The 142,665-nt window shown below is 39.9% G+C and overlaps 10 protein-coding genes across 22 annotated transcripts in view; 7 read left to right on the top strand and 3 right to left on the bottom strand.

The window, feature by feature from the left end:
* The first annotated feature begins 2,402 nt into the window (after window positions 1-2,402).
* On the top strand, window positions 2,403-11,561 carry LOC144071709 (LHFPL tetraspan subfamily member 3 protein-like). The gene is made up of 4 exons (XM_077597040.1): window positions 2,403-3,272; window positions 9,402-9,638; window positions 9,862-9,892; window positions 10,700-11,561. Exons 1-3 carry the CDS (start codon window positions 2,828-2,830, stop codon window positions 9,876-9,878), a joined length of 699 nt encoding a protein of 232 aa, XP_077453166.1. The 5' UTR covers window positions 2,403-2,827; the 3' UTR covers window positions 9,879-9,892; window positions 10,700-11,561.
* A 1,126-nt stretch (window positions 11,562-12,687) lies between these two features.
* On the top strand, window positions 12,688-17,838 carry LOC144071711 (tripartite motif-containing protein 14). The gene is made up of 7 exons (XM_077597043.1): window positions 12,688-12,997; window positions 13,696-14,483; window positions 14,833-14,928; window positions 15,029-15,277; window positions 15,356-15,378; window positions 15,862-16,010; window positions 16,194-17,838. The coding sequence occupies exons 1-7, from the start codon at window positions 12,772-12,774 to the stop codon at window positions 16,739-16,741; spliced, it is 2,079 nt and encodes a 692-aa protein (XP_077453169.1). The 5' UTR covers window positions 12,688-12,771; the 3' UTR covers window positions 16,742-17,838.
* An 8,652-nt stretch (window positions 17,839-26,490) lies between these two features.
* tp53i11b (tumor protein p53 inducible protein 11b) lies at window positions 26,491-44,552 on the top strand. The gene is made up of 7 exons (XM_077596872.1): window positions 26,491-26,688; window positions 37,193-37,332; window positions 39,254-39,312; window positions 39,461-39,509; window positions 40,848-40,944; window positions 42,122-42,223; window positions 42,514-44,552. Exons 2-7 carry the CDS (start codon window positions 37,204-37,206, stop codon window positions 42,645-42,647), a joined length of 570 nt encoding a protein of 189 aa, XP_077452998.1. The 5' UTR covers window positions 26,491-26,688; window positions 37,193-37,203; the 3' UTR covers window positions 42,648-44,552.
* Window positions 44,553-45,239: 687 nt separating this feature from the next.
* On the top strand, window positions 45,240-59,241 carry cd82b (CD82 molecule b). Its single transcript, XM_077596740.1, has 9 exons — window positions 45,240-45,383; window positions 48,494-48,566; window positions 49,934-50,006; window positions 54,605-54,729; window positions 55,513-55,587; window positions 56,786-56,884; window positions 57,052-57,225; window positions 57,694-57,777; window positions 58,261-59,241. Exons 2-9 carry the CDS (start codon window positions 48,504-48,506, stop codon window positions 58,336-58,338), a joined length of 771 nt encoding a protein of 256 aa, XP_077452866.1. The 5' UTR covers window positions 45,240-45,383; window positions 48,494-48,503; the 3' UTR covers window positions 58,339-59,241.
* A 1,082-nt stretch (window positions 59,242-60,323) lies between these two features.
* LOC144071542 (tetraspanin-18B-like) lies at window positions 60,324-75,382 on the bottom strand. Its single transcript, XM_077596741.1, has 9 exons — window positions 75,136-75,382; window positions 64,718-64,800; window positions 63,232-63,327; window positions 62,917-63,111; window positions 62,404-62,481; window positions 62,209-62,304; window positions 61,583-61,729; window positions 61,176-61,259; window positions 60,324-60,982 (listed from the first exon to the last, which is right to left on the bottom strand). Exons 2-9 carry the CDS (start codon window positions 64,718-64,720, stop codon window positions 60,929-60,931), a joined length of 753 nt encoding a protein of 250 aa, XP_077452867.1. The 5' UTR covers window positions 64,721-64,800; window positions 75,136-75,382; the 3' UTR covers window positions 60,324-60,928.
* Window positions 75,383-81,728: 6,346 nt separating this feature from the next.
* LOC144071460 (tetraspanin-18-like) lies at window positions 81,729-92,641 on the top strand. 8 transcript variants are annotated; one of them, XM_077596604.1, is made up of 9 exons: window positions 81,729-81,890; window positions 85,538-85,687; window positions 86,859-86,939; window positions 87,653-87,847; window positions 88,594-88,668; window positions 88,759-88,854; window positions 89,032-89,142; window positions 90,426-90,509; window positions 92,037-92,641. In XM_077596604.1, exons 2-9 carry the CDS (start codon window positions 85,592-85,594, stop codon window positions 92,088-92,090), a joined length of 792 nt encoding a protein of 263 aa, XP_077452730.1. In that variant the 5' UTR covers window positions 81,729-81,890; window positions 85,538-85,591; the 3' UTR covers window positions 92,091-92,641. The 8 variants fall into 8 exon arrangements, with proteins under 8 accessions (XP_077452730.1, XP_077452731.1, XP_077452732.1 ...); XM_077596605.1 differs by lacking the exon at window positions 81,729-81,890 and adding an exon at window positions 83,398-83,728 and having other exon boundaries at window positions 85,541-85,687; XM_077596606.1 differs by lacking the exon at window positions 81,729-81,890 and adding an exon at window positions 83,398-83,645.
* Window positions 92,642-94,744: 2,103 nt separating this feature from the next.
* Window positions 94,745-110,743, bottom strand: LOC144070879 (homeobox protein aristaless-like 4). The gene is made up of 4 exons (XM_077595385.1): window positions 110,084-110,743; window positions 102,493-102,803; window positions 98,037-98,165; window positions 94,745-97,535 (listed from the first exon to the last, which is right to left on the bottom strand). The coding sequence occupies exons 1-4, from the start codon at window positions 110,424-110,426 to the stop codon at window positions 97,215-97,217; spliced, it is 1,104 nt and encodes a 367-aa protein (XP_077451511.1). The 5' UTR covers window positions 110,427-110,743; the 3' UTR covers window positions 94,745-97,214.
* Window positions 110,744-126,881: 16,138 nt separating this feature from the next.
* lmo2 (LIM domain only 2 (rhombotin-like 1)) lies at window positions 126,882-130,235 on the bottom strand. Its single transcript, XM_077595386.1, has 3 exons — window positions 129,889-130,235; window positions 128,210-128,425; window positions 126,882-127,467 (listed from the first exon to the last, which is right to left on the bottom strand). The coding sequence occupies exons 1-3, from the start codon at window positions 129,927-129,929 to the stop codon at window positions 127,242-127,244; spliced, it is 483 nt and encodes a 160-aa protein (XP_077451512.1). The 5' UTR covers window positions 129,930-130,235; the 3' UTR covers window positions 126,882-127,241.
* A 2,249-nt stretch (window positions 130,236-132,484) lies between these two features.
* On the top strand, window positions 132,485-139,266 carry caprin1b (cell cycle associated protein 1b). The gene is made up of 18 exons (XM_077595384.1): window positions 132,485-132,749; window positions 133,346-133,510; window positions 134,065-134,127; window positions 134,571-134,657; window positions 134,761-134,999; window positions 135,067-135,149; window positions 135,801-136,010; window positions 136,098-136,150; window positions 136,231-136,314; window positions 136,437-136,616; window positions 136,701-136,809; window positions 136,926-136,987; window positions 137,047-137,136; window positions 137,405-137,551; window positions 137,678-137,831; window positions 137,945-138,121; window positions 138,518-138,624; window positions 138,726-139,266. The coding sequence occupies exons 2-18, from the start codon at window positions 133,346-133,348 to the stop codon at window positions 138,810-138,812; spliced, it is 2,097 nt and encodes a 698-aa protein (XP_077451510.1). The 5' UTR covers window positions 132,485-132,749; the 3' UTR covers window positions 138,813-139,266.
* Window positions 139,267-139,610: 344 nt separating this feature from the next.
* The window catches only part of nat10 (N-acetyltransferase 10), a 13,483-nt gene continuing 10,428 nt past the window's right edge, over window positions 139,611-142,665 (top strand). For all 6 annotated transcript variants that reach the window (XR_013299478.1, XR_013299480.1, XR_013299477.1 and 3 more), the window contains exons 1-8: window positions 139,611-139,772; window positions 140,378-140,498; window positions 140,569-140,660; window positions 140,733-140,904; window positions 140,980-141,102; window positions 141,940-142,001; window positions 142,066-142,180; window positions 142,262-142,369. Coding sequence is in view for 1 of the 6 variants with exons in the window: in XM_077595383.1 (XP_077451509.1) it covers window positions 140,385-140,498; window positions 140,569-140,660; window positions 140,733-140,904; window positions 140,980-141,102; window positions 141,940-142,001; window positions 142,066-142,180; window positions 142,262-142,369 (786 nt within the window). In the remaining 5 variants the exon portion in view is untranslated. The remainder of the gene's footprint in view (window positions 139,773-140,377; window positions 140,499-140,568; window positions 140,661-140,732; window positions 140,905-140,979; window positions 141,103-141,939; window positions 142,002-142,065; window positions 142,181-142,261; window positions 142,370-142,665) is intronic.

Below are 142,665 nucleotides of genomic sequence, written 5' to 3' on the forward strand. Positions count from 1 at the left end.
GTATTTAGATTTAGGTGGTCCATAGGGGTTTCTTTACTGGCTTAAGTGGCTCTGTGGTCAATTTAATTCAATAAAAAATGAGAAAATTTCAAATGAAGCTCAAAATACCCACAAAATTTCATTCTCCACACACGAATAAGAGAGTAGTCATTTCAGTTTGTAGCCAGGTTGACACACAACAACAACAAGAATAAAAACAACAACATCAAGAACAAGAAAAACAATAATAACAACAACAACAATGCAAGTGAGACTTAGAGCCCTCCCCACAGGCAATCTAAAAAAAAATTGAGAAACACTCATTTTCTCTTATTAGCGGATTAGTCAGAAATGGGCACTCTGAGAATTGGCGGGCCAAACTGACTGGCACCAAATAAACAAAACAGGAAGCAGAAAACAGGCTTAACTTTCGCTTGGAGGCTTTTCATTTGCAAGGTAAAACATGTATCCTTTCCGTCATTTAGACATGAAAGGGCCAGAAAATGTGCTGCTAATCACATTAATGAAGGCTTTTCTACAACACAAATTAATGGAATTAGTAAAACCTGGTGAAAACTGTGTTTTTGTGTGTACTACAACTGCTGATTCAAGTTTAATGGAAATGCCAGGTACATTAACGGCATAGTAGTTGCGTGTTTAGCTCATCTGCTTCATAATTTTAAGATCTTTGGACTTCCTATGTGGAGTTGCTTGTTACCTGCATTGTTTTTTTTCCAGGTACTCTTGCTTCTTCCCCCAACCTCAAAACATGCTGGACTAATGCTCTAAATCAATGGCAACCCCCCAGTGGGTGCAGAATTTAATTCCAATCAAACAAAACAACGCCTTTTCACCAATCTGGTGTCTCGCAGATGTAATCAGTTGATTGCAATTGGGTGCTGCTTGTTTCAGAAGAAAGCTGATTGGTTAATTAAACTGTCTGCGCTGGGTCGGTTGGAACAAAAACCAGGACCATGAGGTACTTTTGTTGAATTGATGGAGACTAACAACCATTCCCGCGCGCACTCATACCTCGGGGCAATTTGGAGTGTTCAACCAGCTGTATGAGAAAACCAGAGTACCTGGAGAAAACCCTCGTAAGCTCAGGGAGAACATTGACCTCCACACAGTGAGGACCCACCTGGGATCGAACCCTTGACCCTAGAACTGTGAGGCTGACATGCTAAAATACTCACCCACCGATCCATGGTAGATGAATGAACAAATAATCCATAAATCTTGTGTGGGTGTTTTGTGCATTGTTATTATTTTCACAATTCAGTACACTCACCTTGGGACTTTTCCAGTATTCCACAAGTCTAAAGATTCTGGGTTTGAATTTCTTCGATCATTCACAAAAGATACTTGTTTGCTTTGACGGAAATTATAAATGGTCCAATTTATTGAGTAAAGTGTGGCTTATTTTTTACATGCTGATAACTAGGTTAAGGGAGTTTTGTCTGTTTTTTGCACAAAATTAACCTCCACACAAAGTAGAGATATGGAAATGGTCTGGATTATAGATGCCCGTCACTATATTCATTAGTTTGATTGTTGATGTGCAGTGGTGCATTCATGCTTGTTCAATTGTTCTGATCATTCTTTTAGAGCAGATAGCTATTCATTCCTTTTTAATAAGATTCTTTGAAATAAACGTGGGAAGTTTCACAAGAAAAGTCTCCCAATTTATCTGTGCTTGAACTCTCTCTGTAAATCCGAAAGTTAATCCGTGAGAGGCAAGCATTAAGCAGACAACCCATGAAGGGGCAAAATTGGGACAATGCATCTGACTCGGGGCCTTTGTTACACGTTAGTACTCATTGCATGAAAGCTGTAAGCTTCTGTTCCATTGTGTAAAATGATGAGAAATGTTTTTTTAACCTAACTGTCATATTCTGGTGTTTGTGATTGCATGATGACACGCAGTGATGCATGGTAGAATGCTTAGAAAAAATAAGATTGAGAAAATTTCGGGGGTGAGAGGTTTGGGGGGGAGGTAAACTGGGCACTCATGTGTCAGAGCCATTGACATCAGTAGACGTCTATTCCGTTGTGTGTATTGCTAGGGATGTTGGTATTGGTAGAATCTTTGGTTGCTCTCTGATGACATCCAGCGTTAAACAACATGCATTGCAAACATTTAAATTCCAAACCTAAATGAAGACACGTTGTGTAATAAATTAACAAAAGGAATCGGTGGTTGAACCACATCACTGGGATGGGGAAAATTGCTCTAATAACAATAATATAATATGATCCAATAAAAACCTATTAAAGTCGATTTCAACCTCTTCCTCTGTTGATTTCAATTCTTGAGTGGCTCACGAAAAGACATTGCGGACGATTGTCAATCGATGAAACGTGTGTGCGCGCACGCTCGTGCACAGAAAGCCAAAAGAGCCCACCCACCCGTTCAAGCCCCGCCCTCTCCGTCTGAGCAGCGAAGCTGTCATCAAAGCGGAGAAGAAAATCTGCTGGAAGAGCGGACCGGACCGGACCTCGCAGGCATCGTCATTGCATCTCTGACTGCGAACCATCATCATTGGCTGTTTACTGGGTTTCAAGACAGACATTCGCTCGCCTGTCCGTCCGCACTGCAACGGGTAGGTCATCGCTCGAGCTCCAAGGACAACAGGAGATGCGCCCCGAGAAGGAGCGAGCGCACACGCCAAGCCCACCTTAGTGTGATCGCGGCTCGACGGGGACCAAGCGGCCGTTTCGGCGATGCCACGTCACGAGACGAACGCCACAGACAGATGCTGCCGTGCTGCTCTTGCACGGCCATAGATTGGGCGCTTTTCTTCCCCTCTCTCCTCTTCAGGAGACAAGCAGCGTTAGCGCCTCTTCCATGTTTTTGGTGCATACCATGATACCTGCCAGCGCCGCATCCATGTTACCGTCTGCAGAAGCTGCCAAACTGTACCAGACCAATTACGTCCGAAACTCCCGCGTCATCGGACTGCTGTGGGCCATCTTCACCATTCTGTTTGGCATCGTCAACGTGACCATCTTCTCCCAACCCTATTGGATTGGCGATGGTATGGACACGCCGCAGGCCGGGTACTTCGGCCTCTTCCACTACTGCATCGGGGACGGGATCGCCAGAGAGCTGACCTGCCAGGGAAGCTTCACCGAGTTTGCCGCCATCCCGTCCAGGGCTTTCAAGGCCGCCTCCTTCTTCATCGGGATGTCCATGATGCTGGTGGTCAGCTGCATCGGTTGCTTCTCGCTCTTCTTCCTGCTCAGCACCTCCACCGTGTACAAGATCTGTGGCTGGATGCAGGCTGCCGCAGGTAAGGCCAAGCACATCATTTCTAACTCCCCTGTAGCCCTGACATTGTACCAAGTGGATCATTCTTGGGTGTCAATCCAACAATGTATTTAATATTTCATCCTGAAAGCCAGGTGCAAAAATGGGGGCAAAATAGCTTTGCTGGTGCCCTTCCTATGCTATTTCCAAGCTTTTCCTGATATTCCAAATGTAGAATTAGTGAAGTAATCACAAATGTTCCTATTTTTGTATAATAACAGTAACTTTTTTTCTGGTCAAATTGTCTCTATGTGGGTGTGTGAAAATGAGCAATACTTGGGTGTTTTGTTTGTTTGTTTGTTTGTTTGTTTGTTTGTTTGTTTTTCAACAATAATCTGTTTTGTCAATGTCTATAATGGGTCTGCTTGCAAAAGCACTCAAGTTTGGACATCAGTAAAAGTCTCTGAGGTGGAAGTTTATATACACACACTTTCAAATGTATTAGTAAAGATTAGTTTTACACTTTATAATTCAAGGATGCAGAAATAACATTTGTTTAGCATATTATCTGAAGTGGGAGGGGCTCCTGGGAGTGCCACTAGGTGTGAATGAGCGATGCCAACCATCCCACTTCAAATGATTTGGACGTCTCTTGACGTCAATGGCAATGAATGAATGAGCATTTATGAGTGAATGTTTACGCTGTGGCAATTTCATTTCCCTCACAAGAGGTGAAAAAAGTATTATTTACAAATTGATATCCTAATATCATTTCAAACTGCACAAATCACTCAATAAACGTGAACATTCATTTTATTTAGAGTTATTGTATTTAAAATGGACACTGGTTTCATCTGGTTATCCTCCAATATTCCAAAAACATGCAGAGAGTTCATTGGAAACTAGATTTTCCATGGTTCTGAAAATGTGAATGGTTGCCTGGCAACCAGCACAAAATTTCCTGGGACAGCTTACCAGTGAACAAAGTGGACAATCAATGAAAAAAATGGATGTAAGAAAACCAAACAGTTTTCTAACATTTTTTAAACTTTAACTTGACGTGGAATGTTTTAGTAGTAGAACATGTTTTTGTGTTAACGTACAGTAAGTATAAGACTTTAAGCATACTTATCATTATTTCTACTTTTGCCATTATTTGTGGAGTTTACATTTTTACAATTAGCAAAAATGTAGATTAACTTAAAAATAAAAATAAAGAACAGGCTATACTTGTGCAGCCATATTATGTGGAGCAGGTTAAGCGCCATGTGATGTGAATTAATGCATTAAAGCCCTTTTAATGAGCAGGCCCCTGCTGCAACGAAGAGATGAAAGAAAAAGCAGAGACCAGAGTCTGACCATGACAAGCTGCTGATCTCTAATGAGCAAGCCTGACGGCTTTGCACAATCGAGCAGCATGATTCTGAGCTCGCGCTTAACCTTCCCATTCTGAGGACAACTATTTCAAGGAACTAGTTGATTTTGAATTGATGATATTGAATCATCGTGTTACAGTGCTATTGATTGCAATTAACATTTGTCCATTTGAACTGGAAGGGGCAGAAGAATACATGTTCTAGATCGGTTGGTTTACATGCAGGAAAGGACACGTGCAATCAGTGGTAATGCTGCAGATTCACACGAAAGAAGATGGCGTTGTTGTTGTTTTTTTAATCCACTTGGGTAGATTTATGTAATACACAAACTGTCTGTTACCATTACACTGTGATGCATTGGAGCACTTCACTCTTCAGAAGCTGCAAGTTGAATCTGCCGTAAGGAATTGAGAGAATGAACCCTTAAACCACTCGGAGGTAAAACTAGTACCAACTTAAATATTTTTGCATATTCAGGCCTTTCACTTTTCTTCGAGTGTTACACAATCATATGGTTTAGAGGGAAATATTGCTGCAGTGCAAGTCATCAGCATGTAGAAGATGCGTGTAAAAAAAACGTATACTCTGTGGACTGCAGCCAGTTCAGCAGGAGGATTAAATAGAAAAACAAGTGTAAAGGAGATTTTGAGACAAGAGGAAAATAAATTCCCTACAAAGTTGATTGCTCGTCCTAAAAAGGGTTCTTTTGACAAGAACATTCTTTGAGAATCTGAATAATTTCTAGCCTTCCCAATGTATGCTCTTACGAATCTGAATCATAGCCGCAGTAATTTATTAATAGCAAATAGCAAGGTTATTTACTCACTGACTCAATTTTAATTAAAGTGCATGAGTTGTGGTCTGTGCTTTTCATCTCCACATCATTTTGGTTAAAAAACGATTATATTTTTGTATATAGTATAAATACATAGCATATACAATATAGTTGAAGTATTAAGCAGTTATTTGTTATTTTGGTTCTGGTGGTTTCAAAATGTGGCTATTAAAGACTGCATTTTTGCATGTGATTAAAGACACGCCATACAATTTTATCTATGAAGGTAGGAAAAATTGTTGAAAATATCATTTCAGCCCACAACTAAATTGTCAAGAAAACATATTTAGTCCTTGGAATTTAATTTTTTCTTATGTGTGAATGTCTTAATAATGGTTTGTTTTCTCTTGGCCAGCAATCGCTTGCTACAGATAGTTGTGATAAACAAGGTATCATTTCATTACTGGGTCCTTCTAAATTCTAAATATTTGTTTTGCATTTGTTGGTGAATTGCTAGAGATATCAGTATTTATAGATCATTTTAACCATGCTTTTGATCCCCATCACCCATGCTAGTGCTAACACTCAGTGGAGGGCGGCAATCTCCTTCTGGACCTGTTATGTAAGCTTTGGCTCTCTTCATCTCTGAGCTAGATGTGTACTTGTCCCTCACCCCTTGCTCTCCCTCCATCACCCCTGGAGCCTACGAGTCCTCATTTTAGACAAATTAGGTAAGGTCATATGGGTAGAAAATTAATTGCCAAATCAATTGTTGTTTTCTGGGGGGCATGTAGGCAATGTATGATACTCAACATGACTCATTCATTGATTAAATAACTGGCTTATTTAACAATTGTTTGTCCGTGTGTCGGTGGCGATGACACATCACTCAATCATTCAGTCGAAGCATTTCTTTTTCCTACCCTCATCATTTAAAAAAAAAAGTATAAACAAACGCAGGGCAGCTCGGGGTTTCGAGTGGTTAATGCGTCGGCCTCACAGCTCTGGGGTCCTGAGTTCAAATCCAGGTTGGTCCACCTGTGTGGAGTTTGCATGTTGTCCCTGGGCTTGCGTGGGTTTTCTCCGGGTACTCTGGTTTCCTCCCACATTCCAAAAACATGCATGGTAGGCTGGTTGGACACTGTAAATTGCCCCTAGGTCTGAGTGTGAGCATGAATGGTTGTCTGTCTCCTCGTGCCCTGCGACCGGCTGGCCCGAAGTCAGCTGGCATAGGCTCCAGCACCCCCTGCAACCCTAGTGAGGATAAAGCAGTTCAGAAATGCATTAACGCAGTTTATGGATAACAGTATTTTCCGGACAATAAATTACCTCTGAGTATAAGTCGCCCCAGCCAAAGGGGAAAAAAGTATATAAATTGCACTGGAGTATAAGTCGCATTTTTGGTTGGGCAATTTTTAACTGATCAGAAACCATGAACAAACATACGTTGAGGAAACAATAGTAAAATGAAGAAAACAGGCTAAATATGCATGCATCTGTTGACAGGTTTCAGTGATCAGAGAGAGAAAAAATATTTAAAACATTAGTCAATGTGAAAACACTGAAAAACTATTAAACTATGAAAAAAAGTCTGGAAAATATGGCATTGTAAAATGTCAAATGAGCTTTTGTCAGTTTCAAAAACAGCTGGACAGATTTTCACCAAATCCAATTGTGAAACTGAACCACTTTGCCTACAAATTATGCTCCGAGTTCAGAAGTCAACAGGATTTTTTTCTCGTTATCGATTGGATTTGCTATTCCCTTTGTGCAAATGAGCTGTGCCATCTGTCTGCCCGCGATCAGACTCTCGTGCGACGTCATTTGCCCTACCTACAGCCTCTTACATAAGCGTCTCTTAGCTTTACTACGATTTCTCAAGCCCGTTTTCCACTTGTCTGATCCCAGTGTTTGCAGGATGGTAGGAAAACATGGGAGGTGTGTGCATCCATAGTAATGTATAAAAGCTTAAAATAGCCCTGCTGAAAGGGTCTTGGGCATTTGGTGTTCTTTGGTGATTACATGGTATATGTATGCGGACATACAGAGAATGGGATAAGGGGGTGAAGCGTGTCACTCTGCGTGTATGAGCACCGTCTCTCGCCATCTAGACCGCCTCACTCCCTCGCTAATCTGTCTCTCCTCCTCGCTGTGGTCGTACTCAACATGAGAGAAGCCAGAAGGGTACCATGAGGTCGTCAGCTTCTCTTTGCTCTGACTGATTATGTTTTTTACTCCCTCAGCTGTAAGGCTACTCTTGCCGCTGGGGATGAGGAAGGTTGCTGCTAGAGTGGGAGGCATTCGGGGAAAAAATACTCTCTTGGCTGCCGAAGTTTAGGGTTCAAATCTCGGCAATACCCTAGCTGTAAAGAGTTGGGTTTTGCTTTGTCAAATCTTTTCTTAATTCTTTTAACGCGTACAAACTTTCTATAGCACACATAAACCCTCATTGTCACACAGCTAAGAGTAGTTGGACAGATTTTCAAGTTTCAGACTCTAAGTGGCACCTGAGTATAAGCCACACTAGCCAAAGAATGCATAATGAAAGGGGGAAAACAATATAAGTCACAGCGGAGTATAAATTGCATTTTTGGGGGGCAGTTTTTGTAATTGCTCAGAAACCAATACACTTGCCGTCATATTTTCCTGCCCTCCTTTTCACTTCTTCCCTCGATGCTATCTCTGCATTACAGGTTACTATTCTTCTTCCTCTGCCTCCGCTCTATCCTTTTGGGTCATGTAAAATTCATGATGGCGCTGAAGGCATGCAGTAGACACCCAAAAGAATCTGCTGCAGCGCTTGCTACTACCCGATTAAAGATAACATGAAGCTGAAAGAACCCAACAATGTTTCGCTTCATTTTTATTGAGAATGAATAAACCATGGATATTTGAGTAAAATTCAAAAGGTCAAGAATGATGGTCTGCATGATCATCTTGTTTAACTACGGCTTATTTATATATGGACTTTAGGTTGTTATTATTGTTTTTTTGCTATGCTGACACGTTTCAAGTTCCCAGGCAGTTCATTGTCAGCACTCCCATTTCAAATGGAAAGGATTTCGATCGCTCTAAAATGAGTCAAATATTTTTCCAATAGAAAGTAGTAATATACAATAAACCTGTCAATTTGCAGTTCTTAGAACAGAGTAAGACTACTTCATCACTTTGGTGCTCAGTTAAACAGGTCCACATTTCTTTCTGACTAAATTAGGGTGACACTGACCTCAATAAATGACAGGTAAAAATGGCAAAAGGTCATAGGCTCAATCAAACATGTATTTCATTTAAAATGGTTACACTTTGAAGTTGTTTGTTGAAAGTGGCTTAATGATTTCAAATTCCCGTCTGCTGGAAGAGGCTATGATAAACAAGGTTTACTTTCTTCAATGAAAAACAATTTCAGTTTCATTGAGCAGTGTTTGTGCTTTATATGCAAATGTGTGAGCAGCTAGATGTAAAGAGCAATTTATTTCAAACAGCAAAAGCTAGAGAGGAGCCACCGAGATAAAAATGGATGGAATATAATTATAAATCACATTTACATTTTAAAGGTGTGTTCATAATAGGAGGTAAACTGGCACCAAAGAAGCAATTTCTTTGTAAAAATCAATGATAATTTTGAAAAGCACATGCATTCGTTCTTCTTTCTTACCTTAACACTCACCAATGTGAGAGTGGAAGCAGTACTACTCACTAAATGAAAATGTTTGTTTTATTATTGAAGAACCGAGTTGTACATGTAAATCATATGTACATTGAGATGTGAGCAATTTTTCAAAAATATATTAAACATCTGGAATGAACTCATTGGCATTTAAACTCATTTTAACAGGGGGAAAAAAAGAGTGTGCGTGTTCTTAATTCTTTAACTCATTGGCTGCCTGTGAAGGCAAAATAAATCCAATCCATTTAGAAGGGAAAGCTTGGAGTGATCATTCACAGTTCAAATGGATTGGGCATTTGTGTGAATGGCAACAGATCCAGTGACTTCTAATGACACTTGGACACGTGTCCACAGGTGTGTGTCTGGTACTGGGCTGTATAATCTACCCCGACGGCTGGGACAGCGACGAAGTGCGTCGGATGTGCGGCGAGCAGACAGACAAATACAGTCTGGGGGCTTGCTCCATGCGCTGGGCCTACATCCTCGCCATCATGGGCATCCTGGATGCACTCATCCTTTCCTTCCTGGCTTTCGTCCTCGGGAACCGACAGGACGGCCTCATGACGGAGGAGCTGTTAGCAGAAAGCAAAGGTGGGTGTGACATCATAGCCTGATGTTATATTTCATCGTTATCATATTAAATTTGCAACCCCAAGCAGTTAATAAGGCTATCTAGTGTTCTCTGCTGGTGCGTGCGAGCATTACATGCAGTCAACGCGAAGGATGCGTTCGGCTGTGTGTTCTATTAATAGCATGACCTTGAGAGCGTGAACACACATTTTAATATGGTCTCCCTTTTGTCTTTGTTTTTCAGAGGGAGGCAATGCTTAGCAACATTTTAACGGGTAAGAAATATTTGACATGCAAATATCACCTCACAATGTCATTATTCAAAATTGTCATTTCTACTGTAACCCTTTCAAGGTAACTAATGTACAATTCCCCAAATATTCAATGAGATATTTATTTAAAAACCAATTTTACCAAGCTTCCCAAATGTTCAACATGGGCTTGCAATCATGATCATTTAATGATTAACACTTTTTTGGGATGTTGTTTGAACCAGGGACCAGTTTAACAAAATAACATGGGGGGAAAAATCTTTGTACATTTAAAATTTAAAAATTGCAACTTATCAATTCGCGGCCCGGCGGGCGAGGGCCTAGTGCATCAGCCTCACAGTTCTGGTGCCGTGGGTTCGATCCCAACCCTCACTGTTTGGAGTTTGGATGTTCTCCCTGAATTTGTGTGGGTTTTCTCCGTTACTCTGGTTTCCTCCTACATCCCAAAAACATGCAGGGTAGGCTGAAAAAACTCTAAATTGCCCCTACGAATGAGCATTGGCGTGAATGGTTGTTCATCTCCTTGTGCCTGTGATTGGCTGGCCACCTATTCAGGGTGTGCCCTGCCTGATGTTTGGCTGGGATAGGCTCCAGCAACTTTCGTAAGGATAAGCAGTTCAGAAAATGAATGAATGAACTTAATCAATATGCTGAATTGAGTGGCTCTAATGGAAGTCTTACGGTTATTTCCTTAAAAAAGCTGACACAATCAACTTGTTCATTTTGAGACCTTGACAAAATTGCATATTATTACTATGTATTGACTTTGTGATTTCAAAATGCTCAATTTTTTTGCCCTCCTATTTCCAGGCTCCACTGAGTTCCATCCTTTTCAACATCACACGAGGAGTTGAGCTAACCTCTTTCCATCGACCTGCCAAATGTCCTCTACCATTTTTGTTCTCTCCTTTTTGCTTGCAGCCCCTGACGCCACCTCCCAGCACTTAAACCGAACCCATGTAACCCACGTTCGACCCAGTGAGCCTGCAGAAAAAATACAGAAAGACCATGGGAAGGGCGCAGACTGTTAAGCATTACATTATCTTAATGCACGGCACACATCATTCAATACAACTGCATACCGCACTGTACAACCCATTTACTATACTCTATGTTAACAATGATCTACAGTACTATGTGTTCCACTGTCAACATTTGCGTCACCATGAGCAAAATCAATGTACAGTAAATGTAAAGGCTCAACACTGACATAGAAAATTATTTGAAACATTTGTTGGTCTCTCTTTGTTCACATGAAATAAATAATATATGTAGATTTAAGTATGTACAGAAACTATATTAAGATGCTATAACTCGATCCTTCCCGTGCCCATCTATACTTATCTTTGCACTTCACTTTTCTTGCTTTCTAGTATTTAACCCTGTATCTACACTGTGAATGGGGCAGGTTTGAGGTTTGTTTTTTTGCTGTCTCTAATGTGTTTCAAGCTGTTTTGTGTTATTCTTTGGCCCCTCCATAAGGTAACTAGTGTGTGCATACAGGGTAACAGGTTGCAAAGTCGTGTGGCTTATGAATAGTCAAGCTCAAATGGATTTAGCTTCACCTGTCTTGTGTAAATAGATGTAGGCGAAACCCAAAAAGGGTTATCTAACAGTCATTTAAGAGATTCCTTTAAGAATATAGCAAGACTTAATAAAGATTTTCACCTGATCAATCTTGTGCTTTCATTGGTATTCTGGTGATTCTATTTAACTGTGTGATGAAGAAAGATTAACATTTCACTAGTAATGTCCACACCACCATGTACACAAGAATTTAGTGCAGATTAAAAGGAATGCAACTGGGCCATTCCTGACTTCTCATCCTGAGTAACATTTGTCAAAAACGTGTGTTTTTTGTTTACGTTTATAATCGATTGAATTACATTATTGAATTGTAATGGAATTCCAAAGCCACTGCCTTACTTGGCTGATAAACACTTTTTATTGTATATTTTTAAAAGAAATACAGATGTAATTTAATTATAGGGTAAAAAAAAAAAAATGTGTAAAGCACCCAAGAAACCATAAGGTGAGGTCAGTGAAAATATACAGTTTTGCTTTTTGCACATCTTCCTCAGCAGCCTTGCAAAGAGAAAGAAATGGGACAGCAATCACTGAGGATCCGGAGAGTGGGAACAATGTAGAAATATTGGACACCTCTACAAGCACAGAATAAATGCCATCTGGCAAGAATATTTTTTTAGGACGGTTTGGAAAATTGCGAAAGCTGCATTTCCATTTTTGGGTGGGTTGGAAACGTAAATAGGAAAAAAAATAAGATTATGCCTGGAGATTTATTGCAAGACAATTACGGACTATATGGACAATAGCCAATAGAAATATGGATATAGAATATGGAAAAGCATCATCCAATAAAACTGATAAATATTGATGTATCTAAAAAGGATTCAAACTTGGCTTTAAGACAAGGACTGGTGATTACCTAACAATATAGACAGCGAAAAAGATTGATTGCAAATGTTCTTGAAAAATGTGCTGTCAGATTAAATTCTGTTTCAATAGATGTGCCACTGAGCAAGACTGAATATACAATAATATGAAAACGTTTGGACACCCTTAATCATTAAAAACAAATTCCTTTATAAATTATTGGTTTGCATCAGCAACTTCAGTTTTATATATCACATAGCAGACAAACAAAGTGATATTTGAGAAGTGAAATGAAGTTCATATGACTTCCAGAAAGTGAAATAAAGACTAAATTTGCGAGAAATTACATCAATATTTTGAAGATCCTCCTTTTGCCGTCCTAGCCTTTCCACTCCGGTTCCCTAGACGGCGGTAATTCGCCAAAATGTTGGTTTTGCCACATTTTCCGATCGCCAAATAATACGAAGGAAGAAAGTAGACGAAACAACATGGGTGCTACACTAGATACACCATCAAAGTGTCCTCTGTGCAACGACCTAACGCGCCAACCCGTCATCCTAAAATGTAACCACCGCTTCTGCCAACGATGCATCGGCGACCTGTGGAGTGTTCAACCCGACGGGCCGTTCTGTTGCCCGATGTGGAAGTGTAACACGAGCTACCAGACACTTCCGTCTCAGTGGCCGTTAAACAGCAGCCGACTCAGGAAATCGGGTATGTTATCAAGAATTCAAATCAAATTCGAAAGGATGTTTTGTTGCTACATTTGAACTAAAGTATATATGTTACGTTGCTGTTTCGGTTTAAACAGTAATAGTTGGAGCACTACATGATGCATTCAACTTTTGTGGCATTCTGGTTTAATGTAAATTCAAAAAGAAAGTGTCATAATTATTGTACAATTTTTGATGAAAATCATATTACATCATTGGGTCCTTAACTTGGATATTTTCTCAGTGTTTTTTTTAAATCTAAGTCAATGATGAAAAAATAATTGAATATTCAATAAGAAATATTGGTTAGTGTATGAACACAGTTTGGTTGAATTTGTTACAAAAGTTACCAAAATGAATAATGACAGTATAATTTTGGGTTGTTTTTTTTCACAAAAATCTCAGCAAACTTCAAACTAACAAGTCGCCACTGAAAATTGACCAATTGCAAAGAACAAAAAAAGCACAACAGTTCAACCGTTCTGTGATTTGCCCTTCAAAGGACCCTGGCGCAGCCCTCACATACGCTTATTCAAAAATCAATTACGGTAAAAAAAAAAAAAGTACAAATATAAATATTAGCATTGCTTAATAACGAAATATTATTAGAGATCCAAACAAAATGCTGTCACTACTCGAATCACGGTCCACTAAGTCTAAAATCTGGACGCTCCTGTTTTTTTCTGTTGTTTTCCGCAGGACTCCTCGGCAAAAGAAAGGCTGGCGATCCTCCTCCAGATCAGCCTGTCACAAAACGCCCATTGACCAGTGAGGGGTCAGCTTTGCCCGAGACACCTATAAATTCCCAGCCAGGGACATCAGAGCTTCTCGGGGTTGAGACAACCGGCAACGGGCTTTGTTCCAATAGTGATGATGCTACATCCTCCCCTGATTATATAGATGGGCTTCAAAGAGGCTCAGAGTTGGAGGATGACTCCGACTCGTCCACTGAAGCAGATATATTTGGCATCCCTCCTCTCGTGACGCCCCGACAAGACAGCCAAGTGCCAAGTCCTTCCCCTGCTGATCTTCCTTCGTTTACTGCAGCCTCTACGTCGGAACTATCATTGTCTCCTGGACGCAATGGCGGGCAGTCACCCATGATACCGGATCACGGCGCTGACGCCTCAGGATCCCCAAACAGCATTGGGATATTGACCCAGGCCGAGAGAAGAAATTCAGACCCCGTGCCATGCCACTATTGCCCAAAAACAGTGCATCAGTTGGCGGTGAGGACCTGCCTGGTGTGCGGGGCCTCCATGTGTGCCGAGCATCTGCGTCCCCACTTGGAGTCTCCCGTGTTCCAAAGTCACACACTGGTTCCGCCCACGGATGACGTTTCCATTTGGCGGTGCCAGGAGCACCAGGAGGTCAACCGCATCTACTGCCGAGAGTGCGCCTTATGCGTGTGCACGGTGTGCACGCTCATCGGCTCACACCGCGCCCACGTCTGCATCAGCATCAGGGAGGCAGAGCAAGAGCTCAGAGTAAGTGCGTGCGCGTATCCAGGCCCCGTGAGCAGCGGGTTTATGATATTTTCATATTTATTCCCGCTGTTAACTTGGTGTTAAGCAATGGTGTTGAAACTGTGCAAGCTTCAGTTGACTTCCTATGCTTGCTGTGTATGTATATGCATATTTCGTGTAACATGCTTATTTATTTATTTACTCTATCTATTTTATTTAGGTCTACAATGTCTTTTCCTGTGTTTTCACCTTCTTTCTACTGCAACAAAGTGAATTTCCCAAGTATGGGATGAATAAAGTTTAATCTAATCTAATCTGCCATTGAAGGACCAATTAAATTTAACCTTGCGGTGTGTGTTTGTTTGTGCAGGGTAATCTGAAATCTGAGGTCAAACGACTGCAGAAGATTGAACAACAAGTGAAAGAGAGAGTGACTGAATTCAGTCAGAAAGAAGAGGCCATCAAAGTAAGGAAATTAATGCATTTTTCATTAATTATATATAGTATATTTAATTTAAATAAAACACTATGTATTTGTGTGTATTTGTTCTCTTCTGCACATGCAGGTAGTTTTGAATGGGGCCCGGGAAAGTGTGCGTCAGCAGTACGTGACAATCCGGGAGGCTTTTCAGCAAGAGGAACAATCAGCTCTCCGATGCGTTGAAGAGGAGGAGAGCAGAGTTGTGGGAAGCCTGGAACAGAAGTTGGGCCACCTTAACAAATCCTTGGTCTCTGTCCAGAATGGCCTTCACACATTGGAGACATTGGTTGATGCTAAGGGTGATAATCACATTAGGGACCAAGCCTTCATTGTGGTGAGTGTGTTTATTTCTAATTATGGTTCTTGTGTGTAGTTACAAATGACTATACGTATTTTCCTGATCTTTGTTTAGGAATACAGCAAAGTCGCCAAAATGTAAGTCACTCACTTCTAGTACAAAATCTTTTTTATGAAAAATAATATGTATGTGGAACACAGTTATGGCCCAAAACAGGAATTCACTATTTTAATTTGTCTATGTCAATCTCTAGTGTTTAATTTTGACTTGTTTCTACTGTTAACATGAATAATTGCAACTAATCACTCAGAAAGTGAATTCTAAAGCAGTACTGGATTCATATTGCTACAAAAGGGTTGTATTCATTTAGTTTCATAAAACAAGCGAAAGGGATGAAAAGCAAATACGTAATAATGAAATAATGCATCTTGGGAAAGGAAGGAAACACGACAAAATATCTCAAAGGATTTTAAGAGGCTGGATCATTTGAATTAATGCACCAATTGAAGGTTTAGATTTTAAACAATTGTCCAGTGTGTGGCACCCTTTGACATTGTAACTGATTTTTTCATGTTGAGATAAGACACATACAGAAAAATGTCAACACAGTGTTTGTTCAGTGCCAGGGAAACTAACGTTCATCCGCTCGACGCCCCAGAAGAAGCGAATGAAGCTCGGCTGAAATGTCTTCAGCGGTGGACGGAGAAACGTCTGGACGCGGTGGTCATCTCCGAGTCCAAGAAGAACAGAGAACTCTATGTGGTGCTCTGTGAGGATTGTTCATTTTTACCTATTAGCTGCCATTAACGACAAAAGTAAAGACTTTAGACTTGTCATTTCTATTCAGGTCTAAAACAAATAAAATTGTCAAATGATATCGAAGTCCTGATGTTGAAATGATGCCAATGAAATCATATGACTGAAGCCCCCATCTTACTCCTTTCCTGCACAGATGGCACTGTCCCTGTCTTGGATGAGAATACGGCCCATCCCAAGCTGCAACTGTCAAATAACAACAGGAGAGTGACTCACACTGAGGCCCAGCAGCCTTTCATCGACCACAAAGCACGCTTCAGCTCCTTCCCGCAGGTGCTTGGCAAACATGGCTTTAGCAGAGGACACTGGTACTGGGAGGTGGACGTCCCCGTGGACGAAGGCCGCTGGAAGGTGGGAATCTGCGATGCGCGGATGGAGAGGAAAGGCCAAAGGGACAACTCCCACCTGGGCCACAACGCATTCTCCTGGTGCTTGGCCTCTGACAGGAAGAAGCTGTTGGCGCTGCACAACAAGGCAGCGACGCCTGTGATTGCAGAAGGCCTGCGTCGGCTAGGAGTGTTTCTCGAATATGAAGAGGGGCTCTTAACCTTCTATAACGCGACGCCAGGGGGCACTCTTGTGCCTTTACATTACTACAAGCACACTTTTACTGGACGTCTGTATCCTGCTTTAGCTGTGTCCAAAACCCAGCTGGATATCTGCAATGATCTTTTTGAGTTCTAACTCAACTGGCATTTTCCCTAATCACCTCTAAACTGGGAATAACCTAGCTTCTCGCTTCAGGGCTTATTTTACAAAATACATAGATTTAAAATAACTGATGTTTACAATGTTCGTACAACCCATATGATTAAATGGGGAAGAGCATGTTTTAGATCAGGGGTGCCCATTATCTAGATCGCGATCAATCGGTAGATCGCACGACAATAACATTTTGATCCCTCCCCTCTGTCCACTTCCTTAGCTAGGCTCTTATGAATTTGGCATGTCCGCAAGTAAACTCTAGTCTAATCCGATGTATATTATTACATAATTGCTGAGCTTTGTCAGTGGCCTGGAAAAAAACATAGATCGTGAAAAGTAGATGTTGGAGCAAAAAAAGTTTGAACACCACTGCAGTAAGTCACATGTGATACCTTTCCACAAATGTGGTATGTTAGAAGTGCAATCAGGGATTGCAGTCACGAGCTTCTCATTTCAGCACAACCTCGATTGGTTAAAGTGTCTCTGGTACAAAAAGCTGCACCTTCAGCGGCCTTCCACGACCGCTTTGCCCACCCCTGAATTCTGACCCTAACAACAAAATAGATTGCGGGAGGTTGGCTCATTGAAAAGTCGATCTTGGAGCAAAAAAGTGTGAGTGCCCCTGTTTTAGATACATACACAAATGTTCTCACAAAATTTGCAAAATGCTCATAACCCTTCTCCATGCTTTTTATGATTCTTTAATGCAAAACAACTCATCCAGAGGAATGAGACGTTTAACAACAAAAAATATCATCTTTGCGATTCAAACTTAAACTTGTGCAAGAGATCTTGGGAACTATTTTCTACATTCCAGTAATTCCTTTTTTCCCAAATTGCACATTTTAAATCCCCAAATTCTGAGGGTTTTTTTTTAGCTTCCTGCCATGTTGCTTGACTTAGTCCAATTTTAATGTGTCAGCTCTTCAGTAGTTATATATTTATAGAGAAATTGCATTATGGTGATAGGTCAGCATTAGGTGCGTGTAAGCAGGCAATCATTAAACTACTGTCATTATTTGATCGTTTTGTTGATTTGTTGTAGTCATACAGAAATAAACAAGGGAAACAAACAACTTGTGTTTTGTTTTTTGTTCTTTTTTTTAAGTCAAAACGAGTTGTTGATTTTGTATGAGAGCCTAGGTGAGTTTTTTTGTCAGTTGTAATATTAAATCAGCTCTTGTTTGGCTCCATTTTTCAACACACCGGCTCAAAAACTTGTTAGTCGCAACAATAATGTATATAAAACCTAATTCTAGGATCATCGTTTCTGTCTGAAAAATCAAATGTGATGCAAAGGTTTGCCCTCCATTGAGTTTGCTTTAACTTGAGGGTTATCTAATCAGCAGCTGGTGCATCAAATCAGCACATCTATAAGCTTGAAAGTGCAAAGGAAGCCGCAAGTAGCCTTTCAGTTTCCTGGTAAATGGTTGTGTAAACTCGGAATATTGGAAATCATTGTGACAGTACTGACATTCCACGCCACGAAAAAAAATGTCATTTCCTAGCTGTTTTGTAGAATTTGTTCTCGTGTATTTAGCATTCTCTCACATCCTGAGGGCTTAGAGGCACAGCTTGCTGTTGCTCCTGGGCTGAGTGCCTGTTGCCAATTCAATTTGCATTCTTCTGGAAAAATCTGTCCCATCCCCTTCTTTTTTTCCACTCACATCAGCCAAATACACATTAAAGCCCTTGAATCACCAAAATTCCTACTCGACAGAAATTATAACCCAGTGTCTCTTCATGGTAGAGATAATGAGCATCTTCTTCTGCCTGTCTAAAAAAGAACACAGAAAATTCCCTGTATTTTTCCCCCACATGCATGTTGGCATTTAAGCACCTGCTTCCTTTTAATTGGTTTCAGTTGACCCGACAACCAAGTGAATGACGAATGCAGCATGAAATGCAAGGCGCGAAGTAACTGGATACACACTGATCTTCCTGTGTGGTCATTAGAGGCTGTATCGTCGTTAGCAACAGAAGAGAAAAACCTCCTCCAGTGAGGATGTACACACGTCAGTCATGTTTTCTCCCAACCATATTATGATCATTTGCTGGACCTGACACAATCTTGGTTTCACTTGATGGTTTATTCATATATGCCATCAATGTATAGGACAGATGGAATAACTAAACTTCTACATTAGATGCCTTACAGTGCGATAAAAGTGGACCCACTTTTTGTCAAACAACAGGGGAAGTCACGCTTCCTGTGAGGAGATAAGCTTTCGATCACCTGATTGGTATCTGTTTGTAGAGGTTGAGGTTTTGGACGATGGGATATACTTGAAACAGACTTATTTTAGTTCGGTAGTAGTTGTATTGTATTGGTTTTGAGACCAAATTACCAAATTTTGGAGCTCTTGATGTGAGTTTTTCTCTACGTCAAATTTCTTTGTCTGGACTCCCTTAATAGTTAGTGCCATAGTATTGTAAAAAGTACGGCAATGTGAGGAAAAGTAATTCTGTGTGGAAGTTATTATTTTCTGAACTTAACTTGATCAGACACCCGCTCTCATGTTGTGCTTCTCGTGTGTCGCTGTCAGTGGCACCCAATATAAATGAAAATGTCAATTTCAGTGGGACGGAAGCGCATGTTTATTTCATGGCATCTTTGTGGACATGATTAGGGAGGTCTGCTGGTTGTCGAGAGAGACAGAGAGAGAGAGACAGCTTGAAGAAAACGCGAAGGGCAGGGGTGGGCATGATCTCGGCCCACGGAGCCGTCATGCCTCATGGCTACGTCTTTCGTCGGCATGGCAACAGCTGGTGAGCTCAGGTGAGCGGGGAGCATCGCAAATGAGTCACCTGGCAGGCTTGGCATTGCCGCTGGAAATGTGAGACGGGGCTAGCGACGGACCTTTATCAGTTTAGAGCAAAGTCTTGATTCAACCCCTGATATTTGTCATTGTCATTGCATGTGTCTTTGTTGTGCAACTCCCATTCATTTATCAAGTTTCAGTCATTTTTCAGTCTCTGGTGTGGCTTTTTTTCTAACCCTTCACATACACCTCAACTTCTTAAAATACTACTACAATAGTTTAAATTTACGGACATGCCAAAAATAAAAAAAATAAAAAGATACATGCGGTGGGCCCCATTCAAATGTGAAGCAGTCTGCAATTGTTCTCTCCGGACACTCCGGTCTTGACATGTCAGCATATTAAGACAGAGGACAAAGTAGCACTTGCTTATTTCAACACTATTATGAGCCGCCTGCGACATACTCGCAAGCACACTCATACACTTAACTCCTCATTCAGATCCATTAGTTACATTTTTGGCCGCAATTTGGGTCATTTTCAAACACAATCTCCAAAATCTGCTGTGATTGACACTTCCTATAATGACAGAGTGGTTCTTCGCAGAGCATCTGGGAGAGGGGTTCGCTGACAGTCAAGAGGCGACTCAGAGTCTGCATCTTTGTCAAGGACATGTTCATTGAGGGAATTCTTTCACGCTTGTCCAAGATGAGAGGGAATGTATACCCCCTGCCCCCCTTTCCCGGCTGCTACTTCTCTGATAGCTGCTCTATCCTAAAGGCACACATCAGCATATGACTCACTGAAAGAGCTCAGATGTCCTACCTCTTGTGTGTCCCTAAGGCAGCCGTGTTGTCAATATTACTTTCTTTGATTTAAAATGGCAGGATAGATGGTGGTTAGCACTGTTTGATGGTCTTTTGTGTAATTGGGTTATCATTTTTACTCACTGCTGCCCTGGGCACAGATGGGCTACCAATCCATTTGTATAAGTGATCGATTACTGCTGTCCCTCCCAGTTAAAATGGATTGGACGCTTATCACCATCACTACCACTAAAACAGTCTTTCACTGTCAAATCTCCCATTTAAAATGACTTGGACATCTATCGCCATCACTGGCAGCCAATTATTTAATTACATTTGGTGAAAGGAACATTAAGTATTTTCGTTCTTTGTCTCCTTGGAGATTTTCATGCGTGACTGACTTGAGTTTTTCTGTCTCTTTATAGCTCAGTGGTCACAGCCAAGTTATCTTCCAAGCTGACAATCATTTACATAAACCACTAAAGTATCATTTTGAAGGCTTAAGTAGACCTCTTAATTAATTTAACATCCTCACACACACAAAAAGTTTCAAATTAGAAGCCCACATTTGAAGTGTGTAGGTGGTGTATTATCCACAAAGGTACTGAAGAAATACATTAGGCAGGCTGACTGTGTTATAAAATAATACACTTCACATTAAGTACAGGTCCATTAATTTCATTATCACTGCAAAAGAGAGAACTCCTGAGTTAGAGAGTCATTGGAAGAGTAGCGGTTAACACACCTGCCTTTTTTTGCAACTCGTGGGGGGTCGCTTTTCACTGCCACTCAATGCACAATCACACTTGACTGACAGGTAATCACTACCGGTTGTAGCCTTCATCCACGCCTACTACCACAGTAGTAGCACAATAAATCAAGTAACAAGAGTACACATATTGCATGAATATGAAGGCATGTTGGCGGTTACAACCAATATTTACAACATTTTTATTCCAGTAACCAGATTTTTTTTATTTATATTGAAGGCAACTCAGGTGACGGGAGCTTTTTAATTCAGCACATTTGCAATTATTTACCTTTAAAGGCAGGAGTCGTTTTGCTGACCTAGATAAAAATGATTGTGCTCTTAATATTTTGTTGCACAAAATTTACATTCAATCAGATGGAGGCACACAAAAGCGATACTTTTTGAAACTTTTCCACAAGAGCTTTGGTGACAATACTGATATATTTCAAAGCAGTTGTTTGATATAAAGGTGGAAGGACACCAACCTCCACAGGGACCACAAAATGTTCATGTTTTTACTATTCGTGATATTTGGTGGCATTTCACTGAGCCTCTAATGCACGTGTCAAAGTGGCGGCCCGGGGGCCAAATCTGCCCCGCCGCATCATTTTGTGTGGCCCGGGAAAGTAAATCATGAGTGCCGACTTTCTGTTTTAGGATCAAATTAAAATGAAGAGTCTAGATGTATATTAAATTTCCTGATTTTCCCCCTTTTAAATCAATAATTGTAATTTTTTAATCATTTTTTCTGTGTTTTTAGTTCAAAAATCATTTTGTAAAACCTAAAAATATATTTAGAAAAGCTAAAATAAACATTGTTTTAGATCTATAAAAAAACTGAATATTCAGGGCTTTTAATCCAGTTCGTTTAATCAATTTATTTTTAAAAATCTATAATATTATATCTAAAATGGTCCGGCGCACGTGACATCAAGTTGACGTTAAAGTGGCCCGCGAACCAACCCAAGTCTGACACCCTTGCTCTAATGCATAGCCTATTGTTGTTTCAAGTGTACCATAAATACTACATTTCAGTTATATACCATTCCAAAAATAGCTGAACTGCACCAGATGAAAACTTGACCTTTGAGTTTTTAAGCACTGTGCAGAGAAAATGCATACGTATTGTGTGTTGGTGTCGCATCGATAAAGCACCGAGGGCAAGTGTAATAGAAGTCAGCTCTCAATATGGTTCCCCAGAGAGCCGCCATATTTTCATGCACAGCTAACGTTTCACAAGTGTCAGCGCTTCTCACTCAATCTCCAATTGCCAAGGTGAACAACACAAGTATGTATGAGATTTATCAAAAAAGGCTGCGGCTAATACTGCCAAACTTACCTTTTAGTTTAATAAGGACTCAAAAGGGTTTTAATGTGGCCATGCTGCAGATGTTACTAACTATCCAATAACCTGTTAAATTGGTTTCTTGAACTCAGAGAATGAAAAATGTTTACCCAATAATGGAATTTTTAATGTGTCTTTGACAGAGCACTGGTGCATCGCCCTGGAGCAACTTAATTAAGCATGAATTAGCTAACATTTTATTTTTGGGTGAGATTTAATGGACTCTCATTTGCAATGACAACTGCTGCTTTTAAGGCTTAAAGTCTGCTTTCATCAAATCCTCACCTTAAAAGCCTTTGCTCTTTTTGTTAGTTTTGGAAGACGAATGAAAGCAGTCCTTTTTCTGTCGTGTTACATTAATGTGTACATAATTTATTTTCTTCACACATTTCAAATTAGATGCCCTGATGTATATATACACATACTATATATACATGCACACACCTACACACACTGGACAGCTCTTGTGGAATCATTCATTCATTCATTCAGCTCAGGCGAGTGAAACATTACACCGTCAGGTAGTCCTTTGAAATCATATTTTTTTAATATGTGGATTTTTATGTCACTTGGTTTAAAATGTTCCTGAACTCTGTGCTAACAACTTCATCACATAGCCCAAGTGTTGTGTTTTCCAATGAAACGGGGTCAAAATGGCTCTCTCGGGATTAAAGGTTGCCGACCCCTTGTTCATGTGAATGGAGAACTGGTAGTGATCATTTGCCAACCTTTCCAGTTAAAATTATTTAGACGTCTAATGCTGTCAATGACACTGTACCATGAAGATTCATTGACACCCCTACTAGAAATAGCTTTTCATAATTACTTTGATTAACATGAAAGACTTTTGGTTCCCGCTGGTTAATATTGTTTGATGTACTTGACATAATGATAATGCCATTAATTGTGTGGCACGATTGTATTAACGTGATGAAGTATTGAGTTGATGCACCTGGAGTCGTGTGCAAGAAGTCATAGATATTCATCCTGCACTGTTATGCATATTCCATCTGAATTGCATGCTGTGAAACTGGTAATTTTGGATTTATTCTCTAAAAGTTTGATGGTTTTCATATCTAAGAGTACTCGTTCAAACAGTAGATACACTACCAGAGAAGTAACCTCAATGAATGGAGGTTATGTGTTCTGGTCGAGAGTAATAATTGAAAAAAAATGATTAAAGGTTCAATGACACCTATTTTAAGGTGTGGGTAGACATATCAATGTCATGTAGTTTTCTGTTATATGGAAATGCTGTGTTGTTATTTTTTTAACACTTCTAATCCATTCAATGGCATGGAAAGAATTCAGTTTCAAATAACAATTTTCAGATGCAGTTTTTCTATGTAACAACTCCAATCAACCAAACAATCTAAAATCATGTCATTCAAATTCAGTTTGGAAATTCAGATTAAGTGGGACAAACTTTTGACCATAGGTGGACATTACAGTTAGGAAGCATGCAGAAAAGATTGGAATTTATTTGCTCAATTTCATTTTTCTGCCCATCAAATGATTTCCAATAGGTCTGTGTAGTTTGTATGAGTTTAGTGCAAAATACTTTTTTTTCAAATTACTATATATTACTGCACTTGAGCCCCTTCCATCCAATATTCAGATATGTTTACCTCCAAAATGCCATGATGCATCGAAATACCAGACGCAATGGAACTTTTAAGGTTCAATTATGCCTACATCTGCAATATTTATTCCCAGAAGTAACCGTCCCTTCTTACTGTGTAGTGTAGTGTAACTATTGGCACAAACATTTTCACCAGCCATTATTAGCTTGTTCTTTCCTCCTTTCAGGAAGTATCTGTATCCATTGATTTTCTACAATCTTTCTGTCGTGATGAGTGGCTCCCCTCAGGCGATACCCCTAAATAAACATATCCATGACATAAAGATACTGCTTTTTTCTATATTGTGCCTAAAAACTGCAACATCATGCCTTCCTGTGGGTATTAGAGGATTTGGAGGTGATTTTTTTTCAATCCATTTTTGGATTGCTGAAACACATACATACATGGAATAACCTATTTTTCAAAAACATCACAAATAATTTAAGTCTTATTCCAAAAGGAATAGCTAGAGATGTAGGATACATGGGAAAACATTGATAAGACAACTGCTATGACTCGATATTTCATATTGGTTCTACTTTATGAGCTGTACACGAAAGGACGCCAACAATAAATTTGAATCACCCTTATCCGGGTTAATGAGAGGAGCTGGTTTTACATGTCAGTGGTTATATAGTGTGAACAACTTTTATTGTGCAGCCCACACAAAGACAGAGATCTCAATCCAGGGTTTGGTGGAGGTGATATTCTATTCAGTTCATTGGGGATTGAGGTTAAAGGTTTAGTTTTTTAAAGTCTGCAATTTGCTGCTAACCAGTCCAGACTGCTTTTCGTTAACCTTTATGCACCTTTTGCCCTTCCAAATTGACTATAATCCTGCCTCCACTCAACAATCCTCTGAGCCTCTTTCTACCAACACTAATTCAACACCTTGGCTCAAAGTCGAGGAACTCGTTTTATTAACACCCTTTTGAGTAACTCCCATGCTGTTTAAAAGGGAGATTAAAGAAGAATGACTGTTATTTTCCCCACCAAACGATAATGGGACAACAAGGAGGTTCATGCACTTGGGACTGTGTACTTTCATTGTTATTTTTGCATTTGAGTATTTTATTTCTTGAAATGTTTTTGCTTATAACTGTGACAGATATAAAGAGGTTTGCCTGTGTGACGGTGGGTCCTTACACTGTTCATAATCTCCAAATGTCATATTTATAGTAAATATTTGGATGAAAAACACTTTTTGATCATCAATATACATCTATCAAATGGAAAAACAGGAGGTATGGCGTTGAGTGAACCGTGTTTTTTTTAAGGCAAATTGTTGATGCAGACTTGAAACATCGTTTTTCAAGACTCGTAATCATGAATTCTGTCGACTCCTCATCGATAAACCTTGCAAATAACATTTTTTTTACTCAAGCCTTACTTTGTGATTTCTTCTAATCTTTTTTGTTCATCGTTGCATGTTCTTCGAGTGTGGAAAATGATTCCATTTTGAGACATGCTGTGCTACGATTAAAAATAAACAACGATTATGTGACCTTAACACAAACAACAAATATGTTATCTTGTAGTATTACGTTGGCTATATATTTACCTTTTAGAACCATCATGAGCATAACAGTTGAAATTTTTTTTAAGCTATCTTCTTCAGCGTTATATTATTTGTATTAGATAAACTGTAGACGATGCATATTAGTAAAATAGAACCAGAAAATAAAGGCAATAAACAGGTTGGGTTTTGTGATGCATTTTAATGAGATCAGTAGATCTTCACTTAGCAACATGTTTCAATTAGGAAGCCCACTGTTCCTCTATAAACAAATATAATTTTATGATGTTCCACTACGTTAGTGGATTTATTAAGCTTGACAAGTTAATCTAACAGTGGACGAGTGGTTAGCGCGTCTGCCTCACAATTCAGGGGTTGAGTGCTTGATCCATGGTCGGTCCTCACTGTATGGAATTTGCATGCTTTCCCCCGGCTTGCGTGGGCTTTCTCCAGGTATTCTGGTTTCCTCCCACATCCCCCAAAACATGGAGGGTAGGCTGGTTCAACACTCTAAATTGCCCCTAGGTATGAGTGTGAATGCTTATCATTTGTCTTCTTGTGCAGTGCAATTAGCAGGGTGACTCCCACCCCCGCCTGGGCCCGTAGTGAGCTGGGATAAGCACCAGCACCCTCCGCAACCCTTGAGAGGATAAGCGGTTCAGAAAATGAATGAATGAACAGGATCTAACACACAATATGATTATAAAAAAGGAAACAAAACAATGTCAGTATAAAGTGCAACATGTTCTCATTTATAATTGTGAAAATAATGCATTTGGTCTGAGCAAAATGAAATATTTCATCGTAATACCCATTTGTGTGAATTTAAACCGTGAAATACTTCGCCAATGCCGCATTTGCAACACAATTTACAGCTGGGGTATACGCGGAGAAAATTATCAGGGCGGTGCTCTTTTGTCCATTACGGCAGGTTTGAACGTGCGTAATAGGGGGAGTTTTGGTTATTACGGTAAGCGGGAGCTCGTGGCTGGCTTTTGGTGTTTGTTGAGTGAAAGCTCAGAACGCGGCGATGATCCTCTTCAATGTGTGCGGGGCTCACTTCTTGCAATAAAACCACTGGAGTCTTCTCTCGAGCAAACTCAGGACTCTTCTCTGCTCCACCTGTAAGTAACCGTACACCACTTCCCTCTGCAAAATGTTCCTTTCCCACCAAATGTGAATGCATTTACGGTGATTTGAGGGATGTTTTTATGCGTGTGTGCGTGAACGCCTTGTTGTGACCGTTAGCTAAAAGAAAAAAAGGTCAATTCACTCCGTTACGACCACGCGAGATTGCTTAACTACTTTTCCAAACATTTTGAAGATGTTTTTATTGATGTCTATTTGTTTTCCAGGTTGTAGTTGATGCCCCGTTGAAGTTTATATTCAAGTGTAGGCGAAGTAAGACGTGGGCAGCCTTTCTTTAATCCAATTATAGCTTCAACTCAGAAAACAAAACATGTCAAACACGAGTCATGTTTACATTCTTGTGAACTTCGTCCCGTTAAATTGCTCTTTTAACGCGTTTGCTGCTGACAGCCCTTAAATACGTGATATTTCAGTTTCGTTGACGTCGCGAGACGTCTACTCCACTTGGAATGGGAGGGTTGTGCCGCCCCTCCCAGTCCAAATGCATTGGACGTCTATCGACGCCAATGGCTAATACTGAGTTCAAATATGAAAAAAAAGGTTATAAAGGTTAGAACAGTAGGTGGCTGACCTGTTTGTGTGGTCAATATAAAAAGATCTCATTTTAAAGCAACGGCATGCTGTTCAAGCAAATTTAACTGTTTTATTTCTTAAATTTGGTGGCACAAAATTTGAAAAAAAACATGACCACAGTATTTTCTGTCATTGATGAAATCTAAAAGATTTAAAAATTGTGCAGTGTTAAGATTTTCACGCTCGACAGCTGAGTTTACGTGGCATGTAGTTTGAGCAATAGTCTTGACTTGACTTCATTAAAAATTGTTTCTATTGAGATTGTTTTTTTTAGCAGATATTTGAACAGCAGAGGATAGGAGAGGCAGTGCGGTATGAGCAGCAGGCATGCATGATACATAGTGAGAGGTTATTGTGCAATTTAGGTGTGTCATGACTTGTCCTCAAAGCCGTGAAGCAATGCAGCAGTGCATTTGCATAACATCTTCATCACCTGTTGGTGTCGATCTGAAAGACTTGGCTCTTGGTGATTTTTTTATTTTATTTTATTGAGAACACACACTTCACAATATTGTCTTCAGGTTCTCTATGCAATGAAGCAACAAATAACACATCCTCAACTCCCAATTGTGGCTTGGGCGAAACGGACGCCAATCATTACATGTGGGAAGAAGCATGCGGGCTTTGTATATTTCAAAGGCCTGCAACTGCGTCGGTGTGGATGGAATACGGGGGAGTGAAACATACTGTTGCTTGGTTTGTACAGCATTTTTCACTAGTCATGTTCTTTTTCCCCCAGTGAAAGCCCGTAAACGTTTTGGCTCTAATCACTACTGTATGTGATTGGGAATCAATAATTCATCCATGCGTTGCAGGCAGAGGGACTCTAATTGCCTCAAGTTCCAAAGGGGGGTTTTCATCTGGAATTTGCCTCTGTTCATTTGTCAATGTAACAAGAATACCCTGTATGGCTGATATGTTTTCCTCAAACATGCAATATTTGATGCATTCGTTTTTTTGTTTTTTTTTAAGCAGGAGTAGGGCTATCTCACTACCTACTAATACTACTACTATACTGGAAACCAGTTACTTCTCTCTTTGTGTCAAAAAATCTTTGCGAGCTCCAGGTCTTTTCCCAATTGTTGCGTGTAGAAGTTCATCCTGAAGTTGTCTTTGAAACCACAACTAGTGTTTTCCTTCATATTGGTTCATTGAGACTGCTTATATTCTTTTGTTAATTTAATTATCATATGGAATTTGAACAGGCATTCACATTTTCATGTGAAATGTTATTTGGCTTGAGAATTCCAGAAGCAATTCAGCAAAGAATTAAGCACTAGCATACAATGTAGATGATGTGTTGTGTCTATGCATATTTAACTATGGCTCAAGGCATTCGCCCCAGGTTCTTTAGATATTCTTTCATTGGTAGCCGATACAGATGGTTACACTTTGCTTAATTTCCTCAGTGACTAACAACTTAAATGGAGGTTGATATAATAAAGCCTGTGCAATTAATCTTAGGTTTATGGTTATGATGTTTGTATACTAATGAAGAGAAAATTAAGAGCCGGGCAGATACAAATGATGTGGTAAGCTTCCAATTGGTAGAGAAAAAAGATCAAATCAATGTTTGCTTACAATGTCTGAAAAGTGCTTAAAACCCTCACAGTTGAACCACATTTAAATGGACTTAAATGGTTGAGGGCTTGTCTGGTTTTGCTGGTTTATATGTTAAATTGAAGCAGCTCTAAAAGTTGATCTGAACCTTTCTTGAAGGTCCACTGTCAAGCCAGCACAAGCCCCGCGTAGATAAGGGCATTCCATCTAAATAATGCTGAGCACATATACTATAGGTATGCTGAAAAAAAGATATCAAAAATTACAAATATGTTATGAAGGACTGGGGACAATCTAATAGGAAGGAAATGTTCATTTATTTCCTTGCATAAAAACTAATACATTTCTCAATGCCCTCATTCTAAATATTCTGTTAAATTAAATTGAGATTAATTTATCGGTGCCATATTTTCTTGTAATACAGGTGACTGTTTTTTGCAATTCATTCCTTCCATTATTCAGCTTCTAAGCCACTTATCCTCACAAGGATTGTTTTAACCCTCCAGGACTGAGCAGCTGCATCATTTTCTATTGGTCAAATTTATTCAGAATTTTGAAAAAAATCAAAAGCTCTGTTGCTTCCAAGACAAACGACCTGTAAAAGTTTGCCTGTAAGTGGTAAAAGCCCATCAATTGATGGGTGAAGTGCTTGAATTAGTCTTTCTTGTGCATCTTGTATGGGACACTCAAAAGAGAGAAAAAACTGAGATAAAAGCACCAGTTTTATTTTTTGGGGTCTTCCACTTAAATACAAAGCGACATTGCTTTGGATCCCTTCAGAGTAATTATTAGAATTGACACAGATTGCATAGTTGGAGGGCATTGTGATCCACTATATTTATAATCATGTCTATTCGGTTACTTGTGTTTTGCCTCTGGGGATACCTTGACTGATACCATGTGGTTTATTTTCTTCACAGCATCTTGCCACTCAATTCCCTACCGACAGGCAATAAAAGTTTAACGGTGGCTTACATAATGCCCCCCTTAGCAGATGTGCATGTTTACTTCCCGTGAACAAGATTAGCAAAGCTCAAAACCTGCTGCTTTCCATGACACTGGCAGTTTTATTACAACTGTAGGCTGCCAAAGTCATTAATTAGAAGCAAGGGGAAGACATAAAATCATTTTACACATTGACAAAGAACCGTGGACAATACATTGTGCATATATAATTGAACATTTCATTTTTCAAGCAGCTGTCTGAAAAATCTCATTTCACATTTATTGTATAATCTTGACTAAAATAGTTTTAATGAGAATGTAATTCATATCAAGATTTGTGGTTCTGATTTCCTTGGCTTCTGGTTCATTTAGAATGAACTGACCGAAAATTAATTGAACAAGTTTATTCCATCATATTGGATATTATGCTTGAGCAGACAGTGCTGTTGGAATTTCCTATCTTCCAATCCAGTTGTTTCCTGTTTGGCAATCAGATCCAAAATGTAGCCACCCAAACAGCATTGCTCTTGTCTTGATTGGCAGTTGAAACTGTGGACACAACAGACATTTTTAATATTTTGATAGCTCCATCATCTCGCCACTTCATATTCCTCATTTACAATAGCTAAATAAAATAAAGTTCCCTAAATGATGGTCAGGGAGTGGAAATTAGTTTGTTAGTTTCTTTTCTGGTAGATGGCTTTGAGCATCCATGTTTCTTTGTGTCTTGCGTTTTTGCATTGTGTCCATTGCGTTGCTCTTTTGTGATACGAAAGAGAAAATAATTTCAAAAAATCTCGGCAAAAAAAAACAAGTCACTTGAAGTACTGTCTAATGGGTTGCAGGCTGAAAGTTGAAAATGGTTTGCTGAGTAACAATATGGGCTTGACTGTTGGGTGCGTTCTTATTATTTTCAGTGTGAAATGTGTTTGTACTGCAAACATCAGTCACATGCAGTATGCTTTGTACACATTAAATACATTAATTAGTGTTCCTTTTTCTGTCACTTGAAATGTTATTTTTTTCTGGATTAGTCCATTTTCAGGAACTAACATAGGCAAATTATATGGTAATGCTGTTGTTTTCTATGGCTACACATACTGAATCTCACAAGACTTGTTGCTGTAATATTGTAACATTTTGATAACAGCTTATTTCTTCCAAGCAGTTAGTGGAATTTCTTTGTAAACAAGGTACCTGAATCATGTGCTCTAATGTTTGAATTAGGTTATCTGATTAATTGTGCCGATATGATTAGAATTAAATTAATTAATTCATTTTCTGTACCGTCCAGTAAAATTGAAGTAAACAAAAAACAATTGACACGCTAAAGAAGTGTTGCCTGACTGAATGCTAGCATTTTTTTTCATCAGTCAGCAGTCTCATGTCATCTCATTTTCTGAACCGATTTATCCTCCCAAGGGTCCCGGGGGATGCTGGAGCCTATTCCAGCTGACTTCGGGCCAGAGGCAGGGGACACCCTGAATTGGTGGCCAGCCAATCGCAGGGCACAAGGAGACAAACAAGCATCCACGCTCACACTCATACCTAGGGGCAATTTAGAGTGTCCAATCAGCCTAACATGCGTGTCTTTGGAATGTGGGAGGGAAACGGGACTACCCGGAGAAAACCCACACGGGCCTGGGGAGAACATGCAAACTCCACATAGGTGGACCGACCTGGATTTGAACTCAGGTCTCCCGCTGTGAGGCCGACGCACTAACCACTCAGTCAGCAGCAATGTTTACAAAAAGTGAATAATTTGTAATTAGTTTTGGTTGTCTGGTTGCACTGTTTTGTATATTAGAAGAAGAACATGGATCTATTTATTTTTGTCCATATTGCACACATCTACTACATGCTAGGGTATTACCGGCTAGAACAATTATTCAGTGACTATTAGACCTTGTGATACATTTATATTTTGCACTTCTATACATCTTAATTAAAATATTAAGCAAGTCCACAGGAATAGAAGCGACTAATACATCCTGCCTGAAAATCCCCAAAACATACGAGCAGTCGGCCACTGAAGTTTAATTGATTATTAAATGGATCAAAATCTCAGGCACTTTCTAGCTGAGGTAATTTATTAAACAAATTGGTCTAGGAGACAAATGCAACCTTTCCCGTGATTAGAGACCAAGTTCCTCATGCATGAATATTAGAGATACTGTGTAGGAAATGATTTGCCGCTAGCTAAGGTTTTGTCCCTCATTTGTTGCTGTGTAAACTCTACTGAACCCACATGGCATTTTGGGAACTTGGTAAAAACCTGATTAGCAAGCTCTATGGCTCACATTTACCAAGTCCAGCCAGCCTTGGAGCTTTGACATTATCACAGCATGTGCAGGTGTGTGAATAATGCATATCAAGGCAAAAATCAAAGGCAACTGGGAAATTTATTTGGAGCCCTTTATTCTGAAGAAGTTTAAGATTTACTATATTTTATGATGACTATAAAAGGCCTTATCAGTATTACTGTATACCCTGATAACACAATTAGGTAGGGAACCATACCCACTGTTTGAGTCATTTCAGCCAAAAACAGTTTTTTATCTTTATCAAAGGGTCAAGAGTCTGAAAAAAAAACAGCTTGTATTTCAAAGCCCTCTTATAATACTGTGTTTAAGCAGTCTCGAGCGCAAAGAAAATTATGCACATGATAATGAAACAAGCGCAATGTTCATTTGAATAAAAAGATGGCCCATTCATTATGTCTTGTTTCATATAAAAGAAAAAAACATGCTCGCTCAATGAAAACATATATTTACATACATAATACAGTATATTTTAGTGATTGTTGCCTCTCCTTTGAGACAGTGGGCACCAGCCATATAGATGGCAGATTGTTTAGTAATGAGGAATTTAGAAATTTCACAAGCAGTTTGACGATTGCAGTGATTTGACAAACAGAATTGTTTTCATTTGAAACCCGGTCGCAGAATCATTATGATCTATTTTATATGTCTAAAATTGGAAAATGATTTTGAAATCATGGAAAATTTTAAGTTTGGTCCCTTGTGGAAAGGTTTCCTCCTTAGAGGTTGGAACAAAAGCCTGCCCTCACTGCGACCCTTTGTGGAATATAGTTTGCCCACCCCTAATATAAGTTTTATTGGTCAGTGAGTGGAAATTTGAAGAATGAAACTTAGATTTCCCGGGTGGGTTGCAGGAGAAACGACATATCTTGTATGTATCTTGACAAACCGAGTTTAGCTGATTGTTTACATTCTTATCTTGATTGTTTTTGGGCCATTTGCTTTTCTCAAGATGAGGACATTTCAAAGACAATTTGTTAGATCCTCTTGACCAGAGTTAATTGAATTCTTTTCACTGGCACCAAATGATTCTGCACAAGTATGACATTTTTTTCATTACTATGTTTATCTGTTCATGCAGCCATTTCATGTGAACTTTTTTGATGTTTTTTTTAAAGTTATGTACTTCACTGCAAGTTCAAATGGTTTGGGTGTCCATCAACGTCCAAGGCAGCAAATTAGTTAATACGCAAAATTTCGTATGTATTTGTTTTTCCTGACACAGGAACCCATTTGTAGTCGTGTCATGGAAGGGAATAATGATTGAGCGTTCTCAAATAGAATAGCAACCACCAGATGTGTAAATTTGACTATGTTTGTGGCTGCAGCCAGCAGCAGTGAGAAAAGTGTGTTGTCTTCTCACTGATAAGTGGAAATTGATTTAGGTGACAGTTGAGCGATTGCAGGAATAATCACTGGCTGGTAAAACATTACTTTTGCATTTGTGCATCTTAATATGCTAATTCACAACTAATTCATTCAGTATTAAACATCCTTTTCATTTCAGGCATCTCAAAGATTCTTTGCTGATTGTTTGTCAATAAACACACTGTAAAAACTGCAATAGGTGCAACTGCTGTGTTTCCTAATCCCAATTTGGGTAGCTTTCAGTATTACTGACTCTACTCAAAATCTTGTGGAAGGTTCATTTAAAACACTGTTTACAAGGATTTTTGTGTGAATTGTTGTCAGGATTAAATGGTGCAAACCCACCCCAGAATACTATAAAACCTTCAATTTTCTGAAAAATGTCACAACATTTAGGAGGAAATGGATTGGATTTGACCTTTGCCAAGCCATAAAGTCCGTGTAGAGACATTATTTCTGACGCAGATTGGGTCCTGAAATGAATTTGCCACGTCATTCAGTGAGGCTCCTTAGCAACCAGGTTTCCTAATCAAGTAAGACTACCTTCTTGGTTATACTATAGTTTTGTTAATGAAGTAAGTGAATATTTTCTTCAAAGTCCAGAGATCCTCTTTTGTTTTGCTCTACTATCATCTCATTAGGGTCACGGGGGTGCTGGAGCCTATCCCAGCTGACTGCGGGCCAGAGGCGGGGGACACCCTGAATCGGTGGCCAGCCAATCGCAGGGCACAAGGAGACGAACAACCATTCACGTTCACACTCATACCTAAGGGATATTTAAAGTGTCCAACCAGCCTACCATGAATGTCTTTGGAATGTGGGAGGAAACCGGAGTACCCGGAGGGAACCCATGCAAGCACGGGGAGAACATGCAAACTCCACACAGGTGGACTGACCTGGACTTGACCTGGCTAACCACTCGCTCCACTGGGCCACCATATCACATTTTATTGTCATTACCTTTCCAAAATTCCAAATTACTAAATCAATAGACATGGGAACTCCTCGTGTTATTAACTGACAAGGTTGAGCACCTGCCGGGATAAATAGGAAGAGCTGAATGCTCTCAGAAGAGTTAACAGTTTTAATCTTTTTTTTCTCCTTGTTGATGGTTGACTAGGGGATTAGTTCTATTCATAGACCTATTGTGTTTTATAGACCACTGTTTTGAACTATAGGGTTTGTACAGACTAGTCAATTTTATTACTCCCAGTCTTAAAGTCTTGTATTCTTCGCATTTGTCTTATTTTTGGAAATGGAGAGACAACAGTGTAGTTTGTCCTCTTATTTTAAGAAACACATTTTTGTTGTTGTTCACAGCTACACACTGCCTGGTGTTCTTTTTTTCACCATATATCATGTCACTTCCAATGGTTTCCTGGCGAGTTCACACATTTCCCACACTTCTTCCTATTTTAGCCATTTTGTCATTTCACCAACAGATGCTCTGCTGTCAAATCAAGCAAAGAAATGAAGACCTTGATGTCTCTTGTACACATCCTGGCCCAATAGTGTATTTGCTGTGAAATTGTTTCTATTGTGGTTGTTGCTTTGAATTGCAGGCAAAAATTCTCAATGCCTCCCTGTGTACAGAAAGAGGATTCAATGTTGCCAGTGTTGATCCATGCTGACTGGCAAGTGAAAGGCTGGCATACACAATGACCTAATGGCCTTTTAATTCAGAAACTTGCAGTCATTCGCACTCACTCCTATGAGAATGCAATTATCCTCTTACAAAGCCATCCTATTTCTATTGCATCAGCCCATACCAACAGTGTACTTTCTGTCGCAGTGTCTGCAACCTCTGACAAGAATGTGTAACTGTCTATATGTGAAACTGCTTCTAAAGAAGACATTAGGAGTACATTAATACCTCGATTATCGCAGTTAATGTGGACTGGACATGGCGGTGATAATCGAATAAACGCAAAGTAGGGTCACCCCAATTTAAAATAAATAAATAAATGAAAAGAAAGAAAACAAAATCTTTAGTGGTGAGTCCTAGTAGCAAGAGTGGCTTCACATTGTTATGAACTTAAAAAAAGAATTAAAACACAAAAATGAAATGGCGAGGTGTTACTGTATAGGCTGAAAAGTGACTTGGTTCCTTAATCTTATTGGCTCCACCACCTCATTTATATTGACTGACCATTATGAGTGCCTAATCTTTTTTTAAGTGTATTTTGAAGTGTCCTCAATGATATCAACATTAATGCTATGGAATCATCAATGGCTTTCACCATAGACCTCATCAACAATGCTAGTTGTAATCATGACAGGGGTTTCGTATGAGAAGTTGATTGGTCCATCGGCAGTTGCTAGGCAACTGCATCAGTGCAAGTCAAGAAGCAGTATTAAGGAGATTCAAGCAGGGGTATTTGAGCATATGGAAGAATGTGTAGTTTGATTTTACTCATCTTAGATCTACGTTTTTCAGCAAGAAGCAAAAGGTGTCAAACTTGTATTTTATGTATTGACACAATTAAATGAGTGTTTATACACCTGTTATTTTATGTGTCTGTATGTTACTACATATAGATATCACTCACGCGGATAATCGATCCACCTAGGTGCTTTTCTGAGTTTGGGTTGCAGAGGGAGTACCTTTTTAAAGGGGATGCCCAGACTTTCTCTTCTAAGATATTTTGGTTATTTGTTTCTCTCTTACCAGTGTTTCCTGGTTGGTCTGCAGAACAGTCTTCCAGTGGGATATGCTCGTAAAACCTCAGTAGTTTCTGTAAGCGAAAGAAATTGATGTTTGGTTTTGCTTACCACGAGTAAAGGTCTCATTTTGTCATGTTTAGCATGGATTGCTTATCCGTAGAAGGGTTGTTCAGTAATTGTGACTCTTAATCTCCCTCCGAGATTTGTCCCTGTGGAGCAACCATTGAATTCTTGTCACGCTGTTCCATTGAGCATACATGCCTTTTGGAGGTAAGCATTGAGGCATTGATCAGGTCTCTTGTTTTGACTATTGTTTGTCCATGTTGTGTCCCCAGTTATTGGTCATTAGTGCTAATTAGTTGGCTTTCTGGTGTGTGCTTGTAACAGGTTCTATTTGTATACGGTGACAAATCTATGAAAATGTAAGCATCTGAAACCTTTGGTGCTGACTAGAGATTTACCTGTGCAAAAAAGATGCAAACTTGACTGCTCATGGAAACAGATGAGGCAAATTTATTTAATCATTCTGCATAATTAGGATTTCGTCTGTCAAAGCGCCATCATGTCAACAGATTGTGCGCGATCTGTTTGTGTAAACACACAATTTGGTGCTGCTGTTTGGGATATTAGACGATCACAATCTCAGTAGATCACGCACATACACCCAACCATTGCGTGTGCAATGTTCGTCAGAATGAACATGTAAATTAGCTGTAGCTATTTGGCCTCTGAGGAAATAAGCCCTTTTGCCTGTAGATATACAGAACATTTTGAAAATTGACATTATGCCATCTACTTTTTAGTGCAGTATAAGTATCAGGTACACTAATGGAATTGGAGACTATTTTTTATAACAAAAATAAGTATAGTTTTTTTATATGTATGTGTTATCAAAAATGGCTGATATTATATATATTTTGTATTGCAACATTTATAATTTCTTGCTGGGCTTAGGCAAATGTTTTTCGGCATCTTCTCCCATTTGGTAGCATACAAATAAATGTCTCCCTAAAACGGTTTCATGCAAGATTCTATTTTTCCCCTCCAGGCATTTGGATCATGGCTTCAAAACCCCACCCCCCTCTGATGAAGAAGCACAGTCAGACAGATTTGATAAGCCGCCTGAAAAGCCGAAAAATTCTCGGAGTTGGAGGTGAAGATGATGATGGGGAAGTTCACCGATCAAAGGTCAGGTTTATTTACGGTCCTTGGTTTCAGTAAAGGCAAACCATAGCTATTTTTTAAGCAGTGCTTATATAACACACAGTCTGAGCAGATTCTTCCAAAAATATACTTTATTTACTACTTGTATTTAAAGTGTTATTTTGTTCACATGCTGGAATTCTTTGGAAGATAGATGATTGGTGTACTGTGCATTCTGTTAAAGCTTTCACATGTACAGCCCATGCGCACAAGGACCATGATGCATATCAGAAACATACATTCGTACACAATGACACGTGTTGTTTTCTACAGTGATTCAGGAAGCCAGTCATTTTAAAATTTAGTAGAATGATGAAAACAGAACGAGGAGTTGTTCATATTTGACAATCCGTGGTAATTTACGGAGTCTTACAGTCATTGTTACAAAGGGACTTGATTGCATAGTAATCCAGCACCAGTCACTAAGCCTTTTCGGCTTCATGTGCATAGTGTGTTAATTCCCTGTTTAAATCAGATACTCACCCTGGTTGGGAATTTTAATCGTGTGGTAGCAAAGAGAAATGTACAAGTTATTTCCTTGCCATGGCTTGCTCGAGATAAGGAAACAACTGAAGCCTTTTGGCTTTGTAAACAAAGGAGGGACATGATTCTGTAGTGTCTCACTCGGTGTCTCTTCCTGCGGAGATGGAAATGCTATTGACATTATTAATACGCATGTGGAGTTATTGAATTTATAATTCGTAAGGGTTTAGTTGAAAGCCTCTGAATACAATGGTCACTCCTTCAATTTGTCTGACGATACGAAATGAGGCGCTTGCAAATGCTTTATGAATCGTCAAAATCCAGAGCAGCCTAATATGCAAAAGCAGAGCATGGTGGTTAGGTTTATATAATTTCTTCCTTGAAATTTAGGCCAGTCGTGTCGCTTTTGGTAAATGGCTTCGTCGAGCAGAAAACGACTTTGTGATTGATAGTAATTTTCTCGTGGGCACTGCTATCTAGAAAGTGATTTATCTTTTTTTGCTTTGCTTCATTTCACGCGCCAGTATTTTTCGTTATTTGTTTTTTTTCTTCCCCCAATGTTGCTCATCTGACCAAACCACAATACCCATTTAGAGCGATAAGAAATGGCTGTTGAGTTTCAACGCTTTGGGCAAAATACTTTGGCCTTAGAGCCAATCAAGCTCAATGCTCAATGTTTGTGCCAGAGGAGTTGATTCAAGCAAAGAATGCATGTTGTTTTTTCTTATTGCGACTTTATAGTCATTTTAACTACTTTTTTTCTGATCGGCAGAGCTGTAATTACAACAGCAATGATGAAGAAAAGCATCTAAATAAGCATTATCACCCTCTCCCCCCAGCCAATTACTATGTCCAAGCTGACATAGTCGTGGAAAAGGCACACTGTACACTTGTACACCAGACTGGTCGCTAAATACAAGGCACATAAAAACAAACAGCCATTCATAAACTTTGCAAAGTTTTAATTTGCCAAGCAACCTTTATCTAAATTATTGACCGCATGTTTGTTGTCAAACATGTTTATTTGTGCCAGAAGCAATATAAAATATCTATTTTAACAGACACGATTTGACAAAATTATTGTATTCTTTCGGTTTCTGCAAATATTTCAGTTTTTAAAGGTATCATAATTGCCTTTTAATTTGTCAGCCGTGCAAAAGCCTCCAGTTTTCAGTTATTTAAAATAAGTACCATTACTGTAATGGCCAATTATTGCTTCGATGAAGCTAATTTACAGAATTCAGTTGGATGCTGCTAACTAATCTAGATCTTAATATGAGGTCATGTTACATCCCCTCCTAATCTTCAGGCTCTGATTAAGTAACTGAAAACATACAAAATCTGTAAATAACATCATTAAGCACTTTCTCTCACTCTATTTATATATTGTCATAACTTGCTTCCTTCCCGTGTTGACTTGTAGATCAGTCAGATGCTGGGAAACGAGATGAAGTTTGCCGTTCGTGAGCCAATCGGGCTGAGGTGAGATTTTAGCTCCTCAGTTACTCAGCGCAACTGTTAACACAGCGCTCGCTGCTTCACACCCAATGAAGTTCAAGATGTGTCAACTCTCTTAAAAAACAAATCCGGGTCTTTGTGAAGCGATGCATAAAGTTCTGTCTCTTTTTAGGATGTGGTTGCTAACCTCAGCAGTGGGTTTTACAGTCATTGCCATAATGGTAGGTGTTGCAGATATTATTAACCTGTCAACCTAATGTCCTACAATCATTGTCATTTATATTTACAGTATGAATGAAATTGCAGTACAGTGGTACCTCGACATACGATCTTAATCCGTTCCGGGACTGAGCTCGTATGACAAGTTTCTCGTAACTCGAGGTAACGTTTCCCATTGAAATGAATGGGAAACAAATTAATTCGTTCCAACTCTCTGAAAAAAACACCAAAAACAGGATATTGGATTGAAAAAAATGTTTTATTTCTTATAATTCGCCATATATTGACAAAGTAATAAATAACGAGTGGTTTAATAGAAATAAAGTGTTTAATCTAACTAAAATTGGGCGGATTTCGCCGAGGGGAGAGAGAGACGCACAAAAGGGGCGGGGGGTTCGGTTTGTTTTCAACATGACGCACTCGTAAACAGAACAAACACTCCACCCTCACGTTCGCTATCCATGGGCTGTTTGCTGTCGTACTATTCCCTTCAAAATATTCCGAAAATGATGCACACAAATGTCCTCACAATCGGAGAACGCACGACCACTTGCCAACGAGCAGCAAGCAGTCTTATCAGCGATCGCCCCGCTGCTCATCTTCTTCTACTTCTTCTTCTTTTTCACCTCAGGCGCCTGAGGATTACCCTCAGCAGCGCTAGGGCTGCCACTGGAACACGGATAAGTTCATCCAGGGAGTTGCCCAAGCCGCGATGGTAGCGTTCGGTCATTAAGGCCGGACAGCGGAGCCATAAGTGTTCAGACGACTCTGTTTCCTCGTCGCACAGGCGGCAGCGATCCGAGTCGGATTTCTCATGGGAGCTTACAGGGGCGCTGGCTAGCGGCTCCTTTTAGCTTGTAGCATCTGTGTTCGCATCCCCGGGGATGCTGTTGCGAGCACGAGTATACTTCATTACCCAGAAAGCCCTCTTTTCCCCGCGCATGGGCGTTGTGCGTTTCCTGGTCTGAATAGCTCATCCGGTGCTCGTAAATATTGTTATACGTACACGAAAGATATGCAAAAAAAAATGCCATGGCCACCTGGCTTGGTCGCATAACGAAATTTTGACCGCATCACGGGCGAATTATTCGATCGAAATTTCCCCCGTAAGACGAGCATTCCGTATGACGAACGGTCGTATGACGAGGTACCACTGTATTTGTCTGCCTTCTTGCCTCCTTGTTCAATGTATTTAGTGTTAAGGAGTTGTATAACTCACAAATGGTACACAGTGGCTTTATTTTGAAGGCTCATTTTAGGAATATTGTGGGAGGGGGGAATGGGGAACAATGTTGCTGTGTTGTAATAGTGACATTTGCGATGTCCTTTTCCCCACACAGGCCTTGGTGTTTCCCAACCATCTGTATGAGGTTGTTTTTGAGGAGGAGTTATCAACACCCAGCCTCTCTGTTCGCCTTTACGGAGGAGCACTCCTCAGTGAGTATTGGTTGGAACATGCATGGAGCATTAATGCACATTTTACCTCATTGAACCTCTGCAGCCATATGAATAACATGGAGACAAGATATAGATTTTTTTGCTTAATACTTTGTGTCATAGACATAACAGCTTCATTCAACCATTCCGGCTCAGTTGACTGCAAAATCCTTGAGGTGCTAATAGCCTGAGATTTAAATATTTTCCCTCTAATTTCATCCATTGCGTCTTGAGTTTATTAGGGGATCAAAATCTGGAAGGTAGTTTTCAAATATGACTTCTGCATCTTTATGCATCACATTGACTTATGTTTTAGAGTAGAACTTCAGTTCTTTTATTGTGCCAAGACTTGAAAACTAAAACAATTAGTAGTTGAAGTTATAATTTTGAATGAAATGAATAGAAATAGAAGTCATCCGTCCAAGCTACCTTGTTTTCCAGTGGTGTGTAATAAATGTGGGTGTAAAGTAACTTAAAAATTAAGGAATTGACAACATATAGCTTTTTTCTACAGTAAAAGTTTCTACCGCTTATCATTTAAGATCCGTTATCTTACAACGTGACTCCTTAAAAGTACAGTTAACCCCCCCCCCACACACACAAAAAAAAAACCATGAATAGAGCCCATGCTCCCTAACGTTAAATATGACAGTGTAGAACATATGACTGAATCAGCTAACATGGGCAAAAAAGGCTGTCTTTTTTTTTCTGTGTTGAATGTCAAAAGGGCTTTGGGGCTTTATCAAAGGGCAGGGGAGAATGATTTCTTTGTGACAAGAAGCAACAAAGAACTTGGTTGATGGACAGGGTCTCATCATCTAAGGCTAAGCAGTCACAATCTGGCAGGGATACAATACGGTACATAAGCCCCTTCCCGCCTTATGGCAAACCCGCTTCAACAGCCATAGTGCCGTGTCTGTGGGAATGACATGTAGGGAAATTGATTGGAAGAATGGTAGGGAACATGAAATGGAACACTAGCTTTTATCAAAATCAATAAGTAAAAACATTTTTAACTGAATCAAGCAGCCAATTATATCATTATGTTACCCTTTACCAAAGGTTGTAACTGCAGAAATTCATGTTTTCATTCATTGTCATTCAATTCATTGTGTTTTGTATGTTTATTCTATTACCCCTTATTCTTCCATTTACCTACGATAACCTCTGTTTGTAGGCTTGGCCCTCATCATTTGGAATGGCCTCTACACCGCAGAGAAGATTGTCATCCAGTGGACTCTGCTGAGTGAAGCTTGCTACTTTGCAGTGCAGTTTCTCGGTATTCAAAACTCGCTATATATAGTATTCATTTTACAATTCCAGTTGTTTAGCTGTATGTCACATTTTCATTCAATAATTAGTAGAAGCAGTTTTTTTTTCAATCTCAGTGCAGTTCTTAGTCCAGTACCAATCACCTTCACGTGCAGACCCTGCCTCCTAGTGTTCACTACATGAAGTTACACAAACTTTCTCTCACACTCACTCAGTTATGGCAGTTATAGCTCAACCAATTTTAATTTCAGGTCCCCATTATTTTCTGATGATCATGTGATTCTTTTGTGGTTTCAGTGACTTCCATCACCTTAATTGAGATTGGCATTCTACCCAATACTGCCATACTGCTGCTTCTCAGCAGAGTCCTCTTTCTGGTGGTCACCATGGCTTACTACTACCACCTGGGTCGGAAGCCAAAGAAGATCTAAGCTGACACACAAACTCCAGGGGGTGGCACAGATCACAAACAGATGCTTACAAGGTTTGGATGATGATTTGAAATGGAATTGAGAGGAGTGTTGTCATTTGCCACTGCTCCATCCTTCGCAGGGACCTATCTTTAGTGTTACCCCCAAATATTCAACAAATGAGCACATTATAGACTTGATATGGACAAATAAACACATAGAAGCTAATAAGGTCAACAGGAATTCCTCCCGATTGCTTGTTAGTTTAAAAAGAGAAGCACTATTGTGTTGCATTGTCATTTTGTTGCCTTTAGGATCTGTTTTACAGAGTTGTACAGAGCGGCCATCGTGAGAATATGTATGGCTACTATTATTTTATGAGAAGGTGTATTTGGATAGTTCCTCCTCACCCCACATGAAGATGATTAAGTTATGCAGAATTTGTTGTTCTGTTTTTTTCACACTGTTTGTGTGTGCTAAAGCACTTCTGCATTAAGACTGTTCACTGGAAATTAACAGTAATGAATTGCATTGTAATTGAAAGCTCAACTTTGTTATTAACGCTATGTTGCCAAAGTAAAGAGTAAAATGTGTACAGTGTCTTTACAACAGTGATGATTATTGTCAACATACAAGGCAGGATAAGCATGGAACAGTTGGCCGTGAGTGATGAGCTGGCATCTAAGTGGTCCACAAAACCGCCGTGGTTTCTCGTGAGGGTCGTACCACGACTTTTATATAACGACATATCCATAGCCCAGTCTTAACAACTATTTAAAACAATCAGCAACACTCTATCTAGGTCCTTACCGGGTATACATGTAAATAGAAGAACATGTGCTGGTGGTGTCAAGCGGACATGGAACTCTTTCAGTATTCGCTATTGCTAAGATTTCTCTCAAATTTCATTTTGTACCAGTTTTAGGCAACTCTTGTGTGTGGATGTCATGCATGTAATAATTCAGCCGTGCAGAAATAGCTGATACTGTGTAGCAACCAAGGAACCAAATGAAGACGCGGTCACATTGGTGGATATGTACGTCTGTATATGACTTGGTATGTTTGGGGGTGACGGAAAGCTTTTGTGTGATGTCACGGTTGCTTGGCAATCTTACTCTTCCTCCAAAACCTTCCCTACAGTTCTTCTTCTACCTCCCATCATTCAAATTCAGTCAAGGTTTTTATTCAGAGCTTTTACCTTTCCCCACCTTTGGCTTGAGCGTAGGGAATTTCTAAAATAAAGCCAAGTGAAAACAAAACTTAAATTGATTCATACACGTACAAAGACGCCTCCAGGTGGTCCAACAGTCCCACCCCAGATGGGAGTAGTCCTGAGGTCAGAGTGATTGCGGGTTTGCATTTGCAAGTCCAGTATTGAGCACACATGTGCTTTTACTTGGGTGAGTCTCAACTCCCAACTAGGAAATCCTGCACGTGGGTGAGGTCTCTTGAATGTGTAAAGGTAGTAATTATCTTTTACCAGGGTTTAATTAAATACGGCTCTCTCCAGTGACAGTGTTACTCTCTCTTTACTAGCATGCTGATTAATGGGTTCGAAAGGGAATAAAGTCAGTTAATTTCCACCTCCAATCATCAGACTTTGCATTTTCAAAGGTTTGCAATGTGTATGATCTTAGAGCCGATGGGCCTTTATGCGCAAGGAGAAAGCAGCTAGTTCTGTCCTTACAGTTCATGGACATTAAGTCACAAAGAGGGAGAGAAAAATTGACTTGTTTATTTGTTGGGTTTAAGATCAAGAGTAGTTTTTTTTCAATATGATACATTTGACAACTAGACTGTTGTGTTCTGAATAGCATACTGGGGCCAATATGTTTCAACTTGTAGCATTTTGTTTCTGTATAGACTGTTTGTGCATCTTGTACCTCAAATTGAATTGATGGTTTGAAATAAAGTATCTTTGTTTAATGGTTATTGTTTCTTTGTACACCAAAGTCAAAATCTCACATTGACCTCACATCATACATGGGATGGGTGAGGGTGGGTTGACATGTTACTATGGGTATTATGTGTGGCCTCATTTTTGCTTGGCAATGGACAACAGTGGGTTAACCCTTTAGAGGACACACATTTAACTCATTGTCTGCCATTGACAGCACAAGACGTCCAAGTCATTTTCAGGGTTCTCTATTTATGAAACTTGTTTGAAGTAAGATTGTGTGTGTGTGCGCGCACAAGATTCATCCTGAATGTGTGTTGAGGACCCTGTTTCTTCACTGCGAAGGGTGGCTTTGAAAGATAATTCCGATAAATTTGACATCTATTCTTGTCAACGACAGTCAGAGCTATTTAAAAATATCAATCAATTTAGTGGTTTGTGGCCATGACTAGAGTATATTTGTTTTTATTCATTTACATTTTTCCAATATTTTGTAACGGTTTTTGGAAAATATATATTTAAAAGATATATTGATTATCCCCAAGAATGTGCACATTACAATTTGGGATATGGAGGCCACGTTTGTGAAATGTTAATATTGTGATGTCCAAGTTTGTGGGCATCGGATTAATTTTTGTTATTGTTTTTATTCAACAAAATGGTCAATGGCCCTGTAAAGGGTTAATAAATCAACCCCACGAGGGGAGGAGCAGGTGTTCACCAAAGGAAAGTGGGCGTGTCTTCTGAGAACCACACTCACGCTCTTCCCACTCAGCAAAAGAAATCCGTTGAAGTTTCACGTCTGTGCCAATATTGTCGACAAAACTCGTAGAATTGCTGCACCTGTCGAAAGAAAACAAGTAAGTTTCTCATTATTGTCGAATTTCCCTTGCTAACCCTTTAAACCATATTTTCTGTTGCCAACGTTATTTTCGGCGGACTTTGATTGTGAATGAAACTTTTTAGTCTTCGTTAGTTGTTTGTCACTTCTTTGTTTAATGTCTGAGGCTGTTAAAAATGTTGCCAATGTTTTGTCGTATTTCTTCACTCTAATTAGGAAACCAGGGAGGTGTCTCGTGAAACGACGTAGGATTTCGTTAGTCACGTTAACCTTTGATGTCTTTGATAACGTGCTAAATAAAATTCATTTTTTGTATTGTTGTGTCTTTGTAAATTGCCCTTCATCCAACCAAACATTTAAGTTGTGTCGTACTTGAAAATATCTCAACCGCATGATTACATTCACCGGACACAATAGTTTTGTATAGTTATAATTCCAACCCCAGTAAACTGTGTGCCATTTACACTTTTAAATAAGTTGAGTGTGTCTATTCTACTAGCGCTACATACAGATTTTTACTATTAGTGCTGTACTGTTATCAGTTGTCTTGAAACTAATCACAATTGTAAATCAACACTATACTGCCAATCACCCTAAAGTTGTTTCTCGAGAGGAACAAACAGTGTGAGATTGTAATGGCAAAACTCTGTATGAGTCACATAGGTGCCATCTGGAAGAACCCTCTTTGCCATCACTGATGAAACACTGTCTCGAGTCCACTAATACCCCATGACATCACACACTTAAAATTGAGATGATATCTATTCATCAGCCTTTTCTTGGATGTTGCCGAAGCATCTCTTTTACTTGCAATTACCTGTTTCAGGGTTACTTGGAAGCTGGAATGTGTCCATTTTTTAGCGCCCCTGAATTGGTTCCCTATAATTTGAAGCCCCAAAATGCCACCGCAATTATGTCAGGAAAGATAATTACTACATCCTGTGTTTGGATGCAGTGGTTGAAACAGGATTCCGTGACGGTATTAAAAGGCTTTATTACCAGGAGGTTGATGCCAGAGCACAGGCTTCACAGATGTTTAAATGGGTCAGCTATTGATGTAATAGCAGTCGCTAGAGGTAGGTCGAGGCTTGTTCCCTTTCAGGGCTGTGTTTGATCCACGGTGGATCCCCTAGACATAGCGCCATCTGCCACTCACATTGCCTCAAGTAGGGGTGAGAAGCTTAAACAATTCCAATAACAAAGGAAGAAAAAACAAACATTGGATTGCTGTATCATATTTCCATTTGTCTGGTGACCTTCTGGGGTTTTTTTATTGGAGAGGGAGAGGAACATGGTCCTTTCATTATTGAAGAGAACTTTGACTGAATATAGATGTAAATGTGGCCCGAGAAACAACCAAGTTCTGAACGCTAGGCATCGTGGGAAGCAGCTATGCCGATGTTTTATCAAATTTTGCTGTCCATCAGAAATTGCAACCATGTGGTTTTGTGCACGTGCGCTCACGTCCTTTATGTTAGGCCAATCAAAATTGGTTCCCTTTCTTAATAAACTCACAAACATCCGTGACTTGAGCCCTCAACACAATTTATTTGTTATAGTCCAAATTGCGCCATCAAAATATGTTCCTGCCAAAAAGTAACGATTAAGAACGCATCCAAAGTAGCTGTGATTAATGTCACAAGGGTATTAAGGTTAATATGATCGATCTTTTAATGCACTAAGTCCTGGGAGCATTTTTGAGCAACAACAAAATGTAGTTTTCTATAAACAGAAGAAAGAAGATTTATTCACTTAGTCATGATAACGTGATTAGATGGCCATAACTAAAATGGGCGCAGCTATAAGAAAACAGTGGTATCAAAATTTGAAAAAGTAGCAAAAAACGATGACATGTCTATCAGAAAAAAAGTTTGGTAGCAAATTTTTAGAGTAGACCAGTCACCATTCCAATTCAATTTTGCTATTTTGGATAAGGCTCTTTTTACAAGCAATGTGAACCACAGCTCAAGCGTTTTAATGTAAACTGCTTCCATCAACCCACAATGAAAATCTTCTTTAAGGATTACATTATTGCATGGTGGCGTTGGCTTTGTACACCAAGGCTCAGCGCAAAGTTGTTGCTATCTGGGTCATTTGCTCCATCCGGTTAGCAGATGCTCTTTTCACATGTCAAATGTGTTACAGGAACATATCACCCATTTTCTGGCTTGTTTTTCAGACATGTTCAAAACTGCTGAAACGTGTAACCTGTTCGTAAATTACCACAACAAAGCAAAACCAGAAGCTTGAAAACAATGTTGACAACCAAAGGGTTTATCTGGGATGCTACCCTAAAAGCCATTTTATTCAGAATTTGGAAATATATCTGGTTGAACTAAAGGCATAGTTACGTAAGCATTATTGAAATATTGTTGGGACACGAGACACGTTTAACGAATGTACTGATATCAGGACTATATAAATAATTACTTGCATAACTCGTGTTTAAAATTTGTTGGTGTAATTAAACCATCATCCCTTTGTCCCTTAATTTTGTAAAATGCTAGTCAGTGTTATCACTTTGCTATGACGACTAGTTCTGGATTTAATTTAAAAGACCTGTCTAGGGTAAATATTTACTTAATGCTTTTGGGGCACTGCTTTCTTGTCCGGCCACCAGGGAGCTCCATTAAGTGTTAATATTGTTCCTTGTAATGGTGCTGGTCTGCCCTACAGCTGTTTTGCCAAAGGAAAATTTTCCACATAAAGAAGCTACTGCGTGTAGTCATGCTTTTCCCGGCTATGACGCAAAGTAGAAAACATGTTTGGAAGTTGATCTTACCGTAACGTGTCCGAACGTTGTGCTGTCAGACAACTTTTTTTTCAACTTTTCAACCGTGTACGTCATCAAGTCACACTGTTGTTTGTTGTTTTGTAAACTGGTTACAGCAAGTATGGAATTGGCTTGCGTCTTCACCGCATTGTGTTCCTGCTGATCTTGTCATGACCTAAAAAGATACCTGTTAGAGTATTGAATTTGTAAAAATGTTCCTTTTTATTATGTGGTGACCTTCTCCAGGGTAACTGCCTTTGTATAACGAGTTCTTCTCCATTTGTTTTTTTTTTGTTTCATGCTTGCACTGGCTCTAAAATTTAACTTAACCACGGAGCTGTGTTTATTTCTCTCAGAATCAAAAACATGACGCAAGGATGCACAACCGTCACCAAGTACTTTCTCTTCCTCTTCAACCTTATCTTCTTTGTAAGTAGCTTTCACAGTTACATATTACATCCTGTTTCATAAAATGTTCACTATAATTAAAACAGTTTATGCATTATGGCTGCTGCCTTATTGGCATAATTTGATTGACTTTGTAGCTAATACAAAGAAAATTTCCTAAAAAAAATTATAATACCAAAAAAACATTTTTTTGTTATTGAAGGCATTTAACCTTTTACGGGGCACTCATTGAGCTCGGTGTCACTAAAAGAGGAGCATTTTACAGCCAGTCCTCTCAGTTTAAATAAATTGGACATCTATTTGTGTCAATTAAAAAATATGAATTAGAAACAATAGAAACATTATTAAAAAAAAAAAAAAAAAAAAAAAGAATATATATCGGGGTCCATAACCATTTGTTTATGTTCATTTTAATTTTATTGATTTACATTTTGAGTCCATTTGAATATGCGACTTTTAAAAAGTGTATGTGTGTATGCATGTGAATAATAAATGCCCTTTTTGATCCTGTTTTTTTTGGCTTTTTTTAAAGCCTTTTAAACTATTAATACTAAACAACTATGCTTTTAATAAAAGCCCATATTTGGCGTATTTGGGCGATACTATGAAATATGCTTTGGGAGCCCCAAATGTGGTATTTGTTCTTTCGTGGTGAAGACTGAAGTGGAGCAGACTGTTTATTAACATTTATTGCCATCTCGCTCTCACAAGGCACAATTAAGTCAAGGCTGGATAAACTAAATTCTTAAAATCAAGTCTAAGGATGTCTGGACTTTTCCAATGACTATGTTCTTGAAAGGACGTGTTTGATGTGCCTATTAAAGAGTGTGTTGATGTTTTCCCGTTTGCACACGTCAGAAACCGGTGGGCTAATGATGACCGCTGGGGGGTTAGTAGTAGCACTGAATGAACACTTCTTAACCAGGCCTAATTATTAGGGTTCCCGTGCTGGACAGGGCTTCCACAAGCAACTCTCATTTACCCTATCCCCCCTGCCCCACACCCAAACACTATGTCTGGTTCACAAGAACCATAATAATCACGTCAAGGGCGCGAAACACAGAACTTTATTAGTGGTATACTCGAGGTTTTCCGAACCTCTTACACACAAAATCCCAATTATTCTATTTCTAAGGAATAATAATGGTAGCCAAAAAAGAATATCATAATTGTGATTGCTTTGTCATTAATTTGGTCATTACTTGAAATTAGAAGTCGATGAATCTCGCACAGGTTGTGAATCTTTTAGTCTGTTCCCAGCCTTTTTGCAGTTTGAGCAAGAGAATTGGATTAAAACCAGATGCAAGTGGAGACCTAAACAAGAATTCCCTCCAGTGAAGGCGCAACACTTATTTCAGTAGCTGACTCTTGTGTATTTGCCTTCACAGGTCTGTGGAGCATTGATCATGGGCTTCGGACTGTGGGTTCTTTTTGATAACCAGAGCTTCATTGCTGTTCTACGTAAGTGCTTTAACAAACACACACGTTTGCTTTCTGACTGCCACGTACGGCTGTCTCAAAGTTCCATAAACATTCAGCATATTGGACTGATCTAAGTTGTGCTGACTGGATACTGGCTGCTCTGTGCAACATATTTGGCTCACCTACCAAAACTATTATTGCAGTGTAACCATGTAGAAACAAAAAAAAACCCTCCAAAATGAAGTGAATCATGATCACTTCCTCAGGTTTTGTGTAAAAGTTACAATCTTGACTAACACACCGAATTTGAGTCAGCTGAGTGAAACTCACCCTCTTTGAGACTTTACCACATTTACTCTCAATACTTTGAATGACACACAATGTCACGAACCTACACGTCAGTTTTATTTCAAGTTTATGTAGAGTAACAAAACTTTAATAGTGCCATACAGAAATGGGTTGAGTCGCCAATAATTTTACTCAAGAGTAGCGTCAAATTGCGTTGAAAATAATGTTACTCAAAAGTAAAAGTACACACGTTAAAACATCTTAAATGAAAAGACTACCCAATTATTATGTAACCGCTTATGTTAGGTTTTTTTTTTTTTTTTTAAACATTGGTATTTAGTGGTACCTTGAAATTGCAAACCTCTCTACATCAACGGAAAAAAATTCTCCCTTGGATACGAAAGAAATTCAAGCTACGAAATGCGAAGTTTAAAAAAATTCAAACCTCCCAATGACGTAAATACACTTGTAAAATCCTCCCTTTGACTATCTACAGTAGTGTCGGCATCCTGTTCCTTAGGAGGTTTGGTGACCTGTTCTACATACATGTTCCAACCCATTGGTCCTCTCGTTCTTAGTTCTGACCTCACTAAAAGTATCCCTCTGTTGTGCATTGAAAAACAAACAAAACATTGTAATGTTGTGTTCATTGATTCATAGTGTTTTTGAAGTTGCACCATGGCTCATCCTTAAACGGTATTCCTTTGTCCTGGGTTTCCATTCATTGTAGGCTATATAAACAGAGGCATGTGTAGGAGGTTTTCACTAGAAAAAAAGACATTGGAAACATTTGTCTTTCCACAGACGCGCACACAGCTTCTCATAGTGTAGAAGGCTTAATTTCTCACAGTGTAAGCAAAACACATTTTCCGATATCCTGAACGAAGTAAATTTATGAATCCAGCTTCTTCTTGTGATTGTTTGCAAGCAATCTATCTCAGCATTCCAAAGAGGGCAATCAATATATCTCGCATATGTTTTACTTTTCTTGCTTTGCCTTGAATTTTTCACTTCGCCGGATGTTTTTTTTTTGGTGGTGGTGGTGTGTCAGTATTTAACTCTGTTATGTCTAACAAGCATTTTTGTGTAGTTGTTCATTGCGACTAGCTAGATCAGATGGTTATTCATTTAAAAAAAGACTCCGTCTTAAATGGAAAATTTGGACGCTCTTTCTGTGGTTTCAGCAGAAAAAGAACTAAAATCATTGGAGTGTGGCAGCCTCTCTCAATTAGTTCCAGTGCAGTATGGGTGCTGGCAGAATGCCAAAAAAATACACTTTTCAAATGGTTTCACTTCAAATTGCATGTTAGACCATTTCACATAAACGTACAAGTTTAGATGACACAGAAAACTAACACATCAAGCCTATAAACCAGGGGTCACCAAACTACGGTGACCCCTAGGGCCGGACACGGCCCGCCGGCACATTTGGACCGGCCCTCTGAACAATACCAGAGACGCTATCGGATTTTTTTCCTATTTGGCCTTGAAGACTGGGACGTTTTAATCTTGTGTTTGGTTCATTGCACCCCTGCTGAGCCCACAAATCATCCCAGTGAAGCGGGGCTTCGCATTGCTTCTTTGGTGACACGCGCGGGGAGAGTGTTTCCCTTTGATGCACGCGGGCATGTCCACCGTTGGATGCGCGAGCACAGTGATACCGAGACATCTGGACGATCGCAGGTGAGGGCGGAGCCCTGGGACCATCGCGGACTATTCAAACATATAAAAACTGTGCAACCTCTTTGAGAACGGAATAATGGCGAAAAAGTTAGGTAAGAGACAAATTGATTCAGAATGCAGGGTATTTAACCTGGAGTGGACAAACGATTATTTTTTTGTCCAATGCAAAGAAAAGGCTGTTTGTCTCATCTGTCAAGAGACGGTTGCGGTATTCCAAGAATACAATCTTCGCCGACACTATGAATCCCGTCACAAAGACAAGTACGATAGCTTGCATGGCCAAATACGAGCAGACAAACTCACAGCGAAAAAGTGGACTACTATCTCAGCAAAATAAATTTGTACGCCAAGCTCAGCTGAACCAGGCATCCGTTCGGGCCAGCTTTCGGGTTGCTAAACTGATAGCAAGCAGCGGTAAGCCTTTCACTGACGGAGAGTTTAAGAAATGTATGGATGCTGTCGCGGAGGAGGTGTGTCCTGAGAAGACAGATGCATTTAATGCCGTAAGTCTGTCGGCGAGTACAATGACCAGACTCGTTGAAGAAATCGGGAGTAATGTATATGCCCAGCTGCAGCAGAAGACGAAAGAATTTGACTTTTTTTCATTAGCACTGGATGAAAGCACGGACGTGCAAGACACAGCGCAACTGCTCATTTTTATTCGTGGAGTTAGCGCAAACTTTGAGATATGCGAGGATCTGGCAGCCCTCCAAAGTCTCAAAGGGACTACAACGGGAGAGGATATTTTTGACAAAGTGTGCCAAACCATGGAGAAGTCGGACCTGGACTGGTCAAAGCTAGCTAGCATCACGACTGACGGGGTTCCTAGTGTGGTGGGCGAAACTCGCGGTCTAATGGGACGCATGAACCGGGAGTTGGAAAAAAGGGGTCTCACCGCCCCGCTACGTGTCCACTGCCTAATTCACCAGCAAGCACTGTGCTGCAAAGTGTTGACGTGAGAGAGATTCTGCTCTGACAACTGAGCTGAACTTTTATCTGTTAAGATTGTGCATGGCACAACAGAAAGTTAATGTTCCATGGCTTTTTTTCTATGAAGAACCCAGAGAGAGTTATTTAGTTATTATTAATTTCATAAATAGTGTTATTTATTTCCTGTTTTTTCTGTGAAGAACTCCGAGAGGGTTATTTAGTTATTATTTATTTCATTAATAGTGTTATTATTTCTTTCCTGACTTTTTTTCTGTAAAGAACCTGGAAAGGGTTATTTGTTTATGTGTGGCTTTCTGGAAAACAATACAAAATTTTAAGCTCCCCTACGATCGTCACACTTTTTCTGTTACAAACTGACACTGGCCCCCCATCAGAGAAGGGAAAGGTTATGTGGCCCTCACAGGAAAAAGTTTGGGGACCCCTGCTATAAACTCATCATTTTAAGAGCATGGTACACAAGTTAAATACTTTGAACTCATCATTTCAAATAAACTGGACATCTGTCATGGAAATTGAACTCAACATTACAAGTAAGTTGAACTTCAGTTTAAGTAAATAGATAATATTTTGCTTCAAGTGGGGATCTGTTACTGTGATAGCAGCGAGAGTAGACCACTGAGCTCAACACACTGGCTGGCTGCCTATAGGTGGTTGTCAGCACGCTCTTTTGAAAGGTTCGGAACAAAGGCAAAGGCTTACCGTAATTACTCGAATATAACACGCAGGTTTTTGCAAAATAATTAATTCCAATAGTTGGGGGTGCGTGTTATAATCAAAAACTAATTTTTTTTATTTTTTTTTTTATTTTTTTTTTTTTTGTGTCTTGTTACATGGCCCTTAGCCTGGTGCTTTTTCTTGCCAAATAAATTGAATTGAAATTGAATTGAATAAAATAAATTACAAATTTTCGATCGAAAAAAGCATTGTCAAACTCACTTTGACGCACGGATTTTACGTCATCTCGTAGAGCCGACGCACGGATTTTACGTCATCTCGTGAAGCCGAGACCACCACTGCCCCCCTCTAGCCTCGTACCCGTCTCAGTTCACCCTCTCTCAGTTCAGTGTTATAATCAATAACTAAAATAAATTACAAATTTTCGATCGAAAAAAGCATTGTCAAACTCACTTTGACGCACGGATTTTACGTCATCTCGTAAAGCCAATCGGATGATGTGTTGTGGGAGGAAGAGGAAGTGGATGAAGGAAGCGTGGACGTTGATAGGATTCTCAACGAAGAGATGTATGAGAGGACAGACAAAGAGAGAGAGGAACTTTTCATTTGAAGGATTCTAATGAATAAATTTGTTTGAACAAAACAATCGTGAAACGAAGAAAAAAAGGTAAGATTTCTGATTTTCGTCAGCGGGAAATTTTAGGTGCGCACTATATTCGAGTACTGCGTTTTTCCAGATTTTTTTGGCCCAAAGTTATACCTGCGTGTTATTTTCGAGTGCGCGTTATATTCGAGTAATTACGGTAATTAAACTTGCCGTTTTAGCTTCATTTTACGTATGGCTTACGATCTTGATCATCCTAATTAGTACAGCTGATGTACTTCAGAATATTAACTTGAGAAAATGAGTACGGAAAACTCTGAACAGCAAGTTATTTAAGAGAACTTAAGCATTTGAGTCTACTTAAAATCATAAGTTAGCACTATTTTTGTTGGTTTTTTTTCTTACAACTGTTTTTTTCCCCTTTCTTTTTAAACAGAGGAATCGTCAGACTCTGTGAAAGTGGCTTCCTACATCCTTATAGGAGTGGGTTCCTTGTCAATGGCCATGGGCTTCTTCGGGTGCATCGGTGCCATCTATGAAGTTCGTTGCTTGCTTGGTCTGGTGAGCAATTACGTAATTATTTCTCACTGTTCAAATCAACAACAGGACAGGTTACACTCGCGAGTGATCACAGCCTTGTCACGACCACACAAAAAAGTAATTGTTTTACTGTATGGCCTGGTCGCACGATGAAAACGCCCTCCACAAGCATCTGTGGTCAATCCCAGCAAGTCATGTTAGTCATCTAAATTTCCCGTATTTCCTTCACATTTCACGACACTTAAAATAGCCTGAAATAGACGAAAACCATGCTGCATATCCCAAATAATGACCACAATAGTAAATCATCCTCACATTGAGGTTGTCTACTGTGTTATTTCAAGCTATTGTAAGAGTTGAAACATGCTTGTAATTGCACCTGCTTCAAGTCAGCATGCCTCTTTAAGAACCATAAATTCCTGCTGACACTCAAGCCAACAGCACCTCTACTTATGTGTGGGTGGAGTGGGGGTTTGCAACATTTGCTGACTGACGGAGGTGGAGAGTGGGGAGTCAGGCATAAAAGCTGCTTAGTTGGTCAACTATGAGGTGTATATGTATATGCTCCGTTCTGTTGGCTGTTAATTGTGGCCTGCTGGGATCTACTTCTTTTCCCAATGACAGTCAGTCCCCAGCTGCCACGTGGCCTCCAAACAATCTTCACAAATGTAAATAAAATGTGTGAAACCACGTCTACACAACTACAAATGCAAAGTCAAGCAACGCCTCCAGTTTTTTTTCCCCTTGAATTCTGCTGAAGAGTTGTCCGGTGAATATCATTATTTTTCTATTCCTCCCCAATAGTACTTCTCATGCCTCCTGCTTATCCTTATCGCCCAAGTGACTGCTGGAGTTCTCATCTACTTCCAAAGAGATCAGGTGAGATACTTTGTCGTATTTTCTTTTATAGTCCACTTAGAATTCTGTCTATTATTGGTGCAGCTGTAGCCTGCTGTGTGTTTGTACTTCCTCATGTCACAGCTGTGAGCGTAAGCCTCCTTTTTCCTGTGGTGAAACACTGTTTCATAGCTCAACAAGTGGCAGGTCAGCGGGTGTTGTTTTTAGACTTTCAATGTTTCCTCTAGGATCTTTTTTTGCAACAGCAGTAGAAATACTTTTACATAAATAGCAAATTATTATGTTTATTTTTAGAAAATATATTTGAAAGAATCAAAATTAAAACTGCTTCGAATTTATACTGCAATTATTTAATATTTTTCTTCCTTGATGAGAAATGCTAACATAAAGATTATGCATAAAATAAAGATTAAGGGAAGAAAGGTTCGAAATAATAATAATAATCTGAGATCTACCATGGAGAACCTTCAGTCAGTAAAAGTCTAATGATACCATCTGAAGTGTCTTCCTCTTCAGGGGGAAATATTTGAATAAGAACAACACCAAATTCACCGAAGATATTTCACCATGTGCTAGATGAGTTCACGGGAAAAAAGTTTTAATAAATAGGGGAAAATTTGATTCATACATTTAAAACCATTAGAAACACGAAATCTGTAAAAATGATCAAAATCAAATTGAATTCAGATGAATTTCCTTCAAATTTAGCATGCATTGTAATAACCTACCCTGAATCATATAGAGACTTGTGCGGAGGTCACGTTGTGTAATACCCCCTTCCTATGCCAATTGAAAGATTGGAGCCTGTGCTCACAGCTGCCATCTCTGCCGCTTCTCTTCACCGTGCGTCTGCATCCCCCGTGAGCCCTGTGTGTTCTTAGTATTTAAAGCTTACCACAGGGCAGGGCGGTGCCCTTTTCCCAGAATAGGGTGAGGTTGTATCTCCAAAAGAGCTCTTATGGCCAAAACTCTTCCACAACTCTGTGATCTTGCACGCACACAAACACCCACACGCCTGGCTTGTGTTCATGCAACTCTTCTGTGTAGCAAAATCTTCATAATAAAGGTCAATAGAGTAAATCTGAATGAATATCAAAGTATGTTATGTTTTAGCAATGCAGGGAAGATAATACCCTGTACTTTGAGAAAATGTAATGTCACTCTTCTTAAAAATTATGATCGTAATATGACTGTTAATGAATGTTTTTTTGTTTTCCAGTTGAAAAGTGAAATGTCAAACATCATCCAGGACATGATCGTCCACTATACTGGCCACAACAAAACTTCAGAGCACACTTGGGACTATATCCAAAGTACAGTGAGTGATCACACTTGTTTCAGAGTTTTTTTTTGTGTGTGTTTTGTTTTTATACACACTTGTATGTGTAGAGGTATTTTATTCATTCCTTCATTTTCTTTACTGTTTCTCCTCACATGAGGCAGGAAAATGCCCACTCAGCTCACACATCCCTTTTGTTCTCGCAGATGAAGTGCTGTGGATGGATGGGTCCTAACAATTGGTCTGACAACATGCTGATCAAGAATAGCTCCCAAAACCTTTATTCTTGTTCGTGTCGCAACGAGTCATTGCCTGGTAGCGACATCAAGATGGAGGGTCTGTGCGAGCACCTTTCCTCAGAACTTCCAGTCTACCAAACGGTACAGCCTTGTTTGTATATAGTCTCTTAGTTAAAAAAAAGTGAGTTTGGGGGAAACTGTCAATTTTTGGGGCTAATACAATTCCAACCCCGAGTCGTGTAAATTCTTGAAACATTTTGTAGTTGGAACGGCGTGAATCGGGCTTTCCACAAAAGTGGAATATTCACAAAATCGTGCTGGGGAAAAATGTCTTCAAACTGACTTTGAGATGGGAAGCAAATACCCTTTTTTACTTGAGTCCATTGTAAGTCGTTATTCTGAAGCCTTATTTTAGTGTTGCATGTTGTAAAACTTACTTGCCTGCCTAACTCCGCACAGTTAGGTCATATTCTACCAATTTACAACCAGGTTCAAGGAATATATATAGTTGTATTTTGAAAAAGCTACACTCATGTTTGAGTGGGATCACATCAATCTCTCCTATGTCTTTGCTCCTTGAGTGATTTTTCTCCTCTGCTTCTCCTCCAGGGTTGCATGAGCAATGTGGAAAAATGGCTTCTGGAGAATTGTGGAGTTATTTTGGGAATTTGCGTCGGAGTGGCAGTTGTGGAGGTATCCATTTTTTCCTTATTTAACAGTATTGCTCAAGAAAAGTGCTGGATTCCGCAATATCTTTTATCTGTTGATCTCACTCATGCATCCTCGCAATCGTCTTAGATACTTATTATACTTATTAAATATTGACAAATCGCAGGCAATGTAGAGAAGGCTGTGTGACGAGGGTGGTTAGAATGTGCATCTGCTTGGATAATTTAAAGGATAATGGCAGTACTGAAGTTGTTATCAATTCACAGAATATTAAATTGCAGAGAAGAACATCCACAGTGTTTTTTCGTGTTTGGTTTTTCTTGTATATCTGCCATTGACTGACAGATATTCAATTCAATTTAACTAAGGAACGGCTGTGAACACTCTTCTTTCATTTCATCCAAAAAAAAAATCAGTCAAAATGGATAGGACGTGTAGCACTGGACTCAGCGAATGTGTTCTGCGACGGTCCTATAAAGGGTTAATTGTCACTACTTTCTCTTTCAGCTTCTTGGCATGATCCTCTCCATGTGTCTGTGCAAGAGTATTGTTCAGCAAGATTATGCCAAAGTGTCCAAGTACTGATCAACACGTACATGGACGGACTCTCCCTTAGTCCCTAAAATGAGACCGACACACAAAACAAATGAAGGCAGCTGACTCCCACGTTTGAGCTTTTTCTGCTTTCCACTTAAAACACGGGCAAATTAACAGTTGTTGGCCATAGATCACAAGTTACCATTGTTGTCTTATTGCTGTTATTACATGTTGTATGTTTAAAGGAGACTTTGTCTGACCTTTTTGGGGGGGTCAGTAGTTACCTGTTTGAAAGGATGCACTCACGCCAGTCTGTATACTATTCTTTATTTTCCTTTTATAGCAGAATGCGAAAGGACGAGGGAGCACTTTACAAAAATTGGATAGTGTCGAGACACCGTAAGTGAGGGGAGATGAAGAAGGTATGAGTGGATGTGTGTGAAATTGATCTCGTTCTTCGCAGCTTTTATTTCTGCCGTTGCCAAGTGGAGGAGGAAAAAACATTGGCTTCCCTCACCACTTTGTTCTCTCCCACTGGCCTCCTCCAACCTTGTTCTTGTTTGTTGGCATCACACAATAAGCCATCCTCTTTTAGTTAACCAGAGGTCTATTTCACAGGTAGAAAAGTCCCATTTATCTTGCGTTAAGCACATTGTACATGGATTCTTGGTAATCCCTTGTCCTGTTCATTTCAAACACAAGTATTGCTTCTAAATATTGCTGTTATTTGTGTTGGACCTATTTCAGATATGTTCTTGTTCCATCTGTTCATATGTAACATTAATTTATCTCATATGATGAAGGCTTTTTACTGTTATTCTTTTGTTTTTGCGATTTGGGGAAAAAGTAATATAGTTGTTCCAACAAATGCATGTGGATTTTCAGGCATGTTTGAAAAACTTTTGTATTTTTTGTAACTCCAGAAAACTCGAATTAAATAGACTACACGAATTAGTGTTGTTTCATATTTGTTTCCGTGGGATTGGGTCGTTTTACACCAGTAGAGGGCAGTATGCACAAAACAAGTAAATGGGTGGTTTTCGTGATGATTGAGCTTTTTTTTAAAGCGTATATTCAATGTATTTTTACTTCTTGTTTATAGATTTCAAATGCATTCTGGGTAAAATTTGCCCAATGTACTTATCAGAAAAGGAGTATATTAAGTTGCGTAAACGTTCCACTTTTATTTTCCCTGGCGTGTCAACCCAAATGTAAAGGTAGGAATTCTAACCAACACCATAACATGCAATATAATGCACTTAAAGTTCAAGAAAATGCAAAGTTGTATTTTGTGAACGCGAACTCGTTTTTCAATTTAGCCCATCTGTGCGTCTTTCCCAGCGTGCCACTGATTCAATTGAAATTATCGTACAATTAAAAAAGAGTATATGCTTGTCATTTTTTGGGCGCATAAATGTACATTTTAACGGCATACGAAAATAGTCCAATGTGTGAATTAAGTGTAACTTGTTATTTCTGTGGGTCAGCCGCCTGGCATAAATCGTTGGACGTTGCTCGCTACTGGAGATGGATGATAAAAATTCTTGGAATGTTTGCTGTGTACGTACAAGATGAAAAAATAAAAGATAGGAGAAGATATGAAAAAGCATGGGCTGATTATCAATTGCAGGGATAATACTGAAATTCATTTTTTTCCATTCATTCATTCATTCATTCTCCATACAACTTATCCTCACAAGGGTCGCGGGGAGTGCCGGAGCCTATCCTAGCCAACTACGGATACAAGACGGGGGACGGCCCAAATTGGTGGTCAGGCAAGCGCAGGGCACAAGCAGACATTCATGCACACACTCAATTTTCATGATTAGGAGCAAGTTAGCCTACCAAGCATGTTTTGGGAGATGGGAGGATTCCAGAGTACCCGGTGAAAACCCACACAACCCAGAGAGAACATGCATACTCCACACAGGGGATTGAACACTCGATCTCAGAACTGTGAGGTCGACGAGCTAACCGCTCGGCCACGGGGCCACTCTGAAATTTAATAAATCATGTTAAAGAGAGACGATAGGTCATGTTGAATGCCATTTATTAAAGACCAAATTCATATTTCATTATCATAAACCACAAACAAAAGTGTAAACACATACATTTAAATCACATAGACTTTCAAGTCTCGGAAGGTCCTGTACACTCGCACATCTGAAAATCCGCATTCAGTGTTCCCACGCACACAGCTCATATAACAGTTTCTTAGAAATGTGCCTGTGAAAAGGGCAAGGGAAGCAATTGTTACTATACTATACAGTAATCAAGAGAAATGGTTGTAACAGCCATCCTTAACAGTTAAGACAAGAATTTCAAACATAAATATTCTTCATCAGAAAGTCAGTGCAGTGCCTTCTTAAATGTTCATCTGGTACTCATGCCCAGTCTATTTTACAGTTTACATGTAGTCTATGTAAGACCTGGTCTAGAAATGATTTTACCACTTTTTTTAACCCAGTACTTCAAGAGTCCAGCTGTGAAGTACAACCATTTTAATAAAGGGATTTTTTTCAAATCCCAACATAACATCAAATTAAAAAAAAAGTTCAATACATTTACAAAGTTAATGTTTAACTTCTTTCCTCATATATTTTCCATTTTCCTTGGAGAAGTGATGAGTCCAGACAGGCTACACAAACTGAAGTCCTCTGAAGAGACACATAGCGACAGACATGGCCAAAAGCTGAAAAGAATAACATGCATTTTATCATGGGCAGGTGGAATATAAATGAAATGACAGGTTGTCTTCAAATCTGTTGATGTTATGTGACCGCCACCAGATGGTAAGCTTACCACACGTTTGAACATTTTCAATCATCGGTTGGAAAACATCACAGAGAAAAAGACTAAATGACAAATGAAAAACATATCCATACCTCAAAAGTCAGTATCAGGATGCAGAACGCTAACCCTATGTACATGTAAGGTTCGACAGTTTCGTAGATTTTTTGATAGCAGCCCTGTGAAAACAATCGTACAGAAAAAGATCAGTTGTCTTTTCGATTCTTTTTAAAGTGTTGTAGCCTTACTATATGACATTCAATGAGTTAAGCTACTCTATGAAATCACATGAGATTTATAAAACAATACAAAAAAATGAAATAACATTTACAGAGTAAAACAAGCCACATCTTATTCTACTTGTTAGACTACACAAGAAATGAATAGTACAATACAATCAGAGTTGAGAATAAATGTCTGAAAAATAACCGGGTATGAGCAATAATCAACTTGCTGTTTGCTTTCTAACGGGTAGTTGATACGGAAAGACAACAGAAAGTACCTCTTGGTGGATCTTTGAACTTTGACCTTGACGACATTCTGTAGCTTCTGTCTCCATAGTTATGCAACAGCTCAGCGGAACTTTGTGCGGTGCTACATGACTATTGCCTTGAAAATCCTGCATACCCTTTATGCCACAGCAGTCGTACTGATTTAAAACGAGAAGAGTACAACATGATGCAAAACATCATAATTACTTGTCACATAAAAAAAAAATATTGAAATACATTCAGCAATTAAATATAATTCATACAAAGTGCGTTGGCATTTTGCGCTCTTACGCCACTAGGTGGCAGTGTGGCGCTTTGTGAGAAATTAGATTGTGAGCACTGCAAGAAATTCTGATAAAGATTCATTGACATTACTTTTTTCCTCGTAAAGAGCGTTTGTCTGTCGAGCATTTCTTTTCTGAGGCGGTTGTTCATTGGGATGATCATTTTTATCATTGTGCAGTTCCAATGTATATTATTCAAAAACAAAATGTATGTTGTATTTGATTCCAAAGCATGTGTATATATATTTGTAATGTGTTGTTTTCTTTATGTTTTCCCGTTCTGTGTTTTCTATCTGGCAAAATTTGGTCAGGCCATTTTTTCACCACATTATTGTATGCACAAATGCACTTACTTTAAACATCAAAGTCGTCCACGCTTTTGAATATGGGTCTTTTTCATCGCTTTTAAACTTGTGCTTCATTTGCTTGGCTAACTCATCCACAGTCAACTAAAACAGACAAAGATGCACAATTCAGCAAATTTATAGAATATTGTTATTTTCCCTTTGAACAAAAATGTGAAAAGATCAGCAAATAGGGAAGTTTACCGATTCCCGCTGAGTGCTCAGGGTCCAACCTGCAGCACCTAACTCTGCTAAAAAGACGAAGAAGATGAGCAGAAGGAACTGCAACAAGTGGAGAAAACAACATGTCAAATCAGTGGGCAAAACATTGGATATTAAACTTCAGTCTATTATTAAAATAGCATTCTTCAGACCATATCTTAACTCAAGATCAACAACCAATGGCCGAAACAAAAAGCATTTCTGCACATTGATCAGGTGCCCACAAGTTGTTAGACCTCACATTTTCCCAGCAAATCTGATTGGACATGACAGGTGATTTTCTCTGTCACGACAAACATTTTGCAGATAGATTGAAGTTGAGCACCCTTCACTGTTCTTTTCATCCAAATGGATATGAGAAACTTAAAACCTCCTTCAGAAAGGTTTTTCATGCTCATCTCTGCTTAATTTTAGCCCGTATTTGAGGCCATACAAAAGCGTAACCAGAATTGAACACGAGACAACACATCTTTCATATCAATGTCATTTACTTACAAACAAGAGCAGACACCTATTTTCACGTAGCGTTCCGCAGCAGCCCAGGAAGCCCAGAAGAAAGAGTGAAGCTCCAACTCCCAGGACAAAGTAAATGGCTAATTTTAGCCCTTGGTGCAGATTAACCACTGCACCCAACGTTGAAGTGCCTAACATTCCCAACAATCCCAAACCAACCAGCAAACACCCCGCCACCTGAAAAATGAATACAAAGTGAGGGCAGATTAAGGACAGATGAAAAATTATTGCACTTCCAAATTCAACCTGAAAAGCTTTTGTAATTGGTGTTGTCAGAGACACAAAAAAAAAACTCACGACAAAGGAAGTGTTGAAGATCAACATCAGGTACTTGATACATGATAGACAGTCACCCGTGATTGATGTCCTTCGTGCTGAAGCCTCTCCGTGCCCCTACGAAACAAACAAAGCAATGAATTAAAACTGCAATGATTAATCAATTGAATTGAGTCATTTCATAAGAGGAAAAAAACGTCACATAAGTGAAAATGGCATAAGTCTCATCTACCATGGCCACATTTTGAGACTCTTCTTGTGGGCAGAGCACATTTCTGCCACAAAATATAATGTTAAAATGATACAAAACCATGATTATGTAATTAATAAGGATGTCTAATGAGCTGTTTACTTTTTAGGACAAAGAAGAATGCTCCACTGAGGAAAGCCATGTGGTTGAATCACAGGATCAACAAATACAGTAAGACACACACTAAAAGCCAGTCTGAGTCTGGTCAGTCACAGTTTTTCCCACAGGCTAGTTAGTGCAAGGAAGCGCAACTCCCGGGGCTTTCCAGATAAATTAGCTATAACTCAATTGAAAAGAAATGCTGTTGTAATGTGTCAAGGCAACAAGGAGAACATTTTTGGGCCCTTTTTCTGAGGCTTCCTCAATATTTTTTGTTCTTCTTGGCCTCCCGTGACCCGCCTGTTATCGCATGTGATCTGGAGAAGTCGATCAAGATAACAAAATTCATTGTTTTAAATCAATGGTACAGCAAAAAAAACTGCCACACAAGGACGTAACATTTTAAGAAAACTCTAGTTTTTAAAAAGATGCACACCTCAAGCAGAACCAGTACAAATGGTTTTTTTTGCTATGCTGTGCTTTTATTACTTATTTTGTATTTTAAAACCTTATGTATGCACTGTGTGTTCACTCTAGGAAAGAGGTCTCAAATCAGATTTAGCCAGCAATTACTAGAGTTTGGGTGAGTGTGGTCCATATCAAGTATTCTACAAAAAAAGTCCAAATAATGCAATCTTCTCAATTTACATGAATAACAAATCCTGATTAGATGAGATGCTATATTTTCCTTCTACCTGATATGTCTTTGGCATTATTAAAATCAGATGATTATCTTGGCTTGAGCTATGTTAGCTTGTTCTATTTAAAAAAAAAAAAAAGATGATGATTGGATAACCTAAGATGAAATTGATGTACTATAATGGATGATTCTAAGCTTCAATGGTCATCATTCTCATTGTAGGCTATACAGATTTAATGTTCAGAATGATTTTTGAGCAAAGTCTGTATGTAAGTAAACATTTATTACTAATCGATTATATGGGTGAGGATTGGAATAACCCCTATACAACCATGAAATCAGAATTGTGCCTTACACCTCTCTGAAGGCGAATCAAGGAAGTGTTTTTCATGTACTAGGACTACAATAGATGTTGCAGCCAGTGCAAACGTGTTGGAGTAATGGAAAATGCCTCTCCTTTTATGCTTAGAGAAAATATTTTGAACAAAGCGGTGCGGATATATAAGTTACCAGCTTACCATGTCTGTTTCCTGATGCCTTGTCCTTGTTTAAGTCAAGTGGATGTCTTTTCTAGCACTCGCTGATGCTCCTTTTTTATGCACTATTGAAAGCACAATGGAAAAAGAACAGGTCAGCACCAAGTTAATGAGGTGAACCCAAGGAAAAAAGAGAGACAAGCGAGGGACAAAATCCGACACACTTTAATTCATTTGAAGCAGTGCATGAGAAAACAGGAGACAATTCTAGGACACTTAAAATGACCGCAGCTGCATTTATAATAAATGAAGGACCTCTCTCCCTCCGGATAGCTAACGTGCTATTCTGTTTTATCTTGCAAAATAATTCATTCCTCGGCTGGAAGGCAAATTTAACAGAGACGAATCGCAATAGTCCACTCAAGTATTTCTTGGATAAATACATTTATTTGAGGACAGTAAATAATTTTATGTTAAAAGTCATATAAGAAATGTTGCATAAAAAACTAAACTTGTAATTTAAGGGTTACAGTGTACCTTAACCCTTTTTAGGAAAAGGAACTATTTTTGAACATTTAAAAGAATATGAAATACTGGCAGTCATAATTAGATTTATTCATTCATTCATTTTCCATATTGCTCATACTCACATGGGTTGCGGGAGGTAGGGCACAACCAGATAAACAACCTTATTAGATTCAATTTATATTCATTGTGTTTTTTTAAAGTGTAATTACAAAAAGAATCATGATTTCATACAAACGTTAAATAAAAACTACATTTAAATGTAATAAAAGAGTGATAGCCTGGTTATGTCTATCGTTACGAGAGAAAATCGGCAGATGTGCCTAAACAGATGGTTCGAAATCGGAGCAAAGATAAATAATAATAATGTGATAAGATCATCCCTATTGGTTTATGAAAAAAGAATCTACGAAAATGATGATCATGTGTACAGTATAATCTAGCGTTAATCATGGGGCTGCTCAAATGGCACTCTGAAGCCTGTTGGCGCGCTTGCACCCCCACGCGTCAGATTCGAGGGCTATTAGGTAGAAGAGCAACACTGGAGCGGGTCTGCATTATTTGGTGGGTGCCATGGAAACCATTTTCAGAGGAAAGTGGAGCGCCAATCAGAAGGCAACACCTCATTAAATCAGTTATGGGGGCCAAAAAGAGATCAGCGCACGCGGCTGAGAGAGCGCAACAATAGGACAAGCCCCTGCAGGGAGACAATAAGGCCAAACGCAGGAAGGTCCGATAAAGAGGCGCACTTAAAAGACTTCGTTTTTATAATGAGTTATTCTCTCCAAGACGTCGCCTCACATCTCAAGCCAGATGAAGAATTTCATTTTGATTTTGTTATTTCAAGCTCAAACGTTACTATTAGACCTGGCACAAAGGATTATTTTGATATTTGTCTATTAACCAATTATTATATTTTTGTAATTAGTAGACTAAACAGCTCAATATGAAGTTCAGTTTTCCGTCGCGCAAATGAAGATGATTTACAAAATTCTCATCTCTATTTGCCATAACATTAATCATCTGCTACACAGAGAATATTGACATTATTTTCCTTTTTTTTTTTAAACATCATTTTTAAAACCAATTCAAGCTAGTATATGTATATAAGGAGAATATTTAGGTGTTTTTTTACATAGCAGGATGAAAAGAATATTTGATGTTTATGTCTTTGAAAAATCTCATTTCTGAACCACAACCAATAAGTTAAGAACTTAAAAATGAACCATTTTGACAATTGCTGAATCAAATTGTTAAGAGAAGAATGCTACGTCTGGGCTCTAAAAAGTGTGATTACCAATCACAAAATAACTGCATTACTGATATGTCAGTTACTGCCAATGTTGTTTATGTCCACTAGCATTTGCTCCAAATTCCCCATACTTTTCCTTTTTTATATATCACATCCTGTCAATCTTTTCAACCTTGAACATGATGACACATGGTATAGAACAGGAAGAGAAGTGGGCCAAACGTGGGGGGTGTGAAGGGGAAGCTCATTTTCCCAAGAACACCTCACACACAACCACACCACCACCTTTAAAAAAACGCAATAGTAAATGTTCATAAAGCTTAAGTGTAATTTTAAGCAACAGAATAAAGAAAAAAGGTGGCCCAAACTCCTGACACAGTTTTTATGTACACATTATTCTCTCATGATAGAATAAAGAGGGTGGTCATATATATTTAATGGGACTGGTTATGATACAAAATTTGTCCCTTTCCCTGGAGTGGGCCAACTGATGGGAGTAACATAAAAGGGGTCTTTAAATTTGACATTTCTTTAAGGCTGTAGATTGAAGCTTAGTAATTGAAGAGGAAAGACCTGACTGTCTGGGGAGGATGAGGATAAGGCTGTAGCAGGAAAAATTGTGAATCCTGCAAGCTGTGGGCCCGTGGGACACAATTAAGAAGTGAGAGTTGCAAAAACACTACTAGGCTACCAGCAGGTCAGCCTTGCGGACCAGGGCAGGAGTTCATTCTGCTATACTCAGGGGGGAGGGGCTCGACTCGGATCGGTTCGTTTGACGGACTCCCCTGCTCGTGGTCCTGCCACCTGAGCACTCCACATGCCTTCCATTCGAACGCGTAAATCCGAAGCAACGCATGTTTCAGTGTATAATGATGTTAGCAGACTACCTTTCCTCAGGGTGCTTTGCACTGCTAGTGTAGAGATAATAAATAGCAGCAGTTGTGTAGGAACTCTGAGTATTTGTTTCTTCCCAACACTGATTCTCAGCAGATAACTAACCATTCTAATACCGAATGTTTTTTTCCAGAAGGCTGCGGACTGGATCACGAGTTCTGTACATGCTGCTCTTAACTAAACTATTCAACTTAGTATTATAAAAATCCAACACATAACCAAGGTTATAATAGTTTGGGGTGGTTTTTTTTACTCTGGTTGAGGACATTTCAATTTTTATTGTGGATTCGCACCTTCGCCTCACAGTTCTAAAGGTTGAGCTGAGTTCAGGCCAGTTACACATCCCTCAAAATTTTCAGGTCAAAAGTCAAGAAATATCAAGCCCAATAAAAATGTGATGTGTAGAAATGTAGCTATTCACATGAGGAGGAAACAGCACAGACAAGATGAATCTCTTGAGTGCTGAGAAATGTTGTGTGGAGGGAAAGGGGGGGTCACAGGGGCTGCACAGGAACCGAACGCAGGTGTCCCACTGGGTTATGAGAGTGAGAAGCTTTGCATCTGGATCATTTCCTCAACCCAGAAAACACAGCAGACTGCCACCTCCTCATAAAGGCAAAGCAAACCAGAAATTTAACTTGACACGAAATATACTCCTAAACCTTGAAAAAATATCTAAACACTGTTACCTGCCAGAAAGTTTTTTTTTTTTAATGACGTGCGTGGTGAGATATTTTCTGGCAAGATATTATAACGGGCATGCTGTAAGAGAGTTGTTCTAGGAGGAAACCAAGATGGAAAGAAACGTGGTTGGAAATTTTCCATCTTTCAAATTTGCAAAAATGCACTACTGAATCAGACAGGCGGGGAAGGCCGTTAGTGGTGGGGACGGGAGACGTCAGGAGAACTCATGCTTGGCTCTACAAAAAAGCCCTGCAAAAAATTCAAAAATTAGATCTCATCTGCTAATCTTTTGAGTGTGTGAGTCAGAAGTAAACAGGGAGCTGCAACTGTGAGAACTTCTGCTGCCTCTTGGATTGGACAAAATACATCAAACACTAGGAAATCAGACTGTTTTTAACGTGAGATGTTAAGGCATCTAAATAAAATCCTCGGAAAGGGAGTTTGGTCTTGGGAATCGGGGGTTAAGGTTAACTGGCCACATAGAGACGCTTGAGATCCGCTGCCTCCGAGCCAGAGCTGTGGGAAAGGGACTTCAGGCACTTACGTCACTTTGATTTATGCGTGATGGGGAGAATGGAAAATGAAATGCTTGGAAGCAGTCCAGGTTCTTTTCCTCATGAAACACAAGTCAATAGAAGTTTATACCACAAAACAAGATGGACTGGTGACAATTGTGTCATGATGGATGTGGTCCGAGAATCCTTCTGAGGCTCAAGTTAAAGGTCCTTTAAAATCACTTTTACAAGTACGTGGAATGTTTGCTGACGAATACTGAAAACGTTCTAAAACTGAACATTTATTTCTGGAGTATTGAGTAATAGCAACAAACTCTTTTACTCCTCCAAAAGCAGCAGGATTTGAGCAGATTTAGGTAAGGGATCTGCCAACTAAACAATTTTAACAGTATTATTTTTTTTCAGGCTATCGCGCTGCCACAGTGACTTCATAGACCTATCCTAGAAGGCTGCATTGTCTAAACAAAACCAAAAAAAACGGACACACCTCACCAAGAAGACTGAGCTTCCATCCAATGGCAAGATGTAGGGTAAGACTAGCTCTCAACTCCTAAAAATGAGATTATGGAACATTTCAGAATGGGGAAATCATTTATGATCTACACCAAGGGTGTCAGACTCGGGTTGGTTCGCGGGCGGCCCGCTTTAACGTCAACTTGATTTCATGTGGCCCGGACCATTTTAGATATAATATTTAGATTTTTTTTTATAAATGGATTAAAAGATCTGGATTAAAAGCCCTGAATATTCATTTTTTATAGATCTAAAACAATGTTTATTTTAGCTTTTTTATATATTTTTTTAGATTTTACAAAATGATTTTTGAATTAAAAACAGAAAAAAAATGATTAAAAAATTACAATTATTGATTTCAAAGGGGGAAAATCAGGAAATTTAATGTACATCTATACTCTTCATTTTAATTTGATCCTAAAACAGAAATTGTTTTACTTTCCCGGGCCACACAAAATGATGCGGTGGGCCAGATTTGGCCCCCAGGCCGCCACTTTGACACATGTGATCTACACCATACTGATTAACCCTAGATAACCCTAGGATTAATAATAATAATTGTAAAATAATCCTCTGTGGAGCATATAAAGGATATACTGATAAGTGATTTTGTTTAGTTTTTTTCTTGGGTTAAGAAATCTTCATGTCTGCAATCTGTTAAGCTGATGGGGGATCTAAGGCAACAAAACAAATATGTACACCCCAAGAAACAGCCAATCATTCTGAGAGATTTTCTGTAAACTTGCAATATAAATTGATGTGGTGAATCAAAGGAACACTTGAAGAGAAACATCTGGTCCTTGTTGAATTAAAAAGTCAATTCAAACTGTTTAGGCAGATAGGCAAATAAGCCTTTGGTAACGGATCACGACAGTGGTACTTCTTTGATCCTTCCATGCATTTACTTTTTGGGGGACTTTGTAACTTGGATCTTTTTTGTATCTCATGTCGCTCGTTTGCATGTAAAAATTTCGTAACCTGAAAAATTTCGTACCTAGAGGCATTTGTAAGTAGAGGTATGACAGTACAGTCACATGGGCCATAACAATGGATATCCGTATCCTAAACCATGTTGTCTTAATTCCTAGCAATGGTTTGTTTCCCCCTTGAAGACAGACATTGTTCAAACATGGTCATCCATGAAGCTTGCCTTGACTGCTGAGCTTTTAAGGCAGCATACTAGGTTAAATCTTTTATAAAGCTATATGAAAAAATGATGAGACAGAGGGGGGCTTGGGTTTTCCCAACTAAATTTTTCCTCTACTGAGCAAGAGTACAACAATATCCACAGGATGTACATTTGATCTGCTGGCAACAGGCTGTGCTGGACCACGTTGAGGCGCACGCGGGGTTACTGCAACGAAGCAAAATTGTGCTGTATCATTAAGTAGAGTAGGCTGCTTCAAATTTACGATTGGCTATAGCAACCTGGGTTTAAAATATTAAAAGCATATTTGGCCTAATGATGTGGTTGTTCAAGGGCAAAGCGTCAGTTACGATATTTATAGCCAACTGCAGAAAGTCTCACATTATCCAGAGAGTTAAATAGTAAACTGCTCTAATGTGTACAGTTAAGAAAAATACCTGTCCAAATAATAAATATTTAGATACTTTAGCCCTGAAAAAAACTAGATTAAGTTCATAAAGCTAGCATTTCCAATGGGAAAAAATGTAATGACTTTTGATTTGAATAGTAATACAAAGTAGAACAGTTTTTCTGGAACGATTGTTGATCTTTTTTCGTTAGCTCTTATTTCTTGTTTCTTTTCCTTTAACGAGAAGAACAAGCTGCTCGCTTCCAAGCTTGTGATCCTTGCAGGAGTGAGCTGATTAGACAACCGCTCCACTAAGTTACTGCAGACACGATATGGATCACGGTGTGGAAAACTGCCAATATCAAACACTGATTGTGTCCCTCGATGCTGCTGACAATGACCCCGCTTTTCATCTGCGGTGAGTCTCATCCTACGGAGGCATTGGAACACTGCCGGAATCCGTTGGAGTCAAAGGAAGTAACACCATGAGCCGATCATTATTGTGAAATGCACTTAATCCTTTTGAAAATAGATGATGCTTGTTTATGTCATGTGATACATGACCCCAAAGATAAGCTTGCAAACATTTACATTTTTGGTGAAGAAACACTTGGTACAGAGACATATGGATTTATTGTGTTTGCTTTGATAGCCAAAACTGTCAAATAGACAGATACGTAGATAGATAAAAAGCAGCCACACACAACTTGTTCAGTAAGTCAACCTTGAAGAAAGAAGACAAAAAAAATCCTTATGTTCTTCTCAGTCAAACCAAACATTTCTGGATGGAATGTCCTAACAATCACATCTTATTGTGTGCTTCCTGGCTGGTGTGACTTGATTAGCACCCACTTTTTGCCTTATGTGAATGCGGTTCTTGTGGTGTGTTGTTCAAATTCCCACCACCACCACAACAACAACAAGCAACTATGGAGGGTTTGAAACATGAGGCAGCAAGTGTTTTCTCTCCTTCAACTTCACTTGAATGATCTTTACTTCTCTTCCACTGTTAGGGAGCTAATTAGCGTTGCATCATCGCCAAATGCAAAAGCCAGATAAAAGCCTCAATCTCAGCTCTGGCTACATCAGAAAGATAGTGGAGCTCCATGCCAAAACTGCAGTGTGGGTACTTGAACTTTTTTTCTTGAAATGTATAGAAGTGCTTCCCAAATGCTAAGGTGAGATAAAATGCACCCTTTACTAAATCCTGCCAGTGAGGCTGCTAATCCACAAGGTCCAGATTTTTTTTTTAAATACTAGACATTACAGAAGGATGTAGGGAGCTGGCAAGATAAACCCAAAGAATTTGGAGGTGGAGTGCAAACATGCAACCTGTTTCCTTCTGATAAAGAGGAAGTGGCAACAGAGAGGCCGCTCAACTTCCTGCTTTATGTTCATGCGGGTCTGCCGGATGACCTCCACTGAGGTCAATTCTTCCTTGTCTATGCTTACACACAAGAAGAGAATTACTCCGCAATATTTGAGCAGATGGCGGCCGGACGGCTTGAATGGTTAGCACGTCGCCATCACAGCTCTGGGGCCCTGGGTTCAAATCCAGGTCAGTCCACCTGTGTGGAGTTTGGATGTTCTCCCCGGGCCTGCTTGGGTTTTCTTCGGGTACTCCGGTTTCCTCCCACATTCCCAAAACATGCATGGTAGGCTGATTGGACACTCTAAATTGCCCCTAGGTATGGGTGTGAGTGTGCATGGTTGTCCGTCTCCTTGTGCCCTGTGATTGGTTGGCCACCGATTCAGGGTGTCCCCTGCCTCTGGCCCGGAGTTAGCTGGGATAGGCTCCAGCAACCCACCGTGACCCTAATGAGGATAAAGCGGTTCAGAAAATGAATGAATAAATGAATGAATATTTGAGCATCACTGAAATATGGTGCTCTTTGTCACAACAATACTGAAACATTCATTCATTCATCATCTGTACCGGGAATGCTCGCAAGTATTGCCGGGGTTGCTGGAGACTATCCCATCTGACTTTAGGTGAAAGGCAAACTATACCCTAGACTGGTCACACAAAGAGACAATCTCAATTTTTTTATTTTCACTCAAAAAATGAACCTTTTAGTTTCTAAAACAGTTTCTTTCTCCAAAAGTCATGTAAATAAAGTTCAAAACCTTTGTCTTAAACATAATATTTTCAAAGCCTGTCAGCCCTCAAATACAAAGTAATGACGACAGAAAAAAAACAAAATCTTTATCATGGTATACTATATTGAATAGCTATTTGTTAGGAAGCAACAAAAGTCTAATCATTTTTTAATCATTCATAATAAAAAAAAAACACAAAAGAATTCATAAAATCAATTTGTCGTCTAGGCATATGCTGAAGCCATTAGCAGCCAATTCCTACGGATTACCCACAATAAGTGAACAGTCCATGGATGCTCCATTTATGTCCACGCACATATGAACTGAATGAATAGGAGGAAAGAATAATAGATGACTTAATGCATGTGGTAAGGCTGATGAATGTGAAATCTGTGCCAGTGGTCAGATGACTTGCCAAGTCTGGAGGCTCAGTAGCAAGCAAATCAGACCATAAGAAAAATGAAATGTGCACTGTATCACAGGAATTTAAGCTACAGCTTTTTAAATAAACTAAATGAATCGACGCTGCTCGTTGTGATTCTTCATATGAATAACAATAAATAGTTACAAGCCCCCTCTGATGTTTTTTGTTTTTGAGAAGTACAACTCATGTCCATCAAACACCTGTTAGAAAAAGCTCCATGCGCACTGTATTCATCTGCGTTGGCAGATGTTTTTACAGCATCAATAGGGCTGCTTTTTTCACATAGGCTTAATGACAGCACAAATGTTTTTATGAACAAGCAAGCTTCTGTATCTGCTCTTGTCTATGAGCTTCTTTACACTACTTTGACATGACCATTGTCTCCCTGTCACCAAGCAAGAAGGAACCGGCGCTACATCGGTAAGCAGCTCAATGCATGAACTATTATGATTATGGCAAAAGCACACAATCATATATACTTGGACATTGGTTTGTGATAATGGTTCCCATGTTGAAAATGGCCTTTAGATGAAATGCAATCCTTCTTTTCCAGCTGGTACTGCTACTTAGTCTTACTGCCTTCTGTATTTACCTCATTATAGACCATGTTGGGTCGCAAAATCAGTATCTGGAGCCCTAAACAGTATCGGTGCAACACGAATCATTAACGAGAGAGTAGGTATAGGGTGGGGGTGTATAAGCCTTTGTGATGGATCCAAAGTGACACTTGTACCAATGGCTTTCAGCGAAGGATAAGTATCATGCAAGTGATGAACAGGAAGATGTCAGTAGACTGCTTCAGTCTGGCCAGATCCCGTGGGAAGAATACCAGATTGGGTGAGGTAGGGTGGGGGACCCCTACATGCCCACATCCATTTCTATACCACTTTTCCTCATTAAGGTGCTGGAGCTTATCCCCGTTGACTTTGCTTGGGAGGCGATTATACGTCAGACCGGCACACAATAGGAAGCAATATTACACCTTAACAAATATAACACTGCTCAGTTTTGTCTGAAAAAATATCTTCAGCAGGTAATTATTTTAGTTGGGGTAGAATTGTTCCCATTGGTATTTCAAATATTCTGACAATGATTAAACTTTAATTGAGGCACTCAAATTTCAAAGTACACCTCGGTTAAACCTGTATAGGGCAAGAGACTCATTTTGCTAATTTGATTTAAAAAAAAAACATTTTTTGGAAATGTGGTTGCCCACATGACCCAAAATGTGATGTTTACATACTTAGATGCGTGTTCTCAATTCATATATCCTCAGGAATATGCATAAATTATTCAAATTAAATACAATTTATAAAAACACCCACAGCCCAATTAGACGCTTTGATTTTTTTTGCATGATATTTAACTCATTCTCTGCCATTGAAAGTCACAAAAGGCGTCCATTTGATTTTAACTGGGATAACTGGGTGTGAATGTTAAGGTTTCAGTGACATTGACGGCGTTCAATGTTGAAATCATATTGACTAAGAGAGGCTGGCAGCAAGTGATCACTGTTTGCCTCTCCCGGTCAGAATAAATTCGACATCTGGCACCGTCAATGGCAGACAATGAAATAAAAGCGTGCCCTATAAAAAGTTAATAGAACTTTTATCTTAGGAAATAAAACCATGTAACAGGTGCATATCAAAATCAGAAAAACAATTAAACCTGTGCTATAAAGGGTTAACTACAACCACAATAACATCAATTAGGGGTCTTTCAATTTGCTCAGGTGGATGGGTGGTCCATCAATTCTGCAACAAAAAAAAAATCTACACAGACCAAATATGGCTTTTAACGGGAAAATGTCCGACTAAAAACAAAAAGATCCCCTTTTATTTACTCCGAATATTTTTTCCCAAAGAAACAATGCTTTCTTCCGTAAAAAAAATGTGGGGGTAAAGGGGAGGGGGGAAATCAACAATGTGTAAATTCACCCGAACAACAAAACAAGCTTAAAGGGAGGCATTTTGATGAAAAAAGTAAGAGTCAATTTTACGATCCAAAACGCGTTTTACCTTGGTGTCGGAGCGTTGAGCTGTGATCTCCTTTCTCTGGAAATATCACAAGACCGCGGCACGAATCTAGTTAAAACGTCCAAACGTCGTGTTTGGATTTTTAAAGATCCACGCACGGTAGAGTGGAGAAGCACTGAGTGGGCATGCCAAGTGTGGAGTTACTAAATCACGGCAAGAGGAGAGGAGAGTAAAGTAGCAGCAGAGGAGCAACCAGGAATGCTGGAGCCTCCCCGACACAGTTTCCACCGCCCCCCGGGTTACCCTCCTCGGCTAAGAGTGGGAGGGGAAGACCCGCAGTAAAAATCCCAAATTTGGCTCCATCTGGAAATCTTCCCGGGGAATGAAAATCGTGTTTCTCTTTCACAAAAGGCATTTTAATTAAGTATTCGCGATCGTGCATTTTTTACGTTGCATTATTTGTGAATTAACGCTTTGGCTGCAATTGACGGCTATGGATGTCCAATCTATTTTGACTGGGTGGGTGCGTTATCGGATTTATACTGAGCAAATTGGTTTGGACGTGAGTAAATAGTGAATTATTAACCTCGGAAAGTGGAGGATTTCTTCAGTGCTTGTGTTATCTTATACATTTCATTAGATCAGGAGTGTCCTCCTACCATTATTTGTTAAACAGTGGATTGGAATCGGGTAAAAAAAAATTAAAACAAGATTGGGGTTTTAAAATGTAATTTTTTTTTTAGTATTATGGTTCATGCGTTGGCCTCACAGTTCTTAGATTGAGAGTTCAATCCCAGGTTCGGACCTTACTGTGTGATGTTTACATATTCTCTGCAGGCTTGCGTGGGTTTTCTCTGGGTACTCCAGTTTCTTTACACCTCCCAAAAACATGCATGGTAGGCTGTTTGGATGCTCTAAATTTCCCCTAGGCATGAGTGTGGGTGTGAGTGGTTGGTTGTCTGTCTACTTGTGCCCTGCAATTGGCTGGCCCACCCTTGTGCCCATCTTTGGCAGAAATAGGCTCCAGCACCCCCCGCGACCCTTGTGAGGATACGTGTTACAAAAAATGAAAATGTTGTGGTATTTCCCCTCTATCGACAGTGATAGACTTCTAATCCAATTTGACTGGAGGGCTAGAAGCAATCGTTACAATGGCAATGAAATGTGATGGCTCAATACCAGCCTTCCCAGTTGAAACAGAATTGAACAGCCAATGGCTACAAACAAAAAATGAATCCAAAACCTGTATACAGTATTTAAATTTACACTACTGAAACAAACTGCAAAACCAAGAGAAAATTTCCAGCAACAGCAAAACAACACGTGAAAATCAGAACCAAGATAGCTCAATTCATCAGATTTGTTATATCTGTATATTCCTTTAAAATAATATACAGAACATACCAACATGTAACATGACTAGTTTCTCCTGCATTTTCCATGACAACAGTTTATAATTGTTTAATTTTCCATCTTCTTGACAGAATCCGATAATCAGACCTTTACCGACCTTGACCGAAAGGGGCGTATTGGGTTAGATAATTGGTATGTGCGGATCACGTTTCAAACTCATATTTGAGGTTTAATGTGTTTAAAGGAAGAACAGCCGAGGACAACAAACTTTGCATTTGTATGTTTAGCTGATGTTCAAAGTAGACTTTGGCTTCCTCAAGTGACTTGAGGTTTGCTTGCGATACTAACAACAGATACGTTTTGTCTCGTGTTAGTTATGAATGCTTTCACTTGGCACCAAACAAGAAGTTTGCTTTTGTTTTGACTGTTTTCTTTTTGGGTGTGGGGACGGGGTTCCTCCCTCTGAGCTCCTCATGTCATCAAATCTACTACAGATGGAGTGCAAGATAAGCGTTCCACAGACCAATCCTTTTGCCCTCTCCCCTAAAAGGTCGCGACTCTGACATTCCCGGTGGCACACGCGATGCAGCCAACAAATACTTTCTTACCAGTCTCCACCCTTGTGCTTATTCCCTCTCCCCATTGAGCATGAGCAAAGATGAAATAACAAATAACATCGCTAAGGAGAATAAGCATAAAGTTTATTGAAAGCTAACACTGAAAAAATTCCGGTGGCGGCTTCACACTACAAGTATCACATGAACAGTTTGGCTGCACAAAGAACAGCTGAGGTATTTTCTTTTTGGCTGCTCTGGTATTTTCAAAAGGAGCCGAGAGCGAAGAAAAAGCCTTCCTCATTAAGTAGACACAAGGAAGCTCTCCGACTAATCATTTTGAATTTATTTTTTTTATCGCGCTTTCTTTAATTGCTTTTTTAGAGGAAAAAACAGTTTGTGTAATTTTTTTCTGAAGAAAAATATTTAACAAATAATTAATACAGTCATTTAAAAGACTCATATTATTATAATTTAGACCTGGCGCCCACTTTGGAGGATATAACTTTGGGGGCTAAGTAAGCAGCACAGGACTATACCAAATGTTAAGATTGTGGCCCACCTGACCCACAATGTGATCCCCACATATGTCGATGCCATGTCTTAATAAGTGTTTTTTTTAAATACCAAAAATAGTCACATCCCCTCCAAAGGGTTAAGATTATCCTCCATGATTTGTAATCTTCCTCACAATTTTGTACTCTAATAAATATTTAAAACTCTGTATGAAGACTTTTATGCGCGAAAACACACAAGCACATTGTATATCCCTTAAACCCATTTTATTCCATTTACGCCACCACAATCTTGCATACATACCATCTTACCATGTGCTATCTCACTAAACAGTCCATGGCACTGCTTTCCAAGCTCTCACAAAGGAAGCTTTGTGCAATTACACACACAGCAGTAAGGAATTTCCCTAGCATTGGCACACAAATATTTTGATACATCATCTTGTGGAGATGGCTTGCCTTCATTGCACATTTTATGTTATTATTTAGGATTTTTTTACAATATACATTTATAATTATTGTTATGTATTTGGTTTTAAAAGGAAAATGTATCAATTGTATGTTCACCAGGAAAAAACATCAATAGGTTATTCGCTTCTTATTTAGACGTACAGACATTTTAGCAATAATCCTGGGTGAATACTGGAATATAAAAATGTTATCATTGCTTCATCATTATGCATAAGCTCCGAGAATGTCCACCCCACCCCCACCCCTCTTCTGTCTGGAGTTGACGGGCCAAGTGTGACTGAATTGCCCGCCTGCATGTATTCCCAGTGTTCCCACAAGGATAAACTGAAGAGTGGGCAAGTCCATAATAGAAAGTAGGCCAATGGACCAACTGCCGCTTCCCCTGACACTACTCCAAATCTTCTTTTGACATAGATTTTGTCCATTTCATATTTTGTTCTTTTCTTCAGCCGCTTGGCCATGTCTACAGATTTGAACAAGTAGCAAGCGGGGTCACTCACGAACGGACTCATGCAAGATGAAGACAGATTTTTGAAGGTATTTTGCATCAGTTACCCATCAGGTCTGTTTGTATCTCACCACATGAGAGTGGCAACTACAGCAAATCAGTTACTTCTGTCATGTCTAGGATAAGCAGTCCGTTCTTAAAAGGGTATGTGAAAAAGATTGCTCGCTCAGTGGAGCAAAAGATATATGTGGTGTTTATGCCTCCAGCGGCTCTTTCAAATGTAGCTGTCTACTCACATCATTGAAATTTGCCCAAACTTGGCCTGACACGATTACCTGCCAAGCCCAACAAAGAGCCCGTCTCTTAACAAGTTGATTCTCTCCTCTGGAGCGTTTATGTCATGGGTGCCAATTTCAAGAAATGTGTCAAGGTGTTCCTGTAGTTTAACATGCGGGAGAACAACATCCTGCTGTGTTTTGTCTCACATTAGTATTTTGAGGTATTCCCTTCCTTGTGTCTTGTCAGCATTTGCATGCCAAGACTTCTGTGCTTGTGGAAACGTGTTGGAGTTCCACTATGGTGTCCAAACCAGTTTTCATTGGCACACACCAAATTGTGCAAATATAATTGAATATGGCCCACACAAAAAGCTTAAACTCGACCTGCACTTCTCATCTTAAACACTGGATACAAATGACTTTACTTAAACAGCTTCTCCGTTAGCACTGTGATGAAAACCTGACATGTTGAAATCAATGTAGGAAAATGCGTAGAAGTTCAGTATTTTCATTTACACAAACCTTTATGAAAAAAAACATAAAATAGATTGGACAAACTCATTCATTGTGCTTCATAAATCAGCAAGAAACAACGAAAACAAAAACAATCCGGTACAAAGTAGAAATAAAAACACAAACCAATAATTCAAATCAATGATATAGTTTTAAAACAAAAATATATATAATCCACAAAACAGCTCAAGTCATACATTGCATATTTGAACATTCAGCACAGTTAGGGATACCCTATAGTAAACAATAGCATTTTTTTGTTTTGATTTAAGGGAACTAACTGTTTGTTAAGTGAACAATTGTCTTTTTAAGTCGCCCATAATATAAGGAGATCAAATTGGGAAATCACTCTTGATTCATTTTTCAGTAACACTTAAGTCTTTAAACCTTCAGCGACACAATGGTAAAGGTTCCAATCATTTGCAGAAAAAAACTGGGGAAGTGCATCAAAAAATAGATTCTGCAGATAGGATGGATGGTCCTTGCAGAGAATTCAGTGATGCATTACCTTTATCGTGTCTCTCCTTGCTGACCTTGCCTACAATTTGACATTGCATTAACACTCTGAAGGCACCAACCACCCCCACACTTATCTGTCCACGGTGTCACACACACACACACACACACACACACACACACACACACACACACACACACACACACACACACACACTAACCCAGAGGGTGTACTTCTACAGTATTGCTGGAAATAGTAGAAACCCAAGAGAAAGGTGGGTGGGACACATAAAGGGTGTTTTGGCTTGGCGGCAAATGGTGGGGGTGTCACTTACCCATGCCTCGGAACAATATAGTGCTAAAATCCAGGACATCCAGATAAATACACACACATGCGACTTATGGTTATCAACACCGGTCATCAAGTAGAAGTGACCTAAAAAAAAAAAAAGCTGTCTGCACGGAAGCCCCCAAAACATCAATTCCAACAACCAAAATCCCACCATTCAGATCAGAATCTAAAAGCCTGGATTAAGTCAAACACATTGTTAAGAAATTTCTGAGAGAATGAACACAGAGAGGCAAAATAACACAGAGACCTCTCAAAGAGCACCAAGAGATCCAGCACTTCTGATATGTCATTTACATTTCATACCAAATCCTTTCACATCAAATTTTACAGTACAGTTGTTTTTACAGTTGTTCATTGAGTTATCTACCTTCATACGCTCTGCTATTTTTCTTCGTTTGCCCCAGTCATGGCTGCTTTTATTGTTCCACAACCATGCCCTCCCACTTTCTCGTCCTCAGAGCGTCCCCACCGCCTGCCTCTATCTGCGCCGTGGCCAAACTGTGACAGTGAAACACAGACGACAGGCAAACTCTAATCCAAGCCAGATGATGCAGAAAGATTGCTCTCGCCTTTAACCAAGAAGCCCATCATTATGTTCCTGTGTGTGTATTTGCTGAGAAGATTGATCCTAGTCTATGAAACGAGAGTGAGGAGAAAAGCAGACAGTCAAAGGACTTTGGAACGTTCTGGTGATACTCATTCAATCACTTTCACTCTCAATTATGTCAGCTATAAAGCCCAATCAAGTCACAGGAGGGAAGTAACTTATTTGTAATCTCATCCTACAAAAAAAACAAAAAACAAATAATTTCTTATGTCTCTTCCAGTTAAAATGGATTGGATATCATCAATCGCGATCAGTGAGTTAAACCCAGCTGCACGGGGTCGGTCCAGTATTTGTCAAACAACCCTAAAGTCAATAAAAGTCAGTGTTCCTCTGTTTTACTTAGGTAATTATGTCTGTCTGCTCTCGTAAAAACTTAACAAGTCTCCCTTTCCCTTGAGTCCACTTCTGGCTCAATTGTGCAGGTGCTGGAAATTGGGGGTTTAATGCTGTCAAGGACGAGTGAGACCTTAGAGGAGCAAACATAGCACATTAGCACGTCTGCCTCACAGTTCTGAGACCAAGGGTTCAATCCCCGGTGGATTCCGACCTTCCTGTTTGAAGTTTGCATGTTCTCCTGGGTTTTCTCCAGGTGTCCGGTTTCCTCCCACATCTAAAAAAAATGCACCGTAAGCTGTTCAGACACCTAAAATTGTCGCTGGTTTTCCATTCACTGGACGCCAATTCAGGGTGTCCTCCATCTGCTGCCTACAGTTGCCTGGGATAGGCTCCAGCACCCCCTGCAGCCATCGTGAGTATAAGCAGTACAGAAAATGAATGAATACTAATGAGCCACATATTTTTTCTTCAGTGGACATTTTCACACTTAAAGCACAATTTCGCACCTGTGAATTGAGACCTACTTTTCGCTCAAATTTCTCATACACAATTTCATCCACTTGTTTACATGCAGCATTTCCTTCTTCCTGTTTGTTCCTTTTAACTCTTTGCACCTTCCCAGTGTAAAATAGGTCACATTTGATCTATTAATGGCTTTCCCGACTGGCGTATACATCACACATCACACACACATACACACTAACACACACAGTTGAATGAGGCTGCAATAAGACTTTCCTTCTTGGGTCAACAGAGTTGAAAGCCTCAGATGTTCTTGCCATGAACTCATCCTTAAGCTTATTGAGCTAAAACATCTGGACCCACGCTACATACTTTCTCTCCGCACTGAGCCTTGAGATGGTTCTTGAGGAATTGGCCATGCAGATTTGCCAAGCACATAATAGAGTTGTCTGGTGAGTGACAGCAGCTAAAAGGTTGGTGCTTTTACAGAATGTGAAAGAGCTTTCATTAATGGCTGTAATGTTATATAACAAGTTTTCCTCCCTCATAGTCAGGAATGTTTGCATATGTATAATTGATTTTTTTTTTGTAGAATATGCAATGTTTACTCTGCATATTTAAAAAAAACTTAGTTTTATTCATTATCTCTCTATAACTCTTAACAATAGCTGACAAGAGTGGTATACTCTTATTTTTAAAGAGAATATTGCATGATTGGAATGTTGAATGTTTGAAGCAAAGCTGATAAATGTACAAAAAAATAGCGATGGGGGGGGGGGGGGGGGGGGGGTCTGTTGCTTGCTGTTCCCAGTAATAGGCTTCTTAGGGAATCTCATTAACAGGATGCCTTTAATCAGCATGTGAGAATACTCCACAGAAGGCCATGTCTCATTTTGATTATGCTGGTGTATAAATTAGCACCATGTTTCGTAACTAGAGCTGTTTTGGATCCTTTTTTTAATGAAGCTGATGTTTTAGATATTTAGCTATAAATCAATTGGATTTGACTGTCCTCAAAGGAAGTGCTCTGATATAGGGTCAAAAAGTGTCACTTAATTTCTTACACAAGAGTATGGATAGGATCATACAAATGAGTTACTAGTTATGCACACGTCTTTTTGACAGATTTTTGCATCCAGAACTCAAATATGAATTCATTGTCATAGAGATAAGTTGTTTTCACAAGTTGCAAACCCTATGTGATTAGTCACATTCAAACAATTTTTACAAAAAAACTTAGATTCATCGTCAGTTTTATTTTTTTTTAAAACAACAACAACAAAATAACAAATTTGAAAAATAGTAATTGGTTTTATTTGTCTGTAAAATACTTTTGGGAATATTTTAATGTTCATTGTTGCCCTGATTTAGTCTACTACTATTTTTAATTAATTCATTCATTCATCATCGTGCATCTTGGCAGGGGTTGCGGGGGGTGCTGGAGCCTATCCCATCAGACTGTGGAGAAGGCAAACCACACCCTAGCCCAGAGGTGCCAAACAAGTTAGACACAAAGAGTCAACATTTTAAACTGTGAGGGTCAAAGAGCCACACCTTACATCAAAACCAACATTAAAAAAATCCAACCTCCCAAATTATTTAAAAATATATATAATTTATTATTTCTTTTAATGTGCCCTGATTCATTTGAGTGTTTTAAGAGTATAAAAATAAAAACATGAAATGAGGCAACAGTATACACAAAATATGATAAGAAGCAAAGAGTCGCATTCATTTTGGCCTGAACCCGCATGCGGCTCGAGAGCCTCGTGTTCGCCACTCCTGCCCTACTTTTACTATTTTTTAATTATCAATTTCAAACAAATAATGTCATACGTGAGTGTTTGAATAATTGTTTTTCAAATTAGCTGTCGTTGCAGGCTTGCGTGCGCATGTCTGTGTTGGGGGGCAAGGGGTGCAGTAGTGTATACGTTGCGAGGGCACCAAATTAGTCAGGTACGGCCCTGGTCGAACATGGCAATAACCTCCATTCACACGCACTCGTTTTTTTTCCCAGTCTAAAAATGACTAAAAGGCAACGTGGCCGACGCGATCGTGAGCACAACAAACACACGTGTAGCCCATTGGCCCTTTTCTCCGTCATTAAACCAAGCAAAAGAGCAGATGAAGCGTAAACGTCATACGAATGAATGGACGATGTTGTCGCGCACATTGAACGTTTTTGGGGTGTCACCAAGACGACAAAGGTGGGTATAAAAGGTTACGCTTCGCAACACGTCTCTCACATGCTTCGGCCTATGTACTGGAAGACAGTTTGAAAGGCCGTTCGGTACGTAGTTTTATTGATTGCTGCGAGATTCTTTGTTTTAAGTCGCCTGTTGTCAAAATTTGGGGTTCCCCCACATAAATCACGGCAAGACTGAAGTAGCTAGAGTTTGGATGTTTGGATCGTTCGTGAGTATGACCGTATTGTACGCAATTCACTTGTTCTGCAGTATTAGACCGGTCGTTTTCTTGTACGGGAGGGTATTGCACAAAAACAGGATCAGGATAAGGAATAGAATCTGTACATATGAATTGCACAAAAGCAGTTCGCACTGCAGAGCAGATTTAAAGTGATAACGGCAGCCCAGCGAAAAGATTTTGTGTTTAGACTTAAGATATATGTATATTTTCCCTCAATGTGTAACAGTGGAGTGACGTTTGTCACAAAATAGCTTGTTAACAGGGCTATTTTCGTGTGGATTTCCAACTCTTAACAAATATTTGGCTGCTCTATATCATTCATTCATTTTTGAACCGATTATCCTCACAAGGGTCGCAGGGGGTGCTGGAGCTTATCCCAGCTGACTTCAGGTACCAGGAGGGGGATACCCTGAATCGGTGGCCGGACAATCGCAGGGTCACTCAAGTCAGTGTCTTCCTTTTAGTGCCTAAATCTGTCTGGGATAGGCTCCAGCACCCCTGCAACCTTTGGGAGGATAATGATTGAATGAATCACAGAATAACAGAGGCAAGACACTGTTTGAAATGCTTTTGAAAGGTTTGAAAAGATGCTTATAAAGAGGCAATAATTACATAATGTAAAATGACCCATATTGTCCCACCCGATAGTGCAGTGGTTCTTTCGCATGACTTCGACTTTTCGACAATATGATTGGGAGTGCGAATGGTTGTGTGTCTGTGTGATTTACATTTGACTGGCGACCAGTTAATGGTGTAGTCCACCTTTCCTCCAAGTCAGGTGGGATAGGCTCCAGCACCCTGCGAGCCTGACAAGGATAAGCAATGTTGATAAAGAATGATTACTCATAGGAACTGAAGCGTTCCACATTATTTTAAATTGACTTTGCGTTATGTTGCAATAGCAACTCTTTCATTGAAAATGCTAAAAGTTAAATCGTGGGCCTGTTGCTATGAATTGAAATGAGTTTTACTAGGAGACGTCCAGTCCATAATCTGGTAGAGCTGCAATGTTCATTCGCCGCCAATCCTCCCAGCTCCTATGGATTGGACGCCAACCCGATTTTTCTCTCTTCTGGTTTTGGTGGCACGTTTTAGCAAACAGTGGATTTTAATTCTTCATAAATCTTCGATTTGTTGTGGACTTGTTGAGGATGTTGTGGTTGCGTTCTTATCCCAAGCATCAACAACTTGCTTAATTAAATTGCAACCAATTTATGCAAGAATGGGCCAATCAAGCTTAGTTTAGCCGTGGATGTCTTTATCCTACTTTTGTGCATTACTCCCCAGGTTTTGCCCATGGGCTTGCTACATGAGAGCAAATCCCAACCGGTAGTGGTTTCTCTTATGCATGTCTTGTTGGCATTTTTGGGGTGCAGCGACATAAAAAATGTATGTGGGTACAGTTTGACGATTTTTTTGCATTCCTCCATCAGATACGTTGGCTTAAATTTGTCCAAAATTTGATTGGGGTTAAGACAAAAATGGAGTCAACTTAGTCGTGTTATCTTGGAGGCTGCAATTATACCGTAGTTGTTAATTTTGCCTCATTGCCCATTGAGCGAAAGTGAACTTGATTTATATAGTGCGTTCAGAACTTTTCAGAGCTGTAACAAAAATGCTGTTGTCAAAACATCTAAAATACAATGAAAGTTCACCATAGCTCCCTTCACAGCAGGAAAAGTAGAAGTTTGCTGAAGAAGAGGCTCTTTCTATTCAACAATAAACGATGCGTACTCGCGTAGAGCCTGCCGTTTGCACACACCACGGATCTCATGTCGAATGTCCAGAGCACTACCAGCCTACTACCAGGTACTACAAAAAGGTAAGTGAAACCATTTTTTTTTCAATGGGAAAGCAACAACTGGCATTATTCTTTTTATTATTACAATTGTCTGTCCTGCCTCGTTAAACCACACTGTCATAATAAGCTGCGGAATACTCTTAATCAAACAGATGGCTTATCGCTTGAGCTTTGACTATGTGAGTCACATCCTACTCCTTACGCTCAATAAATTATCATGCATGGCTACATTTACATGCTATTGCAACCTTTTAGCTTAAAGCTTTTCTAATTTGAATAGCCGATCATATTTAAACTGTCTGGCGTACTCCTTTGGATCAGTACATTCCTATGTGATCTCCGTATGCTCTCGCCTAGAAATTGGGTCTTTTTTTTTGTGCTGGAGCCTATTCCATCGAATTACGGGCAATAGGTGGGGTACACCAGATTTTTTTTCTTTCATCCAAGCTTCATTCTCTCATCTCCCGATAAAATGAAGACTGCAGGTATACATTTTTTGGAGTGTAAAAAGCACTTCTGTAGCTCTTTTTCAGCTCCCGCTAGGCTTCGTCAGGCTTTAGAACAGAGAGGGACTATAATTAAAACCCATCTCAAGCAATGAGTCTGGCAGCTGAGCTCAAAAGGACCAGAGGAGTAATCAATAGCCCAGCTTCATTATGATTTAGCGTAGGTTTTTAACTGGATTTAAATCAATTTCCTCGGAGGGGATAAAGTACTAGTATGCAAATCTCAGAGTAGTTCTTATTCTGGGTACAGCACAGTCTCTCCACATTCATAATGTATGGTTTGCCGATTATTTGCTAAGGGCGGCATTGTGGGAAGCCTCACAGGAATGTGTTGCTTCTTGCAGCAGTAGATGCGTCAAGGCAGGTACAGTACTGCCAAGGGCCTGTCGAATTTCTAGCAAATTGCAGTGTATCGTACGAGTCTACTAACAGAAATTGCTACTTAAACATCGTTGCAAGCGATAATAACAAGTACACGTTTGAGTGCGTCATGGTTTGAGCACAGTAAGATGACAGACACAGACAAGGGTCAGACTTCTGACCATGTAGCAGTATTTTTCTCCATTAGACGCCGCCTATTACATTTACTAAGAAATCTTTTTATCAATTGAAATTTTGCGTGCTTGTTAAACTCTTCGCTGCTAAATTATTTGATGTTAAATTTAAGTGATATGTTTGTTTCACAGCAGAAGATACGAACGCAAACCACAGGTGACTGTCTATCATGCATCAAGTACGTCATGTTAATCTTGAACGTCTTCTTTATTGTAAGTATTTCTCTTTTCGTCTCCTAACAATTTAATGGTTACCATATTGTAAAATGAGAGTTGTTGTTTGAGAAAGTGAGTAACAAATTGCATTCAATTTAGACTGAGCTATTTTGCCGTTTTATTGTTGCTTGGTAAAAGCCACTTATTTTCTCATTTAATGTATATGTGATTAATATGACTCATTATTCTGCAAGAAAATATTGGTTAGCTGAGATGATTGTGAGATAAATCCACATCAAACTTCTCATTGCACACCTCAATTATGTGGAATAAATATTTGGTACGGAGGGCTCATTCAATCTGACCCCGAATTCTGCTGAATGAACAGTTACATTGATTAGTGAAGATTAATTTTAACCTTTTACAAAAAGACTGTAGAATGGACAGTTAAGCATTTACTTTTGTCCACCAGCTGCCGCCTTCTTATTGGTTGGGACCCTTAGCATTTATCTTGTCTGCCTAATGAGCTGCTCAGCATTCCAAAATACTTCTTAGGATGAAATTCTGCAAGGGTCAAGTCAAGTCCTGCTAAATGAGTGCCAATGTTTTTGTGCTGCTGAGATACCGCAAAGTTAATTGTTAGCCCTTGTGTTTTTTTAATCTACTCCCCACATTAAATTGCCCTTGTGTCCATTTGACCTAATACTTCAGTGAATTGCCTAATGGGCTAATTTCAACTTTCTCCACCTTTACCTCATATCCCTTTTCAGGTGGCAGGAGTTTTCTTCGTATTTGCGGGATTGATGTTCATTGTCGGCGATTCAGCTTTAGCTACAATTTTGCATCTGACGGAATTGCTAACTCAAAGCATTTACTTTGTACTGGCAACTGGAGTCGCACTCTTCATCCTGGGCTTTGTGGGCTGCTGCGGAACCCATCGCAACAATAGGGTCTTACTCATAATTGTAAGTACGTGTATGGTAGTTGTGGTCTTGTGCTCATTTATGTTTGCCTAGAATACTTGATGCTTGTTAAACCTGATGCGCAAAACGACGTCAAATATGGGTCTTTCGGGGGGGGGAAGTTTGATTGGCCTATTTGACTTTAATGGGAAGACCAGAGAGAATGCTCCTATTGGATCTGGCTACAAAATGTTTATAACGGAGATTCACCCGGTCATAACAATGTCATAACAATGGCGATCTGTACTGGAGGAGGTGTTTGCACACAAGTAGTATTAGGATAATGTAAAAATGGCACCTAGAGTAAAATAAGCCTCAAATCTGTTGCACAAAAGCAGATGAAGTTGTTCTCAGACAAAAAAAACTATGGCGACTTCTCTTCATGCCGCCTGCTGCAGATCAGTTTTTTAACAGACAGGATCAAATTAATTCATTAAACGCTATTGGGTGGATCTGCTCTCAGTACTGGCTTCTAAAAAAAAATTGCGGCAGTCTAAACACGTGCATAGCACTATGCTGACCCCTGCCTGTAAGTACTCAACATCATATTCCGTCATGGTTCAATAAAGAGAAGAAACGTTAAACCCGCTCAATCTACGCCGAAAAAAATCTTGCCATTGAGAACTTGTTCCTAAACCCAAAAGCTCTTCAAACACATCTTCCTCCGGAGTTTAGTGTCAAAGCCGTGTTTTTATTGGCTTAAGGTTAACACTGTCTTTACTCGCTGTGTCCTTTCCTTTTCGTTCCAGTTCTTCATGTTAATGTGCGTGGTCTTAATACTCGAGATGACTGGTTTGGGTGTGGTCGTTTCGGGTCGCGCAGAGGTAAACTCCAGTATCTGCTGATGTTTTCACAGAAAAATATTAATGATCCAGTGTGGCTTTGGTTAATTGTATCTTCTCTGCCTGTTTTAGTTATATGAGGATTCGTTAGCTGGATTGATGAAGTTAAAGTATTCGGAAGCCACTGATAAGAAATACATAAAAGCTTGGAATGCTATTATGAGGAAGGTATGTCCATTGTTGTATACAATCATCTAATGGCAAATGAGTTGACATGAACTTGTTGCCATTCACAGAAATAGATGTCAAATTCATTTTAATTGGGATGGCTGCTGTTGCATGATGTTTCAGTGCCATTGATAGTGATGCGCTACGCTTTAAGGTAACAAATGCTTTTGTCTTCAGAAAGAATGCTGTGGCATAAGGGGTGACACAGATTTTGACCCAACAGTGCCACACAGCTGTTGCAAGGAAGAAGCATGCGATCCCTCAGATGCTGCACTCCGCAATACCGTGGTACTTTCTTTTGTCTGTCACTTTGTCGGTCTGATGAGATGATAGCCACTTGATTATTGCTGATTCATCACTGCGTGGTTGGTTTTTTTTGTCCACTTTTTTTTAAATCATTCTCGTTACTATGTCACAAATATCATTTTTTTTTCTATGAAATGTTTTGGATGCAATCAATTCAACTTGGCAAATGATGGTGGCAAATTAAATGAATGGTAGTTTTAAACATTTGTGGGCGGTATATTTAGTGCCAATGGGAATATGCTCTGGCCCATTCACATTCAGCCTAAAATGGTGATTTGAAACAGAGTTGGTAGCAACTGACCCAGATTTAATTTCTCAAACACCTGTTACCCAGAGACACGGTACTTTAGCAACATTGGAGCCCCGTCTGCAGTAAAAAAATGTATTTTTCACCGACAATATAGTCCACACAATCCACCGATTGTTGTGTTGATTAAAATTTGTTGAAATTGGTCACCCAGAAGCGGAGCGTGTGCGTCCTTAAAGTTGTCTTTGTGCTTACTTTTGTACGTAGACGCATCATTTGCATTGCGCTTTCAATTTAGTCACTACTGCCTTTATTCAATGAAAGCACTTATGAAAGTGCAAAAATATAGGCCATTTTATGCGATCTAAATATTATTATTTGTCAAGACTTCATGCGAAGCATTGTCCTTTTAGTTTTTCTTTTTTTTGGAGTCACTAAGTAATCACGCAAGTCTGCAAATAACATTTGAAATTGCTTGCTCACGGTGTAAAATCAATACCTTACATGTGCTCTCTGCAATCAATCTTATTCCACACCCTCTAATAATGGGAATGCTGAGCACTGAGAAAAGCTGGAGTCTGCCACCTCCTGCCTCTAAACAGTGCCATATTAAAAACACCGTCTATAAATAATGCATTATTTACATGCATGTGTGTGTGTGTGTGTGTGTGTGTGTGTGTGTGTGTGTGTTGTGTGTGTGTGCACAAGCTTGCTACCAGCACATCCGTTCCACCGATGCCATATCAGACTAAAGAGTTGAAATCAAAGTATTGGATAGCCAAATGGGATCCTCTCAACCATCTGTTAAAAAGAAATGATTCTTATTTAGGAAGAGAAAAAGAGCCTAACTAAAATTGATTGTAAAATTACATTCTGGGTATACTTTGAATGCAAATTGTGCAAAGCTGGTAAAATAGCATTTAAGGTTATGAAAATTGTGAACAAAACTGCTCAAGTGTGAGGTTTATGCTTAAAGCTTATTAGTGATTTCCCTCACTGTTCTTTTGTGTATTCGCAGGGTTGCTATGATATGATCTATTCAGCCGCTGAACCTGTGATGTATATAGGGGTTGCATTCTTTATCCTCGTACTGATCTTTCAGGTAAAGAGATTTTTTTGTCCTGATATTTTCCCAGAAAGCTTAAAGGTTCTGTAACCTCAAATAAAAAGGAATAAATAGCTGGATTGGGCAAAAGTAAAGACTTAATTGGATTGAATAAACAAAATATATATATTTGTGCATGAAATTAGGCCTTCAAGTTGCCTTATTTTGGCTAGTGCTGGCTTTGAGGAGGCGTGTCGCATCTGAATGTCAATCACACTCCCGGTGAGTGCAGCGGACTTGATAATGAAACAGTGCCTAAATATTTTTTATAAAGAAACAAATCTCAACTTAGACCCATTGTAGTCGTGGCTTGACCGGCGGTTAGGTGTCGTTGAGGAGTTGTACCTGATATGAGGTTGCGTCGTGGTGAGAGAGGCACGATTCCTTCATTCATTTTCTGAATCGCTTAATCCTCACTAGGGTCGCGGGGAGTGCTGGAGCCTATCCCAGCTGACTTCGAGCCCGCCGATCGCCAGGCACGAGGAGACTGACAACCATTTACACTAATATTCATACCTAGGGGCAAGTTAGTGTCTAATTGGCCTACCAAGCATGTTTTTGGAATGTGGGAGGAAACCGGAGTACCCAGAGAAAACCCACACCGGCCCAGGGAGAACATGCAAACACCACAGCTGAATCGACCTGGATTCGAACCCAGGGCCTAATTGGCATGAAATAAAACACAAAGCTCTGTTGCATCTGCTTGAAGTTGACCAAACTCCTTTGTAAAATGCTCTTGCTTTAGAGATGTCTTCCTTATCGTTTCGTCCCCTTTGTTGGCCTCAGTCGGTGATTCGTAGCCGTCAGTTATCGGAACGCCTAGTTTGTTTGTACTTTTGCAGTTACAAACATGTCTTTGAAAGCCACCTCTGACAGTATGTTGTTGATTTTTTTTAGGGAGCCATAGAGCAGGGGTTGCCAACTGCGGTCTTCGAGAGCCGCTATCCGCTCTTGTTTTCCATATCTCCCTCCACCAACATATCGGAATGAAATAATCAGCATCGGTATCAAGCTTGTGGACAGCTTGCTGATGAGTTGATCACTTGATTCAGGTGTGGTCAAGGAGGGAGAGAGGGAAAACAGACCCGATAGCGGCTCTCGAGGACCGGAGTTGGCCACCCCTGCCAGAGAGGATTACAACAGCGCATCCCTCTCGTTCCAATACGTGAGAGTATCGCGATCACATAATTCTCCATTTGTGTGGCTCTTAATAATCATTTTTTGCCGTTTTTTAACGCCATGCCACGTAAAGAAAAAAAAACTGACCAGAGATTGAGCACTTAATATTCTCATTTTGTGCCCATGTTTTCAGCACTACATTTCAAACTGGTTTCATGTATTGAGAAAAAAATCCTCAATTTGACGTTGCAGTATCTTTTAAAAATGATCACATGCAACTCTTGTAGAGCCTCTGTGTGGTCAGCTCGCCATCTAGCGGTTATGTGCAGATTTGATTATCCTCACTTGCCGCCATTTCATTGTTTGATGTATAAAATGTTCCTCTCTTCCATCTGTTCTCCTCAGATTGTTGTCATGTCTTTCGCGATATGCCTCTTCAGGGGACTCCAACATATCTAGGCTGGATTTCCCCCCCCCCCCCCCCCCCCCCATGTCCATCTATGTGCTGCAGGGGACTGCGGGAAAAAAGTACTTTATTGTATTTCAAATATATTCACATTTTCAGTCATGTATTCGTAATATACATCTACTCTAACAAATTGTACTTTTTTAATATATAAAAATACCTGTAAACTAAAATCATGCTTTCATTCTCATGCATTACAGAAGTATAAATTATGGGTAAGTTCTAAAATAACTTTTTAACAATTATTTGATTTTTGACATAATATTTTTCAATGTATGCTCAAAATTGTCACTGTAAATTCCTCTGAGGGCACAAGTGCTATTTTATTATTAAGACTAATATTGAGTGTGTACTGCTTGGGTCTATGATAAAGAGTTATTTGTTATTTGCGCTTGTACTTCAAGGCATTCTCTTGGAAGTCGTCACTGAAACCCATTTAGGAAATGTTGTGCTGTGTTTAATGTACACTAATAGCAATTCTTGCAATTATTGTGTAATGTTTAAAGTTTTGCTAAATAAAACAAAATACTTGGATACTTCAAAAGTGGTAAGTCAGCAAGTGGCAGTGTTGTTTTGAGTTCTCAATTTTGGTTTAAAAAATGCTATTAACGACAGCACAACAGTAAATTCTCAATTAACACAATTGTTACAAGTGTTCAAAAACATTTTATTCGTTTGGTCTAGTGCAAGGGTGTCAGACTCGGGTTGGTTCGCGGGCCGCTAATGTCAACTTGATTTCACGTGGGCCGGACCATTTTAGATATATTTAGATATTTTTTGTGTGTAAATGAATTAAAAGCCCTGAATATTCAGTTTTTTTAATGGATCTAAAACAATGTTTATTTTAGCTTTTTTAAAATATATTTTTAGATTTTACAAAAAGATTCTTGAACTAAAAACAGAAAAAAATGGTTAAAAAATTACAATGATTGATTTAAAAAGGGGAAAATAATGGAATTTAATATACATATATACTCTTCATTTTAATTTGATCCTATAACAGAAAGTCGGCACTCATGATTTACTTTCCCGGGCCACACAAAATGATGCGGCGGGCCAGACTTGGCCCCCGGGCCGCCACTTTGACAGCCGTGGTCTAGTGTAAGAAAAGCACAGTGTTGAGAGATTCACATTTGTTTTGCAGTGAATGGGAATGCATAGAAAATACATTATAGATTGATCAACTCATTTACATATTTCCTCCAATGGAGTCATGTAGCAACTGCATCTCTTCTTTCCTCATAAAAATTCCAAGCAGGGGGAAAAAAGCAGATGCGGAGCGGTTGGTTTGTGTTTGTAGACGAAGCTTCATTGCTTGAAGATTTATGACTGAATGAACTCCCACAAGGAATAGAACAAGTCCTGTTTCCTGATGCTTTAAACTCTCAGCTTTCCTTGCTTAGTGCTTTTTCAATCCTGTGTTAACTTGTTGACCAGTCTATTTGAACTGCCAATGAACAGTTGCGTTTCAGCGCCATAGACTGCAAAAGATGTCGCTGCAAGCCAAATAGTTGGTCAAAGGTGCTTCTCCCTCAAGCGCTAATGTTTACCCAACTGCTCTAGCTACTTCCTGAATTGGATATATAAATTGTTCCATGCAGCCATGGCCGCGCTTCCTCAGGGTAGCTGTCATTCCTCACACACGATGTGGTGCCTACGAGTCGACATAAAACAGGAAGTGGGCCGAGAAGGCCAGGAAATGAGTCTGTTGGGACGAGACGTTTCTCAGGCCAAGCATTTTTTGTATTCAACTGACGACAAATAAATGACCCCATGTGCGAAGCCCCTAGAAAAGTTGCACGGTTACAAAGTAGTAATGTTGAAAGATTTTTCACTAGAAATGTTTTCTTGCAGCCCTGGGATAATGCATCACAAGACACACTGAATTTTTTTTTACTACTGCACGATTTTGCAAGCGAAAAGTCACGGAAAAAATCCTTGAATTTTTTTATCTCGCTTTCAAGATCGTGCACTTCTAGAGTGGCCTTCCATTGGTTTAGATGAACTTGAGCGACCCAACTTTGCAAACGAAGGCTTTTAATGAGCAGTAAACTTTACCGTTTGTTTACAGAGCCTGCTGACTGGCAAGTTAATTGGCCAATGAGGAATTAGAGGTTTCCCATCTTCGCCCGATCACAGTGGACTGAGCTTTGAAGTGCCCTAATGGTGCACATGGTCCTTTTAACCATGGGGGCCTTTTCTCTATTAAGGATGTCAATGGAGCTTGGCTAGGGCAGTGTGACCCGCTCGCTTTAATGAGAGCTACCCAGGGCACGTGCGCCCCGCTGTCACTGTTTATATTACTTACCAACTTGAGTACTTTGGCTTTTACGTTATGGACCGCCAGGTCATGTCAAAGCAGCCTCATAGTAATGGCAAAGAAGAAAAATAACTCATTGCTTAGTTTGGAAGCATTAGGGGAGAGCAGGGTTTGCTGTCTCATGGTTGGTTGTCATGCTTGCTATAAATCCACCACAAGATAGCAGTGTTGCCCAATGTTAAGTTGTGCTCAGAAAAAACCCACATCATTTTTACTGTGAAGTCACTGAGGTAAGAGACACCTTTTTAGAAGATACCTCGTTTGCATTTTAAGGGAGGAATAACATCAGGCTGTTTGAAATTTTATTACATTGTCACTTCACTCCATCATATGAAAAACAAGTTCTGTACAAAGGTCCAACACCTTGAGCCGTTGTCATGGTGCTAATATGGATGGCTTAAACTCTGCAACATTATTCAACTTATGTCCCAGTGGAAGTATAAACATACAATTCTCCAAATTGGAAGTGCAATAAGTTATTGCGATGGCACATTTATATAAGGTCACTGCCATAAGTAAAAATACTTGGTTGTTATACAAAAAGCAGCTTAAAGCCATTAGTAAATTAGAAAGCAATTTAAAGCCCAAAGCACATTTCCTTTAGAAAACATTTTGAACACGCTATGTATTTTTGACAATATTTAACACTAGAATGGTTTGCCTGTTGGACGTCCATTACACCGAGGAACATTTTGTGGAGAAAAAAAATCATTCTGTTGAGTTAAATTTTATGCTGATTAAAACTAAAATTGGCACGCTAATCCAAAATTGCAGGTATTTTTTTCTATCACGTCAGTTGTTGTTGTTGTTGTTTTTACTATATAGTACATTCATCTTCTATACCGTGCATTCTTGTAAGGGTTGCTGCAGCCTATCCCAGCTGACTTGGAGCAAAAGGCAGACTACACCCTAGACTGGTCGCCAATCAGCCAGAAGGCACATTGAAGGTGGCTTCAATTACTGAATAATGTTTTTGAAATAATAGTGTAAAATAAACATTGCCGTCACAAGCAAATGTGCTACAGAGGGATGCACCAAAATGAAGATTTTGAGAAAACATTATTATGAATTAAAATCTTTTTAAAGTATATTTATGTAAAGAAAACTACAATTGAGACAATTATTCACACTTTTTAACATGTATATATTCCTAACGCTTAGAATAACAAAAAAAAAGGTTTATTTGGTAATGACATGAAAAAAAAACATACAAACATTAATAGACCCGCCATAGTTAAAAAAGGCATGTTTAATAATGTGTGATTGATTTACAGGCGCCCTCTTTCTAATTTAATGTGCCTGTTTGTATTATATATTTTGGTATCTGTAGGTTTCATTAGTTTTTCCGGGTCGGTTTTGAAGGAATTATTTTGAAAGTCTTTTTTCGGAGTAGCCTTGAACGCACCATTTAGTGATCTTGCTTACGTGCAGTCGGGTCACTTCAAGAGCTTAAATGTATCAAAAAAAGTTTTCAATAAACTTTGTCGCAACTTTTGCTTGCTAAAAAGATTTCTCTATCGGTGTCGCGCTTTTCTCTTGCGCCCCCACTTTTGCCTTTACGGTTTTTGACGCGAACGTCACAGGTGGGCGGGCTTTATTGGAAGTGCCTCATTGGTCAAGGAGATAACGGAAATAATTACGGGTCACCTGTTTACCTTACTACACATCTGCAATCTTCGGTTTTATGGACAGAGGATTAACGTCATTAAACTGTGAGTATAAATGTAGATTGTTTTTCTACTACAGGCAGATGATATTGTGTTAAATAACAGTAAACGAGAAAGTTTGAGATTGATAGCAAAAAAGACAATTGTAAATATTTTGAGTTTTATTTTTCAGATTACTTTGTTTGCTTGAACTTCATTGTTTTTGCTTGAAGTCTTATTTTCATTATTTTTGGGGGGATGCAACTTGTAAAAAGGGAAGATTTCTAGGTTGGAGATGAATGTCGTGGATGCTTTTCCACTGTATGTGCAAACTAATAGCTACTTTTTGCTTGTGCCAAAGCAATGTTAGGAAACCTTAATTTTAGTGATGAAATAGTTTTGGATCACATTTTAGAAGATCTTGCTTGTTAAATTATTGGTTCATCTCCAATGTTAAGTACAGTATTTATCATATTTTATAAGGATGAGGAACCTGTAGTTGAAAAATTTGACGTGAGGGAAAAGATACAAGATCAGTATTCAATTTTGCACCCAGGGGGCATACAGGGTGGGACGCTCTCAACAAACTCAACAAAATTAGGTTCCCCAGTGTTTTTCATAATAACGTACAAGCAACATAATATATTTTGTTCACATTTGCTCAAAACGACATTTCAGTAGTACTGTCATGGAAATAGCTGCAGTCAGTCGCACCCATTTTGTTGACATTTAAGAACTGAAAGTTCACTTCCGTTCTTTTAAAAAGTCAAATGTTTCATTGATTCATTTGATTCGTTTCAGTCCTCAGAAACACTGCTGTAATGTATATTCTCCACGTTTCTGCGCTCCAGGACTAATGTCATAACGTTACCTAAACGTTACAGAATCCTCCCACTGGACGCTGGTTCAGCCTGCACCAAGTGTTGGATCCAATGAATTGGATTGGACGTCTATCACCGCCATTGGCAGTCAGTGGTTTAAAATGGGATTAATTCTGCTGACAATCGCAGTCGCACTTATTTCCTTTGTGCTGCCCGTAGTAGTGTCTTCTATCTGTGTACAGTCTCTCCTTGTTTATTTGACCTATGTTAGCATGAGCGCTCTCAAAAAAAACTCCTCACCACAGTCGGGGTCAGACTTGGTCAGGAACTTCATGTGGCCCAAGAAATGGCGGCGCTGTGCTCCTTGGCCTTCATTCGCAGCGCCGCTATACTGGAAGATTTGCGATCCGGATCGACATTGAGGTCGTAGCCGTTTAACCCTCCGACCATTCCGGCTCCACCGAACAGACCGCCCATCTGCGCCTGTCCCATGTGGCTACTTCCTGGGCTGGGCACACCTAGGAAGTCCGGGACCCCTCCGTGACTATGAGAGTGAGGGGGCATACAGGGTGGGACGCTATCACAAGGCACAACACAACCCGGCACCGGAGAGGCGCCACTGCCGCCGCTGATCCACGATGGATTTTGAATCTGAAATGGAAGAGGAGTAACCGATGAGATTAATGCACAGTGTAAAAAGATAGAGCTTCCCTGCAACCACTTTGGAAGCCATAAATATAAAAGTCAGATGCTGCCCCAATCCATTCCCGATATTACTTTACGTTTTTTTATTAACACATTTCCTGCCACTGACAATGATAGACATTCAATTCACCGAAACTGGTGGTGGGCTTGCTCTGAATGATTTAATGCCATGGACATCGAATCCATTTCGACTGGGAGGCAAGGCACCAATCTTGAAATGCTGGCCTCTCCCAGTGGTTTTGGATTGGATGTAATGACTTTTTAATAGTGATGTCCAGTTTATTTAAAATGTTGAATTTAAACCAAAGTCCTATTAATAATAATGAGTTGTTTTATTGACTTGAAACAGCAGGTCAAATTGGTTATCTTAAAATTTCAAGTTGAACTGACTTTTAGAAATATATATATATATATATTTATGTAGAGTACACCCCCTTCTCCAATTACCTGGGCGTAGTTTTCAGGCCGCGTTAGAAGGGGAAGCTCATAGGCTGTGGAGAAATGCGTTCGAACCTGTTGCATTTGACCAAAGCGCTCCCTCTTCCTCCACTTGGCTCTGCGGTTCTGGAACCACACCTGCAAAAAAAAAACAGCAATTTTTGTTGTGATTTAATGTGTACTGTGAAGTTTGAATACAGTTGGCGAATTAGACCATTTTTGGTAGGTTGAAAGTAGCAGTATTCCTTTAGTTTTTTTGAGTTGCCAACATTGAAAAGCACAAACTTGACAGAGCCTTCAAAGACTTGATCTTGGTGTTACCAAATCAATGATTTTTGTGATATTCCTATCTTAATTGACCAATTATGAGGCAATTTGTTGACACTCATTCTTACATCGGCCCACACGTACCCTATCGTCATGTTTGAAGACGGTTTGCCTTATTGTCTCCAAATAAAAATGATCGCAAAATTCCTTTGAATTATTCTTGATAATTATCACGTGTCAGGTTTGCAAAAGTTTAGATGCCAAAGATATAAATAGGGAAACTCATGCTTTATAGATTTTATCTTGAGATAAAATAATAAGGCTCATGTGCCACATACTGTATCAATGACTGTTTTTATTTTATTTATTTTTTCATAAAGAACGTTAACCAATCTCACATCCACATTCCACAGGTCAGCTGGCAAGAAAAGCCTTCCAAAGTTGTAAAGCGATATGGAAGGTTGTGACAACCCCCCAATGTCAAGGTGAGAGGTTGTTGCCCTTTGAATTAAATCATATGTTTGCAGGAGGGCTTGGGGTCCGTTTCATCCCTTGAGGTTTGGTAGGACTCGGAGGTGGGGGTCTGTCATTGTTTGATGTTTACCACATTTTTTTTTCTTTTGGTTTGTTCTGTTTTCTCAAAACATTGCATTTGTATTTCTAAATAGATTTTTCAATACACAGGCTTCCGACATGTCTTTAAAATACTGTTGAATTTGTGCTTGCTAATGCTAACAAAACAGAAACGTGAAAGACCATAAAAGTAACATAAGACCTTTGAAATATTGCATTTGATCATTAAAAAAAAATGCTCTTACCCCAAAGTGACATTCTACAAAGACAATATTTATTGGAGGAATTCCGATCATTTTACGTTTGCTATTACATAACATCACCCTCTTGTTGGTGGAGTTATCCCAAGCGTGACAACCAACCGTGTTTCTCACGTGTCTGTTTTTTATATTCCTCGCAAAATACGAATCTAATGGGTCGTCTGATTTTTGTCCTAATCCCACCTCATGTCACCACCATTTCCGCCCTCTACAAAGTGCGTCGTTCTCCTCCTACATCTCTTTTATGTCCAAGAAGTGGAGCAGGGATATTGGAAAGTGAGATGGTAGAATGTTCCAACTGGAGCTTGTTTTCATTTCATGTTTAATTTCCTGACGCCAAAGCCCGTGGCTTTCCGCGGCCAACCCCTCTGACCTCTCAGAGGCGTGTGGACCAAGGCGGCCCCTTAGAAACACACGTTCATTTGCATACCGTGTCATTTATTTTAAAAAGTCACTATCACTGGCAAAGTTTGAATGCTGTCAACTTGGGAAAGAAAATGCACCCCCCCCAGTCTTGGTTTCTGTGTTCTTAGTCATGAGCTGCTTTGTCTTTGAAAGGCGGAAAAAAAGAGGATGTGGGCCAAATAGTTTGGCAAAGAGATCATCCGTGGCGCAATTGTTATGAAGTCAGATGTGCCTGTCCCACGCCGCACCTTTTAAAAGCCATACTTATCGACAAGAACTTGCTGTATTTTCTTAGTTTCAGTGTTGTAGGTGGTAATATTCCCAGTTACTATATACATACTATACTATTTAGACGAACTGTGGTTCATCAATCACTGTGAATGGCAGCCAATGAGTTAGCTTGCTTGTTCAACGTCCTATCCATTAGAACTGTGAAGTCTTTAGGGATGTCCCAATGCAAATTTTTTTGTCTTTCAATCCTATTTTTACATGGTATATTTTGCCAGTATTGATTTTTAAGAAGCAAAAAATAAAATATGTAAATCCCAAATATTTCAAAATCAAGTCATACAATTCCGTTTTACAAAATGATTATTCTTAGAAGTCAAAAGATTAAGATAACAACGCAAATAAAATAATTTTGTTAAATTCTCCGCTCCTGTCAATGATGAATTCAATTTCTCCATTAAAGTGAGTCTACTGGTATTTTATACAATGCACTTCTACCAACAGTGGCTACATTTAAATGGACAAAATTTCCTTAATGCGATCAGTTTTATGATTTAAAATTATGTTCGGATGCACTGTAGTTGTTAAAGCCGGCAACACAACAAATATAATGAAGCCTCTTCTCACACACATCCACACACACACCGAATAGGTTTGCCTGCGCTCTACTTCCGCTAATATGAGGAGGACTCATATTCCATGCAACAACAGATGCCAAAACAAATGTACAACTGTTGAGTTTGTTGTACAAAGAAGAACAAAAAAAAGAAACGACGGTAAAAGCTCTGTTCGAAGACCGCTCACACAAATTGGACATTTGAAATTTAGGTAGAAAATTGTCATCTTAGAACTGTTTAACTAAGGCAATGTTTCCAAGACTGCCCTTTTGATTATCTTACTTTTTTCGGATGATCTTTGAAATCAATGTGGATTGCACCAATGGCAGCCAATGAGTTAATCCCAAAAGTTAGTTCCATTGTCGCCGACACATCTGCAAGGGAGGTGACTCAAAGTGCTTTGGCGGCGTTACAGTAATAGCTGAAGACGTTGACAGCAAAAGGCAGCTTACAGAACCATTAAAGAGCTTTATTTATGCTGCACAGCCAGCAGGCAAAGAGAACGGGGGTCGGGCCCGAGTGCACAAACTCCAAAAGCTTCTTTGAAGTTGTAGCCTTCCCACCTCATCTCTGTCATCCAGAACCAGTGCGATTGATAGGGCAGCTCAGCAGCCCCCCTCCTCCACGGCCAAGATGGTCGCATTTTTCGCTCACGCTGCGTGAAACCCTCGAATAGTAGCAAAAAGCGCCAAACTGAACAAAGAACATCGCTTGAACAGAGGAAGATTCCATAAGGCATATTATGGAGAAAACGTGTGTCGTATTGCAGCTGAAAAAGATTATTAAATGGCTTGGCAAGCTAGCGATGCCCTTCAGTATTCCAAAGTTGCATATCCCTGGACTTTGTCCTGACAGACCTTCTCTCGCAATTGTGGGATTTAGACTTGATTGCGTGCATGTTTAGGGTCTGTTTTGTAGGACTCCAGGTCAAACCTCAGTGACTCAAAAGAGTGGGCTGTGTGCCTCTCAGTTGGGAAAGTTAATTATATTCATCTGGGGAAAAGATGGATCTGTGCGAACCAACATGAGGTCCTTTTTGTTTTTGTTTTTTTACTGTACCACTGCATGGACCAGACCGTCCCTGACTTTGTCTCAGACTGCACGTGGAAATTGAAAGTGGCATTTCAATTGCTTTTTATATCCTTCCCGAATAGTCCGATGTCTTGGTCCCTCCCCGTGTCCCTCACCTCTTGCCTGCATAGTTTGGTAGGGAAGTAGTAGAAACATGGTTACACAAGGGATAAACCCTTGGCCCCTTGACCTTCGTCTGCAGCGAGTAAATGCAGAGAATATTCCCTGTTTCCTCTCCATCTCATTCCGATCTCGAGTTGGCTGGAAGGAAATGGAGATGGATGCGGACAAGAATTGACTTTTCTGTTGCCACACTTTAGTGAGGGCAGACATGTAAAACGAAATCAGGAAATGGGACCTGAAAATGCTAGAGAAAAGAAGAGCTGGTGAATAGCATGTCAGACTACAGAAAAGAGAGTTACGGGCGACACCCTGAATTGGTTGCCAGCCAATCGCAGAGCACAAGGTTGACGGACAACCATTCACGCTTGAAAATTTTACCAGCCTACCATACAGGTTTTTGGGATGTGGGAGGAAACCGGAGTACCCGGAGAAAAAGCCACGCAGGGAGAGGGAGACCATGCAAACTCCACACAGGAAGGTTGGAACCCAACGGGGATTGAACCCTTGAACCACTCTGCACCGGGCCGCCTATGTCTTCTACAATTAATTTAAAAGTGATGAACAAGAAAATGTTTTAAATGGTCTTCTACAAGAAATGCACACATCTTCCAGTTTGTATTGAACTTTTCTATTCCAAATTAAACGCATGTGTGAACTGCCCACAGTTGGCATGGATAGACTGAGGCACTCCCGTGACCCTTGTGAGGATACGCAGAAATGAATGAATTAAATATCCTGTGTAACATTACCCATCCTAGTGTAGCTAGAGCATGAGATGGCTTAAATTTGTCACCAACGGCACTGAAAAATGACCATTTGGTGCCAGCCCTCCCAATTCAGAAGGACTGACTGTCTTTCGCTGTAAATGACAACCAATGAGTCAATTAAACGGAGCTCTTTTTGCATTTGTTCTGCTCTCACCTGGACACGAGCTTCTGTCAGATCTGTTCTGAGTGCCAGCTGCTCGCGGGCATACACGTCTGGGTAGTGCGTCTTCTGGAAAACCTTTTCCAACTCCTCTAGCTGGTAGCTGGTGAACGTAGTTCGATTGCGCCTCTTCTTGCCTTTATTGCTCTCTGCCTCGTTTTTATCCAGGGGACTTGAAAGATCTGAGCCCGGCCGCTCGGTCGACCCCTTCATGCCCGTGTCCTTTAGATTTAGGTAGCTGCTTTCCATCCCAGGGGGGTCGACACTGGAAGGCAACTCGGATTCTGCCAGCTCGTTGTCCTTTCCTGCATGAATAAATGGAAAGTTGAGATCAGTTTTAGTCAGTGCTGAGAAGATTATTTGGGGAATCAAATGGGTTGCAATGACAGGTTGCCCTGTTGAAAATGGAAGAGTAGCGTAACTATTTCTCTAGCAAAACATTTCATTGTGGCTTGCAGCCATGCAAGTCGCTGACCAATTAGCGCTGAAGAGAACCAGCAACCGTCAAAGAGCAATATGCTCTTTTAAACGTCTGTTGCTTTTGGTGAATGTAGCCGGAAAAAAAGAACCCCGTGACTAACAAGTCGGCAAGTGCATCTGCACACCATCACATCTTAGCATACACGCACAGTTGCGGCTACTTAATGCTTACATCACCTCGGTAATGTTTTATTTTGGGGTTCAAAGGCCTTGTCTGTGTATGCTGAATCTACACTTGTCTTGTACGTGTTTGAAAGGGTTGTCACGACGCATTGGGACGACCTGTGACACGGGCTTCCAGGAGGCCACGCTCACGTCTCTCAATCAACGCGGTCCGAAATCCGAGCCGGCGAAAAAAACGGTCTCGCTTTGAGGACTTTGTGTGCTTGCGGCCTCCCTCCATTTGCCTGCTGTCGCCCGACACACTTTGGCCCTCGCATGTAAACAACATTGTTTTTGTCACTTTCAATTTAGACAGCCCCCTTTTTGTGGCAGACCCGCCTCTGTTTCTGTCAACACATGCCAGCTTTTTTGTTGTTGTTTCTTTTTTGGAGACGAAGAAGGCTCTCCTTTCTTCCTCACATAAACAAACAAAAGTGTGCATAAATAAGCGCGTACGTATGACTTTGGTATAAGGCCAGTCAAAATGCTGCTCTGTCAGTTTTTCTCCCTGCAACTGCTTTGCATTGGCAGGAAAGCTTTTGCGTTCCTGAATGCGTCGGAAAAAAAGTGGTAATCAATTTGGAAGATGCATTCAGAAGTCAAAACGTTGTCACATATGACATCACAAGCACTGCGACGAAGAAAATATCTTTGTAATTTTGAGAGTCAATATGTGGCCGATACCGACAAAGACTGAGACTGTGACCAAACGCATGACTATTTTGGGAATCTAGTTGGAGACCCGAAGGAGACCTTGAACGTGTGATTGTGTGTAATTTAACCGTTTGATTTTCCAACTCCTGTTATTACCAAAAGTAGTATTTTTGCACAATGTCAACAAAAGTGAACAATGTAAATGTGTAATGATTGAAAAGGCATCTTAAGTAGTATCTGTGATTGTCTCAGTAGTATTGAAGTGAATATCATTAATCTATTAATGTGTTGACTACTAGGTGCATTTTGCAGAGGAACCATCAAAATATGCTTCCCAATAAATAGGTGTCAATCTTGGTTTTGCTGTAACTTTGAGCCACTGCTCGATTACATTTCAAATAACGATCGGCAGGCATTTTCTTTTGCAGTTTTATGTCGAGTGTTCTGCGCAACAAAAGCGCATCGTGAGGAGGACTGTTAATATTTTGTGGTGCTGACGACTCTGTAAGCCATATTTTGAATGTTGAGTAAGTTGGGGGAATAGTTTGGTGGTGATGAAGTTGGGTGTGGGCTGTCTACAACATGCGTGTTTGTTTTCATGAATTAATACTCTCTGGCAATGTGAAGTCAATAGCGGTCGCGCCAATCCACTATTCCAATGGAACAACGCGGCTTGCCCAGCTGGGGTTTCTGACCTCACATCATTGTGACCCACCTGTCAAAGCCTTTTACTGTCTCCAAGGACGCAGGCAGATGTTCTGATGTTACCGTTGTCTCCTGTGGCCCTGTAAAATGTTTTCATTCAACCACTGGGCGGGAGGGAGCATGACTACACCATTCAGAAGTGAGTTTAATCCACTCAAAAGTGGAGATGGTGCAATTGTGCCCGTGGGCAAGGCACATGCGTTAACATGTGAGGCACAGCTGGTGCTACAGATGGCCATGGTTAAGTTTTATGCTCATCCCTACATACATCAAGTGCACCTTCAACATGTAGTTTGTACTCATCAATCTATTTTGTAGCATACGATTTGTGAGCAAGCACAAATCTAACCGGCCATTTTTTCTATTATTCTAGAAGATCACGAACTTCCATTTTGGCCGCCCACTGTTTAGTGTATGATAGAACTGTAGTGTCATTACAACATATTAGATCATTAATAATATTTTATCTAAAACCATCAGGAGCCAAATGGGAAATTTTGCTAATGGACAAAATAATCTCGGAACACAAAAGAAATGACATTACTTAGATTTTAAGTGTCAACATCTGGCCACCCCTATGAAAAATTTCACGAGGCGCCACTGTCATGGCGGCATTTTCCTGGAACTCGGAGGAATCTTTTTACTCGCTCCGTATCACGCATCAATGTACACACATTGGACTAAGTTGACAATGCGCAGACCCGTTTGGTCGGCCGAGGTCACGTGTTTACTAGGGTCAGGCTTTTAATGGCTGCTGAAAACATCAAAGTGTAATTGAACTGGTTGTAAAGCAGCAAGGCACCCTCTCAGTTTTTATAGAATGGGATGGGGAGGGTCAAGTGAAACTAAATAAAAGAAACACTATAAATTAGTAACCTGGGGAAGGGTTAATGACCTTGTACTAACGAGGAAGGAGAATGCTCCTAAAATGTTGCTTCCCATCCTCTCGTCAAACTTTATGAGTAAAATATAAAAAAGTGTTTGTTGGTTTTAGTGGCTATGAGTCTCTTTCTTCTGAGTCTTTCCTTGGAATTTCAACTCCAATCACAGTCTTTTCTTCTCCCCACTCAAAAACACGTCATTCCGATTCTTATAACCTCTGATTGTTTGATTTGACTGTGGCATTGCAATACATTGAAATTTAATTTTACAAATGTAGTTATCATTCGTTTTCCCCGATGAGTGCTTGCACAAAATCAAGCTCTTCTAAAAGGCCTCATTTGTTCAGATCAGGTCTGATCATCTAAATTCACGTTGACTCAGATCTTTCACAAGCCAAACCGCATCTACGGGAGAGTACATAACGCAAATACTGCTCCGGTCCCCAAACTTGAAGAATGGACCAGAAACACGAAATGCCTTGCCAGGGAGCCCTGACAATATTTTGAGTATTGTTTCTTTGTTAAAGAAAGGCTCCCAGATGTTCCCGAGGAGAGAGATCTATGGCAGCAGCACATAAAGGAATGCTTCTATTCCATGGGAAACCTGAAATCTTTCTGTTTTGTATCAGTGACCGATAGACTCGACGCAGTCATTACCTCACCAGTATCCGAAGACTTTAGGCTTCAGCTGTCACTGTCTCGTATCAAAGGGTGCAGAAATAGTTTAGGATTATCGTTGAAATGTGGTTAAGAATAAAGTTACACGTCTTCGCCCGAACGGTTATTTAAATATTTCAGTACAAAAAAATAAGATTGGGCTGTCGCCTGAGGAAATTCTCATGACAAGACGTGTATTTACAAAGGGTGTAATCACCAAAATCCTCTATTTTCCAGTAGGAATTTCAGGAAAACGATAAAGGCTGACTTTTTTTGGGGGGGGGGGGACATTTTTATTCGAAAACCATTTCAGGGCAGGATCACGGGTCATCGTTGAGCCACTAACATGGCCAAAATGTGGTAGTCATCACAGCGAATATCCATACATATCCCCTGACATCATTTCCCTCCAATTTCCCCTCGCCATCCACGTTGAAGACTATATTTTGACAGGATGCTTTTAAAGCGCTGCCAGAACCTCCTTGTGGTCTTGTTTTGCTGTCATGCATTGAGAAACATGTTTTACATATCACAGGATGCTCTAATTTCACACTGAGGTCAGAGCGGCTGTTTGAACTGCATGATGTGAACATGATATTACTGAGAAAAAGGCAAAGGAGAATTGCTGCAATCACTATGTATGTATATGTTATTATTTTGCCGGATGTCTTCGTCTACTTATTTTAGGGCTGCATCTGTCCCCCCCCCCCCCCCCCCCCCGTCCCAAAAAATCTACTTAGAACTACAATCCGCCCTGTTACAATTCTGCCAAAATGACTGCGCAAAATTAAAATACTATATCATTCCAGAGTTGGAGGATATTTGGGTGCCAAAAATCTTGGAAAAATAAGTCCTTTCTTTTCAGTTTTTCTACTACTCATCGGTAACAGTTAATAAACTAAGGCTTGTTTTTCCCAGTTTACGGATCATTTTGGCGTTTACCAAATATGTTCTAATCACAACAGCAGGGTTCCAAATCTGTACTAATATTTGCTTTTTCACAAGAGTAGAAACTAGAATTTTAGCTAGCTGTCATGTCTGACCAAAAAGAAAAGGTCCCGTTATAAATATCTTATGTATTTATTTGATTGGTCCAAGGTCAAATCCAATATGATATACAGTTATTGATACAGATTAGGGTGCTTTTTTATATGGCCTATCTTGTACTCATTTTTAACTGGCATTTTGTTGTGCACACATTTTATGCTATAGAAATGCCTTTTAAAAAAAAAAAAACTAATTTGTTGTACGGTATAGTTAGCCCCTTTTAACAAACAAAAACAATTGCATCTTTTCTCCTTTTTGCCTCCACAGTTCTTTGTCTACTCTCTTCAAATTGCTCATTTTTCACTCCGATGATGTTTCCTCAAAAACTAGAACAAGACATCACAATGCCAAATCCTCAATCAAACAATGTCAATTGGATAGCAAGCCGTATTTTCACAGGATAATGTTTACCACAGTACACTAATTCAAGATTACAACTAAAATCTGGGGATTGCTTTTTTCCTACACTAGAGGTTGCTCCTTGGTCAAGTCATTGTTTCTATCTTTTAAGTATTTTTTAGGGACACTCCTACTCATAGTTCAACTACCACAACTAGTATTTTCTTGTTTCTAGCCCTCACCGTTATTGTCAAAAGAAAATGGCCCTGACATATTTATACATCAGTGGCATTGAAACCGTTATTTTATAATATACTAACCGATCATACAAAAATAATTGACTCCTTAGCTCACAGTCTTAGGCCTATTAAGAGTGGTCCTCGCAGGTAAAATCTTTGAGAACCCCAACTCTAATGCCTGAACTGATTGACTGAATTCATCATTGACACTGTCAAAGTTTGCAATTATGTATAGCTGCTCTGCTTTGTATTATGTTGCCTTTCATACTATAAAAAAAATGAATTCAAGCTTTAACCAACATAAGCTTTTCTGGATTGAACTATTCATGCAGGCGCACTTGATTAGTTTGCCTATAAATGCATAGAATATATTCTCTAATTTCTCCCTTTCCATTTGTGACACTTGGCTTGTTTTATAAGGTATTGTGTAGAAAGAGTAAGGTAAACCCCTCCTACTTAGTCAACGCTCGACTGACACACTGTCCAATATTTCAGTAGTTTTGCCAATCTTTACCCGTATAATGTCATGATTTAAGAGTGTTTTATTGATATTGTCAAAACCTCGTTAGTTCAGGCATGAACTCGAAGCATGTGCCAATTTCGAATCTCCACATGCAGTAATATTTCCAGAATGACTGTGAAAAGCGAATAGCCCACAACAGCCTGGTTGCCATGTAAACAACTTTGCAGTCAACCGCCAAAGTTGGCACACACACACGACGCTGCCTGTATATCACATGATTTTTCTGACACGGTGAAGTAGATTCACTATCAACTTGAGCAATATATCTTTCGTGTTGGGCCACACATAAGAACCCGCTGACGCCTGAGGCTTTGACTAGACCCCAAAAGTGTCCTCCTCCCCGCAGCCACAGTGCCTTCATCTGGCTGCAACATTTTCAGAGCCTCTTCTCTTTGGACGCTTGCTGCATTTAATGATCGCGTTCAATCGTTCTGTCTTTGCGCTCGCCAGATCAGATCACTAAAGTACAACACAAGCTTGGCGACACAACACACTCCCCACTAAAAAAAATAGATGACTTTGCACTTTAACATTTTTTTTTCCTCCCCAAGTGAGCCACTTGACTTTTATTTATATAGCCAGCTAGAAACTATGCTGTATAGTTCCCCTCTACATTTTCTGCAAATTAATTTTTGCAAATAAGCATGTTAAGAAAGTTTCTGTTTTGTGCAAATGCCTGCATTGTGAGCCATGATAACAGGTTTCCTGTAATGTGATATACTTTTTGTAAACAAAATAAAAGTAGCAGTCTGTATATAGAGCTAGATTGACATGTGCACCAATATCTTTTTTTCAGTTTTTAATCCTTTTGGAGGCTTTAAATATTCTCGCAGAATATAGATAAAAATATACATGATTGTAGTCTAGCTTTTTTTTACTTGGAACACAGTTGCCACCCCTAAACAATTACAACATTTAAATAGTAAACAGACTCCACATAAATATTTTCAACATCAATTTCATGATATAAATACTTGAAAACATCACTCTTTGCCTTGAAAAAAATTCTAAAGTTCAGCATAATGCAATGTAATGTATATCAAAATATGACAAATTATCCAAATGTTCAACCATTTAGGGACACTCTGTAGTCTTGATATATGTATGTTTCTCTTGGTCACGTTTTTTTCTTCTTCGAGTTTTCACTACTAATTAGGCCTACAGTATTCATAATTTAACCCATTGTAGGGCACTCAATCAACTCATTGGTTGCCATTGACAGTGCTAGACCTCTAATATATATTTACTGGCAGAGGCTGACAGAAAATGAGACCTCCCAGGCAAAATGGATTGGACATCTAGCACTGTAAAAAAACACTTAAACATGAACAGTTAAATGAATTGTACATTTCTCCTTGTCAATTACAGACAATGCATTACAGTAAATATCCTTTTCGTTTCTTTTTACAGTTCTTTATTAATGAACCAAAAAAAGGGAAACTAAATATTTTCCCATTTATTCAAAGGTACATTTTTAAAACTTAAATTAAAATCTAAAAATGATTTTTTTTTTCAAATGTTATTTGTTATTAATGCTGTAAATTAGAGCCTATCAATGTTAGTGTTATTAGCGGCTAAAACCAGAATGAATTTCAGTTTTTGTTCATTTTGGTTTAGTTTTTTTTTCCGATTCTATTCGTTTTCAATTTTATTTAACTCCCAAATTTTGCTTCATTTGTTAATTTTCTTTATTCACGCAATAAATAATAATAATAAATATCTCAGGTGTATGCACATGTTTAGCCTTTTTTGACTTTGTGAACATATCAAATTAGGACATAGTACCTCTATTTTTTTGTTTTTGTTTTGCTTTTCAAAAATAGTTTCCCTATAAGGTCTATAAATATCAATATATTGTCTGATGATGGCATGCACCCCCCTTTGGAGATGCCACTCACCGTAGAGAATGCCGTTATGCCCCCCATCCGAGTGCAACTTGCCGCCCTCAGGGGGGGTCTTGCAGGTGGGCCTGTGCATGAAGAGCTGGTACTTGTGGAAGTGGCCTTCTCCCTCCGCGCCGTCCTGTAACGACGGACACTCGGTGTGAAAAGGACTCCGAGACTTCTCCCCGTAGGCCGGGGCTTTGCTCGCCCCGAACGTCGTCGGGTTGAATTTGACTTCGCCGGGGCCGAAAGTCCTGAATGGGTTGGCCTGGTGCTCCCTGCCTTGAGAGGCGGACGAATTGTAATACGAATCCATCGAGGTCATGTCGCAGTATGAGACGCACGTATCAGCGTTCATGCCTAGCCCAAAAATGTATTGGAAAATAAATAAATAACAGGAAAAAAACACAGGCAAAGTCCACGCTGCCCTTCTCGCCCACCCTTCTAAACGCGTCTCCCCGAACTTCCACACTGACGCGCTCTGGCTCGCTCCAAGTGTCGCATCTGGGACTGTTTTAGAGAAGGAGGGGAAAAAAGAAGAAATGCTGAAAGCCCCTCTGTGTGAAGGAGATGCCTCAGTATAGCAAGACCACCGCGCAGAACTGCGCTGACCTTCAAGCCTCAAGCACGCACTCGTAGTAGGGCCGCTCGGCACAGGCTTATTATGCACAGATGGGAGGTCAAAAGCAAGGAAAGGGGTGGAGGGGGCTGCACGGGGGCAGCATTTTCTTCTTCTTCTTCACTCTCTTTTTTTTATTGCTGGTAAACACGTAGGAAACCAATCACATGACATTAATGCCATTAGGAGATGAATGGAGCGACTTTGATTGCGTGCGCCGAATCAGACTTCTTGTTGCTCGCTGCTGTTTTGGGGTTTATGTTCAGACTCGGAACAGATTCAATTACAGGATCGAGAGCGTTTATTTTCACTCCAAAGTCAACAATAGCTTCGATGCCTTTTGTTTGACGAGTTTTTATTAACCTTTTAAGGCAAGTGACTTTTTCCATATTTGAGTAAATAAGTGGATAACTCTCTGGTGTATATGGATGTCACTTTTTTGGTTATGTAGGCCACAATAATCAGATTTTGTGTATAAATGACTCAAAATGATGCCACATCTCAATTATAATCAGACATTGTTTTAATCATTCATTATTTTTTCTGACATTTATGAATAGAAGAATTGAAATTGATGAAATGTTAATCAAATCTCATTAAAAAACGAAAATTGAATTGAATTGAAAACTTTTATCGTCATTACACAAGTATGAAATTTAAAGCTTAACCACGAGATGGCCAAAATACAACCACAAACAAACTGGCAGATAAATAATCAATAAATAATAACAATAAATAAGAAATAAATAAGTAGTCAACACAACAACAAACATACCTATAAAAAAATCAATAAATAATAATAAATAAATCATCAATAAATTAACAGTCAATATAATAAATAAGTCATAGTAAACATAGCTAAGTAGTCTACATGAATAAGTGGTCATATAAATAAATAAAGCCGCCTTGTGTAGAGGTTCACTCGCCTGACTTCGGTGCGGCCAGGCGCGGGCTCAATTCCCGCTGGTGGCGGTATGATTGGGGGTGCGGATGGTCGTTTGTCTCTCTGTGTGCCCTATGGCTGACTGGCGACCAGTCTAGGGTGTAGTCTGCCTTTTGCCCGAAGACAGCTGGGTTAAGCTCCAGCAACCCCCGCAACCCTTTCGAGGATGGGCGGTATGGAAGATGAATGAATTAATGAATAAATGAGTAAGAATAGTAATAATAATAATAAATTCACTTGGTTGATGGCCCATAATAGCATTCTAAAATTGATTTGTTTTTGTCTATTCTAAATTTGATTGACAACAATGGAGGTCCTACTCATTTAAACTAGGAGCACTGGCTGTGAATGCTAACCTTTTAGAGCCAATCCAATCCATTTTGTGCAGCATGCACACAAACCCACCGCTCGGTTTATTTGGGGACGAGCGATAATCTAAATATTAAATTATGTTGCTCGTTGAAATGTTTAGCTTGTCAAAACCAAGTAGGCTCCATCCTTTGCCAAATTGAATAAGTCCTCAATCGCCTTCCTAATTTTTCTGAAGGTCAGACAAAGTAATGACTTGTGTCAACAAAAATTAAAATAATTCAGACCTATTTTTCTTATAAAACTTTCCAAGAAAGTTGAGGTTGGATTTTTTCCCCCCACTTTTTTAGATTTTGCAACAGGCCTCATAATAAAAAGGGATTTTATGAATCCCATAGTCAGTTTAAAAGACTAAATAGTCATCCAAAGAAGTTGTCGATCAATAATCATTTCAGTTTGAATAGGCCTATTTAAGAGACATTTTGGATGATTATTTTTGCAGTTAACTTGCCTGTTTTTTTTTCTCCTTTTTCTATTATCTTCAAAACATTTCATTTATTTCACTTTTTTCTATATTGTTTTTGGTGTGTATTCATAGTGACTTATTTCATTTTGAATAGGAGGAAATTTTAGGTTCCACGCTTTGATTTAAAATAATTCACATGCCAAAATACTAAAGTGCACTTTTTGAGTAAATATCTGTCCTGATACCCAGTCTTAAAAAAACAAAAGATCACCACTTCACAAGAAAATAATGTTTGAAAATAGTTGTAAAAATACTGAATAAGTGTGGTTTGCATTTTTCTCTTTTCTTTTTAGACCAAAAAACAGGAACGAAGGCTTGTTTGTCAATAATTTATAAGCCAAAATGTCCTCCAATTGCTCATTTGTAATATGGAAAAACTAAAGTCAAACTAATGAGCAAGATGCTTGAACAGAAAAAGTTTTTTTAAAGGGCAAAATAGATATAAGTGATGTGACATTGGAGGTTTTCACGGGTAACCAAATTCTTGTAGGAGTGACAGCTCAGTCTCTACTGACCTGCAATCCAGTGGTCTTAATCGTAAACAGTCGTGTGCTTGGGGCTGCCTGCTTGCTGTCATAGATAGGCATCGTCCCTTCCTAGCATTTTCTCTAAAAGGTTTTCACTAGATGGTCCCTTGGCTCTTTAACCTCTAGCAGGGACCAAGTCCAGTTTGAACCCCTCCCAACATAAACTCCCCATAGAAGTAGTAACACGATGAGGCAGCTTGTAACTTGGTTAAAAAAAAAGTGTTTGAAATTTGCACAAAAGTGACACAAAACTGGAGCTGCGCTCAAATCTATTCATCTACCTCGTGGTTAAAATTTGTAGCAATTATTTTAAAATAGGATTTGGGAATCAGTCACTGAAGATTGGAATTCTTAATTTGGACTTCCGAGAGGCGCTGTTCATTTGTTGTCATTTTTTGACATTGTCACCATTTCTTAGTACCAGTAACAGCATTGAAACCTTTGGTCATTTGAGAAAAAAAAGTAAATTTGAACAATTATTATATTGTTCTATTGTTACTATTTTAATTATTTCTTTTAAATACTTTTAAATTCATAATTTAATACGACGTTGAGAAACATTTTAATTAATGAAATCAAGATGAATAAAAACAGAATATATGCTGGTTACGATCCCAAGTAACACTCCAAGCTTTTTTTTTTATATTTGACTCATTGCATGGCATTGATAGTAATAGATCTCCAATTCGTTTAAAGTGGGAAGATAGCCCGTGAATATTAACGATGACAATTTTGATCAATGTTATGCATTTCCATAGATCTGAATAGATTCTTGCTTAGCCTGTCTATATCATGATCAAAATTCCTTCATCATTGCACCCCTATTAACAGTGGCCTTTACCCTTTTTTACATCGCAAACACCCCATGCGTCTGATTTGTGAGTTCATCGATAACCGGATGTGTCTCCAACGCCACACCCCGAATGTGTACGGCGTTGTACGTATAGCTTCAAATTGGTTTCACATGAGTCAAATGCACACCGCATCAGCAGATTCTCTGATCAAATTAAGCAGAGATGAAAAAAGAGGGGGAAAAAGAGGCAGTGGTTGTACTGATGTGTAATTCAATAACAGAGACCAAAAAGATAGACAGAGGAGATGCTGTGCTGCCTTCATGTACTTCTATGTTTGACTAGTACGCTTTTTAACTCAAGATCAATCCATCATCATAATGTCAAACTGGGATAGCCATTTGTATCTTGGAAGGGGCCAAATCAATTAGTCACTGTATCCGAGGGTCTTCCGGGCTAGGAAATGAACCCTCATAAGTAACACAATTGAAATGTTGAAAAAAAATATTGCTTTATTTAGGCTTGGAAAAGTAATCAATTTTATAGTCTATTTGTTAATGAATGTTTTTTTTTCATTTTCCGTGCTACTAATACTCACAAGGGTCGCTGGGGGTGCTATAGGCTATCCCAGCCAACTATGGACACCAGGTGGTGGACACGCTGAATTGATGGCTAGCCAATTGCAGGGCACAATTATTCATACCTAGGGGCAATTTATAGTGCTCAACCAGCCTAACTTGCATTTTTTGGGGATGTGAGAGGGAAACCGGAGTACCCGGAGAAAACCCACACAAACCCGGGGAGAACATGCTAACTCCCCACAGGAGATGGGAACAAGCCCTCGATCTCAGAACTGTGAGGCCAACACGCCAACCACTCACCCACCGGGCCACCTGTCGAATCTTTAGCTTTATGTATTCATATTAAAACTGCCATTTTCTTTGAATATATACTATTAAATCCATTTCTATAAAGGGTATTTGCCAAATTTGTAATCATATTAATGCATAGGAAGTGAGCAATCATGGTTAAATTTCAATGACACGTTGATAAAGTAGTACTTTGAGGCATAATGAAATAAATGTTAGAAATATTTGCAATTTTCTAACAGTCATTACAGTTAAGTTTTAAACGAAAATTTCTTATATCAATTTCTGCCACTCTTATTTATTTTGCTATTATTCACTCTTACACAAAATTGGCTGGTTTTGTCAAACATATGTATTTAAATGTGAAACTGGAATCACATTGTATTTTTTTTTACTATTATCTCTGTAAATAATGTACTCTGTCACTGTACTAACATAAATGTAAAAGTATTTATCAGATTTAAGAATACAATTCAATTGCAAGATATTGGGAGGCATGTGTCAGGCCAAATGAATCATAAAACAAATTCCCACAAAGACCCACTACAATTAAACGGACCACTAACAATAGATCAAACGATTGACATTCGGTGGCTAAAATGTGGAATATATTTTATCACTTGGCCGTGTTAACATATTCATGGAGGCGTCCCATACTAATAATGTCAAAACTGAAACAGCACTCATGATTGTTTTAATGCAGGACATATGGACGACTTCAGAGGACGAGCAAGTTGTGGACACATGCTGCAAATATTACACAAACACACACACACACACACACAGCAGTAATGCCATCCACTAAAGTAGGAACATGTTTACTGTTGTGATATTGAGGACTATCAGATCACAGCAGGGTCTCTGCAAAATGAACAAAGGATAATTACAATAATGAATCTTCTTTTTTTCAGGGGTCAATTCTGTGTAAAGTAATTGCAGGGCAAAATGATGCCTTGCACTAAACATTCTAAAAGTATCACGCTCAAGTCCTGCAATTTTAGATTTAAGCTTTACTCTGATCGGCAAAAATCCAGATGCGCTTGTTGTAGGTTATCGCTTAAACTAGTTAGAATTGATTTTACTCCCATGATGCATCATTTTTATTCCCATGATGCTCCTATTTTCCATATTTTCAGTTCAGAAGTGGTGCTTTGCGCCCTCCTATGAAATTTTCTTTGGACAGATGTTACGTGTAAAATTGCGCATGACTTCAAGCTACTGGCGTTGTTACGGCTACCCTATTGTTTCCAAGCTTGCAGTTCATACTGAAGCAGTATCGGAGCCTCCCCAACCCTGGCCGCTAAAAAAACACAAAACCAAAACTAATCGAGTATACTCGACCGTGACAATAAACGTCGACTTGCTGAAAAATATTTTTGACGTCACAAAATCTGTAACGAAAACAGACAAATTCTCAGTTTTCTCTTTTTGCATTTTGATGAAGTATGAATTTTAAAAAAAATCTGCCTTTATAGCTAATGATTTTCAACATTCTAGAGCGTGAACATAATCTGCAGTTAAATGTGACAAGTCTTAACCTTTTCTGATGATTTCCTCAAATTCAAAATCTAAACAAATATCAGCCAGTGGCAGCCTCAAGGTCTTTCAAGGTAAAGACCTAGCCTCTCTACTTTTTGTTTGCAGGTTTCTTTGATCAGCCTGTTTGATACAGTTTTAGCCAATGTTTGTATTGTAACAGAGAACCATGTGTATGTTGACCCAACTTGATCTTCCCACCACAGTGTCTGGACCAGGCCAGGCATTGCGCACATAGATGCGGGAACAAAGCAAAACAAACGCGTCCGAGGGAACGTGTCTGTCGATCCGAGGTTCGGATCAGCCACGTAGGGCTCAAGGAGGACTCCTATCTAGATGGGGAAAGAGCCACATTCCCTTGAAATGAGCTTCTCTGGGATGAAAGCCTTGTGTGAGCTCCTCGGATGACCCACGACCCTGTCTGTATTTGTGCAAGGGGGGCGGGGGGCATGATCCGGGGCTCTGTGCCTCCCTGCCAGGAACCTGAGGACTCGGGTTGGGTGGTGAGATGAGCCTGCCGTTCTGCCCTCTGGTGTTTTGCTTTTGCCGCAAAGAGAGACCCTCACTGTCACAGCATTAACTCTTACCCCGAGAGATTTAGAGGTGGCCCCACAGGGGGGGGTCTGAACACTGAGCTATCCCGTGACACACTTTGTAATCTGATGGAAGTGTTATTCATCCAAAACACAGTTTGAGGTTTTAATATTGGCGGCAAATCACAAGGATCTCTGGCAAACGACCCATGTTTTGCGCCTCCATTTGTACTTCTGAGTGAACTGGAGGGTCCAGATAATCGTCATCTCCACAAGAAGAGAAGCCGTAATCAGGAACCTGTTCGCCGCTTTTAGACTTTGGCCCGTTGACATCGTGACGTCCAACAGTGTCTTTGGGCCTGGAATGCCAATTCACCGCTTTCCGAGCGGGACGGGATTGCGAATTCCTGAGCGTGAACTGGTAACATTTGTCGATTGGATCAAAATGCACTTGGGCGCTAACCTCTGCCCTAGCCCTCGGGCTTCACAGGATGTCAGCATCAGTCCCAAACATGCAGCCAATGACAAACAAACATACATGCCCCGAATTCCACTTTCACTTGAAACAGTGGGCTGACCCCATTTTCCCCTCTGTTCAGGTTGCCCCTACCTACTCGCCCCTTGGGCCAGAGTTAATCCAATAGAGTGTCCCTTTAAAGGAGGTTGAACAGGAAGACACTGGGGTTGACTGCTGACTAACCCGAACCCCCAAGAAACAGAAGCATTCTCGCCATCATCATCATCATCATGTAAGGTATGTTGTAGCACTACATAGGAAGATTAATTTAGAGCTATTTTAAGATCGAAATCGGAAAAAAAGTGAGAGCTCTCATTGAACACCATTGTCACATTTATGTCACTTAAATTGTCTAGTTTGGTCAGTTTTGAGCAACAAACTCTTATCTTCAAGACATTTGTAATCTATTATATTATACTATAAAAAACAGGGATTTTTGCTTCTTTTTTTTTACCTGGGATCAGTGTTCCCTCTAAGCTGCGCGCGTGCGCAATTGCGCACTACTCTCGTCCTCGCTGCGCAGCAGCAATCATATGGCGCGCAGTAAAAAAAAAAAAAAAAAAAAAAAATTTTTTTTTTTTTTTTTTTTTTTTTTTTTTTTTACCCTTTTCCCCATGATGGCGCCGTTTAAGCGGCAGCAAGTGGCAGTAGCTCTGTCCACTTATGTTTTTCGTGTTTTACAGCATGTTTTACATGAAAAATGGACAGGTCGCCGAATGGACGTTCCGCCGGACGTTCATTCGGCGACCTGCCCGTCTGTCAAACGTCCGTCGGCGAAACGTCTTTAGGCGAATCATCCGAGTACCGATGATGTCGCTCACACTGGTACTCAGTGCGCTCAGGGAGGTTGACTTTCTGCTCAGACCAACGAAAAATTAGAGGGAACATTGCCTGGGATGTATTTATTTTGCTATTTGTTTATCTTTTGGCTGTGATTAACGGATGTCCGATCCATTTTAACTGGGATCGAACGATCGTTTTCAATCCCCAGTTACAATGGATTGGATGGCTATTTTCATTGTCCATAGCTGTTTTCAAATGTCCCAATTTCCCAATTTTACTCACTACAACAACACATACATCTCATCTCATTTTCTGAACCACTTTATCCTCATTAGGGTCGCGGGGGGTGCTGGAGCTTATCCCAGCTGACTCCGGGTCAGAGGCGGGGGACACTCTGAATCGGTGGCCAGCCAATCGCAGGGCACAAGGAGACGGATAACCACGCACACACACCCATACCTAGGGGCAATTTAGAGTGTCCAATCAGCCTACCATGCACGTTTTTGGAATGTGAGAGGAAACCAGAGTACCCGGAGGAAACCCACGCAGGCCCGGGGAGAACATGCAAACTCCACTCATGTGCACGTAACCTGGATTTGAACCCAGGACCCCAGAGCTATGAGGCCGACGCGCTAACCACTCGCTCATACTCAACATTACGACACAAAATGAGTTCTTGTTTGCTCCTCAATCCCAAAGCTGCTTAAAATGGAAAATAACGGCCGTCACCGTGAACTTTTTTGTAGAATGAAGATATATTTCCCTGCTTTTTGTTCAACTTGGAACTTGGCAGGGCGCCATTTAGATGGGTCACATGGCTCAGGCGCATCTCGGCCTTCCAGGTACTCACCAAGCAGAGAGACAACGTTCCTTCGGATGGACAAACAGTACCATACTCATGGTCTTAATTGTTAGGAATGTTCTCAATGAGACAAGAAAGACGTCTTTTCACATGGTCTCGCTAATCAGAGCCGTACAGCCTGCACTTAAATTTGGGAGGACACTTGTTGAACAACTGCCTTGTCCTCCTTCAAATGGCTGCCGAGACTCCTCGCACCGCTGCCAAACCACCACCGGGGAATGATGGTTCGCTGCCTCGTCACTGTCCCCGTGACACTTGTTTTCCATTATTTTCACCGCTTGATTTGATCTCTTTTAAAAAGTTACAAATGTCCTCAAATAAGTCATCACAGGTTTCTAAAGACTGCACCCAATAGAATACAGCTGCAAGGAAAAAGTTATTACAGTTGACTTGCTTTTCACGTCATGGACATCATGTTTTATTTTTTTGTTTGTTTTGTTGGGTTTTTTTCCGTTTGTTTGTTTTTAATAGTATCTTATTCAAGGACCATTGACAGTAAGAACTGGTAAAATTTCTTTAGGCTCGACCTGATGACTTCCAGGAGCCGGAACCAATTATAGTAGTGCGACGTTTAACAGCAAACAACTTGGAAAAAGGCCTGTGGCTGCCCTGCAAGCTTCTGCTCTCGCTCTTATGCTTCAGGCTATTACTGTAAATCTATGGATCGTTTTGGCACAGGCATAAAGGCTACAGTCCAACAATATGACGCTTGGCATGTGGACCGCTATATATTAAAGACACATGTTAGATATGAATGGCCCAAGACATCTTTAATTCCCTGGCGTTTTTTGAACCGTGGCTTTTAAATTGCCATTACAAAACACATTTTTGTTGTCTTGCCAATAGTAATTATCAGTGGAGGTGTTCGTCTTAACTGTACTTTCAATTTCTTGCATTTACAAATTTTGTAGAGAATTTTCAGATTTTGAGACCCTTTTTACTAGCGAAGCATACTGAAATAAAGCTCAATATTATCTAATTTTCTAATGCTTTTCAAATAATTCCCTTTTCTCAATAGATAATTCTTGCAAACAAATAAAAAACACAAACAGCAAATCAACGATGACTCACGTTTTTGTTTTTTGGACAGAGCTAACACGTCTACACGGCTTGAAACGACTGAGAATGCACACGTGTCGTTGAGAAGGAAGTGAATACGCTTCTTAACTTTCAAAATATTTGAACATTTTGTCATGCAAAACTTATTTAAAACACGGCCTTGCATTTCGAAAATAATCGTTAAAATGGCGAGCCAAAAATGAAAACTTTATTTCAATTGCTGAAAAAAAATGTGTTTTTTTTCCGTAGATCTTACACAAAATGGGTATTTAGTAGTTTGGTAAAGACTGGCGTTGTAAACTACGGAAAATTTGTAGCATTTGGCAGCTCAGCATTTATTTCAGCCAAATGGCCCTCATGATACTTTGCTAGTAAAGTATTGACGCCAAGTTGCCGTCGATGATCACAAAGTCATATGTACGTTAGCTAATAACTTTGCAGATCCACAGTTTCCAAGCTCTGTCCGCGTCGATGGGCGCTTGATGCCACCAGAAATAGTCCGGTCGCTCACAAGGCAAATGTGAACCATTAAACCTTCATAATGCGTGTAGAGTTCCATAGGCCAGTAAGATTTAGACAATTAGAACGGAGAGGTCCGGTCGGGGTGACGGCCCGAGGCCCATCGTAGCGCGTGACCACCGCTGAAAGGTAGCAGCGACGACTGAGCGTCACGGACAAAGGATGCACTCACCAAGTCCTCTTTTGCTTTACGCCTACGACTCACGCGCACTGGCCCTCGGTCGCTTATTGAGTTAGGTCTAATCACTCAATTAATGTCACATGGAGGAGCATCATCTGTTGTCCCGAGCCCGCTACTGGACGCCGGATAACGGTTGCACTGTTGTCACTCGTGGGAAGCATCAAAACAAGATTTGCCAAAATGCGGCGGGCATCTCAGTTGCGGTGGGCAGTCGGTTTTGTTTCATGACAGTAGGAAAATTCCTCTTATTAAGCTTAGTCGGAAGGCTTTTCTGTAATTGTGTATTCCAATAATAGGACAGCTTTTTGGGGATAAACCAGATCGTACTGAGAAAAGGAAAGACAACACCTTTATATCGCATTGGAAAGAACGTTATATATTAAATGGAAAAACACAGAATTGTAATTTTCGCGTGTGTAATCGTGGAAAAAAAACGTTAACAAAAACCACAAATTGCAGGAAGTGGCCCCATGACATTTTTCAACGTGCTCCAATTTTAGCCAATCAAATGTGAGTATTCCAGATTGCTGGTGCATTGTCACAACGTCATAATACCTACCATGTAATATTGTTTTTTTTCTCTCTGCCCACCAAAAGGCTGTTTTTTTTTAGGTTATAGTAATCCCAAAAATATATAAATTTTACATTGAGGTGCCTCTTTAGCCTGTTTTTCTCCATTGAAGTACTTTTTTTTATTGGTTTCTGGTCACCTAAAAAAAATGTGCAACTTATACATAGTACAAATTATATACTTTTCTCCTCTTCGTTGGGCATTATTTGGCTGGTGCGACTTATAGTCCGAAAAATATGTTACACGCTTTTTGCAGTTTGAGATGCGGGGGTAATTTTCTCTTTCTTTTATGCTTAACGAGATCTTAATTCTAGCTTTTTGAGGGTGAACTGACATGCGCAACCACTTTTGAAAAACTTTATGGGTTAAGATAACATGATGCATTAAACCAAATTTGTCATCATGTTATTAACCTTTGGACCAGTTGTCACAGATACACAACTTTGTCACATGTAGTACATATCTACGAACAAAGCCAAGTTTCATTCCTTAAGATCAAGAAAAAAAATGAAGACATTATTTATTTGATTATCTATGATTACTAAATTTCTCACTGTTCTGTTTTAAAATAAAGGGATTTTAGAAATCCTTTAACTCCCTGTTTTATTGATGCATGCAATTAAGGTGTTCTGTCATGTAAATATGTATGTAACAACATTCCCCACTTTCCTCAAAGTTTACGACTTCAAAACTTTCAATATGAAACATCACAGTCAAATAGTGAACTCTTCAGTAGTGTAAAATCCTCGTTCTTGGTGGGTCGCGGTCACAGAGGGGTCCGGGCCAAGTGTTGCAGGAGTACTCGGCATTTTGCCCGTGCTCCTAATATGAAGGTCAACCTCCTTAATCATTTGTGTAGACAAATTATTTCAGAGCAGAAAATTAACATTTCTTGCTCACGGTCTTAGTGTGTGTGTATGTGTAAGGCCCTTTGAAGGGTCACCTCCAAGGTTTCCTTAATCTATACAAGTTCCATGTGGAGAACTGCAATGGCTGCGGTCAATCGGGTGTTGAGAGGCAGCTGCGTGTGAAGAGGAAATGGGGTCTGGCATGTTGACTAACGAGTAAATCCCTCTGGACTTGAAAAAACGCTTCTATTAGATTGGGATCGGCCCACAATACTGGACACTGACTGGGACGAATGACTGAGGTATACATGAAATGCACAAAATTGGAAGCATTAACTTCTTGAGAAGATGCAATCCGTTCTTGGAGAAAAGGCCAATCAACCTGATGAAGCCCAGAAAATAAGGTCTCTCTGTGGCATTCTTTTTCACGGCAATTTCATCAAGAATCACAGTGGTACTGCGGGTGGGAATACTTTGACATGCTTAAGCATCCCACAAAAACTTCCACACCACTCTTGGCCCAAATTTCATACCTGATTTTCACCGTTCTAGCAAAATATTCTAATATGTCTCACTGTTTTGTATTTTTATTAGCCCAAAAGTTCATTGTTGCCACCCAAAAAAATCATTTCCAAAAGCACATCAAATGCAATGCATTGACTTTGCTTATCACAATTTAATTGTCACAGATTACACCCTCAAAACAGTCCACATTTTTACTCCTATTAACTTTGAAATCGGACGCACAAGATAATTTACATTTATTTTAGAAGAAAAATCAACAGTTGGTGATCCCAAATAATCATTTTTAAACGACCCAAAAATCCCTTCAAAACTCGAGGAAGTGGCCCGAAACAAAGTGGGCCCCAAATCAATAGGAATCATCAGAAATCAATAGAAATCACCTCAGAATTGGCTCAAAATACCGTTGGAAGTGATCGAAAATCAAAGGAAACGGATACACAATTGCTTCAAAATTCATAGAAAGTGACCTAAGAGGAACAAGAAGTGACTTGGAAATGCCCCAAAATCAACTGAAAGTGACCCCAAAATCACATAAGGGATTGTATCCAAAATCCACAGCAGTTTATTGAGCCCTAATAACTCATTCCAATGCAATTTCTGCAGAAAATGATCAATGGTAAACTGTGATGATGTTTGACATTATTATATCGGTCCAAGTACTGAATTCAAGGCCTTGTCAAAGAACATTAGATTTTATTAACATCTTAGCTCAAAATTGGTTCAAAAGAACACACTCAAATGTTCACGCTCAGCTCGGCAGATCTGGTGGGTTATGGTGTAATCAGACATCATTTCTCAAGATGATTGAAACAAGGAAACCCATGCCTCCTCCGGCAAAAGCCGAGGGACGATTAATTACTCAAAGGAAATTATTTGAAGGTTAGCTGCTAAGACTCGATTCAAAACAGGATTTTTCCACATTGGGTGATCCGAGAATGCGGACAGGAACAAGTGTGGAGAGAAACGGACAATCAAAGACAGGAACTGAGCTTTTATGTAAGGACTGTGATTGTGTTACAGATTAGTTCCAGGTGAGGCAACCCCAGACAGACGTCCGATGGTTTTGAACAGAAAGACGAAGCGATAAATTGATAAGTTTCAGTGCCAATGAGAATAGATCGGGCGCCTGTCGCTGTTAATGGCAGCCAATTAGTTAACGTCTTTTGTCGTTTCTTTTACAGACGAGCTTTTGCCTGACTGAAAGTGGAAGAGGAGAAAGTAATTCCACATCCATCCCTGGTCGATCAACAAAAACGTGAGAGGTAAGAGTCACATTTACATCCTGTACACAAGCAGAAAAGCACTTTAGTAGGACTCGAAGCTTATGAGGGTCCTCAAATGTGGCGTGCAACACATGAAGCATGTATGACATCACCCAGTCCCTCAGGAACAATGTATTACATCCACAATGGTGCTACACTATGAGGGAGGAAGAAATATGTTGCCTGGGAGAAAAACAACCTTGGAAGTTGATCAATAAATTATTTTTGTCGTAGTACTTACAGTGCGAGTAAAAGATAATATAGTTGAGCTTTTTTTTTGCTCGTCATTTTTAAATTAAGACAGGGTACAACTTCATGACCGCCGTTCCCTCATATTAACCAACAGTGACACTGCCATGTCTGAACGAATCAGAAAGCAGACATGAAGAAGAATTTGGTTTTAAACAAAACAAAGTTTAACAACATTTAACAGTTAGCCATTAAGGTCAGATCGCTGTGAATTTTAATCTTCACAACAAGCCGCAACAGTCGACTTTTTATTTTTGATCGATACGATTGTACTCAGTAGAAGGAAATAGGAAAACAAAGCAATGTTCTTATGATTTTGCCAGGACAAAAACAATTAGGGTCAGAGAGAAAAGCAAAGGAGAAAGTGCAGGCGGACTCGTACGGAGGTCCCGGGGGGTTTCTAACTCATAAATCCTGAGCACATATTTAATCCCGTCTGAGGACAAGCCCACTGAGAGTTAAAGGATGTACACATATTACTCACCTATCCATTTCTGGATGTGCTGCTGGAGGGCCTAACCCTCAGGCCCAAGCCCCCCAGCCCCCCAAACGCCCAAAGTCAACTCCCACAGCTGCCCCCCTCCATCCAGACGGCAGGCGCTACGTGCTATCGGAAAATCAGAGCAGGAATGTGACTCTTGACAGACGCATCTCTCAGGACCGCCGCCTGAATATGTTCCCAATTAGCTGCATCTGATAAAGCGTGAGTGCAAGTGAAACCCAAGGCGGGCGTGATCAATAGTTCTTGACTCATTTGGTCCGACGCGCTTGACACTGACAGCCCGCCGCGTGATGAATGGTCGCGGCGCTGTAGATCATTATCTGACCGCATCTTCCTTGGTAGGTGTCGCTGAAGTCTCCTGTCGTGGCTCCTCGCCTTCGGGTCCTTTTTAATCAATCCTTTTCTCCAGATGACAGTTATGAACGAAGCACTTATTTGCTCATATTTCGCGCTACGGTGCAGTGATTCGCAACTCAACGCCCCTTCCAATATGGCAACCACATAGACCTCATAGGTTTTGTGGATGCTTTGATGGTGATGGGTGCTCAGCCATCGAAAGTTGTTTGGTTTGGTTTTTAAACACGTGTCGGCAACTCTGCGAAAAGGCCACGTGGGGGAGGGGGAGTTCCCGTGTTGTCCACATCAATCACCACACCAATATTTGTGCATATAAGGTTGCGCTTAATTTCTTCACCTTACTGTCTACAAGTAGAGTTCCAGAGCTTGTTAAGTGAATTTAGCTCATTGGCTGCAATTGATGAATCTGCGCTACTTTCACAATGAAGATTTTCCGGCAAATTATGGAAGTATCATGAAATATGACATGCATTAGAAGCTTGCTTTTATCCTACATTATTGAACTTTTCAGTTTCAACACTAGAAAACATCAAAAACCTGAAAACATTTGTGTAGAGTGCCAATATTTTCTTCTGTATAAATAATCCCATGTGATAAAAATAAAGAAGCTGGCATTGATAGTAATGGATGGACATGAAGTTCATTTTGACAGGGAAGGTTAGCATTGAAAGATCATCTTTTTCTGACATTGACGGCATTAGACATCCAATCCAATTTGACTGGGGTGCTGGTATTGATCAGTAAACGTTATTAGACCTCACAGCCAAAATGTATGACATCTATCACTGTGTCATTGAGTTAAACCCGACCTTTTTTTAACCGGTTTGAATTCTATGTTTACAAAGAAAGTCAAAGTATTTTAAGACGGCCCTTTCAATCTGATTTTTCTAAAATAAAATAAAAAAATTGGACACATAAATACTAACCATTTATAACACTGAAACTATAATAACCCCACCTATTGTTCAAACTGCTTTAATCATATTTCATAAATTACCTCCTTGGCTGCCTTTGACAGCAATAGACCTCTTTATAAAGACTGGTTTAAATTCACATCTAAAAGATGGTGATGAGCTTGCAGTCTATCATTTTCAATAACAATAAGAGTTAAAAATTTAGTTTCTAAATATATTATACATGTGTGAAGATGATTGCTGAGAATGCGGTGAATGTAAACTCGACCTCTATATCCATTTTTGGTGGCATTTATTTTCATGGTGTCCCATGAGATATTTTTTTCTAATGCAAATCATGTGCCAATACTACATATAAGATTGGGAAGCATAATGTGCTGCTGCCCCTCCCACGCCATCTGCTGGCTGATAATACAAATTGTACTTTGCTTCACTATCGTCAACTTAAAATGCAACCCATGAGTTTGTACATACAGCATAGTACTGTACATTTGTGCCCAATTAATTAAACATTAAAAAACGTCCAATCCAATCATTGACTAGCAGCCCTCCGATGCTTTTGGATTGGATGTCCGCGTCAGTGGCACTGAAAGTGGATCATTGTCTGCCAACCCTCCCTGTTCAAGTGAAATTCACGTTGGGTGTCCCCAATGGTAGTGAAATGGTTAAACCTACCCAATGCATTTAGTACAAATGTCTCACTGAACTCGATAGCCGGTCATCTAAGTCCATTAGTGACCCTTTGTGGCCAAACTGGTCATTACACGGCTGTCACCAAAATACAAAACGTTGTCAATGCATCTTTTGAGTCTATTCCATTCCAAAAGACAAAATGTGTTCGCCTTTTCTAAGCCTAAGCCTAAAACAATACAATTTTCATATTATATACTCTGATGCCATAGCTTTGGTTACCTCAAATACTATTTAGGAGCCTTATTTTCATCATCTTGTAAAAAGCGACAGTTCAAAATCTCTACGATTGGTGATTGTGAATAAAAGTGAGACAACTAATGTGGGAAAACTCATCCTTGTTAACTCATTGGCGACGCTTCACAATGTTAGACGACCCATATCCTCATTGTTTTTTACATTTACAACGCAGCAATTTTGGCATACTACCGATCAAAATGACCCAAGTCCAATCCAATGCTTGCATTGTTTGGAGAACAACTAGTGCACTTGAGAGTTCTATTTGCCTTATCAATTCTAATAGTTTTGCACGTGTGAGTCCTGAGTTAAAGAGCTGCCCGTCCTTGTGCAGAGATGATGATCCAGATGACGATCTTCCAACGAACATTGGATTATTTTATATCAAAAAGTGTCTGAGATGCTGAGAAATGACTGATTGTCTCTTTGCGAAAGCAGGGGCCTCTATACCATACTGCTATTGTTAAGTTTGGTCCACTCAAAAATGTCCTGCTCACAAACAATATCCGAGTTGATGAGCAAGTAGCGGTCGCCGACGCAGAAGTGCTTCTGGCAGGCGGCGCACTTGAAGCATTCCAAGTGATACACCTTGTCCCGCACGCGCATGGTCATCTCGAACGCTCGGATCCTCTTCTCACAGGATGCGCAGAGGCCATCCTGACCGAAAAGCCTTTGGGGAGGAAAGAGAGTTGTCAAACTCAACATACCGATATCTTTTCCTATTAAAATGAACAGAATTCACGTTTATACATTTTTTAAATATGGCTTTCCGAAATTGTCCTAAATATCTAAATGAGGTCGATATTGAGCGATAGTTTTCATTTTGATCGAATTGATTGGATCGTTGCTTAAGCAATCGATGAATTGAAACAGATCATTGAATCATTAAATTCATTTTCTGAACCGCACAAGGGTTGCAGGGGTGTTGGAGCCTATCCCGGCTGACTTCGGGCACAAGGCATGGGACACCCTGAATAGGTGGCCAGCCAATCGCAGGGCACGAGGATACAGACAACCATTCATGCTTAAATTCAGACGTAGGGGCAATTTAGAGTGTCCAATCAGCCTACCACGCATGATTTTAGAATATGGGAGGAAACCGCAGTACCCGGAAAAACCCGGGTAGAAGTAGAAAGATGCAAAATCCACACAAGTGGACTGACCTGGATTCGAACCCAGGACCCTAGAACTGTGAGGCCGACACACTAACCACTCTTCTGCTGTATCATTATGCCTTTGGGATTTATTTTAATGACCTAAAAATGTTGGCACAATAAATGGGGTGATTTTAAAACAAAATGTTCCAATCCTTAGGGATTGTGTGCCTTAGAATCATTTCACTAACTTTTAATGAAAATGTTCAACTAAACAATGATGAGCTGGGAAGATGGCATCCTTTAAAGCAGACTGACCTTAAGTAGTCTCTTCGACACAGTTTCCTTCCCAGCTTGTAATAAAGCCGGCGACCGACTTCCCCGAGGCGACAGCCGCACAAGTCGCAGCTGAGGCAATCCTCGTGCCAGTACTGCTCGATGGCCTTCAGGAAAAAGCGGTCGCCGATGCTCTGCTGGCAGCCGCCGCATGTGAGCAGAGACGGAGGCATCTGCAGCACTTCGTCCACTGGCTCCCTGCACAAGGCAAAGGTAACACACTAAAGTCATAGAGTGCTTGGGATCGATCATTTTAGCCGCTTTGCTATCATAAAACATAACACAATACAGTACTGTAGATTGTTGATCACTTGTATCTATCCGTGTTCTTGCATTTCTAAGAACCTTCCAAAAAACCCACTCACAAAATAATTGCCATTTTTCTTGGGTTGCCAAACACGCTGCCCTTCAAGTTTTTAAATCACTTTTTTATGCTTTCATTATTGTTCACAAAGTAGTGAACCTGATGGCAGGATTATCGTTTTTTTTTTAAAGTCTTTTACAGCAGCCGTCCCCAACCTCTTTCTTACCCAAGACAGGTAAAGCTCTTCCTATTTTCTCATGGATGGGCAAAATAAGTCCCAAGCATAATAGCAATTATTTATTATTGTTTTTAAAAAAAATCTCATTTCAAGTAGGAGGGCAAGATTGAAAACATTAATATGTACGTATTTCTCTGACGGACCGGCATTAGATGGCTAGCGGACCGGTACCAGGCCAAGGACCTGTGGTTGGGGACCATTGCTTTACAGGCTCCTTTCCCAGCTGTTGGGAAAATGTTTTGGAATCAGATTCAAAAGAATAGAATATTTGAAATAAAATAGAGTGCAGATGGAGTTGTCAACGTTACAAAGACCGTTTGAATAGTATCTATGTTTAGGTGTAGTATGTATAAAACTGGGCAGCAATTGAAAAAATATTTGTTTAAATTTTGTTTGTTGTAGTTTGGAATTCAAAACTGATATCAGTGTTTCACGGCAAGTTTTTTTTCTCAACAAATTTCCTACGTATGTGGATATTAGTACTACATATATACTACGTTTTTTTTCAAACGCAGTTCAATTCAATTCAATTCAATTTATTGGCGAAAGAAAAGCACAAAGGCTAAGGGCCATGTAACGAAGTTATATCAGAAAATACTGACGTGCCTCTTTCAATTTACTATATTATATATGAACATCAAATATGTAAAGAATATTGTTTTCATGTTTTTAAAGGGAACAGAGATCTATAGTAGTTTACAAATTTGAGGTGATGGAGGGAAAAACTACGATCAGTTTTGCCTTCTCCACCAGAGAATTGGTTTGATTTTTTTATATATTAGACCTAAAACAACCAAAATGGTATAGACCATAATTAAGTAGCCTCTTAGATCTAGGTTTAATTTAACACTTGACATTTTCCACAGCTGTTTCAAAAAATGTAATGGGAAAATTATCTGGGCCATTCACAGAAAACAATCAGTCGACTTTTTCTGGATTGTGGAGAATGTTATTGTTGTGGGAGAACCCAGGTAAACTACATTTATCTTAATATTTCCCTCTGTTTATTGCGAATTGTATTTCTGCACCCCCTTAAACAGCTCTCCAAATAGAATCCAACGCACCGCTCGGTAATATTTCCCTTTAAACGACGCTCATCTTGAACTATATTCCACTCACTCGTTGGCTTCCAGTGTTTTCCTCTCGATGGTGGACGACATTCCTCTAGAAATGACGATACGTATATCCTCCTGCGGGTGTGTTAGGGGGGCGGCGGCACCTGCTCCCCCCAGTCTCACGAGGGTCTCCTCACGCTGGAGTTTTAGGGGGTGACTGGCATCATTTTTTCCTGCGCGTCTCTGTCCCGCTCCAGTCGCAACTTGGATGGAGCGTCCATCGTGTTTATATAGTGGACGGGGGGGCTGGGTGGGCAACGTTCGAAGCACCCCCGCCTCGCCTCGATTCTGCCGCTTCCTGCTCACGACCGTGTGACAATGGCAGGAAATGAGCCTTAAAGCGGCGGTTCGAGGTAGATCTGCGACGTGAGTCGTGACTGACACTAATGAGCCCCCCTATCTGTGCCAAAGTGTGCGTGTGCGTGCGTGCGTGCGTGCGTGCTTTCGCTAATTACATTTCCCTGCGAACTTTGGGTAATGACACGTGAAAATGAGTCTCGCACCGATATCATTTTTTTGGCCCCTGATACTCATTCCAACACCAGCCTTTGGGTTGTTAGCCGATATACTACCATTTTTTATATGTACGTATATTTTTCCCCTTTTCATAAGGATTTACTGCACACCAACTTGAATGTTAAGTACAGTAATCCCTCGAATTTCGCGGATAATGTAGACCAGATAAATTAAAAAAACGCAAAGTAGGATCACCCATATTATTACTATCATACGACGTTTCGCACCTATACAAAAATACAAGTACGCAAGTACAATTATCGAGAAGTGTATTTATCAAATATTACTTATAAGTATATGAAAAACTGTATTCTATTACAATGTATTGGCAGCCATTTACGTCGATGCACACCCGATTTTAGATAGACTGCCAATTTTAATTTTCTTTTGATGTGATTTTCTACATTGTTTACTTATTTATTGAGTATTTATATGTTTAAAGAACACATTTTTGCAATGTAGACAATGGAGAGTGTGGAGTTTCTTGCTGCCCCAAGAGAAAATAGTGATGCCAATATTGAGGTGGAACGGTGCCCCCCTCCCGCTTAAAATGGATGGGATGTCTACTAGTGTTAAACATCCCAATTTTGCAATGTTGTGGCCTCTGTTAAAACAACAGAGTGACTGCCATATCTTCACTGTTGTTGTCCAAGCTGCTAGTTGCTCCTATCTGCTGCCAACACACTACTCGGGGTCCCTCCAGGAGGGAGGGGCACACACTGCAGTTTGACTGGTCCAGCAGATAAAGCACCTCGAACCGGCAGTCAGCCAGAGTCAGCTGCAATGTTGGCAGAATTCATATCCTTAGGCTTGACAGTTGTTGGACTACATACAGTCACTTAATAGACATTTAGATCTAGCACGGAACGCCCAGTGACAAGGTTGCACAAGTAGAGCTACGTAAACAGAGATAAAAGTGCACTCGTTGATAAAAATAAGTACAATAGGTAACCAACTTTTAGGAGGTCATGTTGTTCATGTTCATTCAAGAGCGCTAAGAGTTGTTCAGGTTTATTCAATGAGAAGTGACATTTCCTGCTTCACCAAGAGCCAGAACAATTGCAGCGAAACGTGTTCTAAAACCTCCAAGTCAAGGTTCGAGGTGGCTGCAGAAATGAAACAGAAACTTCACTTGCACTCACAGTCAGCATTACCCCTGAAAAGAAAACACCGGGTGGAACGTTGCAATCAAAAGGCTGTGCAGGCCATGTAACCGTTTCCTGTATTTGGGCAAAACAGAAGGAAAGGACTCTTGCAACATACCTACTTTGGAGACCTCAAATATTTTGGTTTGTTTGCAAATGTGGATTCTTGTAAGATATCATTTATACAATGTTTTTTTCACTGACATATTTCAATACTGAAACATGAAATATACTTTATTTCTCTAAAATACAGAGAGGCTATCTTTCATGATATTTTGTCTGCACAATATCTGGCCAGGGCGGCCCGGCAGCTGAGTGGTTAGCGCGTCGGCCTCACAGTGGGGGACCTGGATTCAAATCCAGGTTGGTCCACCTGTGTGGAGTTTGCATGTTTTCCCGGGCCTGCGTGGGTTTTCTCCAGGTACTCCGGTTTCCTCCTACATTCTAAAGACTTGCGTGTGTGTGAGCGTGAATGGTTGTTTGTCTCTTTGTGCCCTGCGATTGGCTGGCCACCAATTCAGGGCGCCCCCCGCCTCTGGCCTGAAGTCAGCTGGGATAGGCTCCAGCACCCCCTGTGGCCCTATTGAGGATAAAGCGCTTCAGAAAATGAGATGAGAATATCTGGCCAATAGCTTCAAGTTTGAATTTGGGATTTTTGGAGCCACGCGAGAAAAAAACTTCCTCTTCCAATTCGTAATGTGGAACAACGTAAACTAGTGTGCAATGTTGCTCAGTTAATAAACTGCGGCATAAACGTGTAGTAGTATATGTTTGGTCAACCACACACAGCCCATCAAAGCTAATGATTGTGCATCTTTCCTCCTGAAAGCAGAAGGGGGAATGCCTGACTAAATCGACAATAAGAATAATGGGTGTCCTGTTAGTGAAAATATTCTTAATTTGTGTAACCGTTTTGATAGCAAATAAGTGTAATTCTACTTTAAACATGATCAGTATGGCAGTTTAAAAAATATGTTTTTATTTTTATTTGAACAGGCAAACATTGGACAGCACAAAAGTGGCATTCGACTTGATAAAGCGTTTCTCCCTCTTTCCAGCCGTCTCAGTTGTCGGTGAGGCCGGCGGGGCGGATCCCACAAGCAGTCGAAAAAGAAACTAAAGCAACAAAGAACTGTAACAACTTGACCGTACTGTACATTTCGCCACAAAGTTCCCCGGTGGACATATATAATAAATAATCAAGGTGGGTAAAATGGCGAAGTGTGGGAGGCTTCCGACCGGCTGCTAAGCTAAGACGCACCGCGAGGCGTTAGCTATGCTAACGGGAGTGCGGACATTTTAGCAAACCTCACAGATCACCGGGCAACTCTCCACAGTGGATCAGAGATCCGATTGAACCCATTTATCGGTGTCTCGTATTAAAAGCGAGAATAAACCTGATCTGCAATAGTTAATGCATCTTCCTTGCTACATGACGCATTTCAGGATTAAAAAGGGTAACTAACGGTGGCTTGAGTTCATAGGCTACTGGGTTAAATTGATCACAGCGATTGTCGGGAATTGTATAATTTAAGGCAACAGATGAACACAAAGCCTTTCATGGCATCCACTCATCATCAATATATCAAGTTTTTGTCGATCCAATCCTTACTACCATGTAACAGTATTATTAGTATTTTCAATATGACAATCCCAAATTTGCTACTTGTACTTTTCGGACGACTATTTGATTGACATGTCCTAACGCAGTGTTTGGCATCTTTCAATTTGGACCTTTCTGCACAGGGTGACTCAAAACTTTTATTCCCTAGTTTAAGACGTCTAAACTTGATTTTTCAGATGCCCTCCGCGATGAATGCCAACGGGACGGCGCAGTCCGCCAGCCCAGATGTGGGATCCGCTCCAGGCGTAGTGATCGGAAACACTCTCAGCGGGCCGTCTGAAGTTCTGAAGCAAGTGCTCCAAGTCATTGATAAGAAAGCACGCAACATGGAGAAGAAAAAGGTAGAGAGCAGACATGTATTCTAATACTAGAGGTAGCGTTATCAAGTAGGTATTCATGTTATTACATGTACTACCATTTACATGGCTTCAGCAACATCTTGCTTTTTTGTGTTCATCTGCACCTTGCATCTTTTCTTCCGTTCTTAAAATTCAAACTTCAAGACTTTCTTCTTTTCCTTCTGCCCTCTTCCAATCCCTACACCATGATAATTATGATAATTCAACGTCCAATCAGATTCTCACAATTTACGACACTCGTCAATGGGAAAATATGGTCTCTTGTTGCGACAGAAATTTCAGTATAAGAAAGGCAAAAATACAGTTGCCGCTCCCAGAGTTGACTGAATGTAAATACACCTGTAGCTGCTCTGCTATTGGCTATCGCCTCACATCATTCTGGCAGCCCATTGGCTAGTTGAAGAGAAGAAGGCCGCTGTTATTCCATGAAGTTTTGGAATGTGTTGAAAAGTATCAAGCAAAACATATCTCCCATTACAAACCAGGGTTGCTTCCTAGTAACTGTTAAATAAAATGTAACACTCTCTCTCTCACAGAGCAAACTGGATGATTACCAAGTGCGAAAGGATAAAGGCGAGCCCCTTAACCAAGATCAGCTGGTAAGAACACAAGTCCCCATATGTAGTACATTATACTAGTAACAATTTGACAAGTGGCCACCAACTTGTGGAATGTAAAACATTAACTGAGTATCACATATGCTTCTGGAGCAGTGGCACGCAAATCTTTTTTAACCACAACTCTGTTAAATGTAGGCATTATTTCTACAAAGCCTGCCATTAAACGTATAACAGGAAAAACACAGCAACTGGTTTGTGCGCAAATTTTTGGATTGATGTATCCCATCACCGAGAGTCAAGACGTAACAGGAGGCACGGGCCAATGTTTTTCCAAAGTAAAACACCAAATTAGCATTCGAACAAAAATTATACACCATTTCATTTGTGTGAACTGGTAGCGTATACCTAGTATCTTTGGATTTGAAATGTTGTCACTGCTGGTAATTGCAAAACTGACTCATTTTTCTACGTTGTCACTTCAGGAGGCCCTTTGCAAATACCAGGAAGTTGTTAACAACCTGGAGTTTGCCCGCGAGTTGCAGAAGACATTCGTTGCGCTTGGTCAAGATGTAAGAATGGCATGTTTGATTTGAGGGTTGTAATCTCATTTTTATTCCACCATTGCCACCAATGAGTTCATCTGAATGGTTCTTTTGAATTGATGATTAACAGATTCAGAAGGCGGTTAAAAAGTCTACCCGGCGAGAGCAGCTCCAACGGGAGGAGGCTGAGCAGAGGAGGCTGAAGAAGGTTTTGGAGCTGCAGTTCCTCTTGGACCGACTGGGGGACGAGACTGTGCGACAGGACCTAAAGCAGGGACTCGGGGGCTCAGTGCCACTCACAGATGTGGATCTGACTACTTTCGATGAGTTTTACAAGTTGGTGGGCCCAGACCGTGACCAAAAAATCAGGTTGCTAAAGAGCATTTTTATTTTTTTTACTGTCTCTCTTGAAGATAACTTACTCTTAACTTTTCAGATTGGTTGACCAGTATGAAGAAGCATCAGTGTATCTTTGGGACCTGCTGGAAGGAAAAGATAAGGCTGTGGTTGGAACAACATGTGAGTCTTTACAAGAAAGTGTTTTTCAGCACTATTAGTCATAATAAATCATCCATCTCATCATTAATATCAGTCCAATTTTTTTTTTTTGACAACACACACAAAATAGATTTTTTTTAACCGAACATTGAATATAATCTGTACTTTTGCGTTATTTGCTGAATGTTTTGAATGCGCAATGAAGAGGGGGGTGAAAAAGACAAATAAATTGCACTGGAACATAATTTGCGATTTTGGGGGGCATTTTTTTTACTGAAACCAAGAACTAAGACGTAAACAAACGTAAGAATGGGAAACAAGAGGCTGTTTACAAATTACCTCCATGTGGTGTTCCTTCGCTGACCTGAGGTGACGGGCAAACTTATCGTTAAAAATATTGGAAGTTTGGAAAAGGGATAATGACATTGAGTTTTTTTGGGGCCTGCAACAATTCCCCATTGTATTGCAGCTTATGTGGTCTTATTGGCTTGCTGAACCGGGCTGAAATGTACCGGTGCGGTCGAATCAGACCAGCTGCTGCTTGTAATTGGATATTCAAATAATCTATTCATGATCATCTCTTTGCTATCTGAGGAACACTTTGGATTTATCAGCTGTCACTCAAAACATCCTTTGGCTCACCTTGGAACCCTGCTGTTTTTTTCTGTTTAGACAAGGCACTGAAAGAGAAGTTGGATCAGCTTTTGCTGAGCGGCTACTTCGACCAGTTGCCAACTCACCAAAATGGAGTGTGTGAGGAAGAGCATGAGGATGGAGAGGGGCGGGCTGGTGAGGAAGCGGAAGTTGAAGTGCCGGCGGCGACTTCAGTTACAGAAACGGTGGCTGAATCGTCAGAAGCTGAAGAGCAGCCTGTTGACGGAGGTGAGTTCTGAAGCCGTGCGAGTAGACGTGGGTAAGACTTAAGTCTAAAGTGGTGGCTGCACACTGATAATTCTTCACCTTTCGTAGAAACTGAAATTATTGAAGAGTTTGTGGAACCCATAGCTGTCGAAACAAAAGAGGTTTGTAGTTGGTCAATCTTGCCAATGAAGTTTTAAACAAATAACTGTACCACAGATCTTTTTTTCTTGCTTGCTTTCAGTTTGTAAACAGACAGTTCATTCCTGATAGCGCGTACAGCAGCAGTGAGCAGGAGCAAGCGGGCGAGTGGACCACAGAAACCGAGGTGCGTTACGCTACCTTTTGACTCACTGTCATTTTCTTCTATTTTGAACCCAATCAATTCAATTAAAGCCCCTCTAGATTGATTGAATCTGGCTATTCATCTTCTCTCTTTGTACCTCATAGGTGATGGCCGCCATGCAGCAGCCTCCCGTGCAGTCGGCCCCTCCCCCTATTGTCATGGAGAATCACCCAATGACCATGGTGGCCCCTCCGCCGCCACAGCCATCTACCGACCCCATGGCCAGAAGGCAGGTGGTGCAGGACCTCATGGCCCAGATGCAGGGAACTTACAATTTCATGCAGGTGGGGCTGGACTGACTCGCACAAAAGACTATAGGATTCTTATGGGAAATAAATTGACGGATGGCACATTTGGTCCGGCGTCAGGACTCAATGCTGGAGTTTGACGGACAGCCAATCGACCCCGCTATTGTATCTGCCCAGCCCATGAAGCCTGGTCAGAGCATCAACCTGCCACAGTACATGTGTCCTCCAGGTAACGTAGGAGAAAAGAATGGTGCTTCTAGAGAGGGGTCTTTTTGACTAAGTCTTCCATGTTTTTTTTAAAATTATTATTTTTTTTACTTTTTTTTTATTTGTTTATTTTTATAGTTCAACCCGTCTCACGGCTTTCGCAACCTAACAATGTTCCTGTCCAAGCTGAGCCTGCGCATGTAAGTGTGCATGTTGCTTTTATACCCATCTGTTGTGAACAAGAAAGTTGTGTTGCCAGGTACCCATCGTCCCCCCAGCCCCGGCACCCATGTATCAAAACTCTCATACGCCAGATTCCCGACCAACAGAAACAGTCGATCCCATCCAGGTAAGCGTTTGAGGCTGCCAAGAATTCATAGATGCTAATGATATATTTTTTTAATCCTTTGATTTTAAAAGCTTTTTTGTTAAATGTATATACTGCAAGATTTTTTTAAATACTATTTTTAATAGGATTTTTTTTACATTTTTGAATTAAAAATAAATCCATTTAAGGGAAAACTAAATAATCATTATTACATTTGCAACCAGCCTTGGTCAAAACCGATTTGCCATTTATTGCCGACACTAACCCATGATTTATGACTGTGTGCCAGGCGTCCATATCGTTGGCGTCAGAGCAGCCCCCATCTTCGGCGCCTCTTCCCACTGCCTCGCAGACCCCTGTCTATCAACCTGTTCCCAAAGCTCCTCACAGTGGCGGCATCAACGTCAACGCAGCACCATTCCAGTCGATGCAGACGGTAGGCTCTCTCCTTTTTGTCCCCACGCTACACGACTAGAGACAAACGCATCGTGTCCAGCGGCACGCTAATGCAACGGTGCCTTGGCACTCCCCCTATTTGCGATTTTCAAACTGTTATCGGTAGGTGTTCAAACTCAATGCGCCAGTGCCACCTGTGAGCGAGACGGAGGCCTTGGGCCAGCCCGGCCAGTACCAGAACAGCTTCAACCAGGCCTTCAGCAGTCAGCCTCAGCATCCTGTTGAACCAGCAGAGATGCAGCCGGAACAACTGCAAACTGGTGGGCACCTCTTCCACACCGCTCCGTTACATACGTGCTACTTTTAGAGGCCAAACTCCAGCGGTTTCACCAACTGTTGTTCCCTTCCCACTGTATGGTTTGTCTTCAAATAGTTGGTGCCTTTCATTCCCAAGACCAGTCTGCAGGCCATCAGCAGCCTTCTCAGCAAGGCCCGGGCTACAACAGGCAGCCTCAGTCCTTTTACAATAGCAGAGGGATGTCACGTGGTGGACCCCGCAATGCCAGGGGCATGATCAACGGTTACAGAGGCTCATCCAATGGCTTCAGAGGTGCGCTGACCAAGTTTTTAGGCGTCATTTATCTTCTGATTGACTTTAGAGTCATCATTGTTTGGTAAATGGTAAAGCGCTTTGATGCCATATCAGGATTTACCTAGTGATGACAGTAGGTAAAGGAGCAACGTGGGTTCAGGGTCTTGCTCAGGGATACTTAGATGAGGTCACCAGGCCTGGGGAATCTAACCCACAACCTCTGGGTTGGGTAATGACTATCTATCACTGATTTCCATGCTCAATGTTTGCCTACTGCCAGTCTCAAATGGAGCAGAAGTCCATTTTATTTGGGATGTTTGGGGACTATCTTAAATAATTATGCAACTTGTTTTGTCACATTTTTGTGTGGAATGCATATTTAAAATTAAAAAAAACTTTTTATTATTATACTAGGTGGTTATGACGGTTATCGACCTCCTTTTGCCAACACTCCCAACTCTGGTTATGGACAGACCCAGTTCAACACACCCCGAGATTACTCAAATGGAAATTACCAGAGGGTATGAAACACTTCTTTAAAAGTTTATGTTACTTCTCTCCCCCACCCCAAGTCCTCCTCCCCTCAAATCTTTCTTTTTTGTCTCGTCAATGACTGCTCCAGGATGGTTACCAACAGAACTACAAGCGTGGAACTGGCCAAGGACCTAGAGGCGCTTCAAGAGGCAACACTCAGCCAATGAGATCCTGAAAGGCCTCTCCGAATAACTGAATATAAGTGCACCACACTGAAAATTCCAAATTCATAAATTCATTTCCCCATATTCACTCTTGCTCTCGTTACTATCTATGTTCATCGGTAGTATTGTTCCTATCTTCTCCCATCAAAGCAACAATTGCTTTGCTATGGGATAGAACAGAATCATTTAGTCTGGAAAAGAGCAAAGCTGTAAATGCAATCAGTGTTTTACAGAGGCCATGTGTTAACAATATTCCTGGAAACTTGAAAGATTTCATAAGTTATTTTTTTTTATTAAAATGCACCTGCCATTGCTGGTCCAACCATGAGAGTTGATTCCCATCTCAGTTCTTGTCATTTTGGTTTTGGAGGGAAAAAAAGTTTTTATTTTCAACAAAGCTCCCCTTCCTTGTTTGTAAACTGATGTTGCTCAACGGGTTTCAATAAAGTTGTGTTGCATACCCAAGATTCAGCTTTGTCTTGATGACTTTGTTAAATTATGCACATTAAAGTATGTTTTATGATTCAATTTGGGTTATGAAATTTGATCTTTTAATTTTAGATGAAGAACTCCATATTAAATAGAAGGCCGAGTCAATAGTAGTATATGATTTCATGACAGAGACACTGGAAGTGACGATAGCGCCCATCATTATGAATGTAAAGCATTTCAAAAGAAAAGGATGCCATACATTTGCGATCGCGCCAAAACCTTTCCTCCTTGGAATAAAGACTTCTCAAAGGGGAAGTACCAAACGTTAACTTGAGAAAAAATGTTGAAAACATAATTTGAAAAGAAAGGGAGGTACCTACAGTATACCATATTGTACGAGGATCGACGTCGCAACAATATGACGTAACAACAAGGGGTCCTTCTTGAACCGTGTCTCGCTCCATGTGAGTTTTCTCAACAGCATGACGGCAGGACACATTTAAACAGCTATCATTTTGATACAGTGTGAAAAATACAAGGTAATGCGGATAATGCGTTTGTTTTTTATTATCGTATTGTATTCCAGACGTGCGTGCTAGAATCTACTGAGCAGCAATAATGTTAGCGCTTGCGATGTGGTGGAGATATATATATGCGCCCCATTGCGTTTACAAGCCTAAATCACGTTTGTATTTCTGCCTTAAACAATTATTTTGTTCCATGACGCCCTTTTTAAAGCTGCATATATAAGAAATGTATAAAATAGTCAAGAACAACACCAATAATGGCCTGTATTTCCAAGATGGTACTATTTCTGCTAGTCAATATGGGATTATCCAAATTTGCCTGCACTTCCTCGTTACGCCATTAAAACTAATTATTACCTGCACCCGTGTCGAATCTATCATTTTATATTTACGAAAGCAGTGTATTTTTACATAACATTTTCTCCATTATCAGCTATCTTAAAAATTCGGCAATGTTCATAGTTTAACTAACCATCTTGTCCTTGTGTCTTGTCTATTCCCTTTAAATGTTTTTCTTCAAATTAAGTATGTTCTATTTGTGCTGTTTTCCTTGCTGTGCCATTTTATCGTACGACACAATAGCTGTCAAGGTGTAATTCCTCTGGATTGTTTTGCAGTAAAAGAATGGCAACTGTCCGCAAGAAAGTCGACAACCGCATTCGCGTTCAGATCGAGAATGGAGTTGCCCTCCAGCATCGCTCCATGTTTGTGGTGGTCGGAGATCGTGGAAGAGATCAGGTCAAGTTCTCATTCTTTTAAGCTTGTTGGCATTTTGAAAAATAACAATCGATTTGGGTTCACGGACTAGGTGGTGATCCTCCATCACATGCTGTCCAAAGCAAGTGTCCGAGCACGACCGTCAGTTTTGTGGTGCTACAAAAAAGAGCTAGGCTTTAGCAGGTGACTACGGTGAACTATCGGTTTTATAGTGTCCAACTTCTTTTCAACAATTGACCCCATTTGCCCATGCAGCAATCGAAAGAAACGCATGAAGCAGCTCCAGAAGAAAATCAAGACAGGCACATTGAATCTCAATCAGGATGACCCTTTTGAGCTCTTTGTCGCTGCCACGAACATCCGCTACTGTTACTACAAGGAGACCCACAAGATACTGGGAAACACTTTTGGCATGTGCGTCTTACAGGTAAGCCTTTTTGAGATGACTCATATTCTCCGTGTGTGTTTCTACTTGCTTTTATTTACTACCCTTATTGCACAGGATTTTGAAGCCCTCACTCCTAACCTCTTAGCCAGGACCGTTGAGACAGTGGAAGGTGGCGGGATTGTTGTCATATTATTACGGACTGTCAATTCTCTCAAGCAGCTGTACACAATGACCATGGTAAATCTTTGAGCTTTTCCACACATGCCAGAATTGCACTGCAAGTATGAGTGCCCAATTTTTAGTTTGACCACTGACTACCAAAATCAGTACTAAAACACAACTCTCTTTCAGTTCTCAATCTTTTAGTCTTTCATCTATTTAAAATTAATTAAATGAAAAATACTGCAACTATTCCCGTTACCGCACAAGTGTTAAAGTGGGGGCCAAATCTGGCCCGACACATCATTTTGTGCGGCCCGAGAAAGGAAATCATGACTGTCGACTTTCTGTTTTAGGATCAAATTTAAATGAAGATTATAGATGTATATTATAGTTCCTGATTTTCCCCCTTTTAAATCAATAATTGCAATTTTTGTAATCCTTTTTTTTTCTATAAATATATAAAATACTTTGTTTTCCCCTAATATTGAACAGGATTAAAAAATATATATTTTGTTTCCTTTTGAAATGAAAATGTAAATGATTACTAAGAAAAAAAGCTCATATTAAAAACTGTTTTAGATCTATTAAAAAATATTTATTTTGATCCAGTTCATTGAATCTGATTTAAAAAAACAAAAAATAAATATATCTAAAATTGTCTGGCCCACGTGACATCGAGTTGACGTTAATGCGGGCCGTGAGCCAACCCGAGTTTGACACCCTTGCGTTATGGTGATATAGTATAGCACGTGATTTGCCGTATACATGAACGGATGCGTCCACTAAGCGTAAAATTAATTGGTGTTTTCTTTTTAAAAAATGTTTCTAAGCAATCATTTTTGGCAGCCCTAATCTCCATCCTTAGCATTTTCTTAGTCACATGATACAGTTGTTGCTATCGATGTCTTCCAGGACGTGCACGCTCGTTACAGAACGGAGGCTCATCAGGACGTGGTGGGAAGGTTCAACGAGAGGTAAACGCGGCTCCACGTTGAACATTTTTAACTACAACTAAACGTCGCACTCCTCGTCCTGTAGGTTCATCCTGTCCCTCGCGTCTTGCAAAAACTGCGTGGTCATCGACGACCAACTCAACATACTGCCCATCTCCAGCCACATGGCCAACATTCAGCCAGTTCCGCCCAAGACGCAGGTGGCTGCACTCCCAACAACCGATCGCTTGCTCATTAGGCAAACGCCCCAAACCTAATTTTTATTCTTAATTCTACTATAGGAGGAGGGTTTGTCTCCCAAAGAACAGGAGCTGAAAGACCTCAAGGAGACTCTTCAGGACACTCAACCAGTGGGAGTGTTGGTGGATAACTGCAGGACCATGGACCAGGTTACAGGCTTTTCCATAATAAATCAACTTTCCGCTTTAAATTTATGTAACATTCTGCGTGTTTTTATTACATGCTCAAGGCCTGTCAAATCGTCACTCATGATTTTTTTTGTCGTTATTGTGGGTGGTGTGTACTCTTTCATTTTGAGCTATTTCTCTGTTATTTGTGAACAGATCATAATGAAATTTGGTCGGTAAATTCTTGGGATGTCGTGGCATCAGTGCTCGGGGCCTGATTTATTTTATTTTTTTGTATCAGGGCTCATTAATTGCAGAATTTTATTTTTTTTAATAGG

This window comes from Stigmatopora argus, chromosome 3 (genome assembly GCF_051989625.1).
Source record: "Stigmatopora argus isolate UIUO_Sarg chromosome 3, RoL_Sarg_1.0, whole genome shotgun sequence".
Taxonomy (NCBI): domain Eukaryota; kingdom Metazoa; phylum Chordata; class Actinopteri; order Syngnathiformes; family Syngnathidae; genus Stigmatopora; species Stigmatopora argus.

Coding starts and splice junctions, on each gene's coding strand:
- LOC144071709 (XM_077597040.1), top strand. CDS start 2,828: ATGTTTTTGGTGCATACCATGATACCTGCCAGCGCCGCATCCATGTTA. Junction 3,273..9,401: donor CTGGATGCAGGCTGCCGCAG/GTAAGGCCAAGC, acceptor ACGTGTCCACAG/GTGTGTGTCTGGTACTGGGC.
- LOC144071711 (XM_077597043.1), top strand. CDS start 12,772: ATGGGTGCTACACTAGATACACCATCAAAGTGTCCTCTGTGCAACGAC. Junction 12,998..13,695: donor CAGCCGACTCAGGAAATCGG/GTATGTTATCAA, acceptor TGTTTTCCGCAG/GACTCCTCGGCAAAAGAAAG. Junction 14,929..15,028: donor AGAAAGAAGAGGCCATCAAA/GTAAGGAAATTA, acceptor CTGCACATGCAG/GTAGTTTTGAATGGGGCCCG.
- tp53i11b (XM_077596872.1), top strand. CDS start 37,204: ATGGCTTCAAAACCCCACCCCCCTCTGATGAAGAAGCACAGTCAGACA. Junction 40,945..42,121: donor TTACGGAGGAGCACTCCTCA/GTGAGTATTGGT, acceptor CTCTGTTTGTAG/GCTTGGCCCTCATCATTTGG. Junction 42,224..42,513: donor CTTTGCAGTGCAGTTTCTCG/GTATTCAAAACT, acceptor TTGTGGTTTCAG/TGACTTCCATCACCTTAATT.
- cd82b (XM_077596740.1), top strand. CDS start 48,504: ATGACGCAAGGATGCACAACCGTCACCAAGTACTTTCTCTTCCTCTTC. Junction 48,567..49,933: donor TCTTCAACCTTATCTTCTTT/GTAAGTAGCTTT, acceptor TTGCCTTCACAG/GTCTGTGGAGCATTGATCAT. Junction 55,588..56,785: donor TCTACTTCCAAAGAGATCAG/GTGAGATACTTT, acceptor TTTGTTTTCCAG/TTGAAAAGTGAAATGTCAAA.
- LOC144071542 (XM_077596741.1), bottom strand. Junction 62,305..62,403: donor TGAGCACTCAGCGGGAATCG/GTAAACTTCCCT, acceptor TGTCTGTTTTAG/TTGACTGTGGATGAGTTAGC. Junction 61,260..61,582: donor GTTCAAAGATCCACCAAGAG/GTACTTTCTGTT, acceptor TTGTTTTCACAG/GGCTGCTATCAAAAAATCTA.
- LOC144071460 (XM_077596604.1), top strand. CDS start 85,592: ATGCGTACTCGCGTAGAGCCTGCCGTTTGCACACACCACGGATCTCAT. Junction 87,848..88,593: donor ATAGGGTCTTACTCATAATT/GTAAGTACGTGT, acceptor TTTTCGTTCCAG/TTCTTCATGTTAATGTGCGT. Junction 88,855..89,031: donor GGAATGCTATTATGAGGAAG/GTATGTCCATTG, acceptor TTTTGTCTTCAG/AAAGAATGCTGTGGCATAAG.
- LOC144070879 (XM_077595385.1), bottom strand. CDS start 110,426: ATGAACGCTGATACGTGCGTCTCATACTGCGACATGACCTCGATGGAT. Junction 102,804..110,083: donor GCATAACGGCATTCTCTACG/GTGAGTGGCATC, acceptor TTATTCATGCAG/GAAAGGACAACGAGCTGGCA. Junction 97,536..98,036: donor GGCCTGAAAACTACGCCCAG/GTAATTGGAGAA, acceptor CTTCCATTTCAG/ATTCAAAATCCATCGTGGAT.
- lmo2 (XM_077595386.1), bottom strand. CDS start 129,929: ATGTCGTCCACCATCGAGAGGAAAACACTGGAAGCCAACGA. Junction 128,426..129,888: donor AAAACACTGGAAGCCAACGA/GTGAGTGGAATA, acceptor TGCCTTGTGCAG/GGAGCCAGTGGACGAAGTGC. Junction 127,468..128,209: donor TGTCGAAGAGACTACTTAAG/GTCAGTCTGCTT, acceptor TCCTCCCCAAAG/GCTTTTCGGTCAGGATGGCC.
- caprin1b (XM_077595384.1), top strand. CDS start 133,346: ATGCCCTCCGCGATGAATGCCAACGGGACGGCGCAGTCCGCCAGCCCA. Junction 137,552..137,677: donor CATTCCAGTCGATGCAGACG/GTAGGCTCTCTC, acceptor TGTTATCGGTAG/GTGTTCAAACTCAATGCGCC. Junction 137,832..137,944: donor GCCGGAACAACTGCAAACTG/GTGGGCACCTCT, acceptor GTCTTCAAATAG/TTGGTGCCTTTCATTCCCAA.